The sequence below is a fragment of the Corvus hawaiiensis genome, chromosome 10 (genome assembly GCF_020740725.1).
Source record: "Corvus hawaiiensis isolate bCorHaw1 chromosome 10, bCorHaw1.pri.cur, whole genome shotgun sequence".
NCBI lineage: Eukaryota > Metazoa > Chordata > Aves > Passeriformes > Corvidae > Corvus > Corvus hawaiiensis.
Window position 1 is genome coordinate 22185081 of NC_063222.1, and position 144179 is coordinate 22329259.

Consider the following 144179-nt stretch of genomic DNA (forward strand, 5'->3'; position numbering starts at 1 on the left):
TCAGGCGTTGGTTGGTTATGTTTTCACCTTACTCGGTGGAGAATAATGCAATGCAAGGGAGCAGGATTTTGGTTAAAATTGTGTGGTGAGCTGCTCCCCCCAGGTCAGGACATGTGTATGTATGAGGGCATCACAGACCAGAAGGCTTGTTCAAATCTTTTTCTTCCTCCTGAAGCATCAGATAGCCACTGAGTCAGTGCCAGAGGTGAGAATTCTGCCCAGAGGAATCACAGATCCTATCCAAGACTGTGGACCCCCAGCCCTTGCTGGCCCAGACATCATTTGACTTTTGGGGTCTCATCCTGCAGCTGTTTCTGCTGTGGTGTTTTCTCCAATCGTGCCGTTATGTATTAATAGGGGATGGAGCTGGCAGCAGGAAAGGGCAGCAGAAGCACACATTTGTCTTGCTGTCCAGTAAGCCACATAACAAATAGTGATGCCAAGTGTAATCCTGCTTCAGTTAAAACTGTTGCTTTGGTTTGTCATCATTCATTGTTTGCAGTACAGCTGCTTAATGACAGGATGTGGGAATTGAAAAGTTTTTTATGTCCTCGGAGACTTTTTAAAATAAAAATTCCTGAGTGATGAAGGGGAAGAAGGTGCTTGTGTGGAAACTCTGGGTCTCAGCGCCGACGCACAGCCTGGATGGAGTGAGCCTTCCCCCAACAAGGCTCAGGAGATGGAGGTTTTGCTCTCAGCTTTAAAAATAACCTGCTGTATAAATCCAGGCAGTATGTGTGCCTCAGCTTGCTTTGCTTAAATTACACATCTGGCACAGCTGCCTCTGCCTGGTGCCTTGCAGAACCGGACCTGTGTTTGATAGGAAGAAATGAAAAATAAAAGACAAATGCCATGGATCTGTGTGGGACCACTTCTTTGCAAAACACCCCATGGCCAGTTGAGTTAGCAAATGTTACATATTAAACCTAAATACAGAGGAATGGAAGGAATTATCCATATGGACCATGAGCAAGCAGATGAAATCTGAGGTGGACAGGGCACTTGTGGAGGAGGCTTCATTAAGCCAATAAGGAAAGAGACAACCCCAACTATGCCAAGACCTGCGGTTCGTGGGGTGCTTTTTTTGCTTTTGGGTACATTTTAACAATCTTAATTTTCATACAGGCCACAGTGGGGCCACAGTGGAGCTCTACCTCTTCTGCCTGTTAATCACTTCTAGTTTGCAGTGCAGAATTATCAGTGGGTGCATGATATTTGCTCCCAGTGGGAACTCTCCTATGTGGGTGCACTGCACATCATGTAAGCAAACGGGTGATGGGTTTGGTGGGAGATGCATTTCATCTGGGGTTTAAACTCATTTCTGGCAGGTACAGCCCTTGAAGAACCACTGATGGGTATGTGGCCAACAAGTCTGCATAATTGCTAGCCCATCCCCTGCTTCACTCTGCCTCTGGAAATACTCTCCCTCCTCCTCTATGTATATTTATTGAGTCATGTCCTGAACCGTGTGGAATCAGTGTGGAATTTGCCTGAGGTTCCTCTTCTGCTGGCCCAGGGCTTCTCAGCAGCATAAGCAAAATTAAAAGAGGTGCTGGGTTTGGGATGAAACACTCCTGCTTATCAAAGAGAGAGAAAGAGAGGAGTCAGGGAGCTGTGCTCTCTGCCCTCAATGCTGCAGGAGCATTGGGGAGTGGCTGAAATCTCTGTGGTGGGCTTCCCACATACCTGGGATTCTCCATGTTTTACAATCTCAGATAAATGTCACTTTTTTTTAGGATTACTTGATATATTCTTACAGTAATCTATTACCAGCAGATCACTGCCATGCTCATCACCACTCTCTAGGTCCAAAAGTTGGTTTTTTCTGTGTGTTTTCTTATATCCCTTAAAATTTTCTATTTCCAACAAGCCTACTGTTATCTCACTTTTGCTATTTTAAGTTCTGTGGCACAAAAAGGCTGACTCACAGAAAGCCGTGTTGTAGGAAATATTGGCTCAGCGGAGGAAATAATTCTCAGTTCATTCTTCCACTGTGAGATTTGGGGGTTTTTTTCTGCCTTTTTCTTTTTTTTTTTGGTGTGTGTGTGTTTTTTGGTCTCATGTCATGGCACACATCGAGTGCTGTGAAATATTGACAGCTATTCCTAATGTACTGCTCTACCCAGTCGGATCTCTCTTTCTGTACATACCCCAAAGTGTTTTATGTACCTGCTAGAAACGTTACACAGGATGCTCACACAGCTCATAAAATTTGGTCTTGTATTGGAAATGTTTTGTGGGAATGTGCTGTTTAATCTACTGCAGCCACTCACAGTTACTGTCGTCGGGAGGGGGTGAAGATTACAGCCGGCTCGGGGAAGTTTGATACCTTATCACAAGTCCTCAAGAATAAAACTGAAAGAAGTGGATGTTCAAGGAAATGTAGATAATTGACTAAAAAACAGGGGAAATACGGCAGGCCCCAGTGAAGTCATCCTTCTGGCTGGACTTGTGCTGCTGTCAGTTCCCTCTGAGTACCTGCAGTCACACTCTTGCTAAGGGATTGAGTGGAATAAATCCTGGGTGTGCTTTAATTGAGTGTTAAGCACATCAGTGATGTGCAGTGAAAGACAAGGCTGGAGATCCAGGATGGAATCCTTGCCCAGCGGGGTGGGGAAACAAAAACAACCCAACAACTACAAAAACCTCTACTGACTTCAAGGGCTTTAATCACTGGAGCGAGCTGTCTAATAACATACTGTGGGTGTGCTTTGGCACTGCCATCTTCGTCATTCATTTTATGCTTAATATGCTAGAAAACAATGTTTAACATCTGGTATAAGTGGATATAGCATATCTGTCTACAAGAAAGCGGCTGATGCAAATAATTTAAGAAATAAAAACAGGGGCCTTCAAGTGTACCTACTGATATTTTTTTTCCACACCTTTTTGACACCATCATTAGCAAAACCTAATTAGAAGGTGGTTTTCAACAATTGCTGCCCTCAAGACATAAAGTATAGCCCTCACATAAATAATATTATCATCTTTAAAATACTTCATAAACACTTATTTACCCTCCCAATTTTCTTGTGAGATAGATAATTATATGTTAACAATAATGTAATCACCATTAGTAGCCGTGTTGGTCCTCTCTTTTTATAGATAGAAGCTCATGCCCTGACAATAAAAAGCTTGCTGAAGGCCACAAGGAGTCTTTTAGGACCCTGATTAGGGAGAGAATCAGTCCTAGCTCTCTCCTCCCCTCACATAAAATCCAGAACAACGCTGGTATAATGAAAGAAAAGCAGGGTTTAAGTATGGGCAAGAAAGAGAAATCTTCTTTAGGTTGGCTGGATTCTTGGACTGACAGGAAATATTAAAATAGTATGTGACAGAGATCAAGGTAAATAACAAATATTATACCTTTGTACTTGTGCCTTTATTTACTCTGCAGTAATTACACCAAGTAATGTAGATTACATTATGAATCACTATGACGCTTACAAGACCGAGTTTTTTGCAACCACATCCTGGCTCTGTGAGATAATCTGTTTGATCTCCTACGAGGGCCAGATATGTCTTGCTTGAAACTTCAGAGGTGTTCGAGAGCAGCTGGGACACACCCTTTTTCGTAACTGTGTTAAAATAAAACAAGTTTGGATTTGCTCAGCCACTGTAGGATGTAACATCTGAGTTACAAGCCCGCTGTGAAGGGAGCTTTGCCATAACCTTGGCGTTAACAGGGGCCTCTTCCATCTTAAAAAATGTGCATATTTACATATGCAAAAAAACCCAAAACTCAAAAGCCAAAAAAACACACCAAAACAAGAAAGGAACCCAATCCTTAGCAAATGATTAAAGCCAAACAGAAATTTGTTCCCATGCCTGTAACAACCCCAGTTCACACTGGAGCTACAGTGCTGCATCTGCAATAACTAAACCCGCTGAGGTCAGTTTGTGTCACTGCCCAGAGTGAGGTCTATATCAGCATCTTTCCTTGTCATTCACTCATTTTTCTCCTCTTCTTGTGTGAAACCTCCACCAGTCCTCCTGGGACTGGATTCTGGATAGCGAGGGACGATATTCAGCTTTTATTTTGTCCTCCCTCTTATGCCAGGAACCACAGTGGGAGCTCAGGTGGTCAGGGATGTTCTCTGCCCTAAATGACAGCCCTCCATGGGCAGGGAGGCCCTGGGACTGCAGCAACAAACCCACTGGTTTTACTCTCCAAAAAAAAAAAGGGACAACGCACCCCAGTAGAAGCCAAGGTGCAGGAACTTGGTGCAGGGCGCTTGAAGAAGTTCAAGGAGTAGGCATCTCTTATCCTTTGTTCCTCTCACTTTTCCTTTAAAAATCTGTTTAACTGGCACTGATCTGGAAGCTCTCCTTGGTGTGGCACATTCACACACCCATCTGTGTTCCTCTTAAAGCCTTCATGGGATGCTGGGCCTCTGGGTGGGAGGTTGGCAGCAATAAAACAGTGAGGCCGGACTCTGCTTGGTAAGTATCCCCATCCTGCAGCAGTCCTGACCTTGGTCATTGGTGGGATGTGCTATTTTTTGGGGTCTTGTGGTAGATTTTGAAAATAGCAATGTGAAATTGCCCGTGTGCAGCAGGGCCAAGGCCAGCAGCTGTGTCCTGCAGAAGCTCTGTGCACCACAGAGGGGCTGACCAGTTCCCATGTCCAAACACCAAGCTAAAGATGAACATGCTCTGAGCAGCATAACTTGTGTCCTGAAACTTCTGAAAGAATCACTTCATGGCTTTGGATCACACAGTTCATCAACTGCCTGTGAATGAGGGACTGTTCACCTGGTCACACTGTTCCTCTGCTCTTGCTGTTTATTCTGGGAAGCAGAAGCCTCCCAGATCGATCTGGTAAGTGTATCAATGAGAAGATTGCTTTGGGATTGACTCCTCCCTGCCTTATGGAGGTCTACAAGGTTATCTGTGCTTCGAAGCAACTGATGAAACTAGTGGTACTGGTATGTTGATCACCAGTGTTGGACATTTTTTACCATATGTGATCAATAAATGATGAATTACCAATGAATTTATGCTAGGGTGGGGTAGAAGATGCTCCCTACACAGAAAGAAGCCCTTTTCCAGCATGTCCTCTCCTGCAAAGAATCACTGTCAGCAGCCTCAAAAGGAATAAAACCCGTGCCTTCAGACCAGTGAACCTCCATTTCCTTTCTCAGTATGCACAACACAAGGACAAATAATTTAGAGGGTTTTTTATTTTATTTTGTTTTCTTTATGTTGATATCTCCCTCAAATTAAGGAAAAAAAAAATTAACTCTTAGAGTATGAAGGCCTCCAGGCCTAACTGTTCAGTGCTTCCGATCCAGAGCTCGCTGTCATAGGGAAGTCACGGGGAAATCGTGGTGGAATTGCAAGGGTGTGGGTGTACCTGCTCATTAGGATTAAAGTGCCCTTGTGGTTCACGTTAATCCACTTTGGGATGCAAACCGACAAAAGCATCTTTGTGGGGGATCCATCCACGTGGGGAGCCCAGTCCCTCCTCTGCCCTGCCAAGCCCGGAGCTCCCCCGTGGGAGCCTGATGGTTCTTCTGTTTAAATCAACAGGGTTTAAGTCCCGCTGGTTTAAATATCAGGTTTAACTGGGGCTTGCCTGCATATCAAAGGCACTATGGTAATTTTTACGAGGGAAAGTGTTGAGGGAAAGTGTTTGCCTGCTGCTGTCCAGGCTCCTCCCTGCCCTCCCCGTTGCTCAGAGCGGTGCTGAGTCACTGCCCTTTCTCACCCAGCGAGCGCCTGAGCTTTCCTGGTGCTGTGTTTGTGCAGGATGGGGTCACGCACGCCCAGGCTGGGGGAGCCCCTGCATAAACAAGAGCTAAAAATGAGCAGAGAGCCTTCCTGGTTCGCTGGTATTTATTTACGCGCTGCCCTGCGTGGCGAGCTCCATTCTGGCACCTGGATTGCATGCGGACTGGGCTTGAACTTCTCTGGAGCCAGCCATCCGCTTCCTGCTGATGCCTTGCTGTGCCTTCAGTCTCTGCACAAGATTTATGGATGGATATTATATAGATTTAACACAATACCATGGGTTTTATTATTTGCTGGAAAATGTTAATAAACCCCAAGTATTACAGATGCATTTTAATCCCTGAAGTGATTTTTGAGTAGAATGCATGAATTATTAATTGTTGTTATTGTTATTATTGCAGTGCATACCTACCTCACAGGGCATTGTGAGGATTAATTAATTCTTGTAAAGATGTAAAAGGCCGTACAGGTGTCAAGGGTTATGACTAAAGTGCTTTGAAAATGGAAACCACTCTGCAAATGCCAAGTGTTTTTATTTATGGAGTCCAGGCAGTGTGCTTGGTGCTGTGCAAACACTGGGCCAGTTATTACAAATATTTGCTTATATGTGCTTGGTAGGCCGAGCACTCCCTGTTACAAGTCATTTCAACTATTTTAAGGATATGTCTTTAAAATATGGGTGTGAGAAGACTTTCCAGTCATTGGGATGACGGAGCCACTGGCTGTGAGCAGCTGTGTCACTGAAGAACTTCGGAAGCGCACTTTTATTCAAACACAGGGATGAACCAAGACCTCGGATCTCCTCCAGTTATACATCTGAAAGTTAGGGGTTTATCCCATCTTTCTTGCTGCTTTGGGAAGGGAAACATAACAAGATTTATTGTTTAGAAGTGGCTCTCCCAGAAGGCAAAGCCAACTCCCTGAGATCAGCTCGCTCACACTGAACAATCCGCTGTAACCACAACCTGCTCAACTGCCCCGTGTTGCCCAACATCCGTTCTTGGAAACCTCCGAAAGTGAGAACTTCCTTCCCATACACTCTGGAAGTGTCCCCTGTAGCTCTGAGTCCAGCTGCACATTTGGGCAAGAGAACTGCAAAATCTAAAGCCCATCACAGAGAGTGAGAGCCTTTTGTGCAGTCCTGCAGGGTGTTTGCCTTCGTGAAAAAAGAGAAACCAGAACAAAAGGGATGGGGGACCACTATTAAAGCATAAATCTGCCAGAATGCACTTTGTAGATCCTGCAGAGCAGAACTTCTCCTCGGGAAATCGCCCAGTTGAGCACGTCATCGTGTTAAAAAAGAGGGTCCGGCACTCCAGAGCCGCAGCTGAACATTTGGAGAACACCAGACCACGGAAACCTTCAGCCAGATGACTTCAGCTCAGCACATTGTTGCTGCTCAGCAGATGGATGGGAAGACAGTGTTTGTAGTTCCTGAGGGCCAAACAACGCACACTTCAGGGATTCTCCCTCCCCCGTTTCTCACACAAGCTTTCTGAACGTCACACCTCTCACCCCCATTTCATGGACTTCTCACATATCCTTCTTTAGGCCCCTGCTGGTCCCCAGTCCCCCAGAAGAGCTCCCTTTCCTCTTGCCTTAAGCTATGTGCATATTCCCATTTCCCTTCCTTCATACACTATTACTGCTTATCTTCTTCCACCTGGGAAATAAATCAGAGTATCAAGAGGTCAAACTCCTTTAGAAGCATGGACAGATCTAAGATTATAATGCATGAACTTATTAATGCCACTTTTTCTGCCCCTCTTAAATTTCTTGGCTTTCAGCAAATTTTGGAATTGGACTGGATGTAGTCTTCAAAATTATCACCTCTTTACATACCTAAAGCAGACAGCCTACACACCATTAGTGAGAAGAGAAAGTTGCCCACTTAGGCCACCAAAATCATTACAGAAATAAATGCTGGATACCAAGTGATTTGCAATTACAAATATGCTTCCTGGCTTTCTAGAGAGATTTAGGTTTTATGAAACTCTGGCCTCTTCAAGCAAGTGATCTGAAGGGCCAGGGTTTTCCCAGAATTAAATAATTTTGCAATGCAAAAAAAAAAAAAAAAAAAAAAAAAAAAAAAAAGCACTACATCCATGGCCATCTCTTTATCCACTTCCAGCTGCAGTGAAATCAAGTTCTGAAACTGAGAGTGGTGATGATGTGGATGCCCTGTTTGAGCAGCACCAGGGCTGGGCTGGGGTGCATGGCAAACCTTTGGAATGAGCTGGGATAACATCGGATGTTGCCATAGGATCTGTGCAGGGTTTGCGGTCATTGGGACTCTGCACGGGTGCCAATGTCCAGACATGAGAGTGCTGGACCATCGCCCAAGAGTGTGAAATGCTGTTGCAAAACCATTTTAAGATGGAAAGGGCTGCCTGGTGACGAATGTGGTTTTGATTAACAAAGCTCGCTTTCAAAAACAAACAATGCGGCCATATAGATGACAAACAGCATTTCAATTCTAAAAATGAGCAGCACCCAGGTAGGACACTGCACTACCGCTGTGGAGGATTATTTTCATTAAATAAAATGAGGGGGCAGAGGCGGTAGCAGGGCGGCCGCGCGGGGCCGGATCCCCGTGCCAGGTGCCATGGCCAACCGCGACGGGCTGCGAGCAGAGAGGCAAAACCACCATGTTACATCCTGCATTTACATAAGCTCTGTTGGCACCGCACTTTAATGCCTTTCCTAGAAAAGCTCCGCGGCCCGGGGCCTGCCGTGCCCGGGCGGCCTCCCTTTCCCTTCCCTCCCTTTCCCCGCGGCCGCCTCCCCTCCCGCACTGCCGGGCGCGGCGGGGAAGGGCGGGCGGGCGGCAGGGAAGGGGTCAGGGAGCGGGTCCCCGTCCCCGACCCCCGCGCTGGGCTTGTGTGGCCGGGCCGGGCCGCTCCTCCTCGCCTGGCCTCGCCTCCCGGCTCCGCTGCTTCCCTTCCTCCTTCCTTCCCTCCCTTCCTTCCCTTCCCTCCGCCGGCGCCCATTTCGGCGCGGCCGGGCACCCGGAGTGTCTGCGGGCCGCCGGCTGCTCCGCGCCGCTTGGCTCCTTCCCCCAGTAACAGCTCCCACATTCCGCCCCGATCCCTCCTCAATCTCAATCACACACACACATATTACTTTTTTTTTTCCCCTCCTTCCTCGGGACTTAATCTCCAGCCCCCCCCCCCCCCCCCCCCCTCGCCCTCCCCACCCTCCCCTCCCCCGGCCCCTGGCTCGGATATAATTGAATATCACAGCGCTACGCGCTGGGTATTTTTTTTCCTTCCTCCTCCTGTGTGTGTGTGGTGGTTTTGTTGTTTTTTTTTTTTTTTTCCTGTTTTTTTTTTCTCCTCCTCCTCTCGGTGTGGACACCTTAAAAATACATATATATATATATATATATTATCGATAACTATACGCGTGTACACACACACACTCACACAGGCAGGGATGTGCGCGTATATACACGCGGCGGTATAAAACACACGGGAGGAGGAGAGACAATCCAGGGTGAATTCCTCGTGCCTCCATTCCCTGGGAAAGGGGGGAGCAGCCGCTCGCAAGGTAAGAACCGGGGGGCTCCGAGCCCCGGGGGCGGGCAGGGGCCGGGGATGGGGGTGGGGGGCGGCCGCCCTGTTTGTGTCGGTGGAGGCGGGAGGGGGATGGGACCAGAACGCCTCTGTGACCCCCCCTTTTTTATTAATATGTGTATATATACATATATATACACACACATACATATATATACATATTTACCCCTTCCCCTCCCCCACCCCGCGCCGCTGGCTTCCCCTCCCCCACCCGCATTCATTTTTTTTTTTAATTAAAAAAAAAAAAAAAAAAAGGTGTAATGGAGCGGGGGATGGGGGGGACACCGGCCTCGGCAGCGAATGGCACACGGGAGCCATGGCGAGAGGCCTATTTTTAGCCCGATTTATGTGGAAGAGCGGCTTCCCCTCCCCCCCTTCCCGCATATTTACTTGGGGGGGGAGGGGAAGGGGGGGCAGGGCCGGGTCGGGATGGGGGAGAGGGGAGGCCCTGCCCCTCCCCCACTCCGCGGAGTTCTCCCCCATCCCGACCCGGCCATTCCTTGGAAGGGGATACACCCCCCACCCCCCCGGGCCATTCCCGATGTTGCTCCCCCCAGAGCCAAGTTATTGATCAGTTTTCCGGCGAAGTTCAGGGCGGAACATGCAATACCCCGCGGTGGCAGGGAGCGGGCCCGGTTCGGGGCATAAAATAAGCTTTTATTTTCCCATTTCACAGCGTCTCTCTTTCCCAGGGCTTATCCCTGTCCGAAACCCTGGTGTAAATTGTGTGTCGCATCAATTCGACGGGCTCGCACGGTTGATGCAATGTGTACTGTTTTCTTGGTGGAGGATTTAAGTCCTGAAATATGTGGCTTGTTATTGTTGTACCCTCGAAAAGGTTAAAATTTATCGTGTTGTTCCAGGTGAATTTAATCTTTCATCACCGAATTTCCTTTTAAGGCAGCTTGACAGAATAAAAGTCTCTCCCTCGCTTGTCTTTATCCCCAGAACAGCAAAACTTTGTCTGTGCTTTATGGCAGGGGCTGGTTGCTGCAGATGACACGTGAGTCTGGAGGAAAGTTTGGTTTGTAGGTCGCTGTGTAGGAAAGTGAAGTTTGCTGGTGAAGTTTTTACTACTCTCCAGTGTGCTCAACTTCCTCATTTTCCTGTCTGTGTAAATCAAATTCCTAACTGATTTATGGGGGAGGGGATCACAAAACATATTCCTTCCTTATTGTTAAGGCATGGGAGGGAGGCATGATCAGGAGAACCAGGTCTTTGTTGCGTAAAAAAGAAAGTGGTGTGGGCTTGTCTGACTTGCTTTGCTGTCCTTGGGTGCTAAAATAAATGTCTGAGCATTGTGTGCATTAACAAGGTTCTTTGCTGTTGGTGGTCTCTTCCCTTTGGGTGTTGTGAGTTGTGCTCCTTTGGCAGCGAGGGCACCATTTGCAAAATTGGTGCTTGGGGTTTGGTTGTACCTGAGTTTTTGGGCAGTTTTGTGCTCTGAAGGCTGGTCCTCGTGAGGCTCACGTTGGTTTTGTGGCCTTCCTTTGGACAGGTGTGTTAACGGGCTTTTCAGAATGCATTCCAAATGAGGACTGAAGCTGCAAGTTCCTGTGTGTGTCCTTAAATTTAGTGGGTATGTGTTTGTGGAAGAGCTGTGGAGGGTTTATTCCCCTTACCCATTGAAAAAAAAGGGGCTCGTGATGGTGCTTAGGGCGCAGGTGGTGCCGTGTAATTGATTGTAACAAACTTTCTGTGGTTTTCTCTAGTGTTGGTTTTTTTTTTTTTTTTCCTTTGCTTTTGATTAAGGTCTAATGGAATGGTAACATTTTGCATTATTTACCTAAGGTCACCTGAGCCGGTACACTGTTGCTGTCTTAAGTTTTCTTGGGGGAAGTTGGGTTTTTCTCCGTGAGAACTGTGTCTTCTGGTACTGTGTCTTGGGAGCGTGGTGGCCTGCCTCCCAAACTGTTATTAGGAACACCTGGAGAACACTTAGCTCTCATTCCTTGAGGAAGGGAGAAGGAAATGTAATTTAAATGTATGAAAGGAGTTGGGGTTTGGCTTTTGGGCTTTATAATTTATTTTTAAGACTGTGCAAGAGTTTATAATTTTTGTTTGTTTGAACGTGCACAGCCATAACACATGTGTGTAGCATAAAGAGCGCAATAACTACAGAAGATTCTGTTGCTTAAGCTTTTTTCCCCCCTTCAAACAGATAGTTAAGGTTTTTTTTTTTCCTGTGAGTTTCTTTTTTAATATGAATACTTCTTTCAGTTTTACTCTATATATGGTAATTATTGATGTTTGTGTAATGCTTTGAAGTTGTAAGGCAGGGTATAAGCGCTAAGTACCCAACAGCAATACTTCATAGTCATTTCCCCATCATGAAAGAGTTTGATGCTAAAAAGTGCTACAGCCCTAAGCATAAAGAGGCTCTGGATGGATTAGGGAAAATGGCCAAAATTGCTGATAATGTTGTTTTCAGATAATAGTTTTAAGTTAGGAAGAACAGATCTGAATAATGTAAAGCAAACTGAGTTATTTTACCTAACTTCATTTTGGTCCGGAATTTAATTGAATGTGGACTTCACATTTGAGTCAGAATGTGTTTGCTGTTACAAGTTTTGTAGTGGCAGTGAAGACCCACATCCTACAAGTATGTAATCGTGCAGAAGTCAGGAAGTCCTGTAAAACACACAACTTTGTGAACATCAGCGGTCTCGTTTGGCTGAATGAGCTCTGCTGCAGCTGTCTGTGAAGTTGCTCCCAGAAGCTGGGTGTGTTTTGTATTAGTGGTGGGCAGTAGGATGTGACTCTCTCATTACATTGATGCTGTTTTGGTATCACAGCACTGTAAAGTGTTTTGGGAAGGCTGAGGTAGTGGCAGGTGTGACACCCTTCCATCACTAATTCCTTTGCTCATTGGGAGTCCCAAGTGATGGTGGTCACCTCCCCCCCCAGGTTTTGCTTGCTTTGCCTGTCTCTTCTGTCTCCCCAGTCCCACAGGCGCTGAGGATCGTGGTGCCCGTGTGAATTCTGACACCTTGCTGGTGAGGACACTGCTGGCAAGCGGAGGAGAGACAGAAACAAACCTCCCGCCAGCTCTTTCCCTTCCCAGCTGGGGTAGGGTGGTGGTAAAGTGGTCTGGTCTCTGCTTTGGACAGGAGGGCAAGGACAGGGTGTGCTGCAGGTCAGTGTAGCGTTGATACTGCAATATTGTGATGCTGAAATATATCGTATCCAAGTGTGACTCATTCATAATCTAATTCATGTTGTTTATATTGAGTGGTGTGATACAGGTCTGCATGCTGGCCATCCTCATAGGGTGTTTGCACATGTGTGCACCCAGAGTTCAGGGTGTAGTAATGACTGTATTTAATGCCCTAAATATCAGCTCATGCAAGTAGCTGCAGGTTGGCAGAGAAGTGAAAGTGTGTGTGTGCACACTCTGTAATTATGCATGTTTGGCTCCTGCAAAAAGTAACTGCTTTGAGAATATACTCATTGCATGCTCATTTTTAAATACAAATTTAAGTGTTTGTGTTATGTGAAGAAGTGTCAGTAGCTTCCCATTAGGAACTATGATTGACAGCTCTTCTCTGTTTTTGAGTTGCATTGCTGCATTAATGTAGTAGCTTCAAATTAACAGGTGATGAAGAAACTATTTTTATGTTCCTGCTATTGATTTAGCTACCCCTGTCCCAAATGTGCTCAATTTTTTAAGTGTTGAAGTATGAAGTGATGGTCTTAATTTCTGTAAAGTCACTTAATGATGAGTGACTTTACTAGAAAAAGGTTCATCCAGTGATCCCGAGCAGAATACATGGAGACTGCTTTATTCATCTCATAATTGGTTTCCTCTGAGATAAAGTGTGACAATGAAATGAGGAAGACGGAGTATCTTTTGATATGAAATTGTAGGGGAATATATTGGCTTTCTTTTAATTTTGCAAAATTGAATTAGCTAACTGGAGGTAAGAAGCTGTGAAAATGAGGCAGCATAGCTGTCGCTTTGGGAGAGTTGATTGCTTGAGTGAAAAGGTTTGGAAGTCTGGTCTGGAAATTACTCTGCCAGCATGTATGAAAATTGGAGAACTTCTTAGGATTCTGTCTTGTGGTATCTAATCCAAGATGAGAAGGCCCTTTCCTTCCTTCCTTCTCATAAAAAAACAAGCTGAACTTGTTTGTACAAAATACCCATGAATCTTAGTGGCCTTGTTTGAGCTCAAGTTAAACGTTCCTTTGGTTCTGAAGGATCTACAGAACCGTAACTCAGCTTACACTCTGGAACCTTGGTCTTTAATACTTTACTGCTTAGCTTTCTGTGATGTCCTTTAGACTTACATTTTTATATCGATAAGAAGCCTTAAAAAAAATTCTTCCTTGATAAAAAGTAAGCGGTCATTCCAAGCTGGAGGTTGTGTAATTGCAGGGGAAAATGCACACACTGGTTGGGTGTGTAGGATTTTGCTGGCTTGGCTAGCCAAGGATTGAAATTGCTGGTGTCGTAGCTCACCCCTGCTCACTTGCTTTCTTGGATGGGCTGATTGCAGGGAAGACTTTTGAGCATATTTCCTTACCTGTAGAAGTAGTAATCAAAAGGTCTGGTGAATTGGTGTAGCTTTCTGAAGAGCCTACTGAAAGAATCTCCGAAGCAATGAGGGAGAACGTTACGGAATTTTCTTGGCCAATATATGCAACATCTTTCAGAGTCTCCTTTTACTTTGAATGTAATTGTGCGTGGCCTAACCCAGTGCTACGTGGAGATACTGAGGCCCTTCAGAATATGGTAGCTGAAATGCCAGAAGCAACATCCCTAGGTATGCTATCAGCCTAACACACCATTTTTTGAGGATGAGTAATGCAGGCAGATTGGGTGTTAACCTGGCTGTGTGGCCCTTCCTGGTGCTCTGTGTCCTGCTTGTCTCCAGGAGCTGGATGGTGTGGTGGCAGTGGGGATCTGAATTTGTGCTGTAGTTGTGCTTGGTGCAAGCATGACTCCTCTTAAGAAGAGTATAAGCTGGCATCTGCATCACTTAAGTAAGATATTAATAGTCTTATTTTCAAAGATGCTGAGTCCCCGCAGTTGCATGTGAAGTTGGCAGTCTGTGTGTGTGCTTAGCATTTCTAAAAATCAACTCTTGTGTGTGGTTTGCCGGCTTTTGCAAACTCCCGGGAGGGTGTAGTTTCTGTTCCTGGGAGCAGTATTAGTAAAAGGCTATGTTGTGTGCTCTGACTTGTGTTTATTGTTGTAATTCTGAAGTCTCCATGTTGCAGAGGAGCAATCTTGCTCACTAGTAATGTCTAGCAGTAAAAAATCAGAATCATCCAGAGAAAACAGTTGCGTGGGTTTTTTTGTTTTATGATCTGAGGCTCTGTTCAATCTCTGTTCAATGTCAGTGTGTTACAGACACTCTCTGTAACCGTGTGCCATATGCAGGCACACTGGGTGTCATTTTGGGTTGCTGGAGGTGCGTTGCTGGAAGTTTTAGCTGGTGGGGTGTGAGTAGTAGACCTTCCCTTCCCCTTCAGCGGGGCAATAGTTTTGCCAGCCTGTCAGGGCAGGCGAGCAGCTGTCCCTGCAGTAATGCTGGTGCTTCTTTTAACCCCTTGTGGGTTTGGGGGATAATTCAATTGCTTCTCTGGCTGCATGCAGAGGTCCCTCTCACCCGCTGGCATCAGGCTGATGGTAGATTTTTATGAATTGGGACTGTGAAAGTGGAAACTTTGCTCTGTGCACAGCTACGTGCCTGTTGGTGGTGACCAGAGAGCTACAGAAAAGATCTCTGTGCTGCCTATTCCTGGAACACTTTTCCAAGGTTATGAGTTAAGGGTCATATATTTACTGTTTGTGAACATGTAGTGCTAAATACTGTGCCCAGTGCCAAAACCACAGAAATTGTCAGGGTCTAGAGCCCTAAATAGAACCCGTCCTAAAAGTTGCATCCATTTGACATTAACGATGTTGAAGAGTTCAGGCTCTTCGCATGGGTGACCTATCGCCAGCAAACTGAGTGGGGAATTATGGATGGTGAGCACATGTGAGATGGATTTCAGTCCCCTGATGGTTCCCTAAAAGTACCAGGCAAAGAGGACACCGTTTGATTTCCTGGAATAAGTTGCCCAGGCTGGCTGAGGAGTGGAATAACAAGTTTCATAGCTCTTTAGTGGGTTTTGGACAGACTGATTCATGCTTGAGTGTCAGTATGACTTCTGAAAATACAATTTTGCTTTGTAAAAATAGTATTAAAAAGACGTAGTTATTTTTCATTTATTATTGATATTGGTCTAACTTGCAGTCCTCTTGGACAAATAAGCGTTTTTGCCATTAAATTCAGCAGTTGAGAGAGGATCTTACCTTAAAATACCGATTGATCTTAAGAGAGATGAGTGAGTCTGACCCTCCCCCCCGCTTCCTGGTCTCTCTAGCTCACAATAAGCATGAGCACTTTTCCTCTTTTAGGTTATGTCTAAATTTATGGGGAAAAAATAGTTTTGATATTGCATAGACCTGTGGGGGAATAACAAGAGATCTGGGTCAAAAAAGTAGGACGTGCAAGATTTAGAAGCTGTTGAAGTGTATTTATTTGTCCTATATTAGGTTAAAGGAAGTATTGGTGCTCTCAGTTTGGCAACGTGTCCTTCAGTCTGCGGTGTGCTGTAAAGGGAAGACAACTGTTAGACAGTGAATCACCACTAATTTTTGTATGGATGTCCACATTCTTCTCTAGTGCAGAAATTTCTGCTTGGATATCAACAAGCCTTCCTAAATACAGACTCTTGGAGATAAATTTTAATTAGGCAGTGCTTTGTAAAAATACGGATTTTGGCCATGATGATGTTTGTGACTCTGTAACATATTTACTTTGAGGTTACATTTGTTCAGATTAAATACTTTTTAATGTATTTATAAAGCAAAGTTAGCATGAATGTGGATGGAGGAAAATGAGGCACAGTGTTGTCAAACCATCTATTAATGCTGACATCAAATAAATTGTGCTAGAAACATATCTTGTATAGCAATGGGTTAGCTGTTTCCCATTGCTAGTGCAACAGCTCTGAGGTTTATGGGAATGGGGTCTGTACTTGCTGAACAACATGAATGTTTTGCTGATGCAGACATGGTACCTGATATTCTACTTTATTTTGAATGCACAACTAAATTTCACAATCTGGTGTCTTGTTTAGACTGTAAGTATCTAGCATTGTGGAAGATGAAAAAAGTATGACAAATATGAAACTTCAATATGTTGAGTTGTGATAAAACTTGAACACAAATACAATGAAACAATCTACTAAGCAGTTTTGGTGAGCTTGATCTGATAGCAGGAACGGATATCTAAATGTAGCTGATTGATAGAAACCAACTTATTTTCCTTTTTTTTTTTTTTTTTTAGCAGCTTTTGCCATTATAGTAAATATATGTCACAGTTGTTTGAGTTGTAAGAAAAATGCTTTGTATTTCTGTGAATGTCTTCCAGGGCAGATTGTGAATGGCCTTTGATTATGTTATTTAATGTGTTTATCTTGCTGTTGGCAAAGTCCACAGTAGTTGGTTCTTCTGCTGTCTTACATGTGCAAGGTTATTTTGATATGGATTAGTTATTCCTAGTTCACCAAAGCCCTTTGTAAGATTCTTTCTTACAGTACATATAGTAGACATTAAATAAATAACCAATTACATTTTAAGAGTCTCTTTTATTAAAACAAGACAAAAAGTTCCCCTTGGTCATCCCATTGAGGTGCCTGGGCACTACAGCCCTCCCAGTTGTATTATTTTCTGGTAATATGGGCTTTGCTTTTGTCTTAAAAAATGAACCCTCTCACTGTGTGGTTCTGTGGGCTGGTTGTGAAAGCGCCAAACTCAATTTTCCCGTCAGTCTCCTCTTGTCCCAGTGCCTGGAACACAGCTGGGGTCCCACGTTAGACAGATACTCACTGCTTGTACGTACTGGGGCACAAAGCTGGACTTTCAGAGATCCTGTGTGTATCGACAGAAATGGTGGGAAGAATTAAAAAAAAAAAATACACAAAAGATAAAGAGATGGAAACTTTCAGAGGTAGCCAGGGAAAACACTCTCAATGTGTTTTGACTTGCTCTTTGACGCTATGGATGACTTCATATGCGAGGCTCAGAGGGTATGTGAAATGCAGTGTCAGACTCCGGCTAGGAGAACGTCCCTTACATAGGCTGAGGTTGTCTGTTGTGCCAGCAGCAAGGCTTGTGTATGCTGGACACTGCTGCAGAGCTCCAGAAAGCTCCACTGATGGTGTTAGAATATGTGAAATTTCATTTGTGTGCTTAATGTGCCTCCCACTTTCCCAGCTGTGGCCTGTAACTACCTGGTTGCGGAACAGAGTTTTTTCAAGGTGAAACAAATGAAATGCACAGGTTTTAAAAACACATTCAGAGATCAGGTCAGTCAGATTTTAGGTGTGTTAATATTTTTGTAAATGGTGAAAGTTTGGAACTGTAATGTACTTCCGTGTGCCTGTTGCTGCCTACTTGTATTTGTTAATCTGGTGCTGTTGGACCTACTGCTGTTATGTGTAATTAAAATAACCCCCCAAGCCTACCCCTGTGTGATAAAAAGACAAGTGGTACAAGATTGTGCTGCTTTTTCCTTTCTGAATTAACCCCTTCCAAGTGTCAGGGTAGCCTGCCTTCTCCTCCTCTTGGTTCTGCTTCCTTGTCTGTGCTGTGGTGGGAAAGTGGCAAATGAGTGTAGTGAACTATAGTGTTTTGGGTCCATCCTGATGGTTTGCATCATTTTATTCTTACCCCTTACTAAGGCTTTATTTGATTTTTCTAATCATTCCCGCCTGTCTTTTTTTTTTCCTGGGCTTTCTCTCTCCTTTTTGTTATTTTGGACTTTTCTTTTGCGTTCTCCCCATCGGTTCTCTTGTCAGTCCTTTAAATCAAATTGGTGCCTTTTTGTTTCTGTTCTCTGTGTTTTCTCTGCTTTCTTCCCCTTTCTCCTAATGCTAGTTAAGTTTATATGCAGGACTCAGTTCTGGGTAGCCCTCTTGAACTGGAGGGGTTGAATGGGTTTGGATGATGTAGCCTGAGTCAGTGGCGGAGCAAAACCTGCTGGTCTGCTGGGGAAGTCTCATTTTCCTGTGTGTGCCGCTGGCAGCGAGCAGGAGGTGAGCAAGGGGCCTGCCTGCGGGCACATGAGTGGCTGGGATGGGCACACAGGGCAGGAAATGCAGAGGACAGATTTTGGCAGTGCTTTTATTTGATAAAAATAATCTTGGCTCTAGGCATACAGCACTGATCCAACTCTTGATGAAGTCAGAGGGAGGCTTTGGAGGGAGTTGGTGTCATCATTTAGTACAGACACGAGAAGCTAAGGAAGCTGGAGTGAAAACCTTGGTGCAAGGTGGGGTTGGCTTTGGGCCTTTTAAAATAAGGGGTTTTATGCAAGAAGTTTTTATTGACGTCGTGACTTATAATTAGCGAAAACTAAGTCAGTCATCATGAAATCAGTGGCAGCCTTATCTTATTGTTTTTATTGTGGGTAGTGTTGACAAGTCACATGCCCCATTGTTCTGGGCGAACAAACACGGCTTTGAGGCTGCGAGCTGGGACGTGCGCACAGGCGCCTTTGTCCTGTGTGGAACTGCGACTTCGGAGTGGAGAGATCTGTCTTTAAAGAGTTCACATCTAGAAACTGCATGATAAAATACTCTCTTGCTTGATATGTAAGCACCATTTTTTTTCATGTCTTGTCGTCTAGAACCTAAGAAAATAAATGCAAGTGACTTAATGGATCATAAACTCTTTCCTACCTCGTTGCCCAGTGAAACCTATGGATAGCAGGCTTGTGTCCTGGCTCTGGAGTGGATGTGCTTGGGACGTAGAGAACACAAGATGTGCTTTTGAGAAAGTCAATAAAAGATATTTGCTTGAAAGTCTTCCAGGTGTAAGTCCTTTACCACAAAGCTGGTGACACTTGAGATGGTAATAGTGAACCTCACCTCTACTGAAATCACAGTTTTGTGATCCACCTCTAAATTACTCGTGCTGTTTATAAATCCCTGTAATCAGGGTATGTGTAGTGTAACTAAGATGGATGCAGTAGAGACTGGCTGCAGGAGCAGACTTGGCACGTGTAGGCTGTGGATGTAGTCATCCAGCCGTATCTGGGGGAGAATTCCATTGAAATTGCTGTGAGTTTTGCTTAAGAAAGTGCAGAAAGATTAGTCTTCCCTGCCTCCCTGCCTACAGTGATTTTTATTATGTGTTGTTTTTAGTACATCTTAACAATGCCAGTGTAGCTCATTGTCTGGTCCAGTATTTTTAATTTGTAGAATAAGTGTGGTTGTGGTTTGGTTTTTGTTTTTTTTCTTTTTCTTTTTTTTTTTATCAGCTTGTAGTCTTGCTTTTTCCTCTTTGGAAACTAGTGCTTGCAGTGTGTTTTATACCTATACAGGACTGTTCAACAAAATGATCTTGAATTGTCAGAGCTCCACAGTAGGTATTACCAAGACGCTTTCATATGCAATGGCATGAAAGGTGGTAGAAACGTTCAAGCTGGTAGCAATTCTTGTAGCGATCTTGATTGCGTGTCGACAGTGTCAGCTGTGTGTCCATCTGCTCCCTGGTATTAGAAAACTTCCCCAGTTTGGGTGGCTTGCAGGCAGTCTGTAAAATACTGCTTCGATTTTGATACAGAATGAATGGCAAACTTTTGGCATCCTAATGTGGGTGTAATACAGCAATGGAATATATTCTGTGGGTTACTGCTCAAAGTTTTCAGACTTTTTTTTTGAGCATGACTGCACTTCGTTTATACAGTCCCTTCATAGGAACTGCTTGACAGAGGGAATTATGGAATTACTTTCTGATTACAAATTCTCTCTATACCTTTCCACAGGCCTGTCTAGGTCTGTGATAGATCCCCAGAGACACATCTCCACTCCCCACACGCACAATTTTGCTTTTCTGAGTTGACCTAATGTATGTGTATGTAACAGATAACTGTGTTTACTTTGTTTTTCGTTTACATCACTGAAGATTTTCTGTCCACATAATGATTAGGACAGAAAGCTGGTGTCTGGATTATCTGTTATTTCTGCCACTGTGTGACCTTAGCAAATGGATTAACAAATTTACCCATGCACCAGTGATTTAATACTTAACAGGAGCTTTTTCAGACCAGTTCAGTGCCCTGAGATCTTCTGGTGAAAGGCTGTGTAGCAGCGTAAATTGGCTTTTGTTTAATTTTTCAGTCTCTGCTTTCTTGGAGTTTTTGGTTTAATCAAGTGCTCCTTTTTTTGTTTATAGGTTTTGTGTGTGTCTTTTAGTTTTCTGTTGGACAGAACATGGTTTTTCACATTGGAAATATTTTCTACTAGTGGCTAGGATGTGTTGAAATTAGGCTACATGGTCCATAAAGTTAGGCATGTTTGTGTCCTTAGTAAGGTGGAAATGCAACCTTATATGAAGTTTAAAGATGCCTGCACTTTTTCTGGACCCCGGCAGCATTTTGCGAGTGAGGAAAGGCTGAAATTTCTTGGTGGAGCCACTTCAGGAATGGGTTTTGGAGAAGAGCTACACAAGCAGCCACTTGTCCCAGCAGTGGAGGTGGGAAAGGGAGCGGTGGGACCCTTGAGCTGACGCTGTTCTTGATGGAGCAGAGGCACAAAAAAGTTTCTGTCCTGTAGTGTGGTATATTGAGTCCTCTGCCCTGCTTGATATAGGTTTATTGGTCCTAAAAACATCATCTCTGGAGGGATGTGTTAAACCCAGCAGCTGTTTTGGTGGGGGAGGAGATTAAAGTCCAGGTAATTTTGCTGCACCAGTTTACAGCCTGACTCCACAAACAGCAGCGTTGCTACCGTGAAGGTTGTGACTGAACCATAGGGGTGAACGTGTCTGGGTTAGGTAAGGGTGGGCCGTGAACTTCTTATCTCAGCTTTGCTATCAGACAGAATCTTCACACAGTGCAGTGGGCCAGCTGATAGCTCAGCCAGTCTGTACATACAGGCTTGTACTGACTGTTTGGGTTCATCCACACATAAAATAGACATAAATCTTTTTCATGTGCATATAATTTCATTTGGGCGAGTCTTCTTTATAACTTCCTAAACGATTCTTGTTTATAAGTTTAACTATAAACTAATTTACAAGCTTTTATGAAAATCTTTTTTTATGCCCTTTACTGGGAGCCAGTGGTGTTTTCCTGGTCTGAGGACTAGGTTTCTGGTGAGCGTTTTCCCTGTCCATATAGGTGTCTCCTAAAGCACATCTTGGTCCTGGCTGTCACAGCTGTGCTTGTGATGCTGATGAGCAGACATCTGCTGTTAAATTACCTTATTTTCGTATTTTGTTTGGACATTTTTTCATCTGCTGAAAAAATGGAATTTTAGGAAGTGTTTTAATTCTGGGAAATCTCTTCAGTTTGGGAGTAGTCCTTGCAGTTGTATACATTTGGCTGTAATAAATTGTACTTCTGTATGGTGACTTATTTTCACCATACTCTACCCTGAGAAGTATCCTCTGGTTAATTTAAAAAGAAAGTCCTGCTAGCACTTTATTAAATACCTTAAACTTTGCAAAAATATATTTACACGCTCTGGCAGCGTGGCTTGAAGTTAAAAGTGGGAATTTGCAGTATGCTCACATTTTTTTTGGAATGACTCCAGAAAGAAAGTGTCTTATTCCTTTTTTAGTGTAATACATATCTATGTATCAGCTGATATAGCTGTTGGTGTAGTCAAGCCCTAATTGTTTAAAAAAATACCACTTTTAAGTGTGATTCTTGGGTATATTTAGGAGAGCTGAGTGAAGCCCTTTCTTGGTTGAACCATTTTTTTGTGATCTGAGGCAGTTTACATGTTCTTCCTAAGAAATATATTATTGCTCCGTTGAAGTCAATTCAGGTTCTCTGGAAGTAATCCAACCTTCAGAAAAGAAAAATATTAGTGTGCATGTTGAGGGAAAGGGTTTCCCTTTATTTCAGAATTTGCTTGTTATGTGTAGCAAATAAGCCATTTTCAGATGCATTAAGGCTCTGTGAAACTAATTTTCAGCGCTGACAGTTTTCTAGTCCTGGGTTAAGCAGAAAGATTTAAATTTAATGTTTCCAATTTTTTTTTGTTTGTTTTAAATAGGAAGGGATATGTATATTTGCTTAGTTATAATTTGACTGCCCTGCATGTTTCAGGAGAACAGAAAAATGAACCATTTGAAATGATGAGGATGACGGGGCTTTTTTAGCTAGTCATTATTTTCAGTGTCTGAAATATTTTGTGGCCAGTTTAAATGTTGGAGTTTATGGAAGTAGCCTTTGCTTGGAAGCCTTAAATATTTGCCATGTGTTGTTTATTTGGTTTATGAAGTTTTGTGCCGTTTGAACGCTGGTTTTTGTTTTAGCAATGAGTTTTGGCAGAGCACATTCTAGCATATGTAGTCAGTCATAAACAAACTAGAGACCACTAATGCTTTAGTCCTGTGGCTGTATCAAAGCATGTAAGGTTAAATTAAAACTGTCTGTCTGTCTGTACTTCTTGGACCTGTGCTCCACTGAGACCTTCAGGATGCTCACGTTAGAATTCTGTGCTTTCTGTCATTAAAGCAGTGACTCTCTTAAAGTTTTTGCGGCTTCAATCTTTTAATCAAGGAGGGGTTTTCAGGTTTCCAGGCTTGGTTTGTGGCTGAAGACCAGCGCTGCACACGCAAACCTTTCTCAGCTGGGCACCTGTTCTCCAAAGTGAGTGGAGCTTCAGTGATTTTTGCAGGATTTAATGTGCTTCCCCAGGGAGGGCAGGGATTTGGCAGAAGGCTGCCCTTCGGTAGCTCTGTGCTCTTGGAAGTTACGCAAGCTGGGTCATTTAGCAACCGGATTGTGAAGTCTGCAGACAGGCTGCACAAGGGTGGAGGTGAGGTGCAGTGGAGAGGAGCCCCAAGATCAAGGGCTCTCCTCTCAAGGCTGCGAGAGGCGGGTGTGGAGGCCGGGTGAGGTTGTCACCCCAAGGGAAGGACACGGGGAGGACAGTCGGGATCGCCTCTGGACGGGGTCAGCAGGAGAAGAGGTTGGAGCCTTCCCCTGAACACAGGAGTTAAATAGGCTGTGCTCAAGCAAGTGACCTTCTCCAGGAAGCTGCCACCCTCCCTGGGACCTGCCCTTCATTCTCTCCTCAGATTTAGCCACCAAACCCATAGTATTCTTCCTACACCTGTTGAAAACACTTCTTGCAGTGTTGCTTCTGAACCAAATGCTGTCTTTGCCTCCCTGTCATTGCAATCATAGAGCTACAGTTTAGAAATTATTATTGTTATTGTTCTAAATATTTGCACATATTTCAGTGTATTTTCCTAAATATTTTATTTAGGCTTTTAACATCTTAATGATTCCAAACCTCAGCTAGTTTTGTTTGGAGCAATTTCTTCCTCAGGCAGAAATCAGACCTGAAATTTTTTTTTTTCTAAAGTTTTTGAGGAAAAAGCTCTCTGGTAGCATTTCTGAGTTGTTGAGATTAGCTCTGAATTTCCAGATAATGTAATTTTCTTTTAAAAAAGAGCTCCCCTCCCCCCTCTCTGGCAAGCCCTAAAGTATTCTTTGTGTGAATGTACTATATGATCTCTAATTATACGATCACATACCATTCCACAAATAGTGCAATACAATAGCATAGAATTATTTCTAGGATCTGGTAGAGGTCTATTCACTAGACTACCTTAAACCCTGAGCTTGCAAGTTGTTTTGTGTAAATCGACTCCTTCGCCTCCCAGAAGCCCTGTTTACTGTAGCTCTGCCTTAAGCCCAGGTTCAAGGCTTGTTATGGAATCAGGGTTTGGGATGTCAGCCTGAAAGTTGCCATTTAACTGCTCTTATACATCACATGCATATTAAGTAGGATAGCAGAATAACAGTGAAATTGCTCACCTAGGTCTGCAGATGAATTACCATAATTAACTGCTGCTTCCCATGAATTGCACCTAACGAGAGCTGTGCTGTTGGCTGAAAATAAATTGCATAATGCATTGCTGTTGACTAAATTATTTACATACCTCAGAGAGGAGATGATATAAAAAGGCTGCAGAACAAGTGCTGGACCATTATGAAAAAGAAATGGGGGGAGGGAATCACAGCTAGAACATGGTGTAGCCTGCCTTCTCCTGGGTCACCGAGGAGCTCTGTGTCCTGTTTGCAACACAGTGTGTGCCTCCATGGTTACATATTTATCACATTGCATTGCATAATGTATGTGTGGAGAAAGCAGAGTTAGATCTGTGCACACAGCCTTGGGCCTGCTCTTAAAAAGAGTGTGGCTGTGTAGTTATAAATTGCTAAAAATGGCTTTTTTTTTTATTCTCCCTCTCTGTATTTGGTCCCAAAATATCCGAAGTCAAAAGCAGAATGTGTCTTAAAAAAAGCCAGTTATAAACCAAACTGGACAATTTTTGAAATGCTTCCTGTTCTGTGTTTACCTGGGAAGTGTCCTTTGTGTGTCTGTTGTGAGGTGGCTGAGGATTAAGCTGTATCCATGGTGTGTTCTTCTTAACTTCTTATTTAGCCAAGAACTGTTTTAAAAGAGCTGCATTTGGATCTGCTATCCTATTGTTGTCTTGTGGAATGCTCTGCAGCCCTGCTTATTGATACTTATTAGAAAAGATGGTTCTACTACGTAGAGATACTTACGCTGATTTACCAGAAGAGTCAGACAGTAAATGTATGTGTGAGCTGCTCCGTGCACACACACTGGTAACACCAAAATAACTGCAACAACTGAACATGGGCTCAATCAGCGAAAGTGGTGGTTTGTGGTAGAATTTTCTAAAATAAGGCTTGTCACAGCTTGTGTTTTGCATAGGTGGAAACCAATCTGGAATTGTAGATCTTGATTCCTAATTTTTTTGGGGGGTTTGCTTTGGTCTGGGGCTTTGTTTTGGGCCTAATCTTAACAAAATCCATGACAAAACTTGAAAATACTTCTTTTCCCTGTGGGTAGGGTTGTCTATCCCTCTGCCTCCATCACGGAGGTAGTGGCTCAGGATGGACGAAGGAAGCTGCAAGTGGGGTCATGGCCCTTGCAGAAATTCAGTTGTTGATGTGATCACTTCTGGTTAAGATCCCAGTGGAACAGTGGAAATGTGGTTGCAGTGGGGAAAAGCTTTGTAAAAACAACTCAGATTAGGAAATTGGATCACAAATAATTTTTTATAAGTAGGCCAAAACATTGCATGATGAGGTTTGTATTGAGTAGGCTCCCTTTTCTTGCCAAATTAGCTGGAATAGGTCAGCTTTTGTGATAGCAGTAACAAGGAAAAACTACTCAGTTGTTTTTGGTTTGGTTTTGGTTTTTGTTACCTATTAAAATTTTTTCTTGGAAAGCTTTGTTTCCTGTTTGAGAACATGTGCTTGAAGTTTGGCAAAGATGTGATCTTTGTGTCAGCAGGGGATATTTTTGGGTTGGTTTTGTTTTGGATTTGTTTTGTTGGTTTGGGGTTTTTCTTAATGGTGGTAGGGCTATTCTGTAAAACATAAATCTGACATAGGCAACCTTAGTTTTTGCATTTCTAATAGACTGTTCAGGCTGGTGAACCACTTGCTGTGGAGAGGTTGTGTGTAGTATTAAAAAGCGATAAATGACAAAGACCCATTAATTGTTATGCAGGCAAAAGTGTAAAGATAGCAGAACAAGCTTTGAAATAAAATACATCAATGTTACCTAACATTGTGACATACCTAACAAATTATGACAAAACATTTTTAACAAACATTTTTCTCCAAAATTTCAGAATGCTTTCAAACACTTCGCACATGCTTTTTGCACTGTACACTTTGTAGTGATGAGTGATTAACACTGCTGCAAATACATCCTGTCCAAAAAAGTGCCACAGAGGAAAATTTGTGTGTGTAGGTTTTTGGTTTTGTTTTTTTTTTTAATATTGTGTTTCCTATTTATATTTTTAGAGAACAATCCAAATTTAATTTATGGAAACAAATGTGAGATTTCCATAGAAAACTTTTGAGATCTGCAGTGAACAGAGAGGGAATCTGCTCGTGGTTATCACAGTCCTTCAGAGACATGGTGAATCTTGAAATCACTGCTGAAGGACAGAGCCTTTTCTGCTGTTCTTCTGTTGTTGTTTGTCACTGAACTTCTGAGCTGTTATTTAGGAGAGAGGGATGATCAGAAAGGACAGCAAAGACCTTGGAAACACCCTGCAAGTATCTGAAATCTGAACTGGGGTGTTGTAAAGGTGTATTTCCTTTTTGAGGACTGGAAGAGGAGAAGTAGCATTAATTCTGTTTCTTGCTCTTCTCTTTGGATCACTGATTCCATGAATGTCTGAGTTCAGTGCCCTGCTTTAATGTGGTGGGAACTTCACCAGCTTCCTTGTTCTTTCTGTTAACAATCAACTGATTTAGGGTCACGAGTGTGTTACAGGACACGGCCACCTGACGTGGCACTGCCTGTTGCCTGTGGGACAGGGACCCATCAGTGTTCTGGGGCTCAGTTGTGCCTTATTGTGTGCAGGTAGAACTTCAGTGAAAAAAATTGTGTGGTAGGGAAGGGATACAGAGAGACCAAAGTGTGCATGGAATTACTGCTGTTAATTGTCCGGGAGGAGGAACGGTCATTTCAGAATGTGGCATAACTTTCTTCAAATTTGTTTGGCTTTTTGGTGGGCTGGATGAAGATTTTTGTGTGTTACAGAAAAATTGTAAGAGAAAGGTCACAAAGGGAATAAATAAACATAAATTTTGTGCAAAGCAGTGAGAACCTGCTATGAAGCATGAGTAGAAGGGGCAAGATTTTACATTTAGTGTATAATAATAGGTACGGAACAATTGTAAATTTGCAGGTGAGAAAATACTGTACTTTGCATCAGGCTTTCCAAGTCCCAGTTGAGCAGGGATGGTATTTGTCTTGGCTAACATCTGTTCCTTTCTGGAGTAAGTGGCTTTAAAGGAAGGCATGAAACTTTAATATGATTTCTGGTTAGCTCAATCTATCTCTTTCTTTGTATTTTCAAAATGCACTTTATTGTATTAGATTCAAGAATACGGGTTACCTATGCAAACTGCTGGCTCCTTACATAAGTAATCATATGATAAATACAATTAGATTGAAGTTCAGCAATATTGAAATCACTTCCATAGGAAGCTGGCTGACTGCCCAGACATCTGACGTCATCTAGGAACCACACGCTCGGTCTTGGACAAATGTCTTTGGCACAGCCCTGTGAAAGTCACTGTGGTTGGGATCTGGGTGGAAATAAGCTCTGAAAGTCTGGGTGTTTATGCCTGATGCCTTCCCAGGCATCTCCCTCCCCTCAGATACCTTCCTGCACACCTCTGAGGATCCCTGCTGTCTGCAGGCACAGGGAGGAGGATGCCAATCCTTAGCCATTAAGGATTCCTTCATGTATAGAGACAAGTTTCCACTCAGCTGTCCAGATCCTTGTTATGTGCTGTAATAATGTGGGAGAAGGACTTCGTTGTGGCCAACGTAACTCTTGGTAAACAGAGACAAGGAATGATGTCTCATTTAAAAATGTAGTGTGGCAATAGGAAAATCATGTTTATTACCAGTTCTAGAGTTGTATAAATAGAGATGTGAGACATCTGCTGAGCATTGCTGTAGTAGAAACACTGAATTCACGTTTATTCAAGTTAATAAATCTCAGAACTAGGAAAGAAAGTAGTGGAGTGAGGGCTAAGAGCAAGGCAAATGAAATGAGCAGTGGCAGTAGAATGATGGAAGACTTTTTGGAATGTATTTTCACAAGGACGTAGTTGTATAACAATATTCTGTGTTTTAGGATTTTTATCTCCTTGTGCTTGTTGAAAAGCAGGATAGACTAGGTATAACTAGGAAAAGCCTTGCATCAGGCCATTAATTACACTTTTATTGAGGTGGTGAATGAATGTTGGGCTGGTGGAAGTGAGAGCTTCATCTGCAGACCAAGTGTTATCCCAACAGTGGGGAGCTTGCTGTGTTGTTGGGATAGTTGTAGGGGGATGCCCAAATTTTAGATGGTTTTTGTCTCCTCCTCACACACCTGCAGGGTTTGGCCTTGAAAGATCACCAAGGCTTATGATAAAGTGGGACTTGGGGTTTTTAGGTGGCCTTTTTTTGTTCAACTGGTTATTTATTTATTTATTTTTAAACAGCGGATGTGTCTCAATAAAATCCTGAAAATGAAAAAAAAGCAAAGCCTCTTTTTGTGCATTGTAGTTCTAAGCTGCTAAGGAGCAGAGTCATAGTCTAGATTTAAATCCAAAAGTAAACGAGTCATTTATGCATGTTAAACATGAATAAACAAAATCCCAGTATATTGAAGAATGTCTCGAATCTGTTTTCATAGGAAACATAGACAAGAATCTCTCAAAATTGGTCACTCGTGGCCTAAACGAGGTAATTGTGTCTGCTGTGTGAAAAGTGTGTGTTCTTGCAGGATCACTGGTTTTATTTATTGGAGTGAGAATAGAAGGTGCAAGTGCCACAAAATGTAGTTCCACAAATATATGCCAGTATTTCTCTTTATTATAACAAACTTGGTTGAAATAAGGAGAAACTTAGAAATTGCATCAGGTATATTTCAGACTGGTTTAATAGAATTTTTCTGTTTTATTTTGTTTGGTTTTTTGTTTTAAAATACTTTAAGGTAGACTGCTGGATGTTTTTCTGCTGTATTTACTTACTGAAATTTGCAAGTTATTTTGTTGACCTCCACCTATCTCTCATCTCGTGAATTTGTATTCAGGATTTTTTTGTTTGTTTAGCAAAATATCTATAAAATAATGCTGTGCTGTTTTCCACTCAAACCCCTTCTTATTGCCTGGGTGAAATTGGTTTTGATGGTAGTAATGTTACCTCAAGACCTGTCTCTTCCCCCTCCAGTGTTGGCTTTCCTCAATAAAAACCCATTCTTCATCCATTTCCAGTTTACCAACCAGTTCCCCAAACCCATTCAGCTTTATCCAAGTCTGACACCAAACCAGATTCTCTGTGGAACATCCACTAATTTCTATGTTCTGATGCTACTATTAGTATGATGATTTCCTTTAAGGCTATTGTTAGAAATTTTATAACAAAAACCACTTGTGAAACAGCTCAGGAGGAGCAGGGCAAGACTTTTTTTTTTTGATCCCTGGATCATTTTAGCTTGGACTCTTTTTTTTTTTTTTTCCCTAATACATTTTTACAATGTGTATTTTGAGGTGGAGAAATTGTAACATTTTTAATATTGTCAAAACAGACCTGAAAACTTGGTGACTTTCTGACTGCCCTGCCGGCTGGATGTCTGCTCTAGTGTTCTGTGGGCATTTGTGTGTGTGAATGAAATGGGTGCATTCTGTTTAATCTGAATGGTGGAAATTACTGCAGTATTTGGTGAACCAGTATGATTACTGGAATGGGGTGGCATGGGAAGACTGAGGGACTTCATTATTTATGGAGCAGTTTTTATTTTGCAGTTCATTATATTGACTTGAAATTAATTCACTGCAAGGTTCCTGTAAAATTGCTTTGTGTGAAATAGTATTTATTTTGCCTTTTAATAAAATACCCTGACTTCTATGAAAGGCACGAAAATAATTGAAATAAATTATACGCAAATAATTATTTAAATAGTATGGAAATATAATGTGTGGTGCAATTAAAATTCCTGGACTCCCATCAGTCTTGTACGTGAAGTCCTTGTAGTGGTGTTCTTCAGCTGCAGTTTGTCCTGCACTTGGGCTTTTCTGTGTGAAATTTAGCAGCAACTTGGGTCGACCAGAGCAATCCTTTGCATTAGAAACATGATTGTCTTTCTAGTGATGCCACGGTGAGGATTTTAGGAACACCTAGACAGAGCTGTTCTCCTTGCTGCCTGGATTTGGGGCCTCAGAGGGTTTAAATCTATAACTCTGCTGGGGTCAGAAGCTGGTGGACTCCTCGTTGGTGCCAGGCAGGGCAGCAGCTCCAGCTGCTGTGCTCAGTGGGGAGGATGCCCAGATCAGGGTGTTGAGGTGGTGTTTGAGCTACACAGCAAACTCTTACTGGGATTTTGATATACACAGGAGTAAGGAAACCTCTTTAGGACTGGCTGTAGGCAAGAAATTAAACTATAACCAGATCTATCCCTTTCTTGGGTGTTTCCAGGTCTAGTTTCCTCACATTGCTGGGTTTTCTGAAGCTCAAAATAATGCCTTGTTCTCAACCGATATTAATCATCTTGCATGCATTGAAGTGTGGATCTGACTGTGACTCAGAACAATTTAAAATCAGGCTTCATGTCTTAGGAAAATAAATGGCTCCCAGAGGAGAAAGGCCTTCTGTTTTCATTTATCGCTCGTGATGGTGAGCTGTGCCTCAGTTTGAGACGTCCCATCTTGCATTGACTTCCTCCACGTCCCAGTTCATGCTGACAATGTGATTGGCTTTGATCCCAGCCTTTACTGGGAGAAAAATCTTGTAATGGTTTGGGTGGCTTGTGGACGGATCTGATAAGAGACGGTTTCTGATGTTTCGTCAGCAGGTCAGGCAGGGATTGACAGAAACACGACCGTCGTATGTTTTAAGCATGGGGAGGGAAAGGGATCATTGAAGGGAAGACAGCTCATGGGAAGAATTGAATTGGCTTTGAGAACAGCCCTGGAGCAAGGAACTACTGAAGTAAAGGCTGTGAAGATTGATCTTTTGGGGGTTATTGCTGGAGGGTACGTGAAACATTTTGCTATCATTAAAATAAATTGTATTTGAGTGTTTTCTAACTGGTACCTTTTCCCTACACGACAATTGAAGGAAGTTACTTTTTGTCCTTTTGGATTGCAGTGGGTGTGCCTGTTTCAGGGGGGGTTTTAACCAGTTTCAGGGGGATTTTTTTTTACTTGGGTGAATGATCTTGGATGGGTACTTAAGTAACAGGTTTCAAAGTGGGAAGGGAAAGTTAAAATTTTCAGCACTGTGTTTGCTCACAGTGAACTCAGCTGAGAAGAACGTTTAATGGTTTCATTGAAAACTGTTGAGAGTCACGGGAATATTTGCCTAAATTAATTCACCACATTAATTTCTAGATGACACTGGGTAACAGGGGTATACAGGCTACACTGTAGTTCCAGGTTTGGGCCTGGACTAGTGGATTTTTTTAAAAGCATGATCTTCCGCATCAGAGGCAGCATGTAAGATTGGTTGCCCATTTGTCAGAATTTTTAGACAATCTAAGACAAAGTTGCTTTTGTAGATAAGTCTATTTTTGGAGTATGTTCTGGGAACAGTAAGTTGGGGTGGCAATTTTTATTTATGTTTTGGATGCTTTCTCATTGTCCTCATCCTTGTTGAGCTGAACAAAATGGTTACATTTTAAGGCAAAAAATGTAATCTTGTTTGGGAGCTAATGCATTGCATTATTCAACAGCAGCCTCCACCCAGTTAAATGTAGTATTGACAGTTGCAGTACCACACTTCAATGTATTGAAGATTAAAATATGTGTGTATGTGTTTGTGGGAGAGCATTTCTGGTGCTTTTTATTTGATACATGTACTCATCGTAGCCCAATTGTCATTTATCTGTCTAGTTTCAAGCATGTGAAACTAGATCACACCTCTGATCCTTCAGAGAACTTGCAAAGGCAGGTGATTTTTGGTGGTCTTCCCCTAAAAAGTGGGAAACAGGCATGGAAGTTGGTGCAGATTTGGAGCCTGCAATGAGATTTTGTGTTATCCTGTATAGCTGCCATGGAAGTTTGGCCTCCTGTTCATTAGGTTATTTCTTTATTGTATTACTTCATTTAGGAAACTTGTTTTTTTATAACACTAGTGAAAGCAAAAATCTCAGGAAGCTGTGCTGAGTGGCTGCAGTTATTTGTGAAAAATTCAGAATGAAATTTACCTTATTTTCTCAGCAAGCAAGAACACAAGAATTAGTAGTGATTAAGACCTTGTATGTCATCATCTTGTTAATTATAATTTTCAGTTAAGGCTTGGGGGGAAGGGGTCTGTCAATTTACCCAATGACTTAGGAAAAGAGTAGCAGGTGGAGAAGTGTGGTAAAAAGACTCTGAATCTTTGAGCTGTTCAGTCCAGCAAGCAAAGTCATGTGTTTGTGTGGAGGGGACTGAATTAGTTCTCCTTGCCTTGTGACATCTGGTTGGTCTTGTGCAGCAGCGTGTGGTTGGATTTGGGGCAGGTGTTGGATTTGTGGTTGGATGTGTTCTTGATCGGCGATGACTTTCTGTTGCGTTTCATTGATCTGTGTGTTCCTGGAAATAAGCTCTGAGTGGCACTGGGAGATTCTGGTATTTTTTCATTGTCCTGAGCAACCTCTGTAGTCAACTGTACAGTTTCAGAGGGCAGGTGTCTGAGAACCCCAAATCTCTCTGTGACAGTTCACACTTCCAGCAACAGTTGCCCTCAGTACACAGCCAAATGGAAAATGAGAATCCTATTTGCATTCTCTGTCCTATTTTCAGTCTGATGGGGAGATTTAGATACTTTAGTTACCTAAATGACATAAAAATCCAAGCAAGACTGGCTTTAGGCCAGAGCTCCATCTTTGTGCTAATGGGTGAGTTTGTTTTTTGTAACTGTGCTTCTTGACTGTCTTGTTTCCAGGAAATCAGCAAGGGCATGACCGACACACTGCCTTTGGAGGAGCAGTAGTGTCTGATCAAACCGGGCATGTGCCAGATCACAGCTGCTCCTTTTGGGCTTTTTTGTGCAAGTCCAATCTGGCAACATAATTTTGTACCAGCTCATCATTTTGCCTTGTGTGGTGATTTAATGTGGTGTTTCATGTTCAGCCCTTGACCTGGTTTAGCCAAAGTCCTTGGTGTGATTGCAGAGAGAAGGGGTAAAGGTTCACATCTGTAACAAAAACCCCCAAACCCTTGCAATACAAGCAACAGTATTTGCCGTTGTAAGAATTGCAAATTATTGCAATGCAAAGTGTGAGGGGAAACGAAACGGTCTCTGGTAGTCACTGGAATAAGATGTATTTCTTCAGTATCCTTCTCTAGCTGTTCAGCCTTCAGACACAAAAGGAAAAAGCATGTGGAAGTTTGTCCTGGCAGTTCCACTGTGGTGGACCAGTCTGCTGCTGTGGATTTGATGTGTTGTTCACACATGTTCTGGGAGAGGTGTATTTTACAGTCACAACTAAGGGCCATGTGCACTAGGTACAGTTCCTCTGTGTTCTAAGCATTCTGGTAGTCCATGGTTTCAAGCTTCTGTGGATTTATCCACTCTCCTCTAGAACCACAACAGCTGAAACAACTTCCATTAAACTTGAGGATAAGTAAGAGGGAGTTTTCTTAGTAAAGAAACAAACTCCATGATGTTTTCTGGATGTGAATTTCTAATATAGGAGTGTGCAGTGAAGGTAATTTTAAAGAAATGAAAGTTATTTTATGTGAGTGGCAGACTCTCACATCTCCATATGATTTCCTCATTGGTTCCCCTGTTGGTAATTCACGATCTGTCCTTCAGGCTTGCACTTAATGGGCAAGTGTTCACTGCATTTTCTGCTCCTAACTACCACAGGTGCTTATTTGCTCCTCTCTGGCCTGTGGCACTCAGAGGTATGCCTCTGGAGTGAGGAAATGAGGAGTCATTAAACTAGAGAAAACCTGAAAATAGCTTGCTTCAGGCAGCTTATTGCAAGGTTGTTTAGTGTTATTTTTTTTTCTAAAGAGCAGAACAAAGCCACAACAGTACAAACGTTTTAAAGGCCTTTTCCTCACTGCTGTGACTTGCTTGTCTCTCTTTTTTTAAATTCCTTTTCCCCCCTCATGTTATATTATGAAATTTTTGGGCTGTTACCTTACCATAGCTACAGTTCTAGTGAAGATGAAAATAGTAACCTGAGCAATACCATATGCCAGGGATGGCAGCAACACCTCCACTGGATTGGTAGTTGAAGTTCTCACTCTCAGGTTTAGCCATGGGATAGGTGATATGTTGACCTCTCCTCCATGTTTTGGCACTAAATCCAAGCTGGGCTTTCTCCCATGGCCAGGGCATTCAGTTGCTCTCTGCAGACGTGTGATGGGGAGCGTGGCATTATCCGGTGGCAGCTGCCGGGCTGTGCTCAGTGGCCGGTGGCATGGCTGGGAAGCAAACTGTGTCCAGGTAAAGAGCAGGCAGAGCCAGGGCCCCTGGGCTTGGTGAGCAGCTCTTGGCAGCACAAGAGCTGGATTCCCTCGTGGTGATGTTTGGTGATGCTGGAGGTGAGGAGCAGTCCATTTTAAGGGGGAACCTGACTGCTTGGGGCTGCCAGGGAAAAGAAAGTGTCACCCCTCAGGATAAAAAGCAGGGAGGTATCAGGCATTGGGGGTGGCAGGATTTGAGAACAAAGGAAGTGGCAGCAAAGGCTGGGGAGGAAAAATGGCTGGAAAGTGTCAAGGCAGTAGACAGAGGTGGCAGAGGGTGAGTAGCTGGCAGAGGAGAAGCTTGTTTCAAAATGACTGGGACCATTTGGTTTATGTTAACACATTCTACTTCACAGTTTGGGAGGAGTGCAAATAAACTAGGTCATCTCATGCAAGCCTTGTTAAGAGAAACATGAAAAAATGGCTAAGTGTGGTAAGAGAAACTATGGGAAATGTTAAAGATAAATTTGTTTGAATGATTTTATAATTTTTTAAATGATTATTTTTATTGGATGTGCAATGTTAACTTGGTGAGGCAGCATGGATTTTATTTTCCCTGCTGCTATAGTTAATGATTATCTTGCTTCTTTTGGAGAGTGAAAAATAACAGTGGTCTAGTGTGGCTGGGGCTCTGGAAATATCTGTGACTCAGTAGGCAGCAGTTCTGTAAACAGATGTGAGACATCTCAGAAAAGGATATAAAATTATTAAACCATAAAGCAGTGAAACCATAGAACCTTTCAGTGTGTTTACCAAAGTTCTTACAGGTTCATGCTCAAAGGAAATAAAACCACTGCTAGAGAATCTAATTAATTTATGTCTCAGTCAGCTTCAAATCTGTACCAAAAATGCATTTCCTGACTTAAAAATATGAATTTATTAGGACACTACTGCTGTGCTGTGGGTATCATGGGGAAGTTACTCATCTAGCAAATTAATGGAGGCATGTGTGTTGAACTTCCTTACGCAGCCATTCCCTTTTGTTACCCAAAGCAGGAACTGATGACTTTTTTCCTGCTGTTGCAGAATAAGGAATTGGACCAGAGGCAGATTAGGCTCTAACAACAGTTGTGTTAGAGCTGCTACTGAAGTGCACAGGAACCAGGTCTGTGGCTTCCCTGCAGGTTTCTGGTTCGTCACAGCAACCTCGTCATCCTCAGTAAAGTTCAGCCCTTGAGAGAAAATCCAATTCATTTTTCATGGTAGTGAGATGAGGTGTGGAAATGGAATAACCACAGCAGTGGGGGAGGATTTGACAGTCCTCAGTATCCCTCTCTGTCCTTTCCCTTCTGCTGCCATGGTCTGGGTGACATGGAGCATCTTTCTTACTGGCAGCAGAAATGAGCAGTGCTGACACTTTTCTTTGTACACTGGAGTCAGCATCTAATGTCCTTGAGGTAGAACAATTACAGAATCCTGTCCTGCTAATGAGAAAAAACCCAAAGTGATTTCTTTTTAAGTCTTTGCTAGAAACTTAGTGAAGTGTCTGCTTAGAATTACAAGTTAGGTCATCCCCACAGTCAGAATCAGCAGTGGAAGAGTTTCATTAGGCAGTCGAGCAGTCTCCAGTTTGAGTGGCAGGAACCCATTAACAGCTGAGGGAGGTGATGGGAGAGATTTGTAAATTGGGGACCACAGTGATGAAGGTAATTAGGGAGTGATTGCTGTTGCTCTAATGCAAAGACTAAAGGCTTCAAATGAAACAAAAAAGTGATATCCAAAATAAACACAGGTATTTTTTTCCTAGAATATTCCTGCAGAATTTTTTGCCTCGGGACATAGTAATGCTAAAAGTTGATGTGAATTCAGAAAGCCATTATATATTCATGGAAGAAAAATTGACCTGGAGCTACTGAACACACAGTTTTTGAGCTGACATGGAAAGGGAGACTTTTGAAAAGGGATTGAAGGGAGACTTGTGAATTTAGGAGCAGCTCTCATAATGAGCATTGTGTGAGAAAGCATGCTGATGCTCATCAGAAAATACATCAAGTGCATCATTAGCCATTTGGAGGGAGCTGAAGTTGCTCTCTGGTACCAAATCAGTGGTAAGCAAAGTGCAGGTGCCCTTCTTGGCTAATAAAAGAGAAGCCTGGTAAGAGTGTTATGTTTGGGACATTAGAAGGTGAAGCTGGTACAGGACTACAAAGAGACAAAAGCCAGTCACCTTTTCAGAAGGATTTTAAGTGGTTCTGAGTGGGGTGAGACTGCCTTTGCCAGGACCAGCCTAAGCTCAAGTGTGAGATAACAAAAAACTTCAGTTGTATGGATGGCTGGAATAGGCCCTATTTTACTGGTGCTGAGCAGAAAGAATTGCAAAATTTAGGTATAACCTAGTTAAATCTATAGTCCATATAAAGACAGAGGCATGTACACCAGTAAAAAAGTGTGGGTTTTTAATGAGTGGCATTGTGCATCTTGTATATGTACTTGAGCATTTTGAAGATGTAGAGTAACTGTCTCTAAGGCTATGGAAACGCTTTCAAAATAAGAATACCTTTGGTATTTATTGCCATTTGCTTAAAGTATAAGGAGCCCTGGAGTGTACACTGAGGCTTCAAGAAGTAAAACAATCTTGCTTTTCTTCGTGGTTGAAGAGTAAATGCTCTGATTGTGCAGGCTTAGTTAAGAAGATTCTTTGAAGAGCAATGGAAATAGTATGGTGGTGCATGTCACCCTTTCTGCTCGTATGCCCAATAATCTTTTTTTTTCTTCCAAAGTGATCATTACATGAGATTGTGGTTGCCTGAATGCAAAGACTAAAGGCATTACGTGAAAATAGAAAGTGATGTCAAAAATAAACATGGTTAGGTATTGTTTTTTTCATGGAGCGTTACTGGAATCTGCCAAGTACTGCTCAGATATGTGTCATAAAGTCTTTCTTTTTAACCTTGATTTGTGAATGTTTTCATATTTCTGTGTTAGGAAATTGAGTTTCATTGTGGGAAGAAGTTCTACACTAAGCAGATATTTAGCTAAAGGGAGGAATTTGCAGGTATTACAAAATTCTAGGGGCACTATAAGCATCACCCTACCAAATTGAATTTTAACCTCAGGATGTGGCTTAAACCTTAATTTTTAAGAGAATTCCATTTAACAGCTCTGATTTTTATTTAGCCTTGTGCTCACACAGTTAGAATATGTCACCATAAAATTAAAATACATCCCGTGTATGGTGAATGTTTGAGTATTAGCAAGGTGGGATGGGTTGAAGGTAGGGCTGCTGCTCAAGCTTGGGAAGACAGTCATGTTAAAGTTTCTTGCCTCTTTTTTTTCCCCCCTAGATGTTCAGTTTAATCTCCAACTTTCTGTCTGTGCAGCTGCTGTTCATTTTCCTGGCAGAAGATAACTTTGGGGTAGCACTGGTTACAGTGTGGGTGTACATGTTTAGCTCCCTTGGTATTTAGGGGAAATGAAGCTGGGCTCTTTGTCCCCAGCACACCTTGTTTTTCACTTTTCAAAAATGTGCTTCTATAAAAAATATTTAAAAGTGTTTGTGCCTATATACATCTATATAAAATATAGTGTTTATATGAACATGCTTCTTGGATAGATTTGCCTTGGTTTAGGTTAGAAATAGCAATTATGTGCTAACAAATTGCCTATTACATATGCCCAGTATACAATTTTTCCAGTAAATTTGTAACAGTTTGCTCAGTTCCAAGCCTGTGTGAGTGTGTGCTGCCTCTCCAACCCATTCTGGTTTTTGCATGCGGAAATAAATTAATTTGGTTTTGCATGTTAAGTACTGTATTAATGAAAACTCAAATAGTCACATATATTTATGGGACTTTGCAATTGCTTGACTTTTAAGATGCTTGATAACGAATTAAAATTAAATACAAACTCAAGGAGCTCCTTTGGCAAATAAGCATAGATGCTCATTGCACTCATCATGTGGCAGTTTTTCATGCACACAGTATTTACTTTAGCAGCATGAACTGTAGAATGTGCCCCTTACAGTGCCAATTGTGGCTTAATTATAGACACAGAAATCACAATTTTAAGTTATTTTGCTGAAGGCTGTGCACTGGCTCTCTCTGAGGACAAAATGCACATTTTGGGAACAAAAAATCCACTACCAGCATTTCCTGCTGGACATGGGTGTGCTGGAATTGTGCTTTCTACCAGGGTTTATTTTATAAAAGAACTACCAAAACCATGTTATTAAGGTTTCAAAGTCAAATATTCCAAAGGCAGTGAATAGACAGAATAAACCATTGTAGGACCAAGATGTCCAAGAGTATACAACACCACTGGCTTGTCCAAGACACACAGGTTCTTCTCAGCTGTGGGTCCCAGCCAGGGATGATAGAAGGGCTCTTCCCTCCCTGGAGCAACACTCTGCATTTGTCCTTGCAGAATTCTGGTGGGTTCCTGGTCTCTCTGGGTGCCAGCCCTGCCTTCAAGCGTAGCTGCTGGTTGCCCACAGACTGGTGTTGCCTACAAGCTTGATGAGAGCTGCACTTCTGGGCTTTCTCCAAGTCATTGGTAGTGCCACTGGGTAGGTCATGTCCCAGGAGAGATGGCTGCAGTATCTCAGGTGTTACTGGCCTCCCGGTCACCACAAAATGACTTGGGTTGGAAGGGACCTTAAAGACCATCTCATTCCAACTCCAACTTGGCCTTGAACAATTCCAGGGATGGGGCATCCACAGCTTCTCTGGGAAATCTGTTCCAGTGTACCCTCAAAGTAAACAATTTCTTCCTCACATCCAGTCTAAACCTGCCCTCTGTCAGTTTAAAGCCATTCCCCCTTTTGCTGTCACTATGTGCCCTTGTACAAAGTCCCTCTGGTTTTTTTGTAGGTCCCCTTTAGGTACTGGAAGGTGCTCTAAGGTCTCTCTGAAGCTTGTTCTTCTTCAGCTCTCTCAACATGGCTTCATAGCAGAGGTGCTCCAACCCTCTGAGCATCTTTGTGGCTTCCTCTAAGTTGTTGAAGGACCCGTTAACTGCTGTGTTTGGAGCCCAGCTGTGTTTCCACCCATCTGGTGGTCATTCATCCCACTGGCCACATCCCAGATTGGATAGGTGCATTTTTAGGGTATAAATTGGGGTAATACCCTCTGCTGCTCTCCCTTTTATTTAAGTATGGCAGAAAATCTGCCTTTCTGCAGCCATCGAGGACCCCTCAATCTCCACAAGCTTTCTGACATGACAATGGTGGTCCTTGGCTCTCTACACCCTTGGACTCAGCCCATCTGGTCCCATGGGTCAAGATCAAATAATCCCTGATAGGAGCTTCAGCCTTATCTCCCATCTGCTGTCACTAAATCATCCACCTCCTTCAGCAACAGGCCCACTTTTTCCATGTTTAGCCTTTTACTGTTACTTGCAGCATTAAACGTCAAACTATTTTCTAAGCATTTCCATGAAACGTTGATTTGAAAAGTTATGGTTTATCAGTGAAATGTAATGCAGCGTGTTCCACCCCAATTATACGTGCATTAAACGTTCCCACAAGAAGTCCAAACTGAATTTTGCAAATTTTTATTTAATTATAGACTTACATTTCAGGATGTATTAGGCCACCCACTGAGTGTGAGGGCGTTCTAGATTGCTCCCAAAGAGCTACCGGTTGCTTTGGGAAAACTTAGTTCTTGTCAACCTGATGAAGTTTACAGGAAATCTTCCTGCAAAAATGACAGCAGCTCTCCTCTGACTTCTCTATCGTACCCAATAATTTAATTTTAAAAACATAAAATCTAATATTTGAAATAACTTCTTGTTAGTGACAAGTATAAATATTTTTCACTTTATTCGATATTTGAGGCAAGTGCTGTGACTGTTTGTGTATGAATGTGTGCATTTGTACACTACATAGAAAAATACTCAGCATTTATGTGTACTTCATTCATTTTACTGTTATGAAAAAAGCCCTTGTATGTCTAGCCAGAACAGAATTTTACTGTAAACCTAATGCAGTGTGCTCATTTGTATGGGTTGCTGCAACTGGAATTTTTCAAATGCATAATGTGGTGGTCACGATAATGTGTTTACAGAGTGTAAAATTTGAGCTTGAATTATGATTACTAAAATAATTGATCGTCAGCATTTGTGCTTTGCATAAGGAGAGTTCAGGAAAGCTGAATATTAAATAAACAGCATGTTGGATGAACAGCATTTCTCTTTCCTCACAACTCATCAAAGAAACAAAACCTAAAAGAAGTGCGTGTATTCTTATTGCCAATTACTGTCCAAGGAGGATAATGATCCAATCTTTATGACCTGCTAGAACTGTATGCTTAAAATAAATTTCCCATTACATTCCTCTCAGTGCTAAAATACAGTCTTTCTACCAGCAGATAAACTGTGCCAAAAATAAAACCAGAAAGGTCTCTCATACATAGTTTCTGGTTATTAAATAATGTGCACTCTCCCTATCCCTTCCCAGCAGGATCTTCTGGTTTCTCCAAAGGCTTAAGGAGCTCCTGCAGGAACTCAAGGAGCTGGTAGATGCAGGGGGTGAATGAGCAAAATTAAAGTTCTCTCCTTAGAACTTCTCATTCATTTTGATCACCTTGCAAATGAGTAGAAATGTATCAAATTCCTGTTTGTTGTAAAATAATATTTGCGCTGTGTCTCTGATACCTACAGTAGAGCATTCAAACATCAAAGGGGATCTTCCTTTTGTGGGAATTTTAAGTTCTGTGAGAAAATTAGTAGAGAAATTGTTAGGATTTAGAGGTATATAATTAATATGCGGGAGTCAAATGTGTTGTGCATTCAGTGTGTTGGATCAGCCCATATTCTGGGAGCGTAATCTCTTAGAGAGGGCCCCAAAGTGCTCTGTAGTGCGTGTGGGCCAGGGCAAAGGATGGAGTAAACAGCTCTGATCCGAGTGGAAAAGCACAGTGAGCCTCGTGCTGGTCTGGATGCGGAGCGTTTGCTGCTCCAAGGGAAGAAATAGCGCTGTCTCGGGGCCGAGGCCATGGCCAGAGCCAGTGCAGCCGGGGGAGATCTTTTAGGAGATGATGTGTTAGTCTCACCAAGATGTTTACACCCCCGTGCCGTTGTTTTCCTGGAACTTTGTGGTCTGGCAGTGTGGGAGCGATGCAGCTGCTGCAGAGCCAACAGGTTGCAGGGGTTTGGATGTGGTGGAAAAAAGGGGAATGTGTCTGGCATGGCACAGGCTAGAGGAATACAGGAATATATACCCCCCACCTTTTTGGGTTTTGTTCCCTTAGGCAGTCTCTACCGTCCGTAGTACATCTCTGTTTGTATGCTAAAATGATCGCTTTCTTGGGGTTTTTATGCTTTTTCTTGTTTCCTTTCTGCAAGGAGTCCTTCAGGGCTTCTGAAGATCTCATTTCTATTCTTGTGCTAGCAGGTGCCTTTGATAATCTGTTTTTCTCCAGTCTTGATTATTCTTTTTCTGTGTTGTTTGTTTCTTCCTTTTGGCAATTACATCCTCAATTTTGGATTATTTTAGATTTCTATTGCTAAAATCAAAACATAGTCACTAACCGTCTTTCTGCATTTGCTGATTTATTTTTTTGGGCAGCGAGGCCCCTGCCCCTTTGGCATCCTAGTTGTCTGCATATGGTAATTTATATTGTCTCTTAGCTGCAAGATATTTTTTGTTCAGCAAATTATTCGTGTTTGTTTGCAGTCGATCATTTTTGTTTAATAGCATTTTCTATTCCATGGCACAGCAGTGTCCTGGGAGAAAAGGATTTTCTCCTGGTGCTCTAATGAGTTGTTTTCTTAGCTCTCCCAAATGGTGTCCCATTCTTAGAAACAGTCCAGCAAGTGTCCTTGTGGTGTGGACGTACATCAGGGCTTGGCAGATTCATTCTGCCTTGTTTGGAAATTTCTCAGGCACTGAAGTGAATAAAAGCGACTCCGACAGCAGTGGGATGGAGCCAGGGTGACAATTAGATGCCGGTCCCAGCTTCCTGGATCCTTCTGTGCACGCTCTGCTCAGGGACTCCAGTCTGAGCTCAGCTGCTCCACAGGAGGAATGACTCGGCAGAATACGAAGCCCTGATGTCTCCAAACCAGGAATGATCTGAAATGAGAGTTTTGGTCCTATGATCAAAAGAGGTTTTTTGCAGTTTCTATGAGTAAAATCCCTCCAAAACTAGCAAAAGGGTTGTATCTGCTGATCAAAGGGTCCTTTGGCATCCCCGGCTGGTGAGACTCAATGCGAAGGGAATTTTCAGAAAGCTCATTAAAAATTAACAATATTGGGAGGGGAAAAAGCCCAGAGATAAAACCTTAGAAATCATGTTCCTTTAATAAAAGTTTTTACCTGAAATGTGAACTAACAGAATGCCCTCTAGAAAACAAGTTCTGTAATACATTCTTTGCACCACATTCCCTATTTGAAGATATGGGAGGTTTATAAATTCTGGATTTATAACTTGTTTTCTCTCTTGTATGGTGATCTGATTGATTTATCTCCGTGTTTGCTATCGTACAATTTACCATATTAAAAAAAAAAATATTATGGATTTCTGCACCTTAGGTTCTTATGGGTTGTATTGATCTTTCAGGGCCTTTCATGTTTTTGAGGTGTGTAAGACAGTGAAACATAAATTCAGAAGGGGGTTTCTGAGGTTTACTTTTTTATAATGTATATATTTTATATTATTGATTCCTTATTTGCTACTGTACAAATGGGAACAACTTTATTATTCTTTTGACATTACTTGTAGTTAAAATCAGCCTTCTTTGTTTAGTCTTTGGTGTTTCTTACTGATGTTCCAGAAGGGATACAGAGGAGGCACTGTACAGAAACCTCTGGATGAGATGTACAAGTTAATAACCAATGAGCTGAGATTTTATGATATCCACAGTGAACTTTTGGGGAATCTCAGAAGTGAGAGCAAGTGTGGTACTGCTGGAGTGAATTACAGAAGAGAAGTGTAAAAAAGCTTAGTTTTGAATGCATACTGAATATAAAAATAATTGCAGGCATAATTAAGATACATGACTTCCTGTGGCAACCTCTTATTCTCTTTCTTGGTGTAATTACCTGAAGATTACTGTAGTCTGGATACAATTTTGTGGTTTATTTCAATATATTTGCTGGTTTTGCATTCAATGGTAAAGCTAAGCTTAAAAAACAAACAAACAAAAAATCAACCCACCCAGGACAGAATAGTTAAATTTCCTTTATTTGTTTGTTTGGTGCTCACTGTTCTACCTCTGGAGGAGCACCAAGCACCTCAGGATGTGGGAATGTCCTGCTAGGGTTTTCCTTGGATCTGTTTTCAATGACTTGCATCCAGAGACAGAGAGACTGCCTGGTGCTGTGTGCCTTTGCTGCCCTATTCGAAATCTTTTTCTTTTGAAAGTAGTGAACGACTCTTTGAATATCAAGGCTGATTATAGATGTTGTTTTAAGGAGGTCTTTTAGGCTTTAATTTACACCTTTGACTACTTAATACCAGAAGAAATGTCTGCCAGGCCCCAGGTGGATTAAAGGAAAAACAACTTAATCAACAGGCAGAAGCCCTTGTTTGAAGTAATTGATTGTAATTTTGCTTTGGATTTAGAGAAATCAAACTTTGTGGAGAAAATAACTGTGCTGCCATCTATTAAAATGTTTGATTTGCTACTAAGATTGAATTGTTGTAGTAGAAGTGGTATTTATTTTGCTAATCAGACTGATTTACTGCTTTGCTCTGCTTTTGTTAAAGCACATAACCTTTATTTATACAAATTATTTAAGTTTTTATTACTTTTTATGAAGTTGCAAGTTGATGAATACTGTGTTTCTAATTTATTGTGTCAAAGCACATTTAGAGGAAGGCGTGTATCTAATGCACAAAATCTTCACTTGGTTTACTGTTGCAGTGGATAAAGAGGGAAACTTCTACATTTCAAACTAGGAAAAAGTACTCTTTTGACAGTAATGAAATGGACTGATTTTCATGTTCAGTATTTTGGAATAAGTGGGGGTTTGTCATCTCATTACTGGCAGATTAATTTCTCATCCTTGAGTATCCAGAGTACATACAAGGCACTGAAGCCACTTGAATGCAAAACAGTTGTGGTATTAAAAATAATTTCTATGCCACTGTAAAAGCTGATCACTTAACACTTTTAGTTCATGAACGCTCTGCCCATGATTTCCAGCAGTTCCATTGATTGCTTAGTTTTTTTCAAAATTTAATATATCGTTTGATTATTTCATTTATTTGATTTTTTTCCTAGTGGCTTAAAGCAGATTTTGGTATAGGTAGCCAAAAGTTTAAATTGAATTTGAAATTAAAATCTAAACTTAATTTTGACATGATATTTCTATAGTTTCTATATCTGCAGTGGGTTCTGTTGTCAAAACACGGAAGAATTTCAGTTAAAGAATTACAAAAGGATTTTTTTATTGGCTTTTTTTTTAAATAGAAATTCTTTGCAAATATGAAAAAACCTCCCTCTTTTTGAAAGAAATAAACAGAAATGCTTCTGCAGAATTCTCTCTTCTGCTCCCCTCATGCTGTGAGGCAGTGGCACTGGGCAGGAGACACAGCCCTGCTGTAGGGAGCCAGTGGAGATACTGCCCCCCAATTCTCTTTAGGCACCATCATTTAGTTGTGTTTTGTTCTAGTTGGTTAAAATAATAAGCAGCAGGGTTTAAAATTTACTGTATGGTATCTGTAGGGATTTGTATTTTAATCTTTCTTAATTCTAAACATATTTAATGTTGATATCATGGAAGCATCTATGTTCTTTACTAGAATTTTTAAGTTCACCCTGACTCAGTCCTGGCTTTTTGGGTCTCTCTGGCCATGAGTAACTCAGCTACTCATCTTGGGCAGTGCCCACAGTTTTTCTTTGCAAGAGATTTGGTTAATTTAAAAGAGAAAAATAAAAGCCTCAGGAGGGTTTGGGTGGAGTGCCTGAGATAGGACTGCTGAAATGACCTCACCAGGTCAAGTCTACTGGTGACTGAGGATGAGCAGGAGTATCTTTCTGGTTTGTTAATCAAAAGGAACGAAAATGTTGGCTTTAATGTTTTTGCAAGTACACCTCTCTTCCTAAAATGTGTCACATGAGAGACGTGAGGTGTGTTTGGACATAGAGAGTTACATGTGAAATCAGATTGCCCCTTTGGCAATTTTAAGTACTACCAAAAACGAGGAGCTGCTGCAGTGTTCCATTGCACCACGTTGCTTTAATCCAGGGTTATTTCCTTATCTTGCCCTTTATGGCTCTACAGCTTGTGCTGGGACAGAGGAATTTCATGCAGTGACGGGAGGCTTCGTAGATCTCTTCCATACGTGTGTTACTAACACTTTACACTGTTGTTGCTTCTCTGGCATGAATTATTTGCACTTCGCTGTGGCTGTCCCCCCTTCATCCACACTCATCTTTGCCCTGTGAGCCTGTGGTTGGTTCTGGCTGGTCCATGGAGCCACTATCTTCAAAATTTGGTAAGAATGTTTGGCAAGTGCCATTTTGAGGACTGGCAATTGTTCAAGTCAGTTAAGAATTTTGTAGTAAAGTCGTTACACAATGAAGTTATAACAATTAACTCTTCATATGCAGGCTAAAATAAATGAGTGTCATTTCATTTTTACTGCTTTACGGGAAGATATTAGGAACAAAAACATAAAACTAGTAAAGTTTTCTGAATCACTGCATTAACAGGTCAGGTAAAAATGCCCCAAGGAAATTATCTTAACTTGACAAAAGAACAAATAGTGCTAATTGCTCTTAAACTGAGCTTGTTTAGTCTGCAAATGTTGCTGGCAAAACTGCATCCTTCTTGTTTTTGTGAGAGAGGGAGTGTCAGTGTGTAGGTGGCGTGCACACACAGCCTGCTACAAGTCCAGGAGGGTCAAGGAGATTTCTCTGAAAAAGTGTCAAAACCAGTCCAGTAGTAGTATTCCTGGGAGAATATGGCAAGTGGATTTATTTCTGGGTAAAGTTGGTATAAAAAAGAAGGGCAATGTGTTAAATGGGTCAGAAGTGCTAGTGTTTGAGACATTTTATAATTCCAAAATTTTGTTTGTTCCTTAGGTAGCGATAAGAAAGATAAGACACAAGAAGAAGTCTGATAAACAATTGCAGCTGTACAGTGTCATACAACAAAAAATACGTATCTTGAACCTTGTTTTTATCTGATCTGGTAAACTGTCTCTTCTGAAGTGCAGCAGCTTGTAAACCTGTGTTTTTATTACTTGTTGGTGATGGAAGATGCGTCATTATTGGGCTGCCAAGTAGTGTGTGTTTATTACTCTGTGCTCTATAGGGTCTGTGTATCTGTTAGTGCTAAATACCTCATATTGTTCCATTTCAACATTCTGCCACTGATGTGGAAAAGCATGGCATAAAAGCATCCTCAAAAAAAACAGGGAAGAAAAGCCCTTGACTAGGTGTGACTAAAATAATATCTACCATGTTCTGTTTGGAGATGAACCAGACCCCAATATTTGACATTTGACACTGAGGGGAAATACTTTTGCTAGGTGGAGCATTTTTGACAAGTGTGTTTGTTTGATACTCCTCCCCCAAAGCGTTTGTCACTTGTTTCATTGGTTAACCAATGTGTGTTAGCATGATCACAAAAGAAAGCAGCAAAATTTATAGGCCTTCTGTTTGTTCTTTATCAATAAAAAGAACGAAATATCTGTGGATTCAAATGGAAAATAGAGGCATAGCTTTTTTTTTTTTTTTTTTTTTTTTTTTTTTTTTTTAAGTTCATAAGCATTCATCATTTTTTCCTTTTAAAAATGAAAACTGGGCTGGTCTGTGGATGCTTTAGTGAATCTATATCAGAGCAGCAAAAACTACATCAGGAGCAAGTCACTTCAGTGATGGCACCCATCTGGCATATTTTAATATTAAGGTGTGGGTAAATTTTCTATCTTTAACAAGTTGAAAGATTAAGGAAGTTTTATTTCCCAAATACCAGGAACAGAGGTCTTGAGTTTGTTACTTTTTCTGACCAGTCTAGTAGATCACATTGATAAATGTGAGTTGACTTAAAGAAGAAAAGCCCCAAACCTACCAGTTTCATGAAGCCCTGACAGCAGTTACAGAGAATGAGAATTCTGTAGGCGACTGCAGAGGCAGAATTCTGTAAATGAAATTCCCAAACGGTGAAATCCTATCCCCAGCCTATTCCAGTTTGAACGAGATTTGCAGGATGCACAGCTCAGCCAGTTTCAGATTCCTTGTGTGAAACAATCAAGATAAGAATCAAAAAGTAAAGAAAGGGAAAAGCCCTGTTGGATTGAACACTATGCACTAATCTTTCTCCTTAGGCAGAATTACTCCTTCCAGAGTCCTTACTACTCTTGTTTAAAATAACAGAAGCCCCATGGCACAGAGTTTCTCTTAACTTGTCTTCAGCTGCATGATTTTGTTATGGGGAAGTTTTTTTCCTTGGTTATTTAAAATGTATTTGCAGCTACCCAATCTTCACTAGACAAATCTAATTCTTCTCATTACCCTTGACATTTGCTCCTGTGAAATTGCTGTTTCTTCTCCTGTCAGGGATGTTACGTAGCTGTACTTGAGACTGATACCTTAACTAACATCAGCATTCTTTTTTCAACTTTTTTAATGTTTGTAAACTGGTGTAATAGGTTATCTAATCATACTTCCACTATAAACACCTGCTGTGTGTTGCTCTGTGTGTGTAACACATACGTTCAAAGGGATATAAATTGAGCTGTACAGCTGCAGTGACCATAGGAAATTCAGCAGAAAATATTTCCAGTGAAACAAAACTACTGACTTCACTCATTTTGGCAGCAAATTAAGTTTGCTTAGGGTTTTTTTACACTCATTTTCAATAGGGACGAACCTTTTCCTACACGTAAGAAAATCCAACGTAATTGAAATATTAACATATCAAACAGTATTTTTAGAAGGTTTTTTTTTTTTAATTTCAGGATAGATCACCTAGGTCTATCCTGGAGGTACGTAGTTTAATAGTTCCATTGTACACATATAGGTAAACCCTCTTTACTGCTTAGAACAGGCTTGAATAAGGACATTGTTAGGTTGTTACCAATTAATCATAGCCTAGTTGATGATCTTTGTAAGACCTCTCTGCTGTGGTTTCATTTCCTGATGCTCATCAGTTCTTTTCAATGTGTTGTCTGTGATGAATCAAATACATGTTTTCCTTGGTCATGCTGGAGTCCTGTTGTTAAAAAAAAGAACAAGTGGCACGATTATATTAGTTTAATATGCTGCCGTTGATTAATGACTTTAGTCCATTTATTTATTAAATGCTGTTCTCCTTGACCATAGTGCTAAAGTAAATATTTTGCTATGTTTCTCTGTCCTGTAAGCTCCTTATTTATTGGAACATGTTTTGGTGTCTCTTACTCCCTGTACAAGTCTGATATTGATGCAACTATTTTGCTATTCAGTCAGTGTGACAGGCAAACAGCTCTGGTATCTAAATGGTTTGAAAAGACAACAGAATAACAGATACATGTTTTATACAGTTAGTTGTTGTGCTGTTGCTGGTACAACTCATACCTAGTACATCATTCCATGTTTGCTGAGAGCTTTTTGTGCTGGGCTCCCTTTTGCAGTCCAAAGCACCAGGCATCCCTTGGAAACATGTATTTTGATATGGAGCTATAGGGCTGCTCCTGCATTTCTTCCCTTTCAGGGCTGTCTTCCCTCTTTCTTTCTTGAGCCAGTTCTATCCTCCTTTGACCCTGCAGTGGGATGCTTCAAGAGCTGAGTGGTAGAAAACTGTTAATTTTTTTTAGAGGAAAGGAAGCGTTGAGAACACCCAGCTGGGAGAGGGTTGATGAGGGTAGACTGAGGTCTCCCCACGCAGTAGCAGTTAGATCTTGGCTTGGATGTGACTTGAGCATAAAATTAAACCAAAGCCTTCAGGTGAGCCACATCTCTGATCTCTTAGGGACAAGAGACAGCTCATTTGGGAACAAGTGTCCCTCTGTCTTCTGTGATTTTTAGCCCTTGCTGCAGGGAAGGCTTCCCTTCTCAGGAGGCAGGAAAGCTTTCCACGGTAATGAGAGGCACAGGCTTTTTTGCTATACCCTGCTCTGCAATTTGTCACAGCTCAGTAGTTGCTGTGTAAGAATAAGTTGTCCTTTTAGCAGGGATGGCTGGATAACCAGTGCATGAACAAGGGCAGCCCTCTCCAGGTAGGTTTTAACTCTTTATGAATCAGAGCCCTCACATGAGGTTGCAAAATTGCTCTGTTTGAGAAGTGGTGGAGGCATGGAAATAACAGGGGCCACAGGTTTGTAGGGAAGATGGTATTGTCTACTGGTGGCACGGTGTGAAGAGCTGGAAAAAGGAAAAAACATCCTTGTGTTTCTTGGTCTTGGGCAACTTGTCTGCTGCTTAGTCACAGGGTTTACCTGTACAGGAGGAACTTAATCTGTAGGTTATTTGTGTGAAAATATGACCAAGACACAGTAGTTGTGTGGAAAGGTGATGCTGCTGCCTGAGTGCATTGTGCCTCAGGTATCACTCAGTTTTGAAAAATTCCAGGGGAAAGGAGAGGGGGCTGCAAGCAGAAGTGCAGCAGCTTTTGTTGACCAGTATTTTTGAAAACAAAAAAGAAATTATTCCTTGATGCATTTAATTGATGATCTCAGGGCATTCAGTGTTAACCTTTTTTGGCAGTGTGAGAGGCTTATGTTTTTCTCTGGCTTTGCACAAAATAATTATAGTAATGATAATTTTAGGAAGAATCTGGAACACATTATAAACACTAAGGTGTTTTAGTGGAGCTGTATCCCAGGAACATCTGGAGTGTATGAGCCCAAGCTCCACCACAAACTTTCTTTTGGCCTCTGGTATGACTTAAAGTTTTCAGAAAAATATTTTCATACCTGTGGATTTGTAAGTGCTTTTGAGTTTTAAAAGTAACTCATAATTTTGAGGGCTATTTTAAAGGAATTCTTGGATCCTAACTCTTCAGCCTGTGCTATTACTACCACATACCCAATATCACAAGTAAGGTGGATTTGTAAGAACGTTTTGGAATACCTTTGTTTTTAAACCTGACATTTGCTGCAAGGGCAAGTATCCTGGGAAGTACTCCTGCAGTGGGCAGACAGAAGGCAACCAGCCTTCCTACTCTGTCCTCAGACAGGGAGAGTCACTTCAGCACCACTGGGTGTACACAGCACTCAGGGTCAGTGGCCACAGTGGGACAACTTGAGCCTGTTGATGTCAAGCTGTCTGCAAACACCTCTTGCAGCAGAGCCCGAGCCCCACTGCATTGTCTGAATGTCCTCAGCAGCTCCTTAGCTTGGCTTGGCAAAAATGTAGATCTGAGCTGCTACTCTGAAAGGATGCCCTGTTTGACTTCTGGGTGCCCAAAGAACTAAAGGTGGTAGTGGCAGCAACACTGAGGGAAAACCAGCCAGGGCTCCCATGGTGGTTACACTCATTGAGGTTGAAAATAACACAATATTGTCACATCCTTTTGTTATTTTGGGGAGATTTCCTCATTTAAACATTTTGAGCCTAATTCCAAATGTGATGTCTGCATAAAACATGTGTCCCCTCTCCCCAAATCATGGCATATTTGAGATAGAATTTTAATGAAATCAATAAATTAAGCTTGCCATAATCTAGGTAAGTTCTTCTGCAAGGCCACCATGAATCCCAAAGCAGAGGAATATATTGTTCTGAAAACACAGCATCTGTCTAAAAACACAGTTGAGGCAGGCACTGTGAGCAGAAGAAGGTGATTTTCCAGGAAAGTGGTTTGAGCTTTGTTCCATATCGCCCCATTGGAGACCAATTTAAAAGTCCTTCTAACCTTGCAGCTATCAGTTCCCTACAAACACATTTCCATGTTGACAAAAGCAGCTGCTGCCTTCCTTCAGCTGTGAAGGCTCATCTCAGTTAACTGGCTCTGAGTAGGGAAGGGAAGGGTTCTCACCCACCAGTGCAGCTGAGTTGATTTAGCGAGCTGGAGAAGGTTGAATTAGTATCATGGGAAATATGTCTGTTCTTACTTTGAGGAAAGGGAATGGGAAAAAATATTCTGAATTTTTTTTTTTAAATATTCTGAACTTTTTTTTGTCTCTTGGTTCAGTTTTTTAGGTATGTATTTGAAATCTGTATTAAACATACTGAGAATAATAGAGTGGCTAAAAGTTACACATCAGATTTTTTTTTTTTTTTTTAGAGAAGAAAAAATGTTTTTCTTTTTCCCAGTTGAAGTGAGTCTGCTGACAGTATCCAGTTTGACAGGCTGTTTTTGCTGATTATTACGCCAGTGATGAATTTAAATTTAAAACTTAGTTCTAGTCCAAAAACACAGAAAAAATATTTGTCAGTATGCTACTGTTACGATCAATATGACACTAGTCATCAGGTCCACTATTTTCAGAAGAAAACCCCCACAAATTGGAAACTACCTTGAATTTTCACAGGTGGGCCCCCATCCTGGAGGTAGCAGTCTGTGAAGGTGGGGTTTTGTGAGTGCTTTAGGTCCTTTGGCAGAGTGCTTTGAGTAATAACTGTTTATAGTCTTTCCCAGTCTAGACTGGGTTTAACTTCATTCTCTAGGACCTTCTAACTTCCAGTTTACATGAATTGGATTACTTGCTAATGAATTTTATTTAAATGCCTTGCAAGTGAAATGGTGCTGCAGCACTGCTCACCCTCCTTCTGTGGGTACTGGCTGATTGGTATTGACAAGATTTACTGGGGTGCTTTATGGGTTTTTAATGGAGCTGGCTAAGTTGGTTTCCTCTCCAGCAATTCGGCTTCCTTCCCTTTCAGTGTGCTAGGAGCTATTTTCTGTGATTGTCTCAGTTTTTGACTGTTACAGAAATTGGTGTTTAAACTCCTGCAGCATTCTTTTGCTCTGGTCTGACTTGTCCTGTGTCATTGCACAGTGGATCCTGTTTCTGTGGGCTTACAGTGAGTGGTTTCTGTATCCGGATGATCTTTTCTCCAGAATAGTGCTATCTGGTTGCCCAGTTCTTATTCTTTATCCCCTCAGAAACCCTTTGTTTTGGCAGTTGGTTCACATATGTTCATAGACATACAGGTGCTTGTTCTATGTAAGAGTATTCCTGAAGTGTTGAAAGTTGTACAGATTTAATGTGATACGAATGTACAAGTTAAGCATTTCTTCTTTGAAACATCTGGAAAGTCAACTTACATCAGGTTTTTCTATTTTTCTGATGGAAGAAAGGTAAAAGGACAAAGATCAGGAAATAAAAATCTCTCAGTTGACAGAGAAGAGCTGTTTCAGATAGAGTTTAGAAATTTGTGTGGAAATGTCTCTGGGCAGGTCTTAGATACTTTCAGTGCTTCCTGATGAGGCTTCTTGTAAAACATCTTCGCCCACGCCGTGTTCCCAGAGTGAAGTACTGGAGCAGTCTGTGCATGTTATTTTGTCACTAGGAACCCTATTGCTACCTACCAGTTTCAAGTAATGACAGTTTTTAACAACGTCTTGTGTGTGGTGCTGATTTACCCCCCCACACACTCGTGCGTATTTGTTTCTCCTGAAATTTCTGAGTTGGTATTTGTCTCAGTTTAGCCTCTCCGTCAGATCTGAAAAGCAGATGTTGTTGTAGACGTGCTGAATTGCTTTAAAAAAATTGCCATACATCACTGTGGAACTGTGATTAAAAGGAATAACTTTGGTTTTCTCTGTTTATGTTCCAAGCGCAGCAGTGGTAGAATCACCATTAGCTTTGTGTGTGCCTATTAACCAAATGAAAGGAAGGATTCAATGGAGTGATTAGTTTTCAATTTAGGCTTTTAAAATTATTGTCTCATGCTTTTTGCAGCCTAGTTACTGAGGGGCATATCCAGGATTTAGTTATTTTTAATTCTATTTTGATTGGGACACTTTTTCCAGATACTGAATCTAGATAAAAGCAGGATACTGAAGAATAATGTAGAAGAAAAGATACTGTGTCCTTAGAAGGCTTTTGTAATTTGGAACGCGCAACATCTAATGACTAAATTTGTTGTTAGAGCTCAAATAGCACCAAAATCTCAGAAAGTAGTATAGACAGTGTGATCCTAAGAGGATTAGGAAAAAAACACAAGTGCACAAGTTCACATGGGGAACCGGAGCAATTCAAAGCTCACACAAAAACCACTGGTTTAGCTGTAGCACGAACCCAGTGTAATGTCTGGGAAGGAGAAAAATAGCACCAATAGCAGCATTTCTGGAAGGAAATGGTTAAACATTTCTGCAAGTAGCTTTTAGAGAAATCCTTGCTTTGAACTGATTATGTTTGGAAACAGATAAGAACTAACATCAGTGTACAGCTGGTCTGTGTGTTTATAACCAGATTTGTCACTGTGTTGGTGCCAGGGTTGTTTTTATCTGTGGTTTCCTTTGTACCACACAATTATTACTTGGTTGATAGCAGCAGCCCAATCTGTGCAAGCAGCATGGATGGGTATTTGCTGCTTTGGTGAAGGTGGTTTGGTGTGTTAGTTTTGGCCCTGCAGGTGGGAACTTGCCTGTTTAAGGCCTGGGACATGGGTGGTCTGTGTGCACCACAGCAGGATGCTCTTCATGGGAGAGGATGTTGGGTGTCGTACTGAGTGTTTGGCCCAGAATCTCAGAGGGACACGGGCATCAGGTGTGTCATTCTGTGCAGAAAAAACTGGTGTGGGCAAGGCTGGTGAGCACTGGCTATGAGCACATGTCAGTGCACACACGGCAAAATCTTTCTTTTCAAGTTGAGGGAAGCAGTGTTCAATTGATGTTGAGCACATTAGTCATCAGGCAGTGGTGAGGTGTTCCCAGCCCCTCCAATATGAAGGATCCCAACTCACAAGCTACTGTGCGTTCCCCAGGTGTGCCTTATCAACTTCAAGGGCATCTGGTGGATTATTTTTAAGCGTCACATAGTGTAGCTGTTACTACATCTGGGCACCTGTTTAAATCACCGTAATGTGTCAGAATATAAAGGTGAGAGATAGTCTAAAATCAATAAATTATAACTGTCACCTGCATTGTTTCAAGGTACATGCCAAAATCCAATAGGATAAATTTGGAAAGAAAAAAAGCTGCTGATGAGACATTTGTACTCAGCAATTGATTCTGAAGAAGGACATTGCAGAGTTTTCTAAATGTTTACACCTCGTTTCAAGCACCCTTATTTAAAACTGGAGCCTACAACCAATTAACATTGAGTGAGGAATGAAGCGAAGTCAGTGAACCCTTTCTTTTCTCATTCTCTGCTCTCTTGAGTCTTTGCTTCCAGCTTTTTCCGTGTCACTGCCCTGTTTAGATGTAAAGCAAAGGACAAGAAGCCTCTTCCACGGATCAGGCGGAAAGGTTTCCCTCTCTGGCTTTGATGATAAGTACTGCACTCAAGATTGCACAAGGGCAAAGAGGTGTTGGAAGGAGACAGTCTGGGCAGTGTGTACTGAAGAAAGCCTTTTTTCATTGAAGAAAATGGTTTATGTTTGTGCAATCATCCTTTTATTTATGTTTGCCATGTTCCTTCCCAAATGAAATAACCCCTACCAACAGGGTAGCAGGGCCCTCCTCTGCCTTTCTCTGCACACAGCTTTTATCATGATTTAGACTGTTCTCAAAAGAGTATTGGTTGGTTGCTGTTTTGCTCTCTTTTTAAGGAAAACTCTTGTTATAAGCAAATACATGGGGTCTGCAGAGTGGGTGTTAATGCTTTCTCTTCTTTGCAGGTCTGCAGCTCAGGCTGTGGAAAAAAAGCTTTCTGAGTAGCCTTGCATAGGATACTGTACCACTTGAGGAGTGGAGTTTCACTCAGCCTATTTACATAATTTCTGCAGCACTAGTACAACTAAGCAAGGAAATAAGAGCATGTTTGCAAATTCTTTCAATTCCCTGCATTCCTGCATTCCTCAGCATCCTCTGCAGTGCCTCCTGCTTGCACTGTGAAGGTGATGTTTCTGCCTGCTTTGTAGGATCTTCTAAGAATAAAATAAGCCCCAATGCTGCAGCTTTTCTGCTTCTTGTTTGTTTGTTTGGTTAGTTTTTTTGTTTGTTTGGGGTTTTTTTTGTCTGGGTCCAAAAATGGCTCTAATAAATGATTTCCTGCTGGTTGAGCCTGAAAATTGCACGTGAGAACCTTGTGTTGATCATGAGTCCCACAAATGATAGTTATTCTTTACTCATAGTAAAAGTTTTCTGAACACAGGTTGCAGATGCTTGGTAAAGAATTTAATCTAAAAATAGTCTGGTAATGCTTTATTAGTCACCCATGTCCATCTGTCACCCTTCCTGCTCTTTGAGTGGGCGATTAGATTATGTCCTAAAGAAAAGTCATCTGGCAAGTATTTGTATAGAGGGCAACCGCTCAGGAATATTAGTGTGAATAAAAATTGTTTGTCACTGCTGAATAAAAATGGATGTTGCAGTGGATGGAGTTACCACATATCTGGACATCAAAAGCTGTGTGCTTATACTTAGTTATTTTATTGTTGGGTGCATAAAATTATTATGGACATGTAAAGGAAATTACAAAAATGTAGGAGAGTGTGGATTTGTTTGGACTATGTTTTTGTTTGGGTTTTAATGGTGGACAAGATTTCTCTTGGATTTTGCACTAGGAAGATTTCTGTTATGTACATGTTGTCAAGTGTTGCTAGCAATTAGTATGAGCTGATGTTTTTTTTTTTTAATTACTGAGGTCACTGCTGGAGTTGGAAACTCTTTAGGCTCATGGGCACACCTGTGTATATAAATTGAGTTATTTAGTGTGAGATGGGTTAGGAAAACAGATTTATTTTTCTTCCACTGCTTCACAGTGGATGTAACCATTTTGGAAGTCATACCACTGGAATGCCGATTTTTGTTTGGGGCTTTTCAGAGTGTTTAGATGTCAGTAGCTGTGGTTTATTTCCAGAAGAAATTTGGCATGGACAGATGATACTGTAAGTTGCCTAGTTGCCTTCCTGAAGCTTTCTGCAGAGAACTGAGGCAAAATGCAGGCATCAGGGTTGTTCTACCCAGGTTGCTCTGCGTGTGTGTGCTCCTGCTGAATGGGTGCGACCGTCTAGATGGTGCAAGTGTTCATTCAGCAGGCATGTTTGTTCAAAGGCCTGTGTGCCAGGCTCCCTGCAGGAGCCGGCTCTGTGATGTTGGGAGGACAGGATATGTGCAAAACTCCAGCTCTGTGTGCTGTGCCCGAGCTCTGCTCCGGGCTCTGAGCCCATGCAGTGGGAACGCTCAGCTCTGGGAACTGAGCAGGCTGGGAGAGCCAGGAGGGCCCCAAGTTGGTAACGTTTTACTGCATGTTAACAGCACTGTTTTCAAAATAATAAATATGAACGTTTCCTATTTTGTCTCCTTATTTCCCTGTCAGCATCACCCTTCTGTGGCAAGAGGCACCCGAAAGGAAAACTTCTGCATATCAATGCACTGCCAATGGTAAGTACCTTTTTAACTGACTAAAGGTGGTGTGGTTCCTCTCTGCACACATACCATTAGCAGGCTTACACTGCAAATAGTATTTTTAAAATAACTACTTTTTAGTATTCAAGTGGATTATTTTCATTTTTAAAGCAACGTCTAGACCATTATGCTGTTTGACAAAAATATTACAATTGCACCTGGTTTTATCCTGTGGAAAGTAGGGCAGCATGTTAATTTTGAAGTGAGAAGTGTGACTTGACAGTAACATAGCTTATCCTGTTGGTAACTGGTGTTGCTTCCTCTTCTGGCCAAGAGCCTGTTTGGGGTGAGCTGTAGCCAAGCCGAGTGTTCTGTTGCCCCCACTTGGATGCTCTCTGCAGTTTGTTTCAATTCTAGCAGCTTTTCCCAGAAAAAAACCAAAACCAACTCTGCATCATCAGGTATATTTTGCTTCAGCCCATTTGTCAGTGTAAGACTAGTGAAGTTAAAATCTTAGCTTCTGCAGGAAAGGGCAATCTTCTTATTCCATCTCTGGAATGTTACTTGGTGTTACAGACTCTTACAAATTCACATTTTCAGGCTGTCCTTAGGGTTTGCTGGTGCTTTCTGATAGTTGTGCAGATGGAAAGCAGAGCTGAGGCCTGAAGGGAAGGACTGGAACTTACTGCTTCAGCTTTGAACAAATAACCTCTCTTCAGCAGTTTTGGTATCTTATGTTGTCACAGCTGAGGTGTACAGGAGTGGTACCTTCAGCGTTAGCCTTAAGCAATAAATGCATAACGTGCCAGTGTGAGTTCTGTGTTTGAAGGATCTCTAGATCACTGTGCACAGTACAGAAGTTAAAGGGATAATATTTTGATCAGCTTGCTTTGAAAACTCAGTTTTGGATCTGAGAGATGTGCTGGTTTCCTTTGCTTTGCATGTGGACATGGATCTAAAGAATATATAAATCAATTACAGCTTTACTTATACCTTTGCAACTCCACTGCCTTTGCCCTGTGAGGAAAATGATGCTCCAAGAGAGTTTGCTCGGATGTAACTTCTTTACTTTGAGGTAGTAAGCAATTCTGTTCACTCCGAAAGACGTAATGGAGTGAAATGTAATATATTTGTCAAAAAGTAAAGCAAATATACCTCTGAAATCAGAAGATCTGCACCAAGTGTGTATGTTGTTTAATAGCCTGGTTTTTAGGCTCAGAGTTGATATGTGTGGAGTTTAAATTGATTTGGGATGAATTTCAGCTGGTGGGAACAGATTTGTTGAGTGAGAAAGCATCGTGTTTACCTGGCCACTCAGACTGGTGTTTTAACTTCTCAGTCCCGAAAGGAGCAGTGCTCTCAGCCTTTTCTAGTATTGCTAAATCTTCATTGTTGTTGTTGACCTTTTTCCAGCAAAAAGCTACTCTGTTTTCTTTTTATTTTGTAGTGCTTGAGTGTTATTTTAGTTATGATTTAAGATACCGATCTGTATTACTGCTTCTCTTAAAAACATGACTCATTTCGTATTAACCTAGTCCATATACTTCATAAAATTTTAAAATACTGAGAGACTGTACTTGAAATGTTACTGCACTTTGTCCTAATTTTCCCCCTACAAATTATATTAGAAATTCAGAATTGCACAGTCTCAAGGGCATGGTAGTTGTTACAGTGATCATAAAACATACTCAACTGTTACTTGCAGTGAAGTGAAGGACTCCCCACTCTTTTCTTTGAGGACTGTTTTTGTGCTATAAGTTGTTATATTTTATTATTCAAGAGATTTCTAAACCATTACTCACCTCTAATTAACTTTGAAATAGTTTGAATGTAGATTTAAGAGACAAGCAGACACATTTTTCATCATCCCCAAAGTAATTGTAACTTAAACTTGTACAGTAAAAAATGCTTTCATAGGTTTTTATTATGTTTTTCCCTTAGATGTGTGTAAACAAAGTGTGGGGCAGAGGTTGCTGAAAAAAAGCAGGTTGTGTACATCTCCCAAACAGGACTTGCTTTAACCATGGTTGCACATGTTCAACACATATATTTGAATAAGAAATTTTCTGATTCCCTTGAGAAATGGTTGTAGCATTTTTGATAATTTTTTAATCTTGATTGCCAGTTCCATTTCTTAGTAGTAAAAAAAAAAAAAATAAAACAAATTACACATCCTCTTCTGTTGTTTTCTTAGATTTTCAATTTTCAAGGTAATTAAAAGAAGCTTATTTTTTGTATCATATTATGTTATGATATGCATACATATGTTATGTGTATGTTAACTGATAAACCAAATTGGGTAAATACCATTTACTCCTTAAAAATTATTGCAGTTGTTGGCAATTTTTTTGAAAATACTTATACTGTGATATAGCATGGCTGTTATCAGTGGATGTATAGTCTCCTTCCCATTCTTCCAGCCAAATTTAATGCTCCTCACAATGTCAAAGGAAAGATACAAAGGCTTAATGAAAAAGGCATGTTAAGTGCAGGAGAGTAAGTGTATAATGCTACTTGTTCTAGTATTTTGAAGGTTCCTTTAGAGGGTGATAACTGGGAACTTAATTTGTGGTCACAAGAATTAATGAATGTGTCAGAAATAAAAATTTAAAGTCTTGGATCTTTGCTCTAAGCAAAAGATGACATCAGGATTTCAACAAGGGCTTTAGGAGATAAATTTTCTTGTTATATGATGGAACAGGTAGCTTACCCAAGAGAGATTTTTCCATCATACCTTGCAAGGGTTTTTTTGTGAGTTTTGGAAGCAGACCAGTTTGCCTTTCTGTCTTCTGCAAGTCATTGAAGCAGGTTTGTGTGTGTACACATAAAAACATGTGGGAATATAGGAGTGTGCTTATCTGTGCGTGTATTTATACACACATATAGGTGAATTTAGAAATATAGAATGGACTGTGCAAAACCCAGGAACTTACAGAAAGGTGGGAGCTACCAGTTTGTGACTCTGCTATGACAGCTTGCTGGGATGGTTTTAATTTTACAGCAGTAACCAGAAAGGGCTGTGAAGGACTCAAACTAGCAGGGCAATGTGGTGGCCTTCTTAGAGGCATCCTGGAAAACACTGTGTCCAGGTTCTGAGCTCCATCCTTTACTGCATGGATAGTTTGACAGAGATCGACACCCTGATCAGTATAAGAGGTCTCATGCAGAAGAGAATAGAGGATGTTATTGTTTATTACAAGCTGGCACAGGCAAAGTCAGGATAGGCAGTGAGCACAAAATTACCTAGTCCCCAGGAAAGCGGTGTCATCAACAGCTAAGGCGTGTCCTCACAGTCTTGAGTGGAATACCAAGTAGATGATTTAAATCCATTCTTTCCAATGCTGCCTACTTTTAGGTGAACACATTATATTGTGTTTCGAGGGTGTAACACACCTATTGTGTGTTATGTCAACTGTTCCTGCATGTAAGACATGTTACAGAACAGCTCTGCAGGCACTGAGTCTCTTGGGCCAGGAAATTCCATGGGTGCAGCATTTCAGTGTAATTACCTACTCAGGGGATTTAGCTCAGAAACAGCAGGAGGGCTTGGAAGAGCTGAGGAGAATGAATAAGTCACTCCAAAGTGAAGGGGCTGGAAGATGTCTGCAAAAATTTCCACAAGACTGCAGCAAGTTGTTTTTAATTTGAATGCCTTTGTGGTGCCTTCAAGTAGTCGTGTGACCTTACCGCTCCTTAGAAGACAGGTGAATGAATAAATGCATATAACTATTAGCCCGTGCTTCCCCAGCAGCTAAACCCATCCAAACACTGATCTGCCAGGCTATTATGTTAAACTGCTTTCTTGCAAAGGAAGACAAACAAGGGAGGAGGCAGGAGCTGCACAGTTGGATTTGGTATGGAAGCCTTGTCTGTGCTGGCACCTGCCAAGGACAGCTGGAGGTCTGTGCCGCTAGCTCCAAGATTTTTGCGCTGGAATTGCAAAATTGGCTTTGTTTCAAGAGGAGCTGAATGGCATCTCTCAACTATAGGTATATAAAATGAGTATCTGCAGATGAGCAGCTCTTTGTAAGGTGGTAGAACTGAAGGTCGGTTGTCATTATACTGAGAACAGGGACCCCTGCATTCCAGAGTTTATGAAACTTGACAGTACTAAAGATGTTGCCCTCAAGAGCCTAGAATAATTGATTCAAAATAAAGAACCCTGCAAGACTAAGGCCCTTATTCTATGAAATACAAATGCATGTGCGTTCATGTAACTTTGAGTGTAGGAGTAGTTCTTTTGCGATATAAATAAGGAGCACTCGCATGTATAAAGCTAACCAAGCCTGAAAGCACTTTGAACAGTAGAGCCTAAAAGTGCTCATGAAATTTATTGTTGAGTCTGTTGGTTGTACAGTTTATGGAGTGCAGCCTTAAAAGAAAAAAAAAAAATATATATTTCTAGCAGGTTCTGAAATAGTCTAAAATAACTGACAACATGAAATTTTGGACTGTTTTGCTCCTTCTGAAATCAGTGGATGCTGTTATCAATGAAGGAAGGTGAAGTGCAATGTAATTTGTGTGATAATTTTTTGTGGCGAAACAATTCTATTTCAAAATGTTCATACATCAGTTCTATTTACTGGACCAGCATGAATTAGCTAATCTAGTGGTTTATGTGTGGAAGGCAAAATACTAATAATAATGTGATACAAAAGAAAAGTTCCATCGTGCGGTAGGGTGCAAACTGTGATAAGCATTAAAAATTCTATGTACACCATTCAGAGTCGTTTTTGGAAGGGTTTTGGAATTTTCTGTTTCTTGACAGAAAGCAAGTTAAGCACACTAGCAAGATCCCTTTCTGATTCAGAGGGGAAAGACCTCTTTTCTCCTTTTTCTGCCATTAAAGTTCACCACTGAATGAATCAACTGAAACGGAAATGAACGTCCTTTAAAAAAATTTAAGTGTTGGCTCTGTTTTGAAGTACCATTTGTCAGAGAACTTTCTCTACTGTTTCTCCAAGCGTTTTACAGTTCAGAAATAAGCTTTGACTAAGAATTCTCGGCAGAATCATAAATATGTAATTATCTAAGCAGCCGGGATATTTAGCCCCTGGCAGGTGCCCAGTGCAGTGCAAGAGCAAAGGGAACTGGGCCAGTATCTCAAGCTAGAGGAACATCATCTAAAACAGGGTGAGGACCATTGCTGTTCCTTATCTACTTCCATTCCTAGGTTTTAAATCTTAAATGTACCTGAAAAGAGGCTGTTTCTGCTGCCATGGGCTATCTTCTCTTACAGCTGGTTTACTCTGGATTTTTCGTTGTTGTCTTCCTCTGCTTCATCTCCCCTGCCTTAGGTTTTTTTCTGTCTTTACTGCTTTATATTGGTGTTGGTGCAATAGATAATAGTAGTGCAGTTAGCATTAGATTATATCTTACTTGATCAACATGCCATCTGCTTTAGAGGAGAGGGAGATTTTGTGTTTCTGCTCTGGGTTCACTGCCATATGCCCGTGGTGAAGTCGTATAACCTGAAATGAGCCTTTTCCTGCTCTATTATAGGAAAGAATTAGAAATACAGTGTAAAGTCTTCTTGACATTGACAAAGTTTGTTGCATAGTTAAAAAACTAAACTGGCTTTTGGGTGTACATGAAGTAGGATGTTGTAGAGAAAACCCAAGGACAAGCTCTTTTGTGTCCCAGCACGAGTGTGTTGCCATCTGCAGAAGAGCAAGGCTGATTTCACAGGAGACTGTGTTAATGTGTCACTTGTATCACCAGGCCTTGATCCTGGTTTCCTTCTTATCAACAGAAAGTTGATGTTAGTTCAAGTTAACAAAAGTAAAAGCTGCCCTTAGTTTCAGCAGTGCTGATGCTGGGAGGTAATGAATATTGCTGCAGAACAACAGGAAGTCTGTAGGCTGTGTGGAATGACACTGCTGATGCTGACTTTTATTTACTTAGGTGAAACAGAGACCTGCTGGCCTTCAAAAACCAGGACCCTGTGTGGCCATCAGCATGGATGGCAGGGCTAAAAGCCTGTATTTGCATTCCAAGCCTTTAGTTCACCCAGTGAATAGAAACAAAAACTGTAGTCAGTGGGTTAGTGCACCCATATTTGTAAATAAAGGTCATGTGTGGTGTTCTTATTGTAATTTAGTGAACAAATATAAGAAACTATTCAAGACAAGGGATTTGAATCCCATACTGAGCATACGTATGTAGGATCGGCATCCATGAATTTAATATTCACACAAATGGAGGGTATTGATGTCAAATGTGAGCCATAATTGGAATCTTTGACCTCATTAATGATATTCATGAAATCTTCCCCTTTCACTTAATTTCTTTGGGCTGTGGATGGACCATATTTTATTACTGTCTACACGTGTTTTAAAAATGTTTTATCGTATGTTCAGGTGTTTAACAGCTGTGCAAAAAATAGGTAAGTCCAGTAGCATAAGTTAAATTTAAGTCCATCATAACAATGTAAAGGAGAGGACTTGAATAAAGTAATGAACTGGGCATGTGGTATGACTCTTGGCAATGGTTCTGTGCAGGGCAAGGAGCTGGACTCAATGACCCTTGTGGGTCTCTTCCAACTCAGCTGATTCTGTGGTTCTGTGAAACTGGCAAATGAGCTTTTATAAAATCAGCCATTTCACTGTCTTGTAACGTGTTTTCTCTTTTAGCTCAGTTGACATTTTTTATGAGAACAGCCATGCACTTCTGGTAAAGAGCATGCAGTAAGCCAAATAACATATATGTGATGGGCTATGAAGAAGTGATTTTAAGTGTGTGCTTACTGATGAGAATCCAGAATAGAGTCACTGGTGGTTAAAATGAACAGAGGGCAGATCAACCATCAGAGCAGTCTTTTTTCATGAATAAAAGAAACAAATTTAAAACTATCAGGTACATAACACACAAATTAAGGGGGAAAATAGATGGTCAAAGGTTAAAGAGGGAATGAAAACACAAGTTTTATGGTCACAAGATCAAATGAGGCATTAGTTAATTTTCCTTTTTTTGGTGCAGTTCAGCAGGAGTTCAAGTAATTCAACCGAGTGATTGAACTGGAACAGGAAAGAGTGCCAGAAAAACTGGTTGCTAATAACATAAACAGAAAAAATAATCAAATGAAGTTAAGACTAGATATCAGCATTTCACATTAAAATGCATTTGAAAAGACCGGATTCCATCCTAGTTCATGGAACCTGATTTACATAGAAAACAAATTTGTAACAACTATTATTTCAACAGCTGATAAATTATTCTACTAATAAGCTGTCAGAATGGATTTAACCAAGAAGTGGCTGAGGCTCAGATGGTGTTTTCTGAAGACTGACCATCTGGCAAATGAGCAGTAACATGAGTAGTAGGTAAGGGTAAGGGTATTGGAACTGTGTAAGGAGGTGACTTAATTATGTAAATAGCAAATGGAAACCACATTAGGGATGCTGGGCTTTTGCTCTCAATAGGAGATAAAATACAACTTAGTATTTCCTACCATTGATACCCCAAGGTGATGTGCTGCTCTTCAGGCAAGATCATTGCTGCCTTTTCTTGTACACATTTCATACTTCTTATGATAAGCAAGCAACTGGTATGTGTTTGAGTTTGTGACTATGAATGCAGCTTAGAATAGACTGTTGGCATACCTTTCCACTGGCCTAATTCCTGGCTTCTTTTATATTTAACTTTTTCTAAAAACAAAATCCTTTTCTGCTGAACCGTTCAATTTTGGTTATTATTAAGATTTTTCCTATGCTGCTGCAGTTTACAAGGTTCCTGTTTTAAAGTCCTCCCCAGTTGGTGAGCAGACTCTTCCTTGTCCCAGTTCTTGGCTCAGACTGTGGTGAATAGGCTGTTGTGGAGCAAAGTTGCTTTCAATGACCCATCCAGTTTTGTTTTAACATCCTTTTTGCTGAAGCTGACAGAAGTTTCTCAGCAGATTGGCCTCCTCATTGCTTACAGGAACAGCTGTTGCCTTTTTGTTTTGGTTTGGTGGCTTGTTTTTTTTTTTTTTTTTAATTCACACATCTCCATGGTGGTCCACGTATTTCAGGTGAATTTCCTTTTCATCATAACGCAAACTAAATAAACAGATTTTTGTCTTTTAAAATGCCCATGTCAAGGCAGTTGCAGGGATTATCCTGTTGAGTTTGACTTGCATTTGGACTGTTCCTGTTAAAGCTTATAATTTTCTTCAGACTACTTCTCAGTTTGTCCACAGTTGGATGTGCACTGTAGCATATTTGGAAGAGGAATGCGTGTTATATGTAATCCTCTGAAATGTCTTAGTCCTAACATCCAAGTGTCTGGGGTTCATGGGAGTTGGGTCATGAGGGAACTGAGAACATGGGGCAAAAACTGTAGCCTGGGATAAAACAGTGTAATGATCAGGAACATTATAGTTCAGCAAATTCAGCAGCACACAAGCAAGTCCTGGACTCATTTTTTGTCTGATTTGGAAGACAATTTAATCCGTTATGTAAATCTTTAAATTTATGCTTTGAAAAAGGAGTGTTATGTGCGCAAATTCTAAATCATTCCGAAAAGAACTCGTGGCATCTATACATAGCAAACCTATGGGAAAAAATAGTCATTTTTAGGGTTCCTGAGGTTCTGTTGTTACCCCAAGATAGATGTGGGACGCTTTGCAAGTGCATGAGTGGAGAAACATCAGGAAAGGCAAAGCTTGAGCAGAGTGTTACTAGAAGTGCCAAGTTACAGCTGTGGTGAGTGACATCAACTTAAAAAGATGTCAGCTATGCAGGACTCATAAGTTAGGAACCTCTGTGCTTGCTTTTGAAGAAAAGGCCTTGCAGCTTAAGTGAAGTCAATTGTTCCACATATTTTTGTGACTTGTAACTCATCTGGCGAAAAATCCGCAGTGGTTTGTAGGCACGGTGCTCTGTGTTGGGAAAGGAGCTTGGGGATCCCAGGAGGAGGTCTGGGTCACAGAGTAACACCCTTCCTTCCTTCCTTATTATCTTGCCCTGGCAGCAGGGCATTTGTGTTCTTGCTATATCCACAGGAATCTTCGATTGGAAAATTAATATATGTCAGAGAAGTTATGTATTTAAAGTAAATCCAACCTTGCCACATGCATCTTTCTGGCTACACCCATGAGAATTGCCAAGAGGTCAACTGAAAAATTGCCTAGAGGTCAGCTGAAAGGGCCTTTTTGGGAAGTGGGCAAATTCACAGCCCTCCCTTGGATAGCTTATGGGAGCTGAGTAGCACTTAGGACCATTTGGAAGATGATGCTGTGTCTCATTTCCACAAGCAGCTCTCTGCACACTGTCAGGGTTGAGAAACGACAGTGCAATCTTACCACGTGCGCGGGTTTAGGGGGTTTGAAGAGCAGTTTTGTGGCTACCTCAACTTTAAATTCAGTGTGATACACAGCGCCTCTGCCAGCATATGTTGAAATCCTGTGATAAGAGTGCTATAATTAGGAAGCTTAGTTGAAGAATTGGGTGAAGGAAACACTTGCATTCCTTAAGTATAGAGGATTTGTCAAAAAGCAAAGCATTCCCTGACTTGCTATGAATTCCTAGGAGGATTTCGTGATACATATCTTGGGTTAAATGAAAAGGAATATACTGAAAGGGGGAGGGGGATGATTGTTTCTGTTATAATGTGTGAATGCCATAAAATCCTCCTAAATGCAGCATTTTGAAGAAGGGGTTTTGCTGCTTTTTCCTTTTCTCATTCCATCTTACAGGAGGATTGTAGGATCTGTAAAGTGTGGACTTCACTGTAGGAAATGCATCTATTTATCACTTCAAACCAAATCTAAGCGAGCTGTATGGATTGTTTTAGTAACACCTAGCAAAAAAATAATTTGTTTTGAGAACCTTAAATCTACTAAATATTTGCTGAGTGAAGAAAGAATCATAGCCAGGCAGAAGTGCATGTGTAACGTTTTGCCTCACACTAGGATAATGGCAGCAAATTTCTAGAGCTTCAGCTGTTTAATAAGGCATTCCCCAACTCAGCCCAACAGCCAGAGCCAAGAAAAGAAAAAGTGCCTGTTCCTGTGATGCTTTTACCTTCCCTCTCTCAGCCTGTTCCTGCAAAACACTTCCCTGCTTGCTCAGCTCTGGTCTAGCTCAGTGCCTGTGTTTCTGCTGGGCTCACTGGGGCTGAGCAAGGACCTGGTTGTAGGAGGCTGGTTGCTATATGGTTAGAAAATAAGAGAAATCCCATGCTCTCACTACTAGCTCTATACAGATTGTTTGTTTCTTCCAGACTCAATTAGACTTGTTACATAGCTCTTTATCTAGCTCTTTTTCTAAAATAAACCAAGGACTAGCATTTAGTCCTCATTCAGTGCTACAAATATTTCATTCCACTGGCCAGAGAAGAAGTTACTGAATTTAGATAAAGGTGACAATATTCAACATTGTATTTATCCTAACTCAGTAACAACTGGCACTTGCAGGGATGTTTAGAAAAGCTGTGTTACATCTCAGCACTTGCATTATCATTGAAGACTCTTCAGTTTATTTTGTCTCATACAGAAGAGGAATCTTTTTAATGGGTGTGCTAGGAGGACAGACTTGGCGGCAGCAGCAATGCTGGCTCTCTGGAGGACCTTGCTCCATAAGAGAGAGCAGCAGATGGTCTAAGGGAATATATATTCAAACAAAGCAACAAAAGTCCTGGACAGGAGACTTTGTTGTTGATGTTTGATGTTGTTTATTGACCTTGTCTGGTGAGATTATGATCTCTTCAGCACAGGAACGAAGTCCTACGTGTTTATGCAACCTTAGCACAATGGGGGCCCCATCTTAAAAAGGGATGTTTTGGATGATGCTGTTATTCAAATAAATGGTGGTAATAATAATGTTCATTATGTCTGGTTTTAATTGTTGTGAAGGTTCCTTGAGCAAAGAGAGACGTGCCTGAAGCAGAACAGCAACATTTTAAGTGAAATGAGTAAAGTCCCCATGATCCCTTGCATGTGTTGCTTTTTAATTGTCTGTGTATTTTGTAGATGTTTTTGTACCACTCCGTTTTATCCAAGTGTGTATAAAACCACATCAGAGATTTTTACAAGGGTTAGTATCAGTGCATTTTGTGATTTATACTCAGTAGTAAAGATGATGACTGCCAGAGGTTTTTTGGTTTTATATAATCCTGGCTTTTCAGCCTTGTAATTCACTTGCTGCCTGTTTTGCAGTGCAGAGCAGCGATAAAAACTTTGCACATAGACTTGTTTGACTTTTCCTTCTCTACAAGTCATGGAATCACAGCTGAGGGGGTGGCCACCCTTCCTCTGCATGGTACCTGCTCGTTTTCCTCCCAGGCACTGATTTCTGGTAGCCTTGTTTTGTTGTTTTGTTTTTTTTTCCCTCAGGTTTCAGTATTACAAATGGAATGGAAGGACAGTGTAAATAGAGATGAATTTGGTTACGTATGGCTGTGCTGTGAAAAATGCAGGTCCTTTGTGTCTAGAAAATGGGTCATGTTTTAATTGCATTGTCAAGGGTAGTTAATGCTTAAACAGTTTGCTTCTCAATATAAAAGGGAATAAAAATGGATCTGCTATTAACTTTTCCTGGCATGCCTAAGATTATAATATATATGTATAAACCCAAAGTACAACAGGTCTAGAAAGCTCTACAGACTTTTAACTACTTGCAAGTGCTCTCAGTTTTCTTCGTGACAAAATGAGCTATTTTTGTTTTTCAATACTATATCTTGTGGTATATCTACAGTGAGCCTCTTCTCATCCAAGTGCTGCTATGCTGAACAGACAGACCAGTTCTCCTCACCTGAGGCAGAAAATAACATTTTTGGTATACTTTGAGTAGCTTTTCCAGCAGATTAAGGAGCTGAAGTTCAAGTCCATGCTCAGTTGACAGTGCTGCCTCATCCTTGTGCCTTGGACTGCCTTCCATACCCTGTACCTCACGTTTGCTCTTGGTGTTATCCAGAAGTTGTGTTCATGAATAACCCTGTCTGCTTTTCTTGCTGTGGTGCACAGGGTCACTGGAGTTCACTCTTTTCTTAACTGCAATTCAGGTGAAGAGCACGATGGCAAAGGATTTATTGTTCCTGTGGTTACATAATGGGATAGTCAGTGACAATAATTTCAGTTAATTAGGTTAAATTCAGCAGAAAGGCAGCTTCTGTGGCATCTTGGAGGGAGAATCCTCTTACCAGGAGATCCGCCTTAGGCTGACCATGGCGTCTGTGTTCTGCCTGGTGGAAGCTCATTCCCTCAGCACTGTCAGGGAACCCTCAGCACTGTCAGGGAACCCGTGGGATATCTAAGAGCAGTCCGAGAACACACTGCTTACAAATGGGTGTTCATGTCTCAGCAGTAGGGGTAAAGTGTCCATTGTTTGCTTGATTATTTTTTTTTTCTGTGATTTGAAGAAGCTTTTGGTGTGGATTTTTTGAGTGATCTGTATGAGGCAGGACTTACTAGAAAACCACTCATCTTCATCTCCTTAACATACCCAAACCTCTAAATTCTATCTCTATTTCTATTAAAGAGTAATTAAACCATAAAAAAATTCATGTCAAATGTCCTTCCCTCTGTAAAGCCAGTTTTGCCTAGGGTAAGGGTAGCCAAAAAAAAAAAAAAAAAAAAAAAAAAAAGGAAAATAATGTTTTCCTACTGCTAATAGTGTTTGCAACTTTTAACATGAGCATTAGAGGTAAAATGATTTGGAATAGGAGAAACAGAAGATATGAACTAGGTCTTGACTTGGTGCTGGTTTTATATAAAGCAAGTGGTGCGAGAGTGGTTGTGGTGTTACAGCTACAGAGGCAAAACTGCTTATTGATTGCTGGGCTCCAGTTTTTATTCATAACTGTAAGACATGTGAATTCCTACAGCTGTTGCTTGAGTGAAATTTGCTGATAATGGAGACTTCCACTTAGCTGGTCAAGCCCACTCTAATCCTGAACATTTTTAAATGTCTCCTTAAGGTTTAAATATTTTTAGTATATTTAAAGAAAAAGCCCATCAGGGGATGGATGAAACTACATTCACCTTTTCTTTCTTACCTTCTTTTTGAGTACCTTGCAGCTTTTTTGCTTACAAGTGTGGCAGTTATTAGAAAAAATAGAGTGTACAATGGATAAAAAATAGCCCACATGATGAAAGTGGCTTTGGATCCCAGCTAGCTCTGTATTTGTTTCTTGCAGATTTTGTTTCATTTTCCTGATTTTCTTCCTCTAGTTTTTAAATAGTTATAGTGTTAAAGTGAATTTTAAGATAAAAAGAAAATTTAGGAATCGGAAAACCATAGACAATCCTGTTCCCAGACAGCAAGTGATGATCTTAGTAACTCAGGATTCTCTTCCCTCCCCTTGGATTTAAAGATGAATTGGCAACGTGCAATATTAGTTACAGCTACAATTGATTTCTTTGTACAAGCACTTTGGTATGCATAAATACATGAGAAATTAAACAGCTGGCACAGGTCTCCTGGTTTTGTGTAAATCTTAAGGCTAGGAGGATGCATTTTTTTATTTTAGTCAAGATTCAAAGACCTAGCTGTAGAAGGAAGTTCTGTAAATGGCATTATTAGGAGTGTGCTTCTGCAAGCTAATGGGAAGTGGTGATTTTATACAAAGAGGAAAGCTGAACAGCAATGATTTTTGTGTTTCTCTTCAAGTCTGTCTTTCAAACATTTCTGAGTATTCCAAATTATTCTGCTGTACAACTACAACTGTAAAAATATATTATTATCCACTGAAACATGAGCACAGGTCACCTCTTACTGAGGGGGTGGTGTTCCCTAGTCTTAAGTGTGTTTCAAGAGCTGTTTCTATGTAATTCTGCCTCCATTTCTGTTTTCTCTCCATGGCAGGCGTACCTGAAACAATGAGTCCTGCTTCTCTCTCAGCAGAAGGCTTGAGGCAGTTTAGTGTGTGTTGGCAGGGTTTCTCCTGCCAGCTTTCCATCTTCACTGAGCATCCTCTGCAGGATGCTCTTTTTTTCTGCTCTTCTGCAGATAGTGTCAGGCATCTGGAGAGAGAAAGGGAGCAGAACTGTTTTCAAGGCAGATCACAAAACCTAAACTGGAAGAAAATTTAGTGAAATAGGCGATATTCTTTAAAAATGTATCTCTCTTCTTCCAAAGTCCCCAACGCAGTCTGGTTTGCCAGAGGAGTCCTCAGTTGCATCATTTACAAAAGCTGCAGAGAGGATGTGTTCCATGGTGATTGTGCTGTCCTTGGTTTTGCCATGATAGAAGAGCAGGAGAGGCTGTGTCAGTAGTAGCCACGTGTGAAGTCTGTCCTTCCTCTCGGTGAGCTGGTGGTCACTGGGGTTGGGGCTGCACTGGTGTGCTTTTCTGCAGGGTATCTTATGAAGGTGCAGCCACCCCTCCCCACTGATGGATAAGATGTATTGTTGAGAGGTTTCTCCATTTTGTGGGTGACTCTTGCAAGTCTAGAGATGGAGTAGTACCTTGTACTGCATCTCATGGTGCACTGCTTTTGGTACCAGCAATCAAAGCTAGTCTTTCTCTGGGAAATAATAAAATCAGGTCTAGGAATTTCTTATTGCCATCTCCTCCCAGCATCACTATGTCCAGCATCCCACCGAACTTCATCCCAGTGTATTACTTAACTCTATTTATTTTTATTGGTTTTTTGGGTTTTTTTAAAATTTTGTTTTGCATAGATTTCTAGATGGAAAAATGTTTGCATCAGCTTATGTGATATAATAAAGACTATTAAAATCCAACATGGCTTTTGTACATATAGTTGCCTATAATGAAAGTTAGGTATCAGTTTGGGAAGGCACACAATAGGAGTATTGTAACTTAGCAGTGGCTGACATGTCGCTCAAAACTCAAAGTAGGTTGTACTATAAATATAGTCTCTTGTTTTGCAATTGACATTTTGCTAGTGGGTGGCTAATTTGAAAGGAAATAGACCAGTGATCTAATATTAATAACTAATTAATAGTTATGTGGATATTTTAAGTCTATTTTTCTGCTTATTTATAGGCATATATTATTCATCTGCGCTGTGTATCCTTCTTTTCGTGTATGTTTAATTCTGAAACTTTTGCTTCGGTAGCACTCAGGCTTTGCAATCAAAAGCTTGCTAGCAAAGTCGGTGTGTTCTTCAAACCCACTTTTTAAGGATGACAATTTCAAAGTAATAACACTTCAGCTACTGAGGGAAGTCTCCCTCTTGAAGCAAGGCCTAAGAGGAGAGCCAGTGATGCATTGTCTACATCTCACCTGCATTTGTGAGTCCTAAATCAGCATCACTCCTGTATGTTCTCCTGCGTGTAAAGTAGAATGTAGGGCAGTTTTTAGGCCTCCACTGAAAGTGCGTAGCTCATAGACAAACTGAAGAGAAGTAAAATAAGAAGGAGCATCTAACAAGCAGCTTGGTCCTTTGGGATCAGAATAAAACATGCATTCAAGTGCTTGTTGCTTCTCACAGCATATGTGTTACTTTACCAAAGAGATGTGGTGTTCTTGTTTGCTCTGATGGGACAAACTTCAACATAGGTTTTTTGTCTCTTCTACCTATTCCCCCTGCCTCCTGCCTTCTCTCTCGCACTCACATTAATCTGTAAATTAATAAGCATGTGTGATACTTGTCCTTTTAATGAATTCTTAATTGAATTGATAATAAGGCAGGAAGACTGTGTGAGAGATTCATTGTACTTTTTGTATGCTCGATACGTTTAGATCTGTTTTGTCACATATCCAAACATTTTTTAACGTATTCCACCAAACTCCACAGAGCAGTGCTGCGATATCTGGGCCCTGACTGCTAGCTGTGGAATTTGTGTGTTGTCTTTGCAGCTCATCCCTCTGGTGTGAATAACTTTGCTGTGAGTGCTCGACTCACAGGGAACAAAAATTGTTTCCCACTGTCTCCAGAGTTTGCATTACTCATTTAGCTATGGTCCTAGGAGGTTTAAGCCGTGCCCTAGAAAGTGTTTCCTGTTGTTGGATTAAAACCTGCTGCAGGAGGTTTTAATTGCCTGTGGAACTCTCGTGTAAGTGGAAGCACCCGCAGTCCCTTCGACCAGTTGCTGCATCATCTGCATTAAGGTGGTCTCAGCATTTGCTGCAGGTGTGAGGAAAAGCCCATGTTAGCACCAAATGTCTAACAACAAGCAGATACAGCATTCTGCCTTTTAATACCTGGCTCTGCAGAGGGTGGGGATTGCAGCTGTTGGCTTGTTGCAGGGCATGGCATTGATGATAGAGGAAACATAGTGTGAGGCTTTAAGCGTTCACAGCCAAATTGGCTGTGCTTTTCCAAAAGTGCTGAGCTCTTTTGTGTTTGGTCTCTCCAAAGCTGTGTCTCTGTATTTCAGCACAGTTCATAGTGTCATCATCGTGAAACAAACAGTTGTGGATAGACAGACTCCCTGAAGCAAGCTTCCTCCTTCCGTTTTCTTACAGATATCCAGAGACTGCAATTTCAAAGTGCTTTTGTTTGTTTGTTGGGTTTTTTTTTTTTTTTTTAGAGGGGGATTCTTTTTCCTGTCTCTTATGTACTTTGCTGTGCAGAGGGCAGCTCTGGGCTGCCAATCTGAGAACCAATCCCAAAAATCTTGCGTCACTGATGCGGGGATCTTGCTGGGGATGTTGGTGTTTCAGGCATCGCTTGGGATCCAGGCCATTTCAAGAAGGGCTTGAGGTTGTTGTCCATTGATAAAATGCAGTTGGCAGTGTTTGTCCAGGTCAGAGGACAGAGCTGACACCACCAATGCCCTCACCTGTGCTAGTGCTGAGGGTTGTGTGTGGGGGCAAATAGTGAGGCACGTGATGTTTGAGTTCTCCAATTTCTCTAATTTCAGAGTCAGTCTGAGGCATGTTGGAAGTGACTGTCAGGGGGTTGTTTTGAAGTTTTTGTACCTCTGTATTTTTCTGACTCTTTTTGTGTGACAGTACGTGTTTATATTTTCAGTTCCTTGTGACTCAGGGAATCTTTTCTCTATGTATATGCTTATTGCAGGCAGTATTTAACATAGTCCTGTTGATTCTCATGTAATAATGAGAGCCCATCACAAGGTGCACTCTTAATCTGCCAAGATTTATAGACATTTTTTGATTCTCTAACAATAAAAAAAACCCAAAAAGCTCTTAATGCTTTAAAAATTTGCAGAAATTCTCTTGTATTTCAAGGGTTAACAGGTGGTGTTGGGTTGTAGGTTAGACTTGATGATCTCAGAGGACTTTTCCAACCTAAATGATTCTGTGGCAACTTCAGTGTTTTCTCTCTGTAAAAAGCACATCTGCATCTGGGCAATCCTGCTTGCCCTTGTAATATTTACTTGCTTATCTTTTGTATTAAAAATAGTAAACCATGTTCGTCAAATAATATAACAGGTCACAACACTTTAAGCATCTTGAAAATTACCTTTATGTCAGTCCTGGTGGAGCACTGGAAGTGTCTGTCAGACACTGGGAATATGAAGCAATGGTTCCTGTGCAAGGTTCTTGTGTCTTGAGCTGCTGCTGATCCACCAATAAATTCAAGGAACTTCACATTTGCCCTGTGAAGGGTTGTGAGCAGGAGCAACAGACAGTTGATGTGTTGGAAGTAAACAAGTAAAGTTCATGAGTGACTCTCACACATACACGAGTTGGAAGCATGGACTTTTTTAATGGCTGGGATCCTTCTTTGGTTCAGATGGGTAGCCTAGAGATACGGTCTTCCATCAGAATGGATTGTTGACTGTTTTTGTTTGAGTTTGTCTTACATTCCATAAGTATCTCACTAGTGCTGCTTTGGTGTTCATAGGTTTTGAGGTGGTGTTTTCCTAGACGAAAACACAACTTTCTGAGTAGCACTACAAACAAGTGCCTTTTGCAAACATTCCCCCTCCCCCCCCCCCCCGCCCCCCATATTATTAAAGGCCCATTGAGTCTGAAAATTAAGTAATGTAGCTTCCCACAAACATGCATATTTTTCAGTGTAATTGGAAGATGTTTTGGATTACTGTCTTTAGGCCTGTGGAGCCAAGAACCCAATTATAGGCATGGTTAGAACGCGACCGTGTGCGTTAGTCAGATTTATAACAAGATTCCAATAATGCAAAATTGCTGCACGACAAATTAGTTTGTATAGATTTTGACAGTTGTTGCCTTTAATAAACTAAATTATTAAGCAATACACAGCTGCAACGCTTGCGAAATTGAAGAAAAATAGACTCATTTCCCTGTCAAAATCTTTTCCACAGAGCAGGACCATGGGCGTGCGTAAGTCTGGTTTGAGTTGTTCCATTGACTTTGTGAATCCATCTGTCCCAAGATGATTTTCTCTGTGAATAGATGAGAGACAGGTTACAAGAGCTACATTTAAGACTTTGTCAGGCACCTTCTTTTTACTGTTAGTGCTGACAGATGCAGTTGCAATCATTTGGGCTGACACTTATTAAGCTAAGATTTGGGGGGTTAATTGTAATTTATGGATAAATGGTGACTAGATTAATGCTGCTTGTTTATTTTCACTACAAACCTGAGCCAAGAATTTACAGTCCCCTGGCAGAGTGCAAGAGCCATTGGTGTGGTAACTCCATCTACCAATTGAATTGGATCTCTGAAATCCAAGGACCTGTCGTTCCCTGGAGTAAAGTGTTACAACACTATAAAATAAAGCAAAATCTACTAAATTCTAGCAATCAGGCTATTCAATCAGTAGCTTTTTTACACTTTCCTGTCCTGAGCTATGTTCCAGCTGCAGATTTGAGAACCACTGTGGCTGCCAAGTGACATTTGTATCTAGAATGGCAAAGACTCCATTTTAGTGATATGGACTTTAATTAGATATGACATAATTATGATACAACCTGCTTTTGGTCCAATTTAAGACCAAGTTCCACTATTTTTTACATGCATTTCCAAGCAAATTAAAGCCCAGTTTGAGATATGTGCTCCATCCCAGCTACTTGATATCTATTCAAAAGGAGCTGAGATTCCAGCAGTCCATGGTCACTGCCCTGCAGTTTGGAGCTTTCCTTTTCACAGTCCAAGAGCAGCAAGGGCAGACCTTATTTCTGAGTGTCCTTGGCTGCTGTCGCTTGAGGTGTTTCAGCTCTTGCACTTTTCTCCTGGGAGAACATGATGGCACTGACTTAATGGGGGTAAATTGAAAGATGAAGGCTGCTCATTTTCTGTGCGTGGTGAGGGTGAATCTCTGGTCATGAATTCAGAGGCAGGCACAAAGTACAGAGCAGCCTTCTGCTGTTGGAGTGCTGACAGTGATGATGGTTGATGGCATAAAATAAAGCTGCTAGAGATTGTGTAGAATGGCAAGGGAGAAAAGAAAAAAAGAAAAATGTATTTATTTACCAAATTCTAATACAGTAAAATGGAGGATTTTCAGGAAGGAGAATGATGACCAACTTTATAGTGCTTTTGAGTGGCTTACATTTTGAAGGGTCGTTTTTTTGGAAAAAGAGCTGCAAGTTCCAGACATCACTTCTAATGAGTATGCAAAATAGTGGCTGGAGTATTTGCAACGCCAGTATGCATATGAAACAGTACTTATTGGAGACAGCCTTTAAAAATTAAATATTGCTGCCTTCTAGTTTGGTAAAAATGATTCCTGTGTTTGATTTTTTTCAATAAGCCTACCCTTATAAAACTTAAATGTTTTAAGCCAAATAGTGTGAATTACGATCAGGCCAAAGAATTTGGAATATCTGTCGAATAGAAAGAATGAGAATTTCAGCATCTTGTTTCCAAAATAGTTGTACATACTTCTTGCTTTCTTCATGTGCCCTTGGCAGTCAGTCAAGACTTTTTGAGCACCATCAGTGTACTCTGAAAATATCCTCTGCACTTCATAAATCGTTAAGAGGATGAATTATGGAAATGACAGTGGATAAGGAAGAGAAGCAAAGACGCACATTCACTTGGGACGTTGCCTTGAGGCTGGTGTCATTTGTTGGTTGGATGGTCTTTGAAATAGAGGCATTAGAGAGAATAAGTTGTAGCGAGCAGATCAAATATCTCATTTATAGTCATACTCTTCACACAGAAAGAAAACAACATCAAATATTATTAACAGGTGGTCTAGTGGGAAGACAGCAGTAAACAGTACTTCCTAAAAGTGGATAATTTCTCTCTCCCTGATGGGCCACATTCAATTTATAAAATGCACATCAGTATTTTTTATGACCACATAATTTACTTTTTTGTCTTGTTTTCCCTAACTACAGACAATTTAAAATCAAAACAAACAAAACCCCTAGTCAGCCATTAAAAAAGGTTACTTGTTTGTTAGTTGAAAAGCAACTTTTTTTTTTTTTTTAAATTTAAAAATTGAGACTTAAGTCCCAATCTACTAGCAGTAGGGATTTCATTTAAAAGAAATGGAAGAGAAGAAAAATCAAAAAAGGTTGTGGAAAAAACCCCATCCATGGGATAGGTAAATGGGCTCTGTGCTGATCAAGGAGCACGCTCTAGTGGTGGGTTAATCCAGCCTGGCCTTCTCGGGTGCCCATCCTCCACCTCCACTGATATTAATCAGCTTCTTCAAGAAAGTGACATTTTCACAGAATCTTTTTAAATTTACCATTTCTGTTGCTGTCCTGTGCCAAAACAAGTGCAATGTGTTTACGTGTGGCATCATCACTTGTATTGGTGGTAGTGAGATGAAATTCCTACTCTCTAATTAATTTTGCAGTGGGGAAGTATATGTCTATTTTTACAGATGGTTTTTAAATGCATAGATATTTTAAGCTGCAGAGGGAAAGATTTCATGCTCACGATGCACAAATTCTTACGGAGTGTGAGCATTTTAGTAACAGACATAGTTGTTAAGCTTGCCTGTTAACATCACGTAAAATGTTGGGTTCCTGAAATCCTGCACATTTTTGCACTGTTTTCTGTTCTTGTCCTCTCCCTGAGGCTGGTAAATCTCTTCAGTTCTTCCTCTCTCGTTCTTCCTCTCTCGTTCAACTTTTTTTTTTTCTGTAATGAGACTTTAGCTTTACAGCTTGATTCTCTTCAGATTCCTGAAATACACGTAGATAGGCATCTTGTAAGAAAGAAAAATAAAATACTAAGTATGTAACTATGAAGCAATCCACAGCTGAAGAGTAGATATGGTAGGGAAATTATGCCCTGTGATTATAGGTGAGCACCCTGTGATGTGCTTCATTTCATCATATCACTTGGTAGGAATATAATTAAATGTGAAGTTTTTATCCTACATTTTTCACTGTATGTGAAGGGTTTTTTACTACAAATTCTATTCACATCACTAACATACATAAAATACCCCAGACATATACTCTTTATGCAGTGTGTCTCTGCAGCACATGCAATAAATTTTACTCTTATTTATTAATTTGAAACAGATTAAAAATACATGGATTTTTAGAGGACTATCTGATGGTCGTGTTACGAGCTGCAAGTGCCTGCAGAAGTAGCCGACTATCAGGATCCATCTGAAAAAATTGCTTTTGTTGCTTAGTCATTCTTAAAAGCCCTGTTAAGTTAGGCCATGCATTTAATTGTTGCTGTTCCCTCAGCCCTCTCCATGCCATGGCTAAGGTAACTGTGAACAGGTTTCTTGCTGTTGTAGAGAGGTTGATGCAATGGTGAATTTCTGGTGTTCAGTGTGTTTTGTGTTTTCTGTGTGTGCTCTGAAGGGTGCTGTGGAGAGGAAAGGAATTCCTCTTAAAGCAGGTTCTGTTGAGGGTGTGGTGGTTCTCTGCTCTCCTGTAAGGCCTCTGGGTTCTTTCTCTTGTTTGGCATCATTTTGGGGGTAATTTCAGTTATTTACTTGAGCAGAGTTTGTTGCAAATGAATGAAAAATCCTTAATGTAAACATAAAGTGTACAAGGTTCAAAGCATAAAAGTTGAAACTTACTGCTGTCTTGTTTGTTCACCCAGAAGGATCAACATCCCCTTTTAATGACCCTTTGCACTTAGAGTTAAAATTTTATAAGCTTGTTAAACTGTGTTTCTGATGATTTTTTCCCAAATTAAATTTTAGCAATGTAGCTGGCATATACAGTTAAGCTTGTAGAAATGATCAAAGCAGTATGTAATACCCTAGCAGAGAATTAAAATTACATTAATGGAGGGTCAGGACCTTTTCAGTTAGTTCTTGTGAATTACTGTCAGTGTTACAGGGAGGACCAGGACACTTTTCCAGTCCAGGGTGGTGGTACCATGGTTTTCGACACTACTGTCCATTTGGCTGTCAGAGGCTTTTCAGAAGGAAAAGAGGAGAAGTTTACTTGATTCTCTTGGGAATTGAAACATGGAAAATGATTACTGACCAAAATACCCTGTGGTTCCTCAATCAAAAGAGGAAAAAACATTTTCAAGTCTTATTGAGCTTAGCAACAGGCTAAATAGCAGAGAGTTTCTTCGACGTCAGTGGTTGCTTTTAGGATGATGGAAAGTCTGAAATGCTAAGTCCTGTTTAAGGCATGTGTTGCTTTCCTTGGTTTTAATCCTAGTATTAAGGAGGTGCTTGGGAAGTTTTAGTGTTATTTGTAATGTATTTTGTCAGCCTTTGTAGCTGGAGTTTAGTACTTAGAAAATTGTTTGCTGTTTTCCAGATCCTCTTCCAGAGGGCAGAGTTATCTGTTTTACTATTGAGTGTATCCTGCTTCAAACAGCTTTTTTTTGATATGTGGATTCTTTTCCTGTGGTGCCCAGACAGTGTTCCTGTGCTTCTGCCTACAAATCTTCTCCTTAATCCCTTAGTTTACATAAGATCACTTTCTAATGATTTAATCTGTAATGAATATTGGTGGTAGGGATCACCATGGTACACAAATACAGAATCAGTAATTATTCTGATCACAGGTGTGCAATGTATTTCTAGGGACTGTTTAAATTTTGAAGTTGCCTGTAGAAATTAACTTCATGAGGGTATTTTAAGGATTGTTCATATAACACACTCTTTATAATTTGTTGATGTGAAATTCTGCTCCAAAATGGTCACTTTTGAAAACACTGGATTGTTTGATCATGGCCTTGTGTTTCCTGGTTTTCATCTTGCTATTGAATCATTTTAGTATGCATTGGTTAACCCTGCAATATCTATTGCATCAGTATTTACCCCTTTGTAAACTTTAATCTGGAGTCTCATAAAGAACAGAAATTCCTTTGAAGCTAATATGCTATTCTGTGGTGGAGATTTGCTTTCAACTTAGAGTGAGAAGAGGATAGAGTTGAAACTGTGACTGTAATTCGCTTTTACAATAAATTCCATGTAAATAATCAAGGTCTCTAATTTTTTATGTTTATTTTCTTAACTAAGCATATATTGTTATCAGTAGGAAACTGAATGTTGTTTTAATTCTTTCAGTAAAAAGACTGGTAGAAAAATAGCTTTTATCCTTTTTTCATCCTTTAAAATAAATATTGATAGAAACTATCATAATATGGTTTGTGTTACAGGTGGTGTAATACCAAGGGCTGTACTGCTGCCACATCACAATTTTGTGGGGTTTCAGAGAGTAGTTCTGGTAAGGACACTCAATGATTTATCTATTTATTTGTCATAAAAGTGGACTGTAGTTTGGTACAATTTAGTATTACGTGCATTTACAGTATTTGTTAGGTATCAGTTTCTGCAGTTCACTGAATCCATACATTAAGTGTTCTTTTATTCAGTGGTCTTTAACAGCTCCTTTTGGAGCTGTTAGTGTCTCATGTGTAAATCCATATTCATTTTGTTGAGAGTTATGGTATAACACATCAATTGACGGTATGGAAGTATTAATAAATAGACCTTTTGTTAAAACACATTGTAAAAACTATGTTGTCTCCTTGAAGTGTGGAGTCACTATTGCCTTGGTGTGTATCAGTTCTTAAAAAAGGGTGGAAAATTACTGAATTTTGATTATAGTGTGTTTTTTTCAAGTGCTAAAGTCTTGTCTTCCTAAAGGAAAACATGAGTGTGTGGTTCAGAGGGCAAATATCCAGACTGTGTGCTGTTATTATTGTCTTCTTAAATGTAATGTGCACTCATGATTTTGCAGTTGTTTCCTTTGAATGTATGTAACTGCAATCCTTCTATAATTTCTTTTGATTTTGGAAACTTTCTGTAAATATATTTTCTTATCTCTTCTCTATGGCTAGAGTTACAAGGGAGATGAGATTACCTATGCTTATTCTTAGAAAGGGAAAAGGGAAAATTCCTTGTGCACCAGGCCACCAGCAGCCATGCTCAAGTATTGTGCAAGAGCACAATTGAGCATTTGTTCTTTCAGCCGGAGATAACTGAGACCACATTGGTATCTGTAGCATTTTTAATATATACCATAATTTAACAAATGTCTTGTGGGTGTAGCAGATGTCTTTTCTTTCCCCAGCACCCCCCCCCCCCCCTTTTTTTTTTTTTTTTTTTTTTAAATTCACAGTCCCTTAAAGTTTTTGGCAAGCTCTCCTTGTGTGCCTCTCTTAGGTCTATGGAGGGCACTCAAAGATAGAGGGAATTTGTTTTAACAACCCTTATCTTGCAAGTAGACCCCCACAAGGTAGAGAAGGATATTGCTGATGTTCTTTGTGGCCTTGCAGGGTAGTGTTGGGCTGGCTCTACTCCAACACATCACTTAAGCAGTTGAAGGCAGTGGGACTAGAATATGTTTAAATGTTCTTCTGGATTGATCTCTGTGTGTACTTTCTGAAAACAAGGTGGAGTCCACAAGAAATTTTCAATGGGACTCTCTGGTCAAGCTAAGAAACAAATAAGTTCTTTATGTGCTGGAGATACTGAGGAGAGAGAGGGATGTCCTTGCTTGAGAAGCCTCTGGACTGATAAATAAAGGAAGCAAAAGGTGCTGGAAGTTGTGAGTGAATAAAGACTGAAGCCATTTTCCCTTTTGTCATTGCATTTGGTTGGTTTATCTAAAATAATTGGTCATGGTACTACTCACACTGTGTGGTTTCCAGCCCTGTAAGTACATAGTGCCTCGAGCATGCACCAGCCATGCATGTAGGCTTACTTTAGAGTTTCTAAGTCTTGGAGTGGCAGAAAATGCGCTTTCAGATTTACAGGAGAGAAATGGCTTTGGGAAGGTTTGAGTAGCATCACTCAAGAATGTTAAATGGCCATTCTGCAAAGTAAAAACATCATAGCTTTATAAATATTGTAAGAAAAGAAAGATGATGGGAGCTCTTTGGAGTCTGAGAAATACTGAAAATTTTTCAAAACGTTGTGAGCAATTTGTGCAGTACTTATTAAAGTATAATGTCATCTGGAGAAGTCATGGACTTCTCCCTCTCTATCATCTCTTTATTTTCAAATAATGCTCCCATTACTGGAAATGGGTGAGCAGAATTTTACATGCATTGAATCTGTTTGAGGTAAGGTCAAGGTAACCAAAGAGAGTGGGTTTCTTTTTGTGAAAAGCCGTCCTATCTAATTTGTTTGACTCTGAACCAGGAGAAGCTGTTACTGTGATTGGTTAATTCTGAAAAAAACAGAGTAGAGGTCACTTGTGGGACAAGCTGAAGACCATTTCAGTGCAGCTGCCTGTGTAATAGTTGCCTGCAGTTACAAGACAGGGTGTATTTCCATCTCTGCTAATGTTTTAGCTTGACTCAGCAAAACTGTTTTCTCTATACAAAGCTATGATTGTGTTTCCAACTGCATCAGTGGAGGAGCAGTTTAATTCAAAATAGCACCTTCTGATGGAGGGGGGTCCTTATCGGACAGATGAGGTATTGTCAGGTTTTGAATAGTTTGCTTCAAAGGGGATTAATTAAAAAATTAGTGAGAACAGATGTCTGATGTTGGCCTGAGCAGTCAGAAAGAAGAGGAAATGTCCTGAGTTTGAACTTTTTATCTTAATTGGACCCCTTGTGACTTTCAGCCCATTTGATAAGAATTTCTTCAGTAGATTCTCCTACTGTACAAAGTCAACAGCTTTAAATTTTAAGGTTTTTATGTGTGGGTATAGGCACTGAGGCAAGTTTTTGCATACAGCTTGGAAGGATGACTCCTTCACAGAACAAAAACTTTATATACCACAGGCTGCTTTAGTATAGCTTTTTTATATCCCATGTGCTACACAGAAAAGCAAAATAGTGTTCCTTTAAACTACATTTTAATATATTTTTGAATGTCATTACATATTCTTCTACAGGTGTGTTCAGGCTCCTTTTGCCAGTTAGACCTTCTGTAGAGTGCCAAATTAGCAAGAGGACCATTTGGTATGCTGCTTTAATCTTCTAAGATCAACAATGTAATTACTTTTAGAGATGCAGGTGACTTTGCAATGTGTAGGAGCCGTCTGGGGCTGTGTTACGGCAGGCACAATCATCCAATCTCTGGGAATTTTTCCTTTACAGTAGTATAAATATGCCTCTAGACTTAAGCACTGATGAAGTATCAGAACTTGGCATTTATTCAAAGTTGTCCTTAGTGTGGGATAATTTGAGTTAGGCAAAATATTCCAATTTCTACAGGCAAGGAAAGAAGCTTGTTTTTATTTTTTAGGGCATTCTGTAAAAGAAAAGACTGCTCTTGATGATTCAGATATTGGAACAGTTCCCAGTGGGGAAAAAAAAAGGGTATATTGCAGGGTATGGAAAATCTGGTCAAGGAGGCTGATGACACTGACCGTGTTGTGTGCCTTTTCCACATATTATAGGCATATCATATCAGCATACATGCTATTCTTAATATTCTGCCAAACAACCCTTGGTACAGCTTCATTTTGAGAAAAAAAAAAAAGCAGATGCTGAAGGCAGAAGGGGAATCAGCTAATGTCTAGACAACTTTTGGAGGCATGAGTGAGTTTTTCATCAAATATATATATGCTTGAAGGGAAAAATCAATACGACTTCTTATTGAACTTTGGGTATAGCTAATATAGATGGAGATGTCTCTGCCAAAATACACAGTACTAATGCCTAGACAGTATAGGTTTTGCTCATGAAAACCTCCACAGTCAGATTTGAGGTATGGTGCAGAGTAGGATAGAGAGATGCAGAGATGGAATGTCTGCGTTGAGGGTGGTGACTGTAGCAGAAACTGAAAACTGTCTAAATCTAGGGAAGAGGTACTTGCAGGCTTGGAAAACAATCTGGCCATTTTTGCAGAGTTCCTGGGGATGAGGTGGTTTTGTCAGAGCTGCCTGTGTGCCCACCAGGGTCTCGTGTTGTGCAGTTGAATGTCCAGTCTCACAGTGGGGCTGGACCGAGGGAGTCACTGCACTGCCCCTCTCATTCTGTGGTTGTCACCCCACTGCCTCCTGGGCCCTGTGCAGGAGGCAGTGACAGCCCTGAGGGACCATGAGGACAGAACAGAGGCCCAGGAATGCCCAATCTTTCATTTTGTAAAAGTAAAGCAGCACTCTGCCCTAGTGACTGACCCCAACAGACCCTTCCCCACCACCTTTTCCAGAGCTGTCTCAGGAACACGCTCCTTCCTCCCGGCTGCCTTGGCAGCTCTGAGATTTCTGCTTTATTCCTCTATGGCTTCGTGATAGATCACACCAGTATTGCAGATTGGCATACAGAGCAGTGAAAGGAGAAATGGGAATTTTTACACTGGTCTCACATTCCTGTTATTTTCAGTTGCAAATGGAAAATAGGATGAGTATGGTGATGGTGCTGTGTCACTGCCTAGGACAATGAATCAGTGCTGTCTGCAGCTGCAGTTGCTCGTGTTCATGAGTGGCCATGCCCGGGGTCTGTAGCAGGGCTGGGATCATGGGTATTAAACCCCTTCTGTAATATTTGATTTAACAAACCAGAAGAGCTTTGCCTCTTTGAATACCAGAAATAATGTTTGTCAGACAGTGCTTGTTTCTTAATTTCTTTCATGGCTTTTGAGAGATGGGTCTTGGTAGGAAGTAGCCACAAAAGTCAAGAACTTCACATCCTATTCTTTGTTAGAAATAATTTCAATATGGCATCCAAGTGTTCTAGGTGCTTCTGGAAAATTTAGCTGCCTAATTTCAAAGTTCACCTGAAATTAAATCTTGAGGTGCCAAAGTAAATACAGTTGGTTTCTGATCCACTTCATCGGCCCTTTATCTGAAATAAATTTCTGGGTGTTACATTTGTTTTAATTAGTACATCTTCTTTCATTTTTTAAATGAGGAATGTCTGATTTAGTGACTTTTTTCCCTGCTAACTGGTCTTTAATTAATAAAAAAAACCCAACTAGGTGAAGATGGTTTCATAATACCCTTTTGCACCTGATGTTGTTTGCACTGGTAACTGATTTCTGTAATTTATCCTCAGACACTGCAGTTTGATTATTCCTGAACAAAAATGGGCTGTAGCTCTAAGATGGCTTCTTAAAGACTCAGAGCTGTGGTTTTTCACTTTTTTATACTGGTGCTGCTTTTGGTTTTATTTAAGAATAAGATGGTGTGGTAGGTGGCATTGGTAGAGTGGTATGAGGAAAGGAGGCTTTTTTTGCAGATTAGCAACCAGTAGGGCAGGGATAGTGCAGGAGTGTAGGAGTAGAAATAGCTCATGGAGATTCACACGTATTCTGGTTTTGCATTCATGTGACCAATTGCAGAAACACGTTATCTGTGACTTTTGGTTTTGCAAAAAGTGGGGGGTTTTTCCGCTTTTTTAAAGATCCTCCACTCATAATGGTTATTTACCTGCAGATTCCCACAGGCTCGTTTCAGGCTGCTTTAGTGAACAGAGGTGGATGTGAAACTGCTTGGGCAAAGCAAAGAGTTGAGTTTTTAATCTGAGGGTAAACTTTCTTAAGCTTTCTTTAGAACTCCATTCATACATAATGCTGCAGTCAGTCGTGAGTTACATGTCTTTAAATCTCTTGAGGTGAACATATTGGGGCTAGAAGAACTTGTCAGTTTACATTTAATTTATTCCAGGCTTTAGGATATGTTTCATGGCTGTGGAGAAGTTTGAATACTAAATATGATGAATGTTAGCCTATATTTTCAATACCAAATTCTGCTGGCCAACTGCATTAGATTCTCAGCATGTTTAATATCCGGGTAAATGGAGAAAAGCTTGTTTAAAGTGCAGTGTATTTCTGCTATTAATGTTCACAAGTACCAATCTACTTGTTTGCCATCAATCCACAACTCATGAGTAATACTGACCTTGTTCTAAGAAGTCAGAAGTATTCAAGGTTTTTTGTTTAAAAAATCCACAACAAACCCTTGCATTGTTAGTATAATTAATTCATTGTTTTCCCTGTCCAAAGGGCAATATCTTCTTTTTCTTCATCCCAAAGTTAAAAGTAGATAAAGAAGTCTGGCCTCCTCTTCAGAAAGCAGCAGGTCCCAATGTAGTTGCTCATGAGCTGATTCTGTGATTAATGGCCACTAAAGCTGGAAATTATCTTTCCTTGTTAACAGTTGGTATTTTCTTGGCTTGAAATTTCAATGAATTGTAACTAAAGGATCTTCTCTGTGTCCTATGGGGTTGTTAGGTTGGATTTTTTTCCATTTTTCTCACCTCATTATGGTATTCCCTCACAGGGGTTTTGTGTGTCATCCTTAATTTTTCAGAAACACAGGACTCAGAGCTGTTACTGTTCAACAAGACATCTGCTTCAGGAAAAGAATTGGCAGCTTTTATGCACTCACAAAGGAATTTCAGAAAAATTATTTGTTATTCCCAAACTAGATGCTGCCAGAGTAACATAATTCCAAAACTTCTTTTCTCATGGGAAAGGCATAAAAGACTAGTCTTAACAATGGGGAAATAAGCTGGGTTTATTTGCGTTTAGAATGGATCAAAGCCTCTTCAGGACCTGTTCTGAGCACTGAGCACCTCATTACCGTCTCTCTCTTTTTCATATGTTTATATCCCCAGCACTGCCAAAGCTGTGCTGTGCCTGATAATCCCTGATCTTTTCTGAAATAACGTAGGAGTCAGAAAAGATGCTCGCACACACAGAGAGCATCCTTCCACTCCAGGAAATGCTTCTCCTGCTCTATTTATGTGGTCAGTATTATTTATGGAGTAGTTCTGTTAACTTCTTATGCTCAAAATAATACCTGCACTTGAAAATAACTTTGTAGGTGCTGAAAAAGCTGAGGTGAGAGTGTTCAGGCTTAGACACGAGGGGCAGGGTAAATGAGGGAGCGGATCCTTTGTTGGAAAAAGTCATGTTCGTGGAGCTGTCTGTGCCCAGACCGATGCATGTTTGGTTTTAATTTGCTTGTTCACTAGGAAAGAGGAACCAGTCCCCAAAGATATGCAGAAATTTAGTGTAGTTACCCGAGTAATGATATCAACTTTAATAAAACCCAAAAATATAGTGTTTTGCAAAAAAGCCTATTCCAACACCGTGAGGCAGGGATGGCCACCAATGAGTGTTTGCAGACTTGGACTCTAGTAGAATTCACTGCTCTCAGAACTGCCAGGCAAGGGCTGCTTGGATCCCTGCAGGCTCAGCCTTGCAAGTCCCCAGTCACACCACAGAGAACAATTTGGAGCTTTTTTATTTTGCTGTTGGTTGTGCAAAAATTCTAGGTGTGCAGTATGAAATCGCCCTGAGCAGGGAGGTGCCCAGGTAGTGCTGTGCTGAGTTGTAGGCACCAGCCTGGGGCAGAGAGGAGGTGCTGGTTGGCTCTGGCAGACCTGCTCTGGTCCCAGTTTCAGGTGCTGGGAACTCAGAGCAGAGCTGTGCGTGGTTACTCTGTGCAGGTGCCACTCCGAATCACCCCGAGTTCTTGTTGTTATGGCAACATTAAAAAAACTTCCTTATCAAGAGTGAGGGAACCCATTCTGGTAAATACCCTGAAGTGAGTCAGATGAAGGCCTTTCTCCTGCAGGCAGTTCAGGACATGACTCAGGGCACAAGGCTAAACAAACAAGGACAAATAAAAGGAACAGGGTTTACTTGGACTAGAAAACACTGTTGTTGATGATGAATTGAATTTTTTTTTTTTTTTTTTTCAACCAGCAGAATTTATTTCTGCAAAACATTAGCAACTTGTGTTGTAATGGAAAAGTAGGGAAAGAAGGACATAGAAAAAGAAGTGATTGAAGGAGATACAGATAAACTCAATACTCTGGAGAGCAGATGGAGAGATGGACTCAGGAGTGCAGAGTGTGTGTAGGCAGTGCATGGTGAGGAGGTGAAAACCAGGGCAAATGCGTGACCACAGGCTCGAGATCAGATGTCAGATCAAGAGATGAAAGCTGGAAGATGGATCACCAGCTTGGGAAAGATAGCAAGGGCAGTGGACAGAAACTGCAAAAGGGTGACAGTGCATGAAAAGGGGAGGGAGCCCATACAGCTGTATGAAAACATCCCCAGTCAAGATAGGGCTGCTTCTGCTGTTGTACCAGTGCAGAAATACCTTTCCACAGCTGCTTCTGAGAACTACATCTGCTGTTTTATTACCAGCAGGTAGCAATGTAAATATTTTAATCATAACAAATAGAATCCATGCCAGGCTACACAGTCACTAATCACCGTTCTACAATAAGATTTACTGAACACACAAAACCCCCCCCAAAAAAACCACAGACAGCTGAGAACTGGCTAATTACAAAAGTCTGCCCAAACTTCAGTGGTTTTCCATGGAGAAATAAGTAGTGTTAGTTTGAGAATGAATCTTGTTTTGTAAGCCATCAGCATCCAGCAGCAGCGTAGTGAAGAACTGTGTCACTGTTAGTGCACCAGTATCCATCAGCTCAAGCAATTGATGTAGATGTAATCACTGTCTCTAATAGAAATAAAGTCAGGGTAATGGAACATTGTCACAGGATCAATGTCTCCTGTTTTGAAAATAAACCCCCTCAGCTTTGCTTTTGCATTTATGTACCAGCAGGCGACCACATCATTCAATTCAATTGACACAGTCCCTCAGAGCCCTGAATGATGTATTGTGGGAACATCAGGAACAACATATTGGGGAGAAATGGAATGTTCCTGATCAGACTTACAGGCCATGTTTTTCAGTAGGTTTTTTAGCAGTGAAAATGAGAATAAATCAGGTGAGAGCAGAAACTTAGCATGGTATGGAGATTTTTAACCCCGTTTAACTGTTAATTTCTCTAAGTTCTGGATCAAAAAGATTGAACCACAGGAGTTGTGTTTATTTTCAGTGGTGGTGTTCACAAACAGAAAAGCATTTTTGGACCTTGCCCCTCCCCACCCTAGTCTCAGCAGAAGCCCTTGATAGGGCTCATTTTGACTGACTCAAGGGCTCTTCTCAATCTGTTATTTTCTCAGAATTTTTTACACAGTTTGATCCAAGCGAGGTTTAATGGGTGTGCTCCCACATGCATCCATAATTAATTTCTTGCAAAGGCTTTTTAATGCAGCACAGGAGATCAGCAGCCATACAGTTGCATACTTAAAATCAGATGCGTGCCAAAAAGGCATATACAGGATTTTAAACAATGTTGCAGAAAAGGCTTTTTCCAGTTTTCCCCTTTCTTGGACTTGATTCCAGCAGCTGTTCTGTGTCTAGATCCAGGCAGCATTAGCAGGCTCCTATTTTAGCACTTGGTGAAGCCATTGAATAATTTCCAAAAGCCTTCTTGAGACAGGGTCTAAAAGTTTGACTGCAGAAATGTTTATTTATTGGAATTGGGTGTTCCTGAAGGACTGTAACTCTCTCTAAAGGGACATCCTTCAAATGGCCTAAGAATGGAAGCTGCAGAGCTTGTTTGATGTTCCCACTGTTCCTGAGATGGCCCCTCCAATAAGACAATTTTCCCTTTTGAGGGACAGATGGACAGATGTCTCTCCCAGGAGGAACGCCAAGCATTTGTCTGGTGCTTCCCTCTCCATTACAGAGATATATTTAGCACACAGGGCCCGGAATTTGGACCTTGCAGGTCATCTTGAAGTAATCCATACTGGCCAAACCTACACTAGTGCTCCTTCAGGTGACTGTGCCAGTTCTGGTCATCAGTCAAGACCCATCACTTTCTAATCAGTTTGACAAATGCCACATTTCCAGTTTTGCTGCCATAAGCATCTGTCCAGCTTCTGTGTGGGTAGGACAGTCTAACCCTGAAGGTCATCCCGTCAAGCCACAGATTATTCCTTTCTAAAATGCCTTTGGTCTGGATTAAACAATTGATCAAGGAGAATTTCATAATGTTTAGCTGTATTTCCTGGTGTGTTCTGATAATTATATAAGTATTGAAAGATGATGGTGGTTTCTTTTGAACTACTGTGTGTACTACTAAGTTTTCATTTAATCTCGGTTTGTCTCCATCAGGGAGCTTGAGCTCTGTGATTAAAAATCCTTCACTAAACAAGATGTTTGGGCTTGGGATCTTGTGGGGAGTCAGAGGGGGATGGCTTTCATGGAGTAATCAAAAATGAGGCAGGACTTACTGCTGGAGGTTTTACTGCATGTTCTGAGCAGCTGAGTTTGGCTTTTAAGTTTTAAAGGAACATATTTGCATCTGCAGAAGGATGTATCAGGACTAGCTCCATTTCAACAAGGTTGTAATTGTCATGCAGGAGAGTTGTGCCTTTAAAGAGATGTCAGAATCACAGAATGATTGGCGTTGGAAGGGACCTCTGGAGATCCTTTAGTCCATCTGTCTATTTTCATTGTTACCCAGAGAGTTGCAAAGTCTTTAAAATACTAATAAACAATACCTCTTTGCTATTCTGATACAGGAAATAAGGAGAAAAATCTCCCCCAAGCATCATTTCTTCTGGTATTGCATTATAATAATGAAAAGAGAAAACAATTTAAGAACCTAAAGTGTTGAATAAAGTGTCAATACCAGAAATATCCCTGTATCTTTAGTCAGCCTAGGGATTTACAAAATGTGGCTCCCAAGAATCACTGCAAGATGCCCTATAGCTGTCCAGGAAGATGTATTTTCAACTCTAGAAAGCACAGAAGTGTGCAGCTTTGTAGCCATAGCCCTGGAAATACAATACTGGGTACACTGTCGCTTGTGTCTGTGCTGTAACATCCGGAATTCCAGCCTCCTGGGTCACACAGCATATGACTTTGGGGAGGAGATTGGTAGTTCAGTAATTAAATACTACTTTGCTCTAGGCAAAATCAACAAATGGGCTTCATCTGCAGCATATTTTGTAACAGTACTCAGGACTGTGCTGCATTTTTCAGATAAGTAGACAGTAACTTACTTTTAGCCAAGGTTTTGGGTGGTTTTGTGTTTTGCAGTGGGTTTTGTTTGGTTTTTATTTTTTTCCTTCTCTTCCCTTTCAGGGTTGTAATTCTTTTTCTTCAGAAGATTTCAGGCTAGCTTTGTCATCTTGTATTCTTCATACTCTCAAATTGGCATGGAAAGGCAGAGACTGTTGCCATAAATTAGGTCACTAAAGCTGAAGTACAGAATACAAATATTTATCGCCTGAGCTAAGGAAGGCAATTCAGATGAGGAGAGGAAAAGTTATTTTTTTTTCAATGTTCAGAAGTTAAGCTGTATTCCTGAGGTTAAAAGCAAAGCAGTAGAGTTAAACAAAGAACATGAGAAGCATCTCTTGGTTTAAATTACTAGAAGGAAAACTAGCAAAGCCTGATCATATGAGAAATCATTAAGAAGGTTCGTAAGATAGAATTACAGATTTTTTTAATGCAAGTGCACATCTGACATATTATTAAATCTTACACAAGAGGACATTTAAATAATAGCAGTTTAGAGGCACAGGTAAAAATGCAGAAAATGAGAACACTTTATTTTGAGATATTACAGAAAAAACGTAGGCATTTAACTTGAAAAAATATTTTTGTTTTAATTCAGAATGTTAGAAAAAATTCCTAACTGCAGATTGTCAGGTGGTAGGAAAACTTTACTAAGTGTTCAATTGTATTGTTCCCAATACAATATTGGCCCCCATCTCTCAAGTGAAGATGTGAAAGGGCAAATAGGAGTGTTTTGAGCAAGTAGTTGGTACACTTAAAGAAAAGTCAACTATTTTTTTTCTTTTTAGAGTGTGAGAAAATGTTCATTTTTATTGAAATTGGTGTCTAATAAATTCTTATGCAGAAGGATGTACAATACAAGTCATACACTGCATGTTTGATATAAAGGAACCACTGGCTTATGAGCTTTCCTTCATAGAAAGCATTTCTAAAGGGCTGTGCAGAACTCTTCTTTGGATGTAAACTTAGGAATTTCATCAGCCTTTGGGGGTAGACTTACCATGTCTTGGGGAAGAGGCTTTGGAGAAAGCTTGAGTAGAACAGCAGCCACCAGGAACAGTGTTTTGTGGTTTAAATCTCCAGTTCTGCAGGCTCCTCCCATGGTGGCTTTAGTATCTGAATGAAGTCCTGCTGAAACCTCACACATCCAGGAGTCTGCCTGGTCTGAGTGGTTGGATTGAAACAGAACCCTTTGCTCTTTTTATTTTAATCATCATGGCTATTAAAAACAAGAAAGAGTCTTAAGCAACAATTAATAAATTGGTATCAGTGTCTATGTGCACATATGCTAGCAAAATATTTGTCTGGATTTCTTGCAAAAGAGGAAAAAATAAAAGCTCTAATGGCAATATTTTTGTTGTAGGGGATTTATTGTTTCTGTAGCCAGACTTCTGTTTTCCATGGATAACTGTAGCAGTCTGTTTATGTCTGAACATTAAGCATTCTTCAGAGCTACCCAGAGCATTAGCTGCTCCCTTTAACATATCATATTTGGTATCAAACTAATGATTGGTATGTTTTTGGGGAATTACTATTCACAGCAGCCTGCCAGGTTTTCCTGTTTTCCTACCTAATGAGAATGTGTTAGAGCCCACCTACAACTGCAGAAATATCACTTTCTTAGGCTGTTATTTGATGATGCAATAGCTCTAATTGTAGTGTAACTCCAGTGTACATTATCAAATGGTGATTAAGAGATACCCAGTAATAATCTGATGTATAAACTTTCTCTGCCAGTTCAGGTTTGTCTGAAAAAAAACCACTAAACAACCAAAAAACCTATTAGGCCAGGAGCCATTATCGGGTGGCATCTGTTCTCCAGCATTTGGCATGAACCTGGATGAGTACAAAGCTAGCACAAACATGTGGAGTGGAATAATGATTTGTCAGAAATACAACCAGGTTTGCACTGTTGGCACTGATTAGCCTGCAGATCTGGTGCTGGTGAGAGTGCAATTCGATCTCCTTTTTAATGGATTTTACCTGTAAATTTTACCCCAGGTATGAAGTGTGTGAATGGCCCTCAAGGGACAGAGGTGCTGGGGTGAGACCTGCCTTGGGACAGGCACAGAAACACAGGCACAGTTCTGCCAGGGTGGGAGCAAAGACAGAGTTGGTGTTGTCTCTGGGATAAGAAACCTCATTTCCTTTCCAAAAAGTAGCTTCCAAATTAATTTTTGTGTGATTCCTGGCATGGAATGAGCGGGTCAGTTTGTCAAAAGCTCAGGTGTGTGTCTTGTGTGCTCCTGACCTGTTCTTGTGTAAATCTCAAGGCCAGCATCTCTACAGACAGTTGATTTTTATGGCTGATGTGTGTTATGCCTGATAAATTTTGGGACTTCAGGGACTTTCTGTAGCAGCATTAAAAATTACCTGGGATATCTGGATGTTGTGCTAATTCTAACTGAACAGTGGTGTTACAAACCACAGGCCCATTCTCTGGGAAGGCAAATCAAACCTGGGAAGAGGCCTGCTGAAATGGACTTGCTTTTGAGCAGGGAATATCAATCCTGGTGTGGTCTCAGAGACTCTCATGAGCAATTTGGGCATCATTTGTAAGCTCTCATGCACATCCTTTTTTTTTACCTGTCATGGGGTATTTTATTTATTTATTTAATCTTGGTTTTACCAGTAAGGAATCCACTTCACATGTGCTGTGCCTGCTCCAGGGTGCAAAACAAAAGTAGAGGCAAGTGGGAGAGATTTCCTTCAAAAGCATAATTGGATCTGAAACAGCAGTGTGGGTGCATTGTACTTTGCCATGTAATTTCACAGAATGTTTTGAGGAAGACTTGGAATGTTTCTAAGGGGGAAAAAAAAAAAAAAAAGAAAGGGGGGGGCCGTAAGGATCTCATCACATTTTCAGAATCGGTTTGGGACATAAAACTGCAAATATTTTAAGATATTTTTAATGGGCCCTATGCAAATTCGGCTACAAATCTAAGACTGCTAGGAATTACATGTTAACTTCTACTTATTTTTGTCTCATTTTTATGTGTCTCTTTGGTGATTTCATTTCTGCATCTGAAATAAAGAGCAATATTAATATCTATTAAAGTGACCAAAATAAGTAGTTGATTGCTTGTGGAAATAGTGAATTTGGGGGAAATTAGCCAACATCGATGAGGTGATTTTTTTTTTTAGGGTTTGGGGTATATGTGTACATGCATGGGTCCATTGTCACAAACAATTTGAGGGTTGGCAGCATAAGCCTGGCGTTAATTCGGAATGTGCCAAAGGGAAATAATTATCGTATCCTTTTCTGCTGTATTTTCTCTTCAGTGTGGCATTTTCTTTGGGTTGGAAGGCAGATGCTTTGGTGTTGCTCGTTCTTCTCACATTTCTTGTGTCACTTGGCTGTGGGACGCTTGTCCCCAGACGCTGCCTGAGCCACGGGGCCTGGGATGGGGGAGACACAAAAAGGAGCTTCCAGAAAATGTAAATGAGCGCTGAAAACAGGCATAAAGCAGTATTTTGGTAAAACACTGGAACCTTTTGCACCTTTTCCAGTTTCAAGCCCCTCATCAGGCAAACTCGGTGTTTATTGACAGCATTTCTGTGTTTTTCTCGTGGCCAGGGTACCACAGACAGTGCTGCAGTGCCACCTCCCGATAGCCGGGCAGGACAGCGGGTGGCAGCTCCCCCTTGCCAAAGCTTCTTGTGGAAAACACTGGGAACCAGCCTTGAAAAAATGAGGCTCCTTTGATTCGGGCAGGGTGAAGAACACTTTTGACAGACAAGCAAAACATTAGGGTTTTTTTTTCCTTCAGCTATCCAGCTACATAACAGGTGAATTGATGTGGCATCTCCACAGTTCTGCTTTGAGGGGGGAGCCCTCTTTATATTAATAATTCAGGACTTCTCAGCGTGACAAATAGCACCTTCATCAGATTTCTGCAGTTTGATCTATCGTTTTTGGTGATGCAGCAAGATTTTAAAAATCGGTGACAGACCCATGAAATAAATACTGCCATTTGTGTGTGTGTGCGTAATGTAAAAAAAACCCCTTCTTTATGAGTCTCTTTAAAGTTAATTACCTATTCCTCTGAGGGAAAATATTGTTCCTCTTCCTACAGCATTTCTCTGTAAAAAACAGTCTTAAAGAAAGATAATTTTCTCCATGTATGGCAACAAAACCTAACTGAATAAAATTAGCATTTGGTCCTGCACATGGTGGAATTGGTTGCTAATGCATGACATGGCTAAAAATGCCATTCATGTTACATTCTGCTCAGTAAACAAGTCCTCAAAGTATATATTGGAGTTTGGCAGGCATGTCTTGAACCCCAGGCATGGCTGGGGGCTCTGGAGGGGTGGTGTAGGGTTGGATCAATGTGCCTTCCTTTACCACCCGTATTGTACTTACTAGAAGTCATTGTCCTGGGGCAGCTTTTTCCTTTAGACATGAGAAGGATTTAAGTAGAACTGCATTTTAATATTTTTTTCTTTAAGAAACTAAAGTCATCTCCCCCTTTGACAACACAGCATGGCTGTGAGCTGGGTGACCACATGCCTGGGGCAGGTTTGGGGATGTCTGTGTGAGGTTTCAGGCAAATAAACTCCTTTTGATATTGAAGTTCATCCTTTAGCCTCTCCTCTTCTTGAGGGGTTTAATTGGATCTCGTCTTTAGAGCACGATGGGACTTGTGGGAAGGTCACATCCTGGAGGGCTGTTCCCAAGTTTAGCTGCAGTGGACTGGTAAAACTCAAAGTTAGGTGATAAGAAAAACTGTGGTCATTTTCTCCTGTTTCCCTGGGAGTTCTTGCTAGGAAAAGATGCCCAGGGAGAATACACATGGCAGCCTTATAATGTCAATCATAACCCTGTAGTTGTTACTTTCTATTGTGTTCACTCTCTGCTTTCCCTCTTGGAGCAGCAGTGGCGAATGGCCTGACCACATAGCCATGCAGCAAGAACTTTTTCTTTTGAACAATGCAGGAAAACCCATTCTCTAGTACCTTTTAACATCAGATCCCAGGTCAAGCTTTGTCAAATAAACAGTAGGAAAGTCACTTGCCTTCTCAGACTCCAGTTCCACAGAAGAAATAATGGTGGTTGTCAGCCGGGTAAAAACCTGGGAAGATTTGCTGATGAAAAGTGCTGGACAGATAATAGGAACAGGAGGTGGACATTATTTCATAACATGTTCTGGAAGCTGATGTTTTCACTTGCTTACTTAAAAAGGTCAGAGTTTTCAAACATTCAGACTTCATGAGAATGTTCTCAAAAATGAGGCTTTGAGTTAGAAAAAGTACTGTATTGTCTCTTCATGTTTTAAACACTGTTGTTGCCTCATATTTTCAAAGTTTATAATCAAAAGTATATATAGTCTGATATATTATTTGTCTTGCTAAATATTTGCCTTTACTAAAATCAAGGAAAAATTGTGTGTGTAAATATAGATATAGACATATATATCTATATCTATTTATCTGTATATATATCCCATCAATATTTTTGAAGCACTGATTGAAAGCCTAGAGAAATGTTACTAAAAACTGACTGTCTCAAGTTGATCTCTAATGCCAAGAATTCTTTTTGCAAAGCCAAAATGTATGGCTGAGATGTTTTCTAATATTTAGTGGGATTAGCTGGGCTTGTTTGAACAGACACCGTGTTGTAGCTCATACTGTACCTTTTCACTAGAGCAGGAATAACTGAAAATTGGAGTAGATTAGAACATAAAAGTGAGAACTTGCCTGGATGCCAATGTGAAACCAAGTTCTTGGTCTTTATTAACCAGGCAGAGAGAGACCCGTGTTATAAAAAATGTGTTCCAGAGCAGTAATGTAGAATGGGTGAAACTTACTTGATTATTTTTTAAAACCTGTGAAAGGAGGCCTTTTTAGTACTGGTATTAAACAGCAGAGTTCTCCAGTCCTTACCACCTTGCATCGTATGAGAATCCGGCCCTGCAATATTTAATTTACTGACCTTTATTTTGTGGTGAGACAAATGACTTTTTAATGACTCCAGTAGACTTATTTGCATTATAAAATGAAGCTATTGTCTATGCTGCCAGGGAGCTACTTACTTTATAAATACAGCATTTGTTGGGAAATACCTATTAGGCACTAAAAATATTTGATTGACCTATTATTTTTTGTTTATTTGCAGGGTTGTGTCCTTTGTTGTGACCTCATGGTTTAACTGGGAATAAAGATGAGTATAAGCAGTGATGAGGTTAACTTCCTGGTATATAGATACTTGCAAGAGTCAGGTGAGTTTTTACAATTCTGGTTATTAAACAACGCATAATTTATTTGATCTTCATCTGCAACTGGCTTTAGCAAACACAGGCTCATTCAATTATTTTGCCAGTAGGCATGTGCTTCTGTCTGAACTGTTTCTTGGTGTTTCTTCTCAACAAGAGAATGAATTCCTGCCAAGTTACCTTCTGTAACTTAATCAGATTTAGTCATTTGGAGTCTTCAGATGGCAGTCAACCAGCCAAGGACTCACTCGATTGCTAAAATGCATTTTCCTGGAGATCACTTCTCTGCAGGGTGATGATGGCACTTTGCACCATTTTCTTCAGGGCTGCTTGAAGAAGAAAATAGAATGATCAGCAAAATGCTGTCTTTCCCTGTTGCCTTGGAGTGATGGTGCTCCTGCGAACCAGTCTTGTGTAGCCGAATTCCTTGCCTGAACGTGACTGTGGGAGGGCAGATGTGGCTGTGTTTCAAAGGAAGAAGTGACAACTGTGACTGTGATTTGTATTGCTTGACTCTACTTAGAGATGAACAGATTTTTTACAGGAATAACTCTTGGGGCTCCCAAAAGCCTTTGTCCCTGCAGGACGTTTTCTTGAGGACCTTGTCCTTTGGCATCAGGGTAGCCAGAATCTCCTGCTTCTTAGGAGAAGGAGCAAAAGACATTTGAATCTTGTCAGACTTGGAAAGAAACCTTTTTCCTGTCATATCCCTCCACACTGTGTCTGCACAATACAAGCAAGAATGCAGCAGTGCTCCCTTATTTGTAAAGCTTCCCCAACCCAGTCGGATCAGCGGTTTGAGTTTGTGTTGCATGTTTGGGTTCCTAGATGCAGCCATATGGCTGCAGGGAGTTTTGTGGTGGTGGTTATTCCTGAAGCTCTGTAAGAGACAACATCATCTTTTACTCACAACTGTGATATTGATTGCTTAACACAGCCTACATTTAGAATGGGAAGATTTGACTGGAAGTCAGGGCATGCCCCAGTAAATGAACAAGTGATGATCGTCAGCTGGCAGGAGGGAATATGATCTCAGCAATACATAAAAGACGTCTGCATATTAAAGCAAAAATAAACTCCAGTCTTAAGATAACAGTGTAAGAGATCAGCTTTAATGTGTATACGTATAGGTAGATAAGAAAATATACGCATATATTGTGTATTTTACCTCCCTCTTTCAGCATTTGCTGGTTCTTAGTTTTGTTCAGTGATTGTTGATGGGTGGCTTCAGGCTTGTTGAAAATGCATTTGACTGATGCAACATATGTCCACTGCTCATGGACTTCCCAAGCTGAGGCAAAGAAGCACTAGAAGCAATGGTGGATGGCAGACTTTTTCAGTTTCAGCTTGTCAAAAGAAAGCTAACCCTGATTTTTCTGCCTGAATTTACTGAAAACTACTACACATTCTTATTCCAGTTGCTGATTGCTTTTGTCATAGAAGCCAAACTTACAAAATTGCCTCATCTTCATTTGAAAGTTTGCAGGCAGCTTCTTGCTTACCTGACAGGGAAAAAGGGAAAAAAAATGAAGTGGTTTAAGAAAAATGCCATGACAGTAGAGTTAATTTGCTGAAACAACTATTTTTCTCTAGCTTAAATTCACTTTTTCAGGGTGATCAAATAAATAGCAAGCAGCTGCCATTGCTGCACCGTAACATGTTTGCCACTTCTTAATCAGTGCACAGTGCTGATGTAGCTCTAAATGCCAGAGCATACACAATTATGGCAGCACTGTACCATGAGCTGAATTCTGTTCACATACAGATTCATTTCACTTTCATGGGTATCAAATCAGTGAGTAAAAGTAGGAAATGAGACTTGTGTCTTGGATATTTATTTCTTTTTTTATTAAATGCTACATATGATACAACACATACATGTAGTTTGTGAATATATAAACGTTTAAATGCTATAGTGAATTGTATATTTTATATTGACTTGCACACAAATGTTTTGCTGTTGATACTGTAATTAATAATTGTTGTGTTTATATATGAGCTTTGCTTTTCTCTTTTTGTACACTTGAACTATGAGGGAATTGAGGTGTTTTGACAAGTTTTTTGGTAGCTCAGAAGCATGCTGTAGCATTATACTTTGTATAATTTGCTCAGGTTTTAAACAGAAGGTCCTACCGTGGTACAGCAAGTAGTGTTGTCTATCTATAAATCAATTCTGATGTCTTTGCCTTGTCTTTAGGGTTTTCCCATTCAGCATTTACCTTTGGTATAGAGAGCCATATCAGCCAGTCTAATATAAATGGTGCTCTGGTGCCACCAGCTGCTTTGATTTCCATCATCCAGAAAGGTCTGCAGTATGTAGAGGCAGAAGTCAGTATTAATGAGGTAAGGAGGCTTTGTTTGCAGGAGCATTGTGTCCTTGCTTGCAGTAAGTTTGAATGTTAGTATTTTTTCTTAACTTTCTTGTATCCTATTTATTTACTTTTACTTCAGATTCCTTACTGCTGGTGTTCACCATGACTCCAGTGGTGGAACCAGAATGGAGTGACATAACTGGGTGGGGGTTCTGCCCAGTGCAGCCACACAACACCAGGCATGGTGTTCTGGCTCATTGCTTAAAGGTCCGTTGTCTGTAGAGTTTTTACCCTACTCTTATGTTGTAGTACATTCAGAGAAGTGCAATAAGATGATAATAATTGAGACCAGTAATCTCCTCATTTTTTGGTTTCGTAGACTGGCACTAGGGAGGTGGGAGAGCACTGTGCAGCTCTTGTTTGGGCTCTTGTGTCATTCCAGTGAAGTAATGTGAGCCCAAAGGCAAGGTTTCCAAGGAGAGAGAGGGTTTGAATTTGTGGCAGGAAGGCTGAAGGTATACACCAGTTTGCCTTTTGCCTCTGCTGGCTAATTCATCTTGAGCAGGATCTATTAAATTTGATGTTTAAATGGTTATTCCAGCAGTACAGAAAGCTATGTATCTTCCTGCCTGATGCTTCAGACACTCGCCCTCACTTTCCATTGTCATTTGTGCCTGGAAGGTGAGAAGCCTTTCTATGTGTCAGTTAGATTACAGAAGGAAACTTTTTTTCCCCCCATTAATTCTGCTCACTTTCCAGTCTCCTTTATGTCTGCTGTTTGTGTGGTTTTCACAGTCCCAGTGAAGCAAATCCTTTCCCTTAGGAAGCCTCAGAAAAATAAAGCAAGTGATAGGAATAGAAGAAGACGACCCTATATTTATTGCAAGGAATCCTTCTAGCTCCTAAAAATAGATCCTTACAAAGCCCTAGCATATGTATAAGGGTATTTTTAACTGGGTCTTGTCCATTTCAGGATAAAATTCTTCCTTGTTGTTTGAAAACATGCCAGCACTGTTTAAAAAAAGGAAGAAAACTAGTCAACTCTCCAGATAATATGTTTATGGAAAGTATTAGTCTAATAAGACTATAACTTCACAAGTCAGTGACCCGAGTTGCAATGTTTGCAGCTCTGTCTTCAAACAAACCATTAGATTTTGCTGCAGCCACTCATGTTTGAAATCATATTCATAGATAGCTTACAGAATTTTTTAGCAAACAATTCAGCAAACTCGAAGCAAATAACTTTTGATTCCACAGGCTCCCCCAGAGGCCTGCTGTGGCTTTTTTTGCATATTTATGGTGGCCACTTAACTTCAGACTAAAATTCCAATCCTGACCACAACAATGATGAGATATCACTTCCAGCACCATATGTAAACCACTTTATTATATTAAATCAAAACTTTTCCTTTAGTTTTGCTTGCAATCTTTGCCCGTAATGTTAATTTGTACTTGGTATTGTCTTTTTTTTTTTTTTTTCTTTTCTTTCCTTTTCTCCCTGTGCTGTAATTTAGGACGGTACCTTGTTTGATGGTAGGCCGATAGAGTCTCTCTCACTGATAGATGCAGTGATGCCTGATGTGGTACAGACAAGGCAGCAGGCCTACAGAGACAAACTTGCACAACAGCAGGCGGCAGCTGCTGCAGCTGCAGCCGCCACCAACCAACAGGGATCAGCGAAAAATGGAGAGAATACTGCAAATGGAGAGGAGAATGGAGCACACACTATAGCAAGTAAGTTGAGACAGAAATGGCCTTAACCTGGGTTAGCATTTCCTAGTTGTTTACCATAGTATGAGCTTTTAGATAGTGAGGTAAAAATGTAACTTGTAGTAACTGCAGCTTGCAGAGAATTCCTTCATCGTGGGTGATACTTGAACACATCATGTCTCACCTTTGGCTGTCCCCAGTTTTGATATATGGGGTTGCAAGAGATGCAGAGTCCTGAATTCATTAATTCACAATATTCCCTTGACCAATCTCACTTCCTTCCAGTACTGCTTCTTTCCCATCACCTGAAGGTTTTTCACAGGACTCTTCCGTAAAAAGGAAAAAATAATCAAGAGACATTCCTGTACAAGGAATGAGGAGAGGAGTCTACTAGTCCATGGCTGGTTAAAACTGAGTATTGCTTGTGAAACTTCACAAACTCCATCCAACAGGTTCTGTAAATCCCATGGATCCCAGAGCTGTACCCAGCTCCCAGCAGGACAGCTCATGCTGAGGTCAGGCTTGCTGGGACAAGCCCTGTGTCCCTTGTCTCCTTTATCAGTATCAGTTTTCATGATTTGCTATTCAGAATTGCTCGATGCAACTGCTCTCAGGTTTGCTTTATTCATGAATTCCATTTTAATTGTGATTGGTGAAATCAATGAGTTCTGTTTGTCATCACTGGTCAAAGGAACATACCTTACAATGAGGCTTAGTATGGAAAAGTTTAGGTCAGGAATTAAACTGTGATTTTGAAAATAGTCTTCTGGAAGTCTGAATTGCATGTTTACATGTGGGAGTTACAGTTCTTTCTGTAAAAACACCTGAAGAAATGACATTTTTGAGAGAATATTAATATCGAGCCGTGTACAAGTTTTACAGCTTGATTTTACTAAGTTTTTTCATTAGTACATATGATAAAAAGCTGGAAATACAATCTTTGGCTGAAAAAAATGAGTTGCCTACTTTGATGCTTTCATTTAGAAATCTAAAAAGGATATTTACTTGATAACTGTGGATAGAGGAAGGGTAGACCTCGAATCTCAGCCCTGTTAAATGTGATCTGCCAGCAACCCCTGCTGGCTGTACAGCACTTCAGACTGGCATCGATCCTCTGACTGAAGCAATGCTTTATATGGTGCTCTTTCTGAAAAAATATGCATGTTTTAATAGCCTTTTCTATTTTCTTGCATGTGCAAACAGAGAGAGAAACCCTCAATGCTAAATTAAGCAATAGCTGTGAAGTGATTTCTTTAACTGCAGTGAATAAATATGGAACAGGTGAACTGTGCAGCATTTCTTACATTCTGCATTTGCACTCATCGTGAATTCATTTTTAATAATAGAAAATGATTGATGGTAGATGCCAAGAAAACTGTTTTGTCAGTTGAATTACCCCCAGAAAAATATGGATTCAACCTCACTTCCACGCAGAAAGTTAGGCTGCCATAATTCCACAGTAATTGCTGGTGAAGTTTGAGAAGCTTGGTTATCAGTTTGCTCTATCACCAAATGTGATTATATTAATTAAAGCCATTTTGTAAATGGAGTGTCAGAGATGTGGATTTAAAACCTGTTTGACTGAAATTGGTGAAAAGAGAGATTTTTGAAAATGAATGTGTTATAAATGTATTTTTAAAGCACAAGCTGGACTAGTAACATATTGTACGATGCAGCATCGGGCCTGAAAAAGTGAGTACTTGTAACAGCATTTGTTTTTAGCATAGCAAAAAATTAACTTTTGGCCCCAGTTCTGGAGCTCCAAAATGAAATCTGTTTGGATGTGAAGGTTTACAGGGGAGAAGAGCTTTCTCACATTTTTGAAACTCCCCATCTGTTTATAGTGCTTCATTAATTGAAACCCAAAAAATAAAAGAATGTGACAGCTCTGTCAAATTTTTGAATCACGTAAGTTGTGAATTCTTGCACTCATCCCAGAAGAATCTGAACCATACAGGAGTCACAACGTCCCAAAATACTAAAATCCACCTCTCTCTACTGTTGTTTCCCATAATGCAGATAATCACACGGATATGATGGAAGTAGATGGAGATGTCGAAATCCCTCCCAACAAGGCAGTGGTGCTGCGTGGCCACGAATCTGAAGTGTTCATCTGTGCCTGGAATCCCGTTAGTGACCTTTTGGCCTCAGGGTATGTGCACTGACCACGTGTGTATGGAATTATCTGTGCTGGGGGCACGCTGCTGTGTGGGGAGGGCAGCAGGCTCAGGGAACACCTACCCCAAACATCAAATGCCATGGTGTTTGTTCTTTAGAGAATAGTGCTTTAAAATGGAATTTATTATTATTATTATCATTATTATCATCATCATTGCTATTGTTATTAAAAATAATTGCAATTAATATATAATGAATATGGAATTAATATCTAGTATAATATTAAATATAATTATACTGTATTGAATATAAAAATATATAATTTATATATAATTTGTATCATATATTGTATGGCACATATAGTATATTGCTATATTACATATTGCTATGTTACATGCTGTATGTAATATAAATAACTATATATAACTCTAAATATATAACTGAATATGGTCTGTAATGTATTATTATGCATCCTATATATTATTAATATATTGTATATTGCACACTGCATATTCTGTAATAACCCAGGCTATCATTACAACGATATCTATGAATACATACACGAAATAAACGGCATTGCCCATGTTTAAATGGCAGCATCTCTCTCCCCACTGGCTGTTCTGCAGATCTGGCGATTCGACAGCGCGGATATGGAACCTCAGTGAGAACAGCACGAGCGGCTCCACGCAGCTGGTGCTGCGGCACTGCATCCGGGAAGGGGGGCAGGATGTACCCAGCAACAAGGACGTGACATCGCTGGATTGGAACGTGAGTACAAACGGCAGCGCTCAAAATGCTCCCAGGAAAATCGTGCCTACAGCACCTCCTGGTCCAATCCTAAGTGACAGCAGCGGGGTCCTCTGTGGCAGCACCAGAAATGTTTCTTCACTTTGAGCAGTGTAGTAACTTCTTCTGTTGTACTTCAGGAACTTCTTTTTAATAAGCTGCAATCAATGAAATAAATATCGTAAATCCCACGCAGATCTATTCTTCCTCAAATTTGCTTTGTGCTCTTTAGCTTTGAATTATGCAGTAAAAATAAATAAATAACCTTTTTGCTGACAGAGTGAAGGTACACTTCTAGCAACTGGGTCTTATGATGGCTTTGCAAGGATATGGACTAAAGATGGTAAGCAAAATACTTTTTAATTTACAATATATTTTCCTATATTGTGGCTCACAGCATAGTTTTTTATTTTTTAATGTATTCATATCAATATAAATTTTCAGGTAATCTTGCCAGCACCTTAGGGCAACATAAAGGTCCTATATTTGCGTTAAAATGGAACAAGAAAGGAAACTTCATTTTAAGTGCAGGAGTGGACAAGGTGAGATAATCTTTGGTAAAATTAAAATTCTTTCCTTCACGGTTATAATCTAACTGTAAGCAAAATAGCAAAACTATGCAAAGTAAGTAAATGAAACTAAAGGCATGGGATGTAAATATGTGCTTACAAAGATCTTGTTATGCTTAGCTATGTTTCCTTAGGTTTTATAGTAGTTTATTGAGATATTATAATTTCTTAGATTTCAGTGTCTGTGGATCTCTTTCCATTAGATTAGCCTGAGTTGGAAAGTAAGTGCATTGAAACCAGAAACATTCAATTTATTGTAAAACCAAACCATGTAAAATCCAGCGGACGCTTCATGCAAAGCCTCAGGAAAAAGAAAATTGTACTAGAGGAATAGGTTCAGGCTGAGTTGGATATCAGTCAAACCTGAAAATGATTAAAAAGATTAGAGCTGGAATATACAGAGAATTGATATATGTGACTGGGGAGGTGCCAGTGGTGTAATGCCATGGAGCTCATTGTTTGACTGTTTTATTTTACATCTCTAAACAAATTAGGCTCACAAGGTCTTTCAGTTCAGAGCTGCTGTTAGTGTGAGAGGTTTTATGAATGGTAGGAAGGGCACAAAGTGATGAGAAATGGACTTAAAGTGAATTCAAAGAATCAAATAGACTATTGCAAGAGTAAAGAGAGTTGATTTTTTCCTCTGTAACTGATAAGGTGCAGAAGTTGGCACAGGTTTTCTCTTAGTGAGAGTGGCAAACTGTAACCTCATTATAACCACTTAAAACTGGCAGTGTCACTGCAAAGTAGTAAATTCTCTCCATTATTTGTTTTTTTGTTTTTTTTTTTTCCCTGCGTGCATTTACCTGGTTTGCTTTAGTAGCCAGCTTTATAAATGCTTGTGCTGGCACAAGGGAAGGAAAATTTTATGTCTCAGAGCATGGAAAGGATGTGTTTACTCTTTTGGCAGCTGTGATGGTTATGCCAGTTTTTAAATATTTGTGGAGGTACAGCTTTCATTTGCAGGAAAATAATTAAGGAAGAAATAGAAGCCTCATTTCAGTCAATAAAACTTCTTAGACAAACTGAGATTATGCTTTGAAAAATATTCTGCGTTAGCAGAGAGAATGACTCAAACCTTAGGCTCCTTTTCCATAATTAATTTATATGGTCAGTTCATGCTTCCATTGGCATCAAAATTTTCATTGATCATTGAGGTAGGCCAGGGACTTTGGCATATAATATAATGATCATAAAATACTAATTTTGTCATGTAAGATTTCTTTAACCAGAAGGTTTTCAAAGTATTGGCAGAGAACAACTTAGAATGAAATTACACCCTTAAATCTTTCAGTATGTGACTAATTGTTAATAACATCTCCTTAGGGACACGTGAGTAGCTGATATTACAATTTGAATATACAAGTATTTGAAATTAAAATAGGCATGTGGAATGGATTACAAGAATATAAATAGGACTAAGAGGATAAAACTGGTTAAAAACCCACAAATTCCTTCTTCCCTCCAGACCCCAAAATTTTGTGACTAAACACCTTTCTAATGCAATCTTAAGTGTTCTACTGTTGTCCGTACATCTATTACTATTTCTTTTAGTACTGGGTAAAACTCTAGAAATGTATAATCAAGAGCAGGTTTGGGTGATGGGGAGCAGGGTAGGTATTCTCATACTTGAGAGTGGTGGTAGTTGTGGGGAAATTAGCAATTTGTACAAGTTTGTTCAATGTTTATTTATCTGTTTAACACAGACCACAATTATTTGGGATGCCCACACTGGCGAAGCCAAGCAGCAGTTTCCTTTTCATTCTGGTAAGTCTTGATTTTATCATTCAGGCTTGTCATCTGAAAAGACAAAAAGGTGTTATTTTTAAAAATAAATTTAAAAATCTGATGTTTATTCTGCTTATTTGCATCATTTCAAAATCTTACAGGTACTCCTGGGTTACTGACTCCTGTATTTGAATTTTGAGAATGTAAACAAAGCTAGATTTGTTCTGATTTTATAACTTGCAGTTTTACTGCAGTTCCATGAAAGTCATAAGAGATAAATAATCCAAGTATTTCTGACTTTCTGTAGTATGGTGGCTGACAAATCAAGTGGGTGGGCCACAAGGGATTTGTGTTTATCACCTAAGGACCACATTTGCCATCCTCCTGGTGCGGTAATCCCACCCACGTCCCATTGTTCTGCTGTCCCCAGCTTGTTTGGCCAAACCAGCTGAAAGCTGTTCCCTGGCCAGCTGGGGTGGGAGTGCAGGAGGTCAGACAAATTGCTTTGTGGGCTGCATGCTGAGCAATCCTGCCAGAATCAGCTGGAAAACAGAATGGAGAGGATGACAGACGTGTCATTGAAGGGCCTTTAAGAAACGTGTCTTGTTCCCACTTTTTATTCCGCTCATGCCACATTTCCAGTGCCATGACAGCAGTCAAAAACATCAACTCAGCATTTACTCCAAGCAGTTGTCTGTGCAATTTGCCGTAAACAGCTGTCTTGATCAGATGGAATATGTTGCCCATGATTAAGTTTCAAGTTACCACACCTTACAATGCTGGAATTAAGAAAGGAATAAATCCTTACCTTTCCATGGCTGCCATCCCCGAGCACGAGCAGCAGTTGTTGGTGGAGATGAGCTCACGCATGATGATGTGTGAAGTTGTGGGAACCTGTTCCTTGTGCTGACTCCTGAGATTTGTTTGTAGATGGCTTAAGTACAGCTTGATGTCCTGCTGCACTGTCTTCTGTATAACTTTGATTTCAAATATGTTCCATATTATGATGACTTACATTAAATTTGTTCCATTTTGCGTAAGACTTGTTTGGGCTGCATTTCTTCCTGTTCACAGTGTTTATCTTGAGAACTAACTGCTGTAAAATTAATGATTGTTTCCTGTTGGCTTTTGTTCCAGGGTGGTACATGCTAAATTTGCATATCAAATTCCTGCAGAATGCATACTGTAGCTTTAAATATCTTCCTTTTTCTTTTAGCACCAGCATTAGATGTTGATTGGCAGAGTAACAACACATTTGCCTCTTGCAGTACAGACATGTGTATTCACGTTTGTAAACTAGGACAAGATAGGCCCATCAAAACCTTCCAGGGCCACACGGTAAGTACTGCAAAAAGGGGGTTGCTCTATGATATTTTTATTGGTGAGAGTTTGGGGGCTCAGTAAATTTACCAGTACCCAGCACTTGTATAATGGTTGATTGTTGGCTACAGGCAGTAGATGCACACATAGGTAGTTGTGGTTAAGGTTTTATGGTAATCACAGTCTCTGTGATTATCAGGACGATTCTCAGCCCCGTGTGCAGCTTGTTTTACCAGTGTCAGGATGCAAAAGTGAGCTTTAGAAGAAGAAACATGGTAACTTCAAGACTTTCCCACATGGTGTACAAGTATGCATGGGGAATGTAATAAATGGATAGCAAAAAGCTGTTGTTATTGAAGGCCAAGCTATGAATAAAAATTAAGTGCTAAAATCCTGACAATTATGCAAATGCTCATAACTGCTGTCCAGCTTCATCTTTTGTAAGCTGTCATTTGTAATGGAAGGGAAGACTCCAACTTACTCTCATTGTTCACTTTTAGAATGAAGTAAATGCAATCAAATGGGATCCAACTGGTAATCTGCTGGCATCCTGCTCTGATGACATGACTCTAAAGGTAATGGGAGTTCTGAGGCTGGTGCTTGTCTTTGTAGGACTCTGGAATGCACACCATGGAATGGACAATCCAGCAGTATCACTGTACTTGCCGTGTGGTCCAATATTTGTTCTTTTTTAATATAACAAGGTTAGGCAATCCTAGAAATCCTTGTTAATCAGAGCCAAGCTTTGGTCCAGAGAACTTGTTACAGGCTGCCAGCCTGAAACTTGGAGCATGATTTATTAGGTGCTTTTAGCTGTTTACAGAATCAGGTCATTAATCATTAAGCTCTCACGCCCGATGGTTGCTTTTGGTTAAAACAAAAAGTTGGAATGCATGTCATGTAACACATACAAGAATGGGTGACTTGCTCCTTTCATGGCTTTATTCTGCTTTCCCCTTCTTTCTAGTTCAAATCTTTGGCATGTTTTTTCTTCAGAGGCTGTGTACACTCTTGGATTTTTCCAGTTCATCAGGAGTCATTCTGCAATTTTCAGTCACACCTACACTTGTCCTCCAAATGATTCACAGCTACATTTCTTGTAGAACAGGGGCAAACTTGTGAGTGCAGAGGACACTGCAACTTACACACGTGACTTCAGGGCACACGAAGATCCTTACAAACCTGCCACCAGCAGAAATGAGGCTGTTCGTGCCTGACAGACCTGTGCTGCTTCCATGGTACAGATGCTTTCTGTGACTCCTGCACTGCTTTACATTCCCTGGGAGCTTTAGCACTGTGCTTGGTAGAGTCTCAGGACACGTTTTTTACATTGACAGCACTGTCCTGCTAGTAGCCCTTGGGACAGTTAGTTCTATCCAGCTCACTGTTACTTAATCAGGGAATGGCTGAATGAGCAGCCACATATCCCTCGTACTGGCACACAGTCAGGCTCTGGCAAGGGAAGTCACCTTATCTAAATACAAACACTTAAGCATTAAGCCTCCTATCTAGAGGTGGATGTCTAGACATCTCCAGTCAGCACTGCTGAAGAGCAAGTTATCCTTTCCTAAGTTAAGTGTCTTAAGTCAAGTGTGATAAGTAAACCCCTGAGAGCATCAGTTGTTCTCCCTTGGCAGTGGATGGAGTCAAAATAGCCAGCTTAAGCCAAGTATTTAATACTTAAAGCAGCTGAAACTCCAGGGTGACGAATTCCAGTCTAGAGCTCGAGCTGTTGCTGCTGCCTCTCCATGAGTAGAGGTGATAACTGGGAATGTGTCAGCATTTGTGGGATTCAGGCATTAACTTCTTGGCAGCTGTTTCGAATTGAGCCCAGGCTGCAAAGAATGTTATAGTTTTGCTCAAGATTAGCTCAAACACCAAGTGCTGGGGGCTGAGTCTACACATCACTAATCACTTGTGGATCCCTTACTTTTCAATGGCAGAGGGAATAAATACCAGGTTTGGAAGCACATGGAAGGGCTTAGTGATTTATTTACTTGGTTAGTTTCTATCTACAACTTGATGTTTTCTAGGGCAGCTGATACAGACTTTCATCCATGCTGGTTTTGGGATGAGAAGCTAGATTTTGATCCCATCAGTTTAAACTGGAAATACAATTTCAGTTCTGTCTGCACATTGAAAATCAATTTCCGCTTCAGCAAAGCAGCAGTTCTGAAAAGCACCATTTATTTAAACATGTACCTCAATTGCATCTTAAATACAGTTGGGCTTAAGCATGTTCCTGGTAGCTTTTTCTAACAAAAAGTGATCTAAAAGCATTACTGAAACAGATACTATTTAAAAAACCATTCCGATGGTTATTTTCCATATCCAGTTTCACATGTAGAAAAAGGTATAAAAGCCTTCCAAAATCCCTTCTGTAGGAACAATGTAGACTCTTAATAGAATAAAGTTATTTTGTTTGTTGAGCATGGTCATACAGGAGTTGGAGTCCTCTAATGACCTCTGTGAAGTACTGAACACTGAAATCTGGCAATGCAAATGCTAATAAGTCAGGAAAATGCCATAGTGGTATTTGCATCTCTGGATTTGTATGAAAACAGAAAATTTCTCTACTATCCCTTTATTTCACTCAGTCTGTGTAGCAAGAAGTTCATTTAAAAATAGGACCGTGATATTTTATCAACTCAGACATGAGCATTTACATATTGCTCTTCTCATTTCAGCATCTGCTCTCATCCCTGCACTTCTCAAGGGGTTTGCAGTTAACTCAGGCAGATTCATTTCTATAGGCAGCACCTTTATTACTCATTAACCTCTCTGGGAACTTATAACCCAAAGAATGAAAGGTCCTGGAATAATACTTGGCATCATTACTCTAGAAACCTAGCAATCATAGCAAATGTTTTGAGTAGCCTAAAAGGTAACAGCGTGCAAATGATACAGAAGAACCATGTCAAATGTATTTTAGTACAATATTGTGCTAAATTATTTGTGTTTTCTTCCCTTTTTATCGTAGATCTGGAGTATGAAACAAGACAGTTGTGTCCATGATTTACAAGCACACAACAAAGAAATTTATACTATCAAATGGAGTCCTACAGGACCAGGAACAAATAATCCAAATGCCAATCTTATGTTAGCAAGGTACTATTTAATCCTGGTTTTAAATGCTTGTTAAACATTATTTTTACTTCGCTCTATAAATGTAAGTTCACAGAATGTTTTGAAGCACGTAGGATACTTTATCATATTCTGTTTGTATTAGCATCAAAGATATGTTGAATTGAGATGTAATTAATCTCTGTTTTTTTCCTTGACAGTGCATCCTTTGATTCTACTGTTAGGTTATGGGATGTAGACAGAGGAATTTGTATTCATACTCTGACAAAACATCAAGAACCTGTGTACAGTGTAGCTTTCAGTCCTGATGGCAGGTACCTGGCCAGTGGCTCCTTTGATAAATGTGTACACATCTGGAATACACAGGTATAGCTCTTCTCTCTGTTGAGAAGTTTGTGTTTTGGTCTTTTCCATCCTTCCAACCTTTGTTTTTCCATCATACTTCAGCCACAAAGAGCTTTGTCATTCCTAACACACTTGTTTTCTCTTTGTTCTAAGATTATTTCCTTTAATGGATGTACATTTAATTTCTCACTTTGAATGCTTGCCTATGGTAAAGTAGTACTTGTTTTTACATTGTCTTAGCAAAAAAACCACAAACAAACCAAAAAGACCCAACCAAAAACTCACCGACAAAACCCCACATTCAGCAAGGTTTCTCCAAGAACATATTTCATCCAAAAATAGTATTTGTTAACTCTGAACTTTAAATTCCTGATAAAACAGGGGTTTTTGTGAAAAATGATGACTCTGTAGACATACTAATCCGATTGGCTGTTCCACTGAATTTCACTGACAAAGAAGAGAATATAGTTGAGGAAAGAGAATGATGACAAAGTGTTTCTATGTAACTTTCTCAAAAAGGACGCTATTACTTGTTTTATATTTCTGGCAAAAAACCAAGGGCTTGTTATGTTTGAAAGTCTAAAGATGTTGTCAGGCATGATGCAGTCTCTGGCTACTGGGAATTGGGTATTAATTTCTGAAAGGCTCATTTTAGTAATTGGAAGTAGTCGTGACCATCCCCAGTTTTGCCTATCAAACACAGGAGCTCAAGGTGCAGTGGTTATGTCACATTCTTTAACAAGGTGCTGAGACTGTCCACAAGTCTCTCCCTGGACCACTTTCCTCTGAGAATTTCAGCTTTTGAAAGCAGTGGGGAATTTTTACATGTACAAATTGTGCTTGTTCATTTTGATTTTGTTGTATTAATTACTTGGCTTGTCCCTTTTTTAGACAGGTGCCCTAGTTCACAGTTATCGGGGAACAGGAGGGATTTTTGAGGTTTGCTGGAATGCAGCAGGAGACAAAGTTGGAGCAAGTGCTTCAGATGGTTCAGTAAGTGTTGCTTGATTTGGTTGATGTTCTAATAACAAACATCTTCTGGTAATCTTTTAACCAAAAATGGAGACAAAATTTCCTTCTCTAGCTGAAGGTTGAATACAGCCAGCTCACCTGTAGGTTTCCACCTGTAACCATGCTGTGATATTGTAAGGAGAATATCTTTATTCCAGTTTAAGGCATCACTGTTCTAAACCCTCCGAAAACCTCAGAAGGTGGAAATAACTCCAATTTATGTTTTCTGTTCCTGCTGGGGTTTACTGTGTCAGTGTGTTCAGTGTGGCTGGTCTGGAAACAAATTTGTTTATCTTTCTCTGCCCTTTTCAAGTGAAAATGCTCAGTGTAGGTGATATTATTATAATGCATGACAGGAATGAAATACCTTCTGCATTGCATTCAACAGCAAAACAAAGTGCAGATTTCTAAATGCTTGTAATTAAAAAGTTCCTAGAAATGTCAGCAGCTATATATAGGTACCAGTCTGCTTACTTTGCTTAGAAAAAGCAGGGAATAAAATCACGTTTAACTAATCATGAATGTCCCCACTGTCATTTCACTGCAGGGTGTTGGAGCATCACCTTCTGGCTGCTCTGACACTGTCCTGCAGAGAGCTGCAGTGGGATGGGAATGTGCAGGGTCTTCAGAAGGAAGCACAGTCCTGGGGTTTCTGCTTGCCTCTCTCTTGCCATTGTTTGCAAAGAAAGGAGAGGAGAGCCTAAGGAAAAGCAAAATTAAAACAAAATAAGGCTGATAAGGGAATTGTGTTTTGAAGTGCTCCAGCTTCCTTTAACAAACATCAGCAAAAAGCAATCCTGGCAGCTTAGTAGTGCAGAGCCTCAGGTGGTATTTTAACACAGGTGCCAAAGCATTTCCTTCCTGAATGCTCCATGCTGGTAAGTAAGGTTGTTTTGTTAGAGTTCAAAGCACAAAATAGGAAGTTCTGGATTTTAAGAAGCCTGAATTCTAGAGAATTAATTTTGATTGGTCTTTCATATCATTTTAGTCCTGTAACTATAGGCAATATCATAAAAGGAAAAAAACTCAAGGCATATCCTAAGTAGAAAATTAATTATCATTCCCCCCAGATGACCCTTTTTTACACATGCTGTGTGACCTTTCCAGTCCTCCAATTAATTTAGCCCAACAGGCTGATTGTACTTGGAATAGATTTGTTTTCATTTAGTTTCTGATATTTAAAAAAATGCTGGGCTTAATTTGTTCTATATTATTTGCTACCAAAAACCCTTCTCATCCACTCTGTTTTAAATGTGCTTGCAGCTGGTATTATCTTGTGTGTGGTTATATTTTACTAATAGACTTCTACATCTGACAGACCCAAAAGCACTACTCAGTGGAGATTTTGGGAAGACTAAAACTCGAATTTGTACACCATTAACTGTTTTCCTCATCCATTTTAGTACTTGTCCACGTATTTTAATTTCATTTTATATTTTTATAAACTAGACTCGAGTAAGATCTCAGCCTCACAGTATTAAATAACAGGCAAACAGCTTACATAAAATGTTGTTGCTGTTCTGATAGCAGTTCAGGAGGCAGCAGTGCCCTTAGCACTGGAGCTGGCTGGGGGCTCATTTAGAGCTCACTTGGTCATTTTGATATTATTTAACCACTGTTAATAGATATAAGGTTAAGCTTACACAATCCATGTTGTAGGTTTTGCTCTGATACTTCACACAGAGTTGTAAAACCATGTGGTCTTGTGCAGCTGCTCTATCTGTGTCTCTCTCTTTGCAGGTTTGTGTATTAGACCTCCGGAAATAGCGCTCTTAGTTGGAAGCCATGGACCGACTATGAATGTGTACATAGCCAAAATGACTGTCCCTGACCCATGTACTGCTATAGTCCCAATCGAACCATGGCCAGTCCACTACAGCCAAATGTAAAAGAAATATATACATATACTGTATATAAAAAAAAAAGGAGAAAAAAAAAAAGGAAAAAAAAAAAATTACACCCTGAAGAGGATGACAGAGTTTTGTCACAGCTTGTGAATCCTGTTCACCAAGTGCTGGAATCTGCTGTGCCCCAAAATAACATTTAAAGGTTTTGGATATGAAAACCAGAAGAGAGCGAGAGAGAGAGAGAAATATACCATATACAAGAGCAGACCCATATACATACCAAATTCAGAAGATACTAATGGCAGCCTTCATTACCCCTTCCCCCATGAAATCCATTCTCACGTGGATTGTGGGGTATTTTTGTTTTCCTTCTCAGTAGTTGAGCAGTTTGTGTGTAAAGAGAAAATGGACTTACAGAAATCTGCAGCAGTAGTTTTTTCTTTGCTTTTAAACATTGGGTTTTCTGTTTTGTTTTGGTTAAGTTTACGAATGCATGAAGTAAGGGAGTGAATTAGTTTCTTGTTTATATTTTTTTCACCTTGGGGAAAAAAAAAAAAAGGCGTTTCTTTGAAACATGTTTTGATGCATTCTTTGAAGAGGCAGTCTGAACCTGATAACATTTGGTACATTTTGTGGCTCCCAGAGCACAATTTCTTTGAACAGAGGGAGGGTGGAAAAGGGATTAGGGAGAGAGAAGAAAAAAAAAAAAATCCTTCTTTGCGGCGTGATATTTCACATCCTTCTCATCTACGAAGTATGATGGAAATGGGTATAATGCTATGTTTGATTTTCTGGTGACATGGCTGAAATGCAGTAATTTCTTATTTGGGACATAATTCTGCCAAACTTAAAAACAGAAGGGCACAAAAACACAGGAGAAAAAAAAACCAGGGATGCAAAAAAAAAAAAAAAAAGGAAAAAAAAGTGGAAAAATGCATCTTCTGTTGTTTTAAAACCATAGCTAAAATATGGTTAAATTGTGCACTATTGTGAAAAGGAGCAAAGTATAGCTGGGGGATTTTGTTTAAGAGGTTAAGATCTTTCTGGACAAGGGTTCATGCCACAGCTTCTTTGAGAGTTGCCCATCATTATTTGTAGGAGCTTAGATGTATAATTGTAACCAAACTCCAGTATTAAAAGTATTTCATGTAATTTTTCTTTATTAAAATAAAATCTTTGGCATATATTTGATAACACTGCCATTAAGAGGCAAAATGTTTACTACCTTAGATTTAAAAAAAAAAACTTAAACAGAGGACTTGCTTCAAGTTTATTTTAATAGCAGTGATTCAGCTTATTTAAGAGATGAATACTTGCACTAATTCCCCTGCTGCTCCAGTCCTGCAGTTTATTGTATCTTGTGACTACATTTTTTTCCAAATATAGGGTAGATGTAAGCTGCTATTTTTTTAATAATCACTACTATATAGTGTCTTTTACTCTGTTTACAATATCAAGTATTTTTCTTACAATGACAGATGTATATGGCAAACCTTTTTCTGCTCATGTGATTAAAAGTATACTAATAGTGATTTTATTTGTAAATGATAGCATGAGGTTGTGTTTATGTGTATGTGTAGTCAAAAAGGTTGCATCATGTCTTGCATAAGATTCCAAGAGTGTAAATTTATAGAAAGAGAGGTTGTCAAATTTATGTCACAGACATTTTACTTAAGGAATGGTTTATATTACAGAGCTTTGCAAAGTTATCAGTTTTATAACACTATTTCAATCACAATTAATTTTGTGGCTTATGATTGTTAGTCTCTAACCTATTTTTTTATTCGTTTGGGCTTTTTTTTCCCCCCCTCCAAGTTAAGTATAAATTCATCTAATTGAGATAATGCAGCTTTGACATTTTAACCATTGTTCTTTAGGCATCAATTTCTGCTATTTCCATGAAATAAACATGACTTGAAGCAAGTCTGAGTTTGGCTAAGGTAGGGTAGCAATTTGCCAGTGGTAAAGACAAGTCAACAATACATTGTTTATATATACCCCAGGATTATACTGCTATCATACACAGTGTTTAAAACCAACACCAAGTCATATCCATAAAGACAGTTATCCATGGTGGTTCTGTGCCAGCTATTTTTAGGGTTTTGGAACATATTGCAAATGTTTAGAGCAATTACCCTGTGAGTTACAATATGTAGGAAACCTAATATATTGAGTGTCTGGCACTTGAAATATTGCTTTTATTGCTGGAGGTCCATGACTGTGGCTGACCTCTGTCATTTAATGAAAAAAAATAAAAATAAAAAAAAAATTCTGTGCAATAATTTTAAACTGTGCTCCCAGGAATAGACACAAATGTTTTGAGTATGTTTAAGCTGCATTTTTTGTTTAGCAATGCATTTGTCAATTGCACTGAATTTAAATCTGAAAGTCAGAAGTGATTCTTGATAGTACTTTTGTATTTTAATATGGACAGTTTATTCATTTTCATAAAAGTTATTGGATGATTCTTTCAGCCAATCTAAACAATTGTGGTGGAATTCTGTGACATAGCTGCAAAATCACACAGCCATGTTTTAGGGTATTGCCATTTTCCTCTTTCTCAATCATCAGCTGTTTTGGTTGTAATTCTAGTTGCTTCAGCATAGCATCACACACTCAGAAATAGAGAACACCAGAGCTTCAGTGTGTCCAGGCCAGGGCTGTCAGGTGCTGGCTCCGGCAGGAACGTCGGCTCCGTTGGCTCGAGCGCTCCGGCTGCGCGGGCGGAGCCCCTGCCCGGCGAGGGCCAGCAGTGCCCGCTGCCACGGGGCCAGGCCAGCGGCCCCGAGCCGAGGTGTGGCCGTAGCTGTCCTGCTGTCCTGCCTCGCATGCCACAGTGCTGCTCCTGCTCCCGCCGCCCCGCACGCCCGGAGCCGCCGCAGGCTGGGTGCGCCGGGTTCTGCCATCCTGCCAACCAAAACCGAGACAAAACCACCACAGAACCGTGACGTTAATTAATGTCTTTTATAGCACAAAGGCCTCGTGTTCCAGGGTGAGGTGGACTGTCCAAATTGCTCCTTTCAAAGGGGAAGCCATATGGCAGCAAGGCCCTGACTTTGTGTAGCATGTACATACATGCTCAGTCTTACAGATGGAGTCATTCCTATTTTTATCAGCTCAACGCAGTAACAGGCAAATATCCAAACAGAGGATAAAAGGAAGGGCAAAAGCTGGGCTCAGAATTAATGATGGGGTAAGAAATGAACTGCTCTTGAGTTTGCTGTCTTTCTGTGCGTCCATCTCAGAATCCCGTTTCTCATTTTTGCATGACCAGATCCAGGTTTCTGTAGAGTTCGTCTTTTTCTATTTTTACTTTACCTTTTTCTGCATTTTTAAATTGATGTAAAGATTCCCAACCAGTGGGCTTTTTAGTGTAGTTAAGAGAATATCTAGGTCTTCATAAAAGCTTTTTTAGACTCTTTGTAATGTTGATAAACTGAGTTTATTCTGGGACTACCATTGTGCAGGGTTATTTAGCATGTCTACTAGATGATTGGAAATCTTATATGAAACACTAAAAGTGCCTCTTTTTTTGGGTTGGGTGGAGGGGAGGTAGTAGTTACCAGAGTCAGAACGACATGGCATTTTGAAGCATGTTTCTTGATTTTGTGACACTTTAATGCATCTTGAGAGAAAGGCCAAAGATTTCTACCAATTTTAATTGATTTTCATTTTAAAAAGCACTCCTTTTTCCTTACACTGCTTACCTCATGCTAGGGCGTCTGGTGGGGCGTTGTACCTTGGGAATGTCCTTTGTGTTTAGGGAGAACAGTGGGTGGCACGGGGTGGCCATGCCGGTTTGCCAGCAGAGTGGCCTCAGCCGGTGACACGTTTAACTCTGCTGAGGGAAGGAGTTTCATTACCGCTGCAAACTGGGGGGTTCAGCCTGTAGATACAAGGTTGTCCGGTTTTGTCTGTTTAGTGAAGAGAGGAGCCTTGGGACCTGATTCTTCCAGTCTTTACTTCACCAGAAATCCCTTTGTTTGTCGCTTCATGAGGAACCCCGAGCGCTGGAGGTGCCGGGGCCGTGCCGTAGCCCCAGTGTGGGTAAAACGAGCCACATCCCCCTCAAGCCGAGGGTCCCTCGGTGTCCACGGGGTTTTACCAGAGCAGGGCCTGCCGGATTTAGCCCAGTGTTCCTTTTTGGCTGACGAGCGGGATAGCTCCTCCCTTCCCAAAGCCCCGTAGAGCCAGCCCCCGGTGGGATCACTTCCACACTCTCCAGACGCCTGAAGAAAGCAGAAGCAACATTGTGGCATGTTAGAAGCAAATATGGCTTCGGGAGACAGCAGTAAATCTCCATCAAGATCCCTGACATTTTCCGTAGGGAGAGAGACATGGAGCAGTCCTCACTTCTCCCTCTAGAGAAAGCTCTGAAATACCACGAGCTGTGAAAGTGTGTCTGTCTTCACTGTCAGTCTGGTGGGAGGCAGACAAACCAGGAAAATCTGCCTTTTCGAGTGGATTGCAGATTTAGTGTTAATAGTGCTTCAGATCAGTAGTTTTGAGTACATAATTCGCTTTCTCTGCCTTTAAGTTTGAAGCTTGACAATAACTTGAGGCATGTTTTGGTTTTGTTTTGTTTTGTTTTTTTTTATTTTTAAATAATCATTCATTTTTACTTCATAATGTTTTTTGACATTTGTGGGTAAATACAAGAAAACAGTCTGCATGTTGTTGCTAGTCCAGTGTACTTTGCAATCTTGTCCTCAACAGACTGCAGTGTGCAGAACAGTAATTCTAGAATACAGAAGTAATTTTCTCTCTCTCCTGACATTGACATTGTAGTTGTTATGGTTTCATTTGGAGTTACAAATCCTTTGGGTCTAATTCTGTGAGCCTACCTATAGCACTGGATTAAAATGTCTGCATCATTTCTTCAGTTATCCAGTTAAACTACAACTGTTGTAAGAGTGTAAACCAGCCCATGACAGTTTTTTGTACTTGTTTAAAGGACTTTTATTGTTCAGTTTTCATGATTATTGTCTAAAGAAGACTGATATAGATGTTCTATACTGTCCTGGACCATGTTAATTACACTTTATGATGTATTTTGGTTCTACATCACAATGATTTGTCCCCAAGGCCCTTATATCCCTTCTAGGCACATTTTCTGTTGCAGTTTCCCTTTGCATTGTATTGCTTTGACAACTGTAATTTGAATCAGATCTGAAAGAGGTCCAGAATAAAATATATTTTGATATTACCTTGGCTGAATGTTATATAACCAGTACTTTTAAATGTTTGGGATGGAAGATTTGCAGATCATTAGGCTGGGGAAGTGACAGACTAAAACACTATTTTTAATATTTAGTTTGGCACATTTTCAGGTAAGACAAGGTGAAAACAGCAGCAGGAGGTAATTCACTGTGTGGCTATAGGATCTTTGTGAGCACACAGTAGATCCTGTGACGGTGACACCATCCCCTGCCACCATGTCCTGCTGTTCCATTTAGGGAAACTGATTTATTTTGTGTTTCACATGCTCCATCTTCCCCTCCCCCCTACACCTGTGGAACAGAAGCAGAGTCCAGTGGTGCTCACAGCTGCACCCCAGCTGTGTGGAAGGTTCTGGAGGTGTGGGAGCAGCTCCTTCGTGGTGATGGAATCTCACGTCGGGGAGATCTGGTGTTACAGAGCAACTCAATTTGGTTGTGCAGAGCAATGTTGTTTGTGTTACTGTATTTCAGATGTGTGAAACCATTTAGATTCCCATGTGAGATAGCATACATCCATCGTACATATAATGATGTTTTAATTCATTCAGAATTGTGGGTCATGTCATAATCCAGGTGAGGGAACCTGGACAGTTTATTTTCAATGTGTCCAGAACTTTATGGTGAAATTGCTGCTTTTTCTTGTAGATTACTGATTTACTCTATATTCAAAAGTAGTAGCTTTCTTAGTAATGCTATCAAAATCAGTTGATCTTAATTTTTTGAAACTTGCTGTTGAAAAGTGCCCGTAATGAATTGAAAAGAGAGGAGGGACTCTGTTTTACAAGTGTAAAACCAGTCTTGACTTCCCTTTACCTGGAGTCCAAGTGCACTGCAAGATTTCTGCATCACCTGGATTTTGAGGCAGCAATATTGGAGCAGTTTCATGGTTCTGAGAGACTGTGAGTTGATGTTTCAGTGCAAATGCAGGAACCACGAAGCAGTGTTGTTATGTACATGTTGCTCTCACGTGGTAGTGATGCCCAGATCCATCCTGTGAAGAGGAGACAACATTCCAGGTGGGTGCCTTATGCCACTGCTTCCCAAATCTTCCCTTTGGACTTTAGTTAGTCTGGTTCTTATAACTCTGCAGGAACTAGTGATCTCAGGTATTCATAAAGTCCATGTTCCCTACCTCCTAGGGAAATTATTTAATGGAAGTTGAAGCAATATCTTCTGTTTGCTGATGTCAGCACAGGGCAGCTGTAATGGAATAATAATTTAGGAGGAATTTATTGATGATTCTGTGGAGAATGATGATGCCCCAGTTAGTGTTTTGTCCTTAAGGAAAGCGGACCCAGGAGTTCTGCAGTGCAGGGGCTTTCCTGTTTATCTGACTAACTAAAAATTGGTGCCATAAAAGCTCGGTGAAGAATTAACAAAGACAGAGGTTTTCTTAATAGATGTAACGTGAAAATGTTCTGCTTCTAGATTAATTCTTCAGTTACCAGGTCAAGATTTTGGACTCAAAAAAGTGTCAAGATGTCTCAATAGAGGTTGAGTACTTTCAGTAGACTATTTTCTTTTTTTCCACAGAGTTTTTCTGACTTGTTCTAGATGCTGAGTGCCCTGATTTTAACCTTGAGAATGCTGTATTTTGAGCTTTCTGAGTTACACGTTCTTGAACATTTCAAGACTTCACTGGACTGGTGACAGCTCAGACTGAGTGTTTTGCCTTCCCAGTTAGAGAATCAAAGGGCTCAGCTCACAGTGATGCTGAGGGGAAATTCCCAATTCCTTCAGTGCAAGCAGACCTAGGGCAGCACTTCTGAAAAGAAACGGTGGATGAAGGATTTTTTATTCTGACATATCACAAATCCATCCATTAAAGATCAAGTTTCCTGTGCCACTATGCTGAAGTGCTCACACCACAAACCTAAGGCACCCTTTGCTATTTGCATGTTGTCTTAGCCTTGATGGAAACCATGAAATCTGCAGGCTCCATTTAGTTTAATTTGTACCTTTGTCCTTGCTTCAAATGTTTTAAGCTGACAAGAATATCTGAGGTGTGGGGTCTGCCTTTAATAAATGCCAGGCAGAGGGGCAGAGGTGGGGTTAAGTCTTGTGGACATGGCTGGGGGCTCTCCAAAGCTGCATTGGGTCTCCACAGCCTCTTTCTTGCTCAGGGAGTGGTGCTGCTGCATCATTTGCAGTTGCAGAAGCCACTTGGAGCACAGTGTCTGCTGGCTGTTACACTTGGGCTGCACTGGGGCTCTCTGCTTTATAAATATGGAAAAAGACCTTTTTTTTATGATACAATTCATAATACTTGGGAGCCACAGTAATTTTGACATATATCCCTTAATTTCTCATAAGTGATTAGTTTTAAAGGTAGCAAATGTCCACCACAGGGGAATTGTGAAGAATTGCACTTACTTAGTTTACTTCTTAAATAGTTATTTGAAAGTTTTGCAGTTCTTTCACTTTCTATTGCCACAGCCCATCTGTCTTCAGTTTGCTTGAACACTGCAGCAAAGTCAGGTGCTGATTAGGTGGATGGGAACAAACTGCTTTCTAGCAGTGAGTAATTTGAAGCCAGGAGGCAATTCCCAAGGCACAGAAGTAGGAGTTTGTGTAGTTTGTTGCAATTGTGTTGTTTACCATCTCATGCTCAAATTGGCAAAACTTGCTGTGTGTGCTGAATTAAATATTCTATTATTTTATTCTATTTATTTCTATTCAGTTCCTGCAGCTAATTCTATGGGAAAATCATTCAATATAGTTTTCATAGGGAATAAATTATAACTTTGCCCTGCATGTTGCTCCGGCAGGGAATTCTCCAATACTTCTTGGAAATGTCAACTGTATAGAGGTTTAGTCTGGTGCTGTTGCCTGGACAGTGAGTGATCCTCCAATTTTGGGCTTTAGGTATATAATTTTTTATCTTGAGCATTCAAGAGTGAAATACTTGTTGACACATTTATTTATTTATCTCCTGGCTTATTACTGTTTGCTTGGCTGGGTGGATAAATCAACTCAGTGTTTCCATCAAATGCTTTTCTAGTTGCAGGTAAATTGTGCCTCTGAATTGCACAAGAAATAAGACACAATAAGGATAAGAAATCTGTGCCCATAGTGCTCTGTTAGTATGAAATCAGCACATTGTGACTTTCTTTGTCATTTGTTTTTACATGGATATAGGAATTCCAAGAGTTCTGTCTCTCTAGCTCTTCAGCCATTTTATTCCACTTTCTCTAGTAGGAGTTGTAAATAAGCAGAATAAAGGGGAATACATTTGCTTTTGGAGGTCCTGTTTGAAAACAATGGGAGTCACCAAGTGATGAGGAAGGTGAGGGGAAATGTCTGAGGTTGTAGGTGTGGAAGAGGCCTTGGCAGTCAGGGAGCTGCACGTGTCTGGTCCTGCCTGGCTGCGTTCCAAGGTTCTCCTGTTGAAATACTGCAATAACCTTAATGGTGAAGAACTTTCTAATCTGAATCTTCTTTGCAGTTAAAAACTTAGCATTTTGTCCACCCTGAATGTGGGGGGAAAGAAAAAGCTGTTTATTGTTCACAGCAGCCTTTTACGTCTTTGAAATCTGCTGTGTCGTTTCTTCCTTAAGCTGAACTGTCCTCAGAGTGTCTTAATCAATTCATCAGCACCAGCTGCTCTCCTTGACAAACAATCTAATGAATACTGAAATAAGAATCTTGTTTATAAGAAAAATGGTCTCTGAAACAACTTGGGGAGAAACTGAAAACAAAATAAGTTTTCTGGTTTTGCAGTTCTGCTATAATAACTATGAGCAGTGGCTCAATAATTTATAGGTTTTTGCATTGCTGATGTCCCAGCAAGGACCCACTGGTTCTTGGAAGTTTTACATAAACACCTTTTCTCCCTTCTGCAACCTTTGTGTTGCTCCCCCTTCCCCATTTTCAGCCCATGACAGGTTTCTGTCCAAGGCTGCCTAGCAGATCTGTGGCAAAGCTAGGAATTAAACTTAAAAATTCCCCCAAAATAGGATGGAGGACCAGGCTGAGGATTGTATCTGCCCATAGCTTCCACCTGGGATTCTGCTCCCAAACCAGCACTGTGACAGAAATGTTCCAGAAACCGTGAGAGTGGAGAAGGGCCCCTGGGAAGCAGGGCCTGCAAAACAAAACAGAAAAGTGAATTCAGGAAATGCTCCAGTGATGTGTTAATAGACTTGGTAAGAGTTACAAGGAAGAGAGAAAAAATTTTAACTGCTCTATGTTAAACATGCTTTCAGGCAGTAAATGCTTTTTAATATTATAAAAATATATTTCAGACAAGGCTGCTTCTGTATCATGGAGACCTACATATTCTTGCTTTCTGACCACACAGGTATTCTGTCTTGTGAAGGACTTCTTTTATAGAGACCAAAGTCACAAGGATTCAACAGTATCCAAATCTGTTGTGAATAAAAAGCTTTAAATGGATACCACATTTTAGAACTGGAAAACCCCACACACCTGCAAACTAAATAGAGGCCATTGCTCAACTGAGACTGCTGCTGCCATGGGGAGCATGGAGAAAATGCATCTCCTTTTACAGCCCTGTTTGAGAGAGGAGCTTTAAGGATCCAGCAGTCCCAGTGGTGATAGGGAGGGTAGGTGTGTGCTGTATTTTCCGCTGCTTCCATATCCCCAAGGAGAAGTGGATTCCAGAAGAGGAGATTTTATTAGCACGGGATCATATATCATGGTACGTGTTCATTAATATTAAGAAATTACCACTGCTGCTGAGCAGGAAGGATGTGCTATTTTCCCATTAGATTTCTGCATCTCCTCTGCTTTCCAAAACTTGCAATTCCAGCTGGGATGGCTGCAGCAGTGCTTAGTGTTCACAATAAGCTGTGAGATTTTGGGTTTGCTTCCTTCCCCCAGAGTTAGGGCAGGAGTTGTGCTTTGTATGGGTTCCTAAGCAGTCACAGTCTGTTGAGAGCAGGAGCATCCAGCAGAGCAGTGTGAGCTCAGGAGCTGCTGCTGTCCCAGCAGGACTCACCTGGTATTCAAGGCTGTTTCCAGAAACACAAAAACCAGCTTGATCTGGACTAACAGGGCTGGATTTTAAGTTTCAGGGTGTGGGTGAGTGACTCATTAAAGTATCCTGACAGCTCTTCTGACCTCGAGTGATGCTGCTTGTACAGAACTATCCCGTGTGTGTAAGTGAGGACACAGGCTAAAAGGGCAATATGGTGTTGCAATGGCTCGTGTAATCTGAGCTGAACTACGATTGGGTAGCACAAAAGTGTCTTGGAATGGGAGCAAGTGTAGTCAGTCAGATTCAGAGCATAAGTGGTGTTATTATTTCCCATTTCCTGCAAGCCAATTTACTGCACTTCCAGCCTGCCTGCTCCTTCATACAAAGCAGCAGCCAGAGGAATCATTAAAGCAAAGCTTGGATCCCAAGATTGCCTGTAATTCAGATACTTCAGTGATAGAAAAATGTATAGTTTCAAGAGAAAGCATGTGCAAGTACCAAATTTCCCCCAACTGCAGAGATGTGTGTCTGTTCAAACAAACCCCTCTGTGCTTTAGAGGAAACAATTTACTACTTAAGTAAATAAACACAGCTGTTAAGAAGTTAAGATTAGACTGTCAGATTCATCGTCCGCTGAGTAAATGATGGTGTACAGGCCTTCCCCGTCTGCAGATGGGAAGATGGAGCATGCCTCAAGGGTGGAAAAATGGAGATTAAAAGGCAGATAAAAGAGCTGATGCATTGGGACCATGATCCTTCCAGCTGAGGGGGTGAGTGGAGCGCCCTTCCCAAGGGAATTATAGCAGGTGCAGCTGTCTTTGTTGGGTGTACGGGGGAAGCAGGGAAAGATTAGGATTTCAGGAAGAGTACCAGGCTGTCAGCTTTGCAGAACAACAGGGAAACTTCCACAGGCACTGTTGGATGTTGGAGCTGGCCACTGTGCACTTACAGACCTTCCTGTTGCTTCCTTGCATTAGTTTGTCTTGCAGGAGTGCTGGCTCTTCCCACTGCCCTGGCTCCCTGTGGCACAGTCCAGGGCCATCAGCATCAGTGCAGGATTTAATATCAGAGCAGTCTCCTAACCAGCAACAGGGAGGGGGATATGAGCAATGCTGTTTTGCCTTTCTCACCCATAAATGTCGTACCCCTGGAGGGTGGAAGGTGTTTTCCCTCTTGGAATTACAGATACTTCTAGGGGGGCTGACAAATTCAGCAGCCACATTTCTGGGAACTTCAGTACAAAAAAATGCCAACCCCTGTCTCTGTGACTTGGGCTTTAAACACTGATTATAGACATTCAGTGCGACCTTAGATAGTGGTTGCAACTTTGCATGAAAATCCACTGCTTTCCTGTCATTTCTGGTGCTGTTCTGCTAAACTGTGCTGCACTTTTTCCTAGTGCCAATGCCACGTTTGAAGTGTGTGTTTTAGGTTTTGTTTCATCTATTTTTGATCAGCCCAACAGACTTTGCAGTGGCAGGAGCTGCCTGGGAGCCCAGTTCCTTCCTCCTCCCTCCCTGCCTTCCCCTGCAGGGGCTGTGGCAAAAGTTCTATTGATTTTCCTGCTCTTTGCCTGTCCCTGCACCCTTCACCAGTGCTGTTCTTCCTTGGCCTGTTTCTGTTTCTGCATCTTCTGTTGGTTTCAGTCAGTGACTCACTCTCCCAGCTGCCTTAGGAGGAGACATTTCAGTGCAGGTCATCACTAACACCATCTCATGGCTCTCTGGCAGCTGAATGGATGAGGGGTTCTGGTTTTGGAAGCAGCAGTGGCTCAGCCCGGCCAACAGGTCTTGCTTCATAATCATTCCTTGCGTTTTTCTCTTGAAGGAAGATGTGGTGAGGGTGCTGAGGTTTTGGTGCTATCTATTAAATCATGCCTATTGCTCATTTTAAAATAATATATATCCATATAGAAGTGTACAGAATGAACATCCATGGTTAATAGCAATTTAAAAACCACAGTCATCAGATGATTTATCTAAGTGATGCTCATTGGACGTTTTTGAGATTACAAGTTGAATGAGAAAATGAAGTTGTTCTGTTTCACTAGAAAATGCAGTAGTTACTTACTGGGCTTAGTTATTCCATATGTTAATGCCTTGCTGCTCTTGCAGCTGCTGGCAGAGAAAGGCTCCTTTCAGGCAGTGCCGTGCATGCTAATGAACCCCAAGGTTTGTTTTCCTGGCTTTTACATTTGTGATACCACTCCACCCAGCTGTGTATGGCCCTGGATAACTACAGCAAAGAACCCCATACTTAGTGGAAACAAAATCTATTGATGACAAACAAGTTTCCTGTTATGACAAGGACTGATGTGGATTCAGTGTGTGCTGGGAAGACAATGATGGGACTTGTTAGAGAAAGCAGATATGCCTTTGAAAAGCATGGAAGAAAGCTCCAGGGAGTTGATTTAATTATTTAGTCAATGTCATTCAAAATGTCTCCAGGAGATCCAGCTCTTTTTTACTTCTTCCACCCAGGAGCCTTACAGCTCCAGCAGTCTTGGATATGAGTTATCCCTGTAGTACATCTCATGAGCCCACAGCTCTTTTAAGCCATGTTTCTGTTACAGACACAAGTCTTGGCTGCAACACTTTGTCCAGTTCTGTTTCTGTTATATTTATGGCCCCACCCTTGTGCCTAATATCTGCTTAAGAGGCTATGTCTGCCTTATTTCCATTTGTGGTGTTATTTAAAGTAGAGCTGCCAGTGCATTCATTGCCCGAAATACCAGCACAGTTTAGCAGGGGTCTCTTTCACAGCTGGTGCAGAATCCTTGGATATGTGGCTCTGCACATCCACAGGAGCCCGGGGCTGTGCCTGTCGCAGCATACACACCCCAGCTCCTCTTTTCTGGCTGGGCTGTTTGGGCCCTACTGCCTCATTTTGTGGCTGTTGGTCTTTAAAAGCAAAGTACAAAATAAATAAATGAAAAAAAAAAAAAATAGGGGGAGGGAAGAGAGAGAGGAAACAAGCCAGGCTCTGCTCCTGCTTCCTCTCAAGCCATAGTCAGCCCTCACACATCCTGCACAGCTCTTCAGGGGTGTGTAATTATCTGGCAGTGCCATGTACTTTGCTCTCCCTTCTCTGTGCTGAGACAAAGCTGCTGAGCCCATGTTCTTTTTGAAAATAACAGTAATAAAAGAGGCTTTAAAGAAAAAGATGCTGTTCCCCTGCAGAGTGTGCTTGTTTGGGCAGTTTGATGTCCTATTTTTATTATAAATATAATTGAATTTCCAATAGTTACACACAAACAACTGTCGTTTGGGAATAAAAAGAAGAGACGTATGCTAATCGAAAGCTCCCATAATTACACAATCTTCAAATTAATTAATGAGCCAAAGGCAGCCAAACATTAGCATTTAGAAAGTGCTTTGCTGCATTAACCACTAATGAGTTCATTTAAATCCATCATGCAACCCATTTTGGAAAGCATGAGCCGTATTTAATCATATTCAATCAGATTTAATAATGGAATTCCTAACACGAGGCATTGTTGATTGTGAAATTACCATAGAATTTTATTTGTTAAATACAGGGGATAAAAAAAAGTATTTATTTTTGGCTGAATTGTACCTTGAGAGAAATGTGAGGAAAAAAAAAATACACGTCTGGGTGAGTATATTCTTAATATAAGTGAGAAGTGGCAAAGGATTTTGTTTGGTTGCTTGTTTTGGGGGTTTTTTGGTTTGTTTTTAAATTTGTTTTTGTTATCATTAAATGAAAAGAATTGATGTCACTTTTGAGAAATGAACAAGTAGTTTCCAAAATATACTTGGGAATTTCATGATAAAATATTTTTGCTTGAGCTATTTGCTGGTTTCAGCCTGGGCAATTATGGCCCAGCTCTGCTCTCCATTCTGTTCCTTTAGAGCTGAAATAACACAAAAGGAGCCACAAGAGCTTCTCTGCATTTAAATCAGAGCAGCTGAGGTAAAACCTCTATTCCTGCCTTTTCACAGGCAATCTAATTTCTGGTCCCATTGAAAGCACCGGGGCTTTGTCACTGGACTTAACAGAGCAGATAAATCACCATCAGCTCAGAGAGGAGACTTCTTCCACCAAAGTCAGGGCACTTACGAAACTCAAGACATTCTTTTGAATAAAATACCTTTCTCTGCAAAGTCTTTTGTTGAACGTCTCAGCCAGATAGAGCTGTTTCAATGGGAAATTTCAACCCAAAAGATCCTTGAACTCTAAGCTACACTGGCACATGCAAAAGCCAAAGGTTGGGCTGCCCACCTGGCACATGGCAGACCAGGGAGTACACCAGTAGAGAGCTATCCTAGGATAGAGGCTGTCCTGGCATGGGATTCTTCCCTTTTTTCATGAGAGGCTTTGACAGGGCTCGGTTTTGTTCCCATATCTTGAATTTTCCTGAGAATTTGGTCCCCAGGGCAAGTGAGGACACTGGAGATCAGCAGTAGCCCCCCAAGTCTGTACTGGTCCGGCACCATCCTGGCGTGGCTCCGTTGGTGATGAAGTTCTCATAAGAGTAACAAGAAAGGCCTACAATGCTAAAAACTGTGGGACTCTCCAGGGAACTGTTCATAGTCTTGTCCTTGAGGACAGGTTTATTAGGAATAGAAGAAGAACCAGAGGCTGAGATTAGAACAATCTCTGGCTGGAGTTACCTGCCTGGGTCTCTGCAGATATGGGAGAGGAAACTGAATGCTCCCTCTAAGCTTCCCTTGGGATTTCTGCAACACAGCTGGAGCTGTGTCCCTCTGACATCTCTGCTGACGGATTTTCTCCAGGGGATCCTACTGCCTGTCTGCCCTGCCTGTTCCTCAAACACTGGACGTGAAGGATCTAGGAGCATGAAGGTTAGATGTTCTTCTTTTTTATTGAACAAACAAATCTCTAAAATTTTATTAGAAATGGAGATGTTTTCAGTTTTTGGGTCTTGGAGCAGTAGTGGTTTCATTTTCTTTCTGATAAGTTGGATAGTTCCAGAAAAAAATTAATCCTCTCCCCAAATAAAAAGGGCTTATTTGAAAACGCCTTTAGTAACAACTCAATTTCTCTTTAATTTGCTCGTAAACTTCTCTGTTCTACCTCTTATCCAGTATTGTTGCTTCAAATTCAGCTTCTCAGCTTTATGACCCAGGTCAGAGACAAAGAGAATAACTCATTAACCACCCATAAACACCAATAAAACTATTCTGAGGATCTCTGAGAACCTTAGCAGCAGTAAAATGCCCTGAAGTGAGCATGCAGGTGAAGGGATCAAATGACAAAGGAAGCCACCCTTTCATCAAATATGTTCACAATAATTCCTTAGAAATATTAGTGTGCATTCTGTGGATAAAGGAATCAAAGTGACTCACTTTGGGGACAGCACATTATGTCTGTCCCACAGCTCAGCAGAAACACAAGTATTCCAATTCCCAATCTCTTGGTGTAATTACGGAAGTTTCCTATGTGAAATGTTAGTTGTAGGAGTTGCTCCTTTGCATCCTGATGCATAAATATCCACCGTTAATAGCAGCATAATGGAATAAATTTGCCAGGTCTCATGAAAATACACTGACTGAAACATTTGATGAGGACAAGTTTAAGACTTCAGAGAATGTCTTCAGCTGCTTGTAAAGATAAAAGCAATCATAAACATTAAGTGACTCTCAGTTAGAAGCTGTATTCTTAAGCTTTTAAATGCACATTCCCTCTAATTATCAAGTACTTCTCAATGCAGTGCACTTCACGAGTAACAGGACAAAGTTTTAGAGCATTGTGTTTTTGCAAGTTGAAAGCCATTAACATTTTAGAGCTTCGTAACAAACGCAAAATTGCACTGGTAGAAGGAGTGATTTTCTGTACTTAAACCTGTGCCAGCCAATCCGTGGGTGTTCATTTTTCATTTAAGAACTGTTTATTTTCCCTTAACTTAAATCAATCAAGAATGCATTCAGGTTGAGCTAAATGCAGTTCCTTGAATCCAAAATGCCTAAATCCAATGGCTGCTGTGCTGCCTAAACTTTAGGGTTTCTGAAGCTGAGGTAAACCAGGTTGATGCAGCCAAATGCAGATAAAGCCTTTTTTCAAAAACAGCACATTGCCTCTGTCTACCCCAATATAAGTGCCTTTTTTGGCTGATCTTGTAACAGGTTGTTTAAAACATCCCTGACAGGAAGGGTGCAGGATCCCACTCGAGGCTTGTCCCTGTGTCCCACTCAGGATGTTGATCTAGGCTGGGGCATGTGTGCAATCAGCCTGAAACCTGTTCAATCTACCCAAGGGAAAAGACACCTCATATTGAATTATATGGCACTCCAAGGAATGCTCTCATGTTTTCAAGGAGGATTATTTTAAGTGATGTGTGAGACAACCTCACAAGATGCTTTTATAGCAGGCAGTGCGTGTCACACTGTGCTCAGGAAATATCCTCCTCACTTGAAATCACATTTAAGAGTAAAAATACCAAATTAGATAGGCCACTATAAACCTTCATTCCTTTTACAAGGTTTCTCTCTCGCTTTTTCCTCTGAAGGGGTAATGGTAAAATCCCAGGCCTGCTAAGTTGAAACAGGAAGAACTAACCTTCCTTTGTGGATGCTAAAAAGCAGAAGCAGAGGAATTTTCCAGCTGAAGTTTTCTTTCTCATGCTTTGGCTGAGAAACAGTGAAAGACAGTTTTGTAAACTAATTCTCTATCTCTGCACCTGGGTTTGTTTTCCAGCCTTGTTTTGGTACTCTGGGAAAAAATATTTTGAATGGATGTTAGAGAACCTCAGCCAATCCTTTTAGGGGGTGGCTGGTCAAGTGACCAATCATATCATGCTCTCTTATGTACAAAGGTATATAACCTAGCTTGTATTTAATAAAAGAATTCAATTTTCTCCGTGGACTTGTGTCGTGATTCTGGCTGTTTCTTGGTACAACAGTGATGTTCCTTCACTTCTAAATCAAGGCACAGGAAATCTTCTTTTAATTCTGACATTCCCAGATCTCCACATTTCTGCTCTCCCTTGTTTGAGTGATGTCCTTCAGTTAAGTGTCCAATTTGGTGCTGAGGGTGGATTGCTTTTAGGGCAGGATTCATAGTGCAACCCAGTATTCCCATCTGAGATGCCCTCAACATTCAGGCTGCTTCCATGGACTGAGCAAGGCTTGTGGATTGAGCTCAGGCTGATCTGTGCTCTTACAATGTGTAAAGCCAACCTGGGCAAACATGGTCATATCTGGTAGTAAAGAGACAAAATCCAGCACAGTCCTGCTGGGAGAGCTGAGGCATTAGGGAAGGGGCAGCACTGTGGGGCTGTCAGCTTGCAGTAAGTGAGGGCTGACTCCTGAACCCTCATACACGGTCACATGTGTAATAGGGGAGCTGGAGCCTCTTGCTCTGAAGTGAAAACCTGTGTGTCTTCAAATACCAGGACTTCAGAGGTGTTTGAAATCCAAATCAGGAGTTTAATAGCTTAAGCCCCATCCCTAATTGACATAAGTGAGAGTGCCTATATTCTTTACTAGTGTTGGTGTCATAAATACCTCCATTAAGTAGCAATTAAGCTGCTGGGATTTGGGCTGTATGCCATTATAAGAGGTAATTATAAAAGAATTGGATTAATTGGTTCCTGAATTATTTATGTAGACATAAATATTGCACATGAGATCAGTGTTAAAGAGGATACTGGCATGAAGAGAGGAAGGGGATGATGCATTCATTTATGCTATTTCTTTAGTTCTTTCTCCCAAAAATATTAGAAAGGTAGAAGTTTGTTAAAAACTATTTCCACATTAATGTGCATACATCACCTTATCAGCTTTTACAGAAATACACTCCCCAGATAAAGCCATTCTGTGTGCTTTTGTAATCTCTCCAAGTTCCCACAAATAATAAGTCTTGAGAGCTCTCTCTTGTCAATACAATGAAGTCAATCTTCTGTCTGTTGCGGTATAATTTAGAGCTGGGGGAAATTACTGATTTCACAGATATTAACTTTATCGAATATACAAACAACAGATGTATTATAGGGGAAAGAAGGAATTTTGTGTGAGCATCACAAAGAACTCCAGCAATCAGCAAACTCAATCTGCTTTTGACACTGCAGCGTTCTCACAGTCTAACGGTGCTTGTCAGCTGTAAAAATAATATAATACAAAGAGGTGGCAAAGTGAAAACAAGGCAGGCTATTTAGTATGCAAACAACAAAGAAACTTAGAGAGGTTACATTTATAAAAACAGAAGTTATGGTTTGAATTAAAACAGTCATCTCTAAATTGATCTATTTTTGTGTTTCAGGGCACTACTTGACCGGGTCAGGAAGAAATATCCTGGAAAGTAAAACACTAGCAAAGTGGGGAAAAAGCCACACTGCTTCTGACAGGGCAGAGGGAAAATGTACCTGGACCTTTGTGGCCCTTCCTGTAACCACCCTAGGGAGACCAGACTGGCTGATGGGAAGGGTTACCTGGCATAAATGTATTAACTGAATATTTTATGGATCTCTCTTTTACCATCCCCTTTGAAGATAGATGGAGAAACCATTTAATGCCCCAGCAGTGGGCTCAGACAGGGGAGGTGATGCATGCAATGGCAAGCACCCCAGGGAACCCGCAGCCAGGGGAGATGGAAAACAAAGTGTCAGGGAGAGGATCCCTGCCTTGTCAAAATGGTCTGTAGTGGCATTCATGTGAGGTGTGCTGGGAGCCAGGCTGCCTGAAGACTGGTTTTGTGGAAATTAAAATTTTCTCTCATTTTTTTGACCCTCAATTGCATTGTAGCTGGCTGGCCTTGCTGTTTTGGGAGCTGTAACCAGTATTTGAAGCTTTGTGCATTTCTTAAAAGCGGGGCACAAACTAGGGTAGATGGGAGGCTTTTTGTGTTCTCAGGAGGAAAAGACATAGGGGGAATATTTTGGGCCTTGGCTTGCAGCATCAAAAACCACAGTCTCAGCCCTTTCATGGGAGCTGAAATACTTGAAAATGACATGAAAGAAAGGTGAGGCCTGGAACAGCACAGCCTGAAGTTTCTTCGGTAGCAGTAACCATAGAGAGAAATGGAAATGCTAACAGACAGACTCTAACAGGATGAGTTTTCCAGCTTGATTTAAAAGAGAAGTCAATACAGGAAATCACCCACTCCTAATTAGAAATTAGCACAGATTGAGTGGTTTGGTCCAGCTTCAGAAGTCAAGATTGAAGTGTTCAGTCTCAAGCCATAGGTGCTCTTGGTGATTCCACAGAGGTGACAACAATTCTTTTGCAGGTTCTTGTTTGTGATGGCCACAATTTTCCTTTGAGCTGTCACCTGGGTGCCAGTTTCTTCAATTTTACCTGCTCAGTCCCAGGTGAAGTCCCAGGACCAGCAGAAAATAAAGCAAAGGTGGCCCCAAGGGTTTATCATGGGTGTCGTACACACACCATAACTGTGGTCAGCTCTTTACCCCAGGCCTTGTCTCCCTTCCAGGAGCTCCAGAAGAGTGGGATGTGGGCCAGGTAACAACAAAACAATGGATATTGCTGGGGCTGAAGTCAGCCTGGCTGTGATGCGAAGAGCTGGTCTAAAACAGTCTGGAAGAGTTACCCTGTATTGTTAGTGTTGAAATCTCAGGTTTCTGGTAATTTGACAATTTTTAAAGGAGGAAGTCAAAACAAGTAATTCTGACTTGCTTGTGTAAATTAATTTCATTTTGCCTTATTTAAATGTTTAATCTATTTACTATTTTGCATAAGACAATATTTTAGATTGTTTTGACATTATCAAAATGAAATGGCTCAACATCATGGAAACAGAAGAGTTCTGTGACTTTTTTTCACGGAAAAGCTTGTTTTACTCCTAACAGTGAATAAGAGTAAGTTTTGAGATGTCAGTATTTCCCCCGAAATTCAGAAATTCAGCTTTCTGCAAATCTTTCATTTTACATCATTCACCTTTGGTAACACTTAACTTTAAGTTCCCTCTCCTGGTGGAAAGCAGACAGAAAAAAAGATTTAGGACCTGGGAATTTCTGGGTGTGACTGCTGGCGTGAGGAGTTTGCTTTTGGGACATGTGGAGTCCTTTTGTCCCCATCTCACCCACATGTAAAAGGGAACATCCCTGGTTATTCAGTGCATCTTCAGGAGACACTAAGAGAGGGATAATGCTCCCCAAAAAGCAATTCTGAGGTAAAACACAGTTCAAGTGTACAACTCGACCTTTACCTAGTGTTGAGTGCTGTGTCCCTGGTGATGCTGAATACCCCAGCCCCCCTGCTTGGGATCCTCCTTGGGGCTGTGAGCTTGGAGCACTAATGGCATCTCACTGTGTGGTTTGGGATCACCCTCTTCCCTCCCAGCTGGCTACAGCAGAAAAGCTTAAGCACACAGATAAAACCAAATGGTTTCTGCAGAGAAATGTAAATGTTTGTACAAGGCATCTGCAAAAGCAGGCTGATGGCTTCCCAACTGCTCCAGCTTGTGCCAATACAGGGAGCAGGCTGCCTCTGGGCATATCCTGCATCTTCCCTCTGCTCTCCCAGGCTGGCAGCAGGGCACCGTGGTGACATGTCTGTTCCCTCGGATGGGAGAGACCTGGAAGGGAAAGGTTTGTGGCCAGATTAATTCACATACCAGTGTTTCACACAAGCCCCATCAGCAGTCACCTGTCTTTCCACTGATGATGATTGGGAAACTGAACTGAAGGTCCACTCACCCAAAATCACAAATACTCCACGGCTGTGGAACAACTTTTGCATGTCCAGGTTGTGGTGCTGGGAAGGGCCTCTCAGATCAGCCACGTGAGCCTCAGGGAACAGCTCAGAATTAAATACGAACTTCCAGTTTGCATTTCAGCTCTTCTCACCTCGAAAGCCAACAATGCTGCACAGTCAAGAGACTTCAGTTGAGGACCTGACATATATTGGTATGACCCCTTAGCCCGTGGAACTGGACAATACCATGGTACGTGAGTAGCTTGAACCAGTATCTTTCACGCTATTTTACTGATATTATTTAAGCATTGATACAGCCAAGTATGTCTCAGACGGTGGGTTGTGATTGTTCAAGCAATGCAAAATGGTTTGTTATTTGGTTTGGTTTTGGTTTTGGTCAGGTTTTTTAAGTGGAGGAGATGGAGGGGTAGATGGCAGCAGTCACTCAGCAGCTCAGATGGGGAAGTGATTTTGGTAATTACTGGTTGCAGATGTTTGCAGTGTTGAGTCTTTAATTGGTGGAAGAGCTAAGTTCCTGCAGAGCAGGAATTGAGCACTAATGCCAACAATACTCATTTCTGCCAGCTCTTACTCTGGCACTTTGTGGGTGAGAAAAAGTCCGCTGGGAAATAGGAATGGGCATCACGCAACTCAGTTCCCTGTCGCCTCGGCTGGCAGCTGGTTGTCCAGAGGTTCACCCAGTGATTTTTCAGAGGAGGTGCTGATGCCCAGCACCGAATTCACCCCCGTGCCAGAGCCCACCCATCAGAGGCCCAGGGGCTGGTCCCAGCCCAGCACTGCAGCTTGGATGCACAGCCCAGCATCAGCTGAGCAGCACAGCCACCGGGCAGAGTGTCTCAGAAACACAGAGCAGGCGCTGCTGGCTCTCCCAGGTGTCCGGCTGGCCAAATCCTGCTTGCTGACGCCGATAGTGACCGTCCTTGTGGGTGACAGTACACTGGCTGCTGTCGGGGTGTCCCCAGCCTGCACGGGTGTGAAAGGCAAGAAGCTGCATCAAAGAGTTGGATAACTTAACCTGTAGTGTTGCAAATAATTTAATTATAGACGGCGGTGAATAGGTGGCTGCCGGTCCTCCAGGCGCTCGGGAAAGCTGCCGGCTGCACAACGGCCATACACGCGCTATTACAGGGTCTTCAGCCCTTTTATTCAGGCGAGGGAAGGCCCAGGCGGGTCCCGCCTCTTCCCAGCGGCGGGAATGCCGCGTCCCGGGAATGCCGCGTCCCGGGAATGCCGAATGCCGGGATGGGCGGGCAGCGGGGCCGGGTCCCTGCGCTGCAGCCGCCGCCCGGCGCCGCCAGGTGGCGCTTGCGCGCCGCTGCCGGCCCACAGACCGCGCCGGGTGCCGGACGGACTGACGGACGGACTGACGGACGGACTGATGCCCCCTGTCACCGCTGAGGCTCTCTGAAGATGCAGGCAGCCGCGGCCGACCTGGCTCACACTCATTTCTCACTCGTGAGCCCATTACCGCCTCACGCCGCCGAGAGTCGCGTCGGTCTTCCCGCAGCGCTGCTGCAGCTTCGCGGGGAACAGTACAAAAAAAGAGCCTGGGAAACCTTTTTATTGAGGACCTCTTTGGAAATGAGTATTCACAAGAGAGGCTGGGTTTGCGGTTTTCTTTACGAATTCACTGAGTATCTGCTTGAGAGCCCCAAAGGGAAGACATGGAAGCAGTTTCTCATATAAGCTGGATCTAATTCAGGGAGAGTTGGGTACAAGCTCCCCAACAGCAGCTGAGCCTTTGCTTGACAGTGGCTTTACCTCTAAAGAGTTACCCCAGCCTTATCAATGTCATGTTAGCATAAAATTCCCTGTACTTGTGATGGAGCTGGGCTGGTGGTACATGTTTCCTCTTCAGGACTCTCTTTTGCCCCCGGATTTTCGTGTCTCCTCCCCTGCACTGCGGGGATCCTAGGGGAGCCAGCAGGCACGGTAATGACTTGAGTAAAACTCACGTTTTTTGGTGACAGGCACAGCTAGGAGGTGCTGATGGCCAAAAACCAGCATTGTCTTAGTGAGAAAACATGACACGAATCACCTGGTGCCCCTACGGAGTTGCTCCTGGGAAGAAAAGGTGGAAAGGGGAAGCTTTTTCCTTTAGGAGAACGGATGGCTCTGCCAAGGCGTGGGATGTCTTTTTGTTTCTTAGCCCCAAATCCAGCACTTTCTGGTGTCAACCATTCTGTGCAGATCATCTGCTGGGTGATTTCCAGGGGGCAGAGCCAGAACGAGGTAACACAGGAGAGACAGGCTAGAGATGGGGAGGTGTCACCCCTGAAAGCTCTTCCCAGGAAAGAAGCTCCTGATCCAAAGTACAGGGGGCAAGGTCATGTCTCCCTGACAAGCCTGGGGTGCCCCACTGCCAGGGATATGTGGGGCACCCCAGGGATATGTGCTCCAGCTGCAGTTGGGCAGAGCCTGGAAAATCTGGATGTGCTGGCAGCTCCAAACCCGTGGTTGTCACTTGGCCAAGTGCATCAGGGGCAAAGGAGAGCAAAACCATGTAAGACACAACAGTTCAGTGCAAGAGCCAAGTGTAAATCTCAGGAGCTCAAACTCTCAGTCCCAGCCTGTGACTTTTAGGAAACCTTTCCAATGAAAGACTCTTTCTTGCAGTATTTTTAGCTTGACTGAAAGCAGCAGATTTTACCCAGAAATTTTCTGGAAGAGGGGGAAAAAAGAGCCCTAGTCTGTCTGTGAGATATTTCTAAGCCCATCTCTAACACTCCACAGGAGGAAGGATTAAACAGGGAAAATAGGATGCTGTGTATTAAAATTGCAGATGAAATCCCCTGTCACTCATTGTAACCACATTTTTTGTACTAGGGTTAAAATGCACAGAAAATTGTAGAACAGCCATCTAAACATTTAATGGTCCACCTGTGGCAAAAAAAATTAATTATAAACCCCTACTCTCCCCCCCTTCTAGAGGTTGATTCATCACTGCCAGCACCAAACTCAGTGTTCCAGTGCCTGACCTGACATCCAGTGGGAGCATGAGGCTGCATGCCCAGCCAACAGCATGCCTTCATTTCTGTCTCAGCATGCTGCTCTGTGGAGAAGAGATGAACGCTGTTTAGCACTTCAAAAAGAAAAAAAAAAACTTAAAAAATTGCTAGATCATGTAAAAGTGGAAACCCAGCTCTGTTTTCCAAAGGGCCTGGAGAAAAGGCATGCCTCGCTGCCTCTAAATTAGATCACAAATTTTCTGGCTGTTGGCAGTATCTTGGTGTTCACCTTGAAGGCAAAGATCTGAACAAATTACATTTTGCCATCACAGGTCTGCGTACCTGTGCTATATTCCCACTAAAGCACAAGGAATGTACCTATCTGAAATGTGGGGGCTTTGGGAACCTGCAGGAATTGCTGTTCTTGGGAAGGCACAGTGGCAAATGATGAGGAAACCACTGCTTTTTGTGGGTGGTTGACAGCCTGTGGCACTTAACACTTGTCACCAATTTGGTGAAATATAACACTCTGGGGGCAGAAAAGGCATGTGATGGGGGGTGTGTGCTGTAGACTGGAATCACTCAAGGAGTTTATTGCCTGATCTTTTATTCAATGAAATTCTTCATAAATATGGTGAGCACTAATGTTGACAATGTGCTACATACCTACAGGTGTGCCCCTGCATCTCTTCCCATGTCAAAAGCATTTTCACTTGCCTCAGATGTGCTCTGGCAGTGTTGAGTGATTTTCCTCACAGGGTCTCTCCTTGCCATGTTCATGCAGCTCTCACCTCTCAGCTTTTGCATCAAAAACAGGATCAGGCCCTCAGGAAGCACAAGGTGACACTGGTGACAAAAGAGAAATAAATACTGATGCATTTGTAGTCCTGGCTCTGCTCTTCCTTTGTTCCTCTAATTGATTGTTTGCTGCTGATGTTTTCTGTAGAGAGGATGTTTCCTGAGCAGGAGGCAATGACACTCGTGCCCTTGGCCAGTCTCAGCTCAATAAACTTCTTGAGTTCTGCAACAAGTGTCAGAGTGACCAGGACTCCCACAGACCCAGGTGGGGACATTGCCTCCAGCTCCCAATGCTGCTGACCTCTGTAGAATTCAGGTAGGTTTGATTTTATTGGCTTTTGATGATGCTGATGGAGAACGCTAAAAATTAAGGAGACGGATGAGCCCAAACTAGGCAAAAATGCATTTGTTGTTCTTAATTGAAGTCCTCACTGGACAATAGCAAATGTAATTAACTGTATCACACTCCTGGAAAATAATTCCTGCCTGCTCCAACACCCCCTCCTGCAAGGCAGAATTCTCAAAAAGCCTTTTCTATAGAGTTCTGTCCCAATTTCATGTGGCACATGAAACCTTGTCCTTACCAGCACAAACAAGTTGGAGAACTGACCTGAGAGGAATCCCTTCAGGAGGGATGAGGCAGTGAAGGGTTTTCAGAAGAACCTAGCTGTGAAGCTCTGTTCCCTCTCAGACGTGAGTTTGGCCACACAAATACAGTAAAAACCTTAGTCTAGACTTAAGCTCTTGCCTGTTTAGCTGACCTGATTAAAGAGCAATTTTTTCCCTTACTGGACCCCAAATCTTCCCTCCCTCTGCCTCTTTCCATCCCTCCTCCAGGCAGCTATGACAAGGACAGCTTCTCTGCAGGTCTGTGTCCCCAAGGTTCTCACCAGCTCCCTAGAGCAGCTCTGCTCTCACAGATCCCTGTAGGACAGGTCCTGCTGTGCTTGTGTGTCCAAGTCCTGTCCTGGGTCTGCTGGGAGCCATCTCTGTTCCAGAGTAATTTCCAAATGAAGGAAAATGGTTGCAGCTGTGACATGTTGCACAGGCTGGCAGACAAATGGGTCAATGTTATCTTTAAAATAGGGAGGGTGTGGAGTACCTTTGCTGCTCTGCCCCCCTGCCCCTGGGCAGGTGTGTGCAGAGGAAAGGGATGCTTTGTTTTTTAGCGGAAGATAAACAATTTTTGCAGTGCTTTGAGAGAGGCAAAGATAATACCTACTCAAACATCCCTGAGTAATTCCAAATAGTGCTGCTCTCTGAGTTTTTCTGTTTGTTTTGCATGGATGGGCTAGGGATTTTTGCAACCAAACTTCAAAGTTTAAATGCAGAGAAGTCATCAGGAAAATATGTGAATTTAACCTTTGGCTGTAGCTAGGTAAACCACCTAATTTCACAAAGTTTACACTGGAAAAGCCTGTATTTTATGATTGTCAGAAGGACATAAATTGAGTGCAGGCAGGAAGAGGAAAACAGGTCAGGAAAATGCTCTTCAGAGTTTGCTTGTGAGTGCACTTCCCTGGTGTGAATATTTTCATGGTGATGTACATGCAGACAACTTGACCTTCTCCAGAACTCTCCTGTGGGGCAGGATCCTTGAAAAGCTGAACAGAACATTCTTGCACTAACACTTAAATGCATTTTGCACTGCTGCTGCTGTGTACCCAAGGGACACAAACTCACCCGCCAGAGCATGTGGATGCAGCAGAAGAGGGACCCGACACCAGCTGTAGTAGCTCTGGTCTCTCCAGAACAATGAGGCAGTAACAGGGTTGTTGTTGGCTGTATCACAACAATAATAAAAATAATAGACTGGGCAGGTGCCATCCAAGTGTCTCTGCTGCAGTGGTGTCACCTGGTCAAGCAGCTAAAAATACCCCCATAATAAAAACTAGTCCGGTTGCTATAGTCACAATATTTTAGGCAAATCTCAGCTTTCATTAAAAAGGAAAGGAAAGGGAAGGAAAGGTTAGGCTCTCATCTTCCTGAGCTAGAGAAAAGTTTAAAATATAAAGCAAACATGACCCTGCATTTCAAAGATCAGGAGTTGGGTCCTACCCAGAGAAGCACACATCATCCACAAATTGCTATTAAATGCTATTATTATTTATTGAGTGGGGGTTTCTTTCGTTATTTTAAAGGCTGCACCATGATGGTGGGCAACTGCTGCCAAGATTTTAATCGTTGAAAATTGGCAGAGCTTTGTAAACTGTTACACAATCAGTGAAGGTTCTTCACAGCATTTGGGAAGATCAAGATAGATATTGGATTAAACTTGTTAATTAGTGCTAAATACAAAATGCATGTGCACTGACTGCCTTGCTAGGTATTCATATCAGGATCAAGACAAACTGAATTGTTATTCCTGCTTTTTTTCTTTTCTACTTGCTGCCTGTCTGCTACTGAAGTTTCCAAAATATCCACTGAGTTTGCATTGATTATACAGTTTCTTATGGTGTATATTTGTTAGGAAACTTATTATATTTTCTTATGCTTGCTGACTGAAGTCATAGGAAAAAAAAGTCCTTTTGTGCCTCTACCAAGTTTAATTTTGGTAAAAGTCTCTTCTGGGGACGTGAGCAAAAACATGATGATGTTGCTATACCTGGGACCATACTTTAGTGTCAGAATTTATAATGTTTAATGCCTACCTGGAGATTACTTATCATGTAACATATTTTGTTATATTTATTGAGTAGCAAATGGGTGAAACATGATGTGTGTGCTGCACAGTCTGCTGCCCCATGGCAGTGAGCAGGAGGGACAGACAAAATGTATTGCTCTGGCTAGTGGGGTGTTTGGGTAGGATTCCTTGCAGGAGCAGAGCCCTGCAGCAGGCTGGCGGCTGCAGCAGGACCAGACCTGGCTCCCATTCAATCCTGGGGTGGCCACTTTCCTGAGATTGAGGTTATTGGGATGTGACTGCATTTAGGGAAATTGGAGATAAAATTCTGATAAGCAGCAGAGGTAACTGCGATCGGGAGTGATGTGGTCCACAGAGGGAGATGGATGTCTACAAAGGGGAGTTGTTTTGCCAAATAACCACTATTTAATAGCCTAAATCAGGCACTTGAGACTAGACAGGGCAGACAAACACTGAAGTGTCAAAAATACCTTTGAAGCATTGTACTGTTTTGTCTACAGCATAATTTCCCCGTGTAGTGGAGGAATGCAGATGTACCTGCCCGACTGGAGAGCAGGGAAGCTAAACCTATTCATATTTAAGAGTCTCCTCACTGTACATTTGGGTACTTAATGTCTTTTTCAGTGTCTCTACGCCTGAATTCCCTCATCCATAATTCAGCCATGTTTTGAGACTGAGGCATTCTGTGATCCTGTACAACTTTAGCACATCACAGCCAGGGAAGGTACTGTGAGCAGGGGTTGTTTCTTCCACAGTGCTTAGAAAAATGAACCTGCACCCCAACCATGAGGCAAAGCCATTGGAACAATAATTCCACTGGTGTTAATGACTGACTCAGCTTCTGACAGAGTTTTACACCGTTGTAACCAATAGCAAGGCTTGCTCTTTACTCCTCTCTTGGCTGTGACCATTCCCTTGTGTTCCTGCAAGAAAGGGAAACTTCAGGAAGGTTGGCTCATCCAAGAACAATAATGATAGCCATAATATTTTCCATGTCTTTTGTTGGAAGGAGGGAAGGGGGAAGATGTGATTTTTTAAAGCAGTACTTTCTTAAGTGGGGAAGTATGCCTGAAAAAGTGAATTAAGTTTACCATGAGCAAGTTAGAGTTTATTATTAATGTTGATTGGTTTGGTCTTTCAGCTTTTTGGAGCGTGTCTCAGTGATAAAAGGTGTTCAGGAATGCTTACTTGATTAAAACCAGCAACTGAGGCCAGAGGGTGGTTTCTTTTGCTTGGTGCTTTTTAATAACCAAGTAATTTCTTTGGTATCCTCTCACAGACAGCCAATATTAGTTGCATCATTTAAGACAGTCTTCTGTCTCCTGGGGTTGTTTCCAATGACATAATGATTTTTTCCTGGATTATTTGTCCTTTTGCTTCATGAAGAAGTGGATTCTTGCCCTCTGAATGGAAAGAAGCTCTGAAATAGCTGGCTCTGGCTTTGCTGGGAGATGTGTAGTAATTAAAAGATGACCAGTCTAGTTAGGTGATAGTATGTAAGTGTTCAACTCTGATTTCTACTTGAAATGTACCAGATAGATTTGCAGGAGAATTGACTGCTGAGTGACTCAAAATTATTCTACTCCTGAGGTAATCCCAGTCTGTAAAGGCTGAGTTTCTGGTTATTGAAAGACAGCTACCCCCAAAAACATGCCTGTGAGGCAAAATCCTAAAAAGACCTGACTCACAGCCATTGTATGCAGTATTACCATCATCTTCCAGTTTGTCTGGAAAAAATAGCATCAGGACTGGATCAAGAGTGGCTGAATGCTGCCTCAGCGAGGCTGGTGGTGCTGAGTATCTGCTGGAGGCAAATGCAAACTCCACCCAGGATGTCAGTAGAGATGAGATGTATTTTGTGTAGTTGAAGGATCTGAGAGGGAGGCATGACACAGACATTCCATTGCTTTTGACATACCTGCATCTGGTGACTGCAGTAGTGCCATGCCAAGGTGTGTTGGTTTGGAAGCTGATCCTGTCAGTAGGATGCGCCATCCTTCCACAGGCAAGTGAAGATAGATTGTGCATGGGATTCCTGCATCTGATTTTTATTTAAAGGACAAATTTCCACCGTATTTAGGTGGAAGCAGCAGGCACCACAGAGATCTCTCCTGGACTTGAGCTAACCCCTCCGGACTAGCTGTAACACTTAGATAATTTAATGTACAAAGCTTCAGGTTGACGTCATTATGCCCCTTCATGTAAAGTACTTTAGGAACAATTTGGCCAAGGCAGCAGGGATACTTCTGTGTAAATATGTCATGAGATCAAGCCTTTTAATGTTCATAAAAAGGCAGGATGTCAATTTAAGCTCTTGTCTATCCAATGCATCTGAGGTCTGCTGATTTATGGAGTACTGTAAATTGCAATCGTTTAAGCCTGTAACACTCTGGCAGCTATTTAAATAGCAAAACTTTCTTCCAAAAACATGATATATGGAAGGTATAAAATTTTTAAAGCAGGAGCCTGCCTTAATAGGGAAAGAGTATTAGCATTCATTTACTGACAAGAAAGAGCTGATTTTCTTTACAAGAAATGCTCCTTCCATAGCCACCCCATGCTTGGTATTAATCAAGTCATTGCTTTTCTGCTGCCAAGATCCTGGGCAAGATTTGCTTGCGGGGGAGTTGGAAAAGGTTAATATTCTCTGAATACTTGGTGACAGGGCTGAGCAGTCAGGGCATGGATTGAATTCCTGGTCCCCAGTAAAATCAAAGGCCAAACACTCATTTGCTGGTGAAACCAAACGAGGTTTTGTGACCAGGAGGGAAATGGAAGAATGACAAAATAAATCAAGCTGAAGTGTCAGTCTGCACTGGGAAGGTCCAAGGGCCAAATGTCACTCTCAGCACTCTGCCATTCACCATGGATGTTCTCATGAATCCTGCCTTCCACCAGACATTTCACGTGGCTCCCGTGGGAGGGGGATGCCAGCAGGCAGAAGTGCAAATGCCTGCCAGTTTTAAGTGCATTAGATTGGCACTTTTGAGGCGATAAAAGACATAGGAGTCTCATGAGAAGGGAATAGGGGATTCAGGCAGTCTGGCTAACTTGCTCATGTTGGCGCAGAAACCTTTGTTTGTAAGTAAGCTGAAGTCTTCAGCATTTAAAATAGCTCTTACTTTGCAGGCCACAAGGAAGTGACTGTTTATAGATATGCACACTCCAGAAGCAAGGAGGAATAGCAGAATACAGGGCAGAAAGATGCACTGATGTGATTTTACTATCAGAAATGAGTAGCATATCAGAAAAAGAAAGATATTGACTTGCTATGTAACAAATATATATAATAAAAATATTTACACACAAGCTAGTTCTTGCTCTTTAACATGTCACAGTAATT

The 144179-nt window shown here is 41.1% G+C and overlaps 1 protein-coding gene across 7 annotated transcripts; it reads left to right on the top strand.

The window, feature by feature from the left end:
• Positions 1–9082: 9082 nt before the first annotated feature.
• Positions 9083–118842, top strand: TBL1XR1 (TBL1X/Y related 1). Of its 7 annotated transcripts, none has more exons than XM_048314189.1 (17): positions 9083–9282; positions 56590–56654; positions 79943–80010; positions 96710–96812; positions 99004–99149; positions 100633–100852; positions 102830–102980; positions 103573–103714; positions 104012–104075; positions 104177–104274; positions 106008–106068; positions 107246–107367; positions 107850–107924; positions 110330–110457; positions 110634–110799; positions 111670–111771; positions 113530–118842. In XM_048314189.1, the coding sequence occupies exons 4-17, from the start codon at positions 96755–96757 to the stop codon at positions 113554–113556; spliced, it is 1560 nt and encodes a 519-aa protein (XP_048170146.1). In that variant the 5' UTR covers positions 9083–9282; positions 56590–56654; positions 79943–80010; positions 96710–96754; the 3' UTR covers positions 113557–118842. The 7 variants fall into 7 exon arrangements, with proteins under 7 accessions (XP_048170146.1, XP_048170149.1, XP_048170150.1 ...); XM_048314192.1 differs by having other exon boundaries at positions 102833–102980; XM_048314193.1 differs by having other exon boundaries at positions 102848–102980.
• The last annotated feature ends 25337 nt before the right edge of the window (positions 118843–144179 follow it).

Excerpts from the sequence above, each read along its gene's own strand:
- TBL1XR1 (XM_048314189.1), top strand. The coding sequence starts at position 96,755 with ATGAGTATAAGCAGTGATGAGGTTAACTTCCTGGTATATAGATACTTG. Across the intron at positions 104,076-104,176 it reads AAGGATATGGACTAAAGATG|GTAATCTTGCCAGCACCTTA; the intron begins GTAAGCAAAATA and ends ATAAATTTTCAG. Across the intron at positions 104,275-106,007 it reads TAAGTGCAGGAGTGGACAAG|ACCACAATTATTTGGGATGC; the intron begins GTGAGATAATCT and ends TGTTTAACACAG.